The 144179-nt window shown below is 36.0% G+C and overlaps 2 protein-coding genes and 2 pseudogenes across 3 annotated transcripts; 2 read left to right on the top strand and 2 right to left on the bottom strand.

The window, feature by feature from the left end:
* The first annotated feature begins 10270 nt into the window (after positions 1–10270).
* Positions 10271–10368, top strand: LOC114089557 (U6 spliceosomal RNA; annotated as a pseudogene).
* A 32994-nt stretch (positions 10369–43362) lies between these two features.
* Ipmk (inositol polyphosphate multikinase) lies at positions 43363–93768 on the bottom strand. 2 transcript variants are annotated; one of them, XM_027931309.2, is made up of 6 exons: positions 93337–93768; positions 81806–81891; positions 72330–72426; positions 61221–61393; positions 49864–49945; positions 43363–48051 (listed from the first exon to the last, which is right to left on the bottom strand). In XM_027931309.2, the coding sequence occupies exons 1-6, from the start codon at positions 93524–93526 to the stop codon at positions 47429–47431; spliced, it is 1251 nt and encodes a 416-aa protein (XP_027787110.1). In that variant the 5' UTR covers positions 93527–93768; the 3' UTR covers positions 43363–47428. The 2 variants fall into 2 exon arrangements, with proteins under 2 accessions (XP_027787110.1, XP_071467344.1); XM_071611243.1 differs by having other exon boundaries at positions 61275–61393.
* A 1183-nt stretch (positions 93769–94951) lies between these two features.
* Positions 94952–112697, top strand: Cisd1 (CDGSH iron sulfur domain 1). The gene is made up of 3 exons (XM_027931311.2): positions 94952–95193; positions 102479–102684; positions 112005–112697. Exons 1-3 carry the CDS (start codon positions 95163–95165, stop codon positions 112092–112094), a joined length of 327 nt encoding a protein of 108 aa, XP_027787112.1. The 5' UTR covers positions 94952–95162; the 3' UTR covers positions 112095–112697.
* An 8642-nt stretch (positions 112698–121339) lies between these two features.
* LOC114089553 (U6 spliceosomal RNA) lies at positions 121340–121438 on the bottom strand (annotated as a pseudogene).
* Positions 121439–144179: the final 22741 nt, after the last annotated feature.

Raw genomic sequence — 144179 nt, 5'->3', positions numbered from 1 at the left:
AGATGGGCAAACTGTAAAGTACTGTGATATATGGGTCTCCCTCAATATGAGATCCTTTACAGATTGAAAAAAATCATAAGATTGAGGAGGATAGGAAAAGAGAAGAAGTAATCCTGTTTTTACATCTCATCCAAATATGAAGATAACATTGGAAAACCTGCATACGAAATAAAGTATGAAATTACTTTCATGGTATATGAACATCATGGTGACTACTAGTCTGTCATAATATTCTTTAAGGGATGTTTTATTCCAGTACTTTTGATTTCAGCTCCTGGCTGATAACAGTCTACAAAACATCTGCATGAATTAAACATGGAAGGATCACAAAACCTTGAATGATGGAAGGGGATGATAATGAAGTTTGACTTCTAGATGTACAATTAAAATGAAATATCATGAAAAAAAACTTTCTTAGAGATAAAAAAAGAGAGAGAGCAGTTTCATAGAGGAGTAAACAAGATGCCTTGAATGTAGTTATGCTAACTAAAGAAGAGATGGCTAGTTGAACAATTTTACTTGCAACTGATATTCTTGAATTGTATAAGGACCAGGCTAGCCAGTTCTATAGTCAGTGCCACCTTTATCATTCATGAAATGTATGAGTGCCTACCATGCACTAGTACTGTGCTAGGTTCTTGGGATACAAACAGGCACAAGAAAAATACATTCTCATCTTCATGAAGCTGGTATACCAGAAGTAGAGATGGATACTAGGTAAGTAGATACATTTTCAAAATAGTACTCACAGCTCAAGTTTGGCAGAAGCACAATTTAAATTAAATTAAAATTATTACAGCAATGTTGGCAGAAGCAAGAATAACACACTGTAGGAGACATGAGTGGTCACAGTCTGATCCCTAATTTTATATTTATCCTCACTTGATGGAAGATGCTTTTTCACAACAGTCAACCAGACCCTCACAGAGTGACATTTCATTGATGATGCTGGTTATAGATGTAAAAGCAAAATGAAAGAACAAGTGCATGTGTCAAGCATTTAAGGAGCTGATTGTCTTTGGTAACCTCCTTGGCTATGGAAAAGGGTGAGATTCTATTATTACAACAAGTACATATGCATGTATACATGCACATATGCAGAAAAGACCAAAAAATGCAATATTTGCAACATAATCCTAGTGTCTATTTAACAGGACATGGCTGAATAAAAATATGTCCCTAACACAGGAAGCTTCATTTCTTGTTTGGCCAGGGAATACTAATGATCTTCTATGTTCTTCTTCATCTCATTATAGAGCAAAAAGGAGCTAAAAGCAAGCAACATCTTTCCCACCACACTCCTCCCTGACCAATCCTCTGACTGGTATGGGTTGAGGAAGGCTCTCTTCCCCCAACCCCCCGCACATTCCCTTAGCCTATAAATACTTCTCCTAAAGACAGAAAATTCCACCCAAAGTCTTCCTATGGAGTTAGAGTTTGAGAGTCTCAGCTCACATCCATATATTTTACGTGAGACCTCTAAAGCCATTAACATGGTGGTTCTCAGTTCTGGCTATACATTAGCATCACCTGAGAGGCCCTTAAAATTTTTGAGATCCCAGACCCATCCTCACAAATTGTGCTTTGATTGGATGGGGTAGAGCTCAGTGTGGGTAATTCCAAAAGCTGCCCCTATGTTCCTAATTTTGCAGCCAAGGCTAAGAACTGCTGCATTGGTGCACTGATGTGAATTCATTTGTGCTTTAGATAACAGAGGCCTGCCTCGGAGAAGAGGACTCATTTTACTAAGAAGGAAAACAGAGACAGAAAGCAGGCAGGAAAAAAGATCCATTTCATAATAATGATAATTTATTTAATAAAATGAAGAATTGACTTGCTAAAGAAATTCATAATCGCTCAACTTTAAGTTTATTGTGTTATAGCACTATGAAGTAAATGAAGCTGAGTTAATATCCCAGATCTGTCACTTACTAGTATGTTGTTTTGACAAATAATTCCCTGAGACGTAAATATCTTACTTACAAAAATTAAGCACGGAGTGGTACTGCACACCTATAATCCCCAGCAACTCAGAGGATGAGGCAAATTTGAGGTCTAAATATATATATATTTAGACCTCAAATTTGCAAATATGCCTTGAATGGAATTATCCTAACTAAATAAGATATCTCTCTCTCTCTCTCTCTCTCTCTCTATATATATATATATATATATATATATATAGAGAGAGAGAGAGAGAGAGAGAGAGAGAGAGTTGTCAATGGACCTTTATTTTATTGATTTATATGCAGTACTGAGAATTGAACCCAGTGCCTCAGACATACTAGACAAGCACTCTACCACTGAACCACAACCCCAGCCCTTAAGGTAAGTTTTTGTCAGACACTGTCTCAAAAATTTAAAAATAAAATGAGATATATAATGATACTAACCATCTCAGAGTATTATTGCGAGAATAAAATTAAATAATGTACTAAGAATGCATAACACATAATATTGTTTAATAAATAAATGTTACATAATATTATTGCTAGTATTTTTATCTGTTTTTTGGTGCAAATATTAAAACACTTATGAGCTGGGTGGGGAGGTAAGGTAGGAGGAGGAGGAACATCTAGCACTAAGTGACCTCTTACAATGTGCTAGGAAGACTTCTCAGGTAATGTAAAGTGTAGTCACAGGTATCACCTCCAAGTGTCTTCTGGGCAATATAAAAGGCAGTCATAAAAGTCTTGAGAAACTGAACTGTCCTTCTTGTGACCACAGGACTGGGATAGAGGCAGGGACTGAGCCAGTAAACCCATTGAAGTGGGACCAGGCCTTTGATATTTTCCTGACTTTCACAGATCATTGTACTCCTAAGGACAAGTATTTATCTCTAAATTGCTCCCTGTCCTTAGATACACATTTCCGATAAATTAAGATCATATGATAAATATATGCTCTTTCTTTGTAATCCTTTGATCCATCAAAGCTGGAGAAGGAACACAGGAACAAATCTCCATTCCTAATTTTTTGGGGAATCTCCAACAAATTTCCATCTCTAATTCCCTTTGGTCGTGTTCTCTCTCTTTAGACCTGTTTCATCCCAAGTAGTTAGAAGAGGTGATCCTGGAGATGACTCCCCCTTCTAGAGCTTCTTGTCCTATTCATCATTACAGGGAGGCCTCTGGCCCTTGCCACTGGAGCTATAAGATCTGAGACTCAGGGGCACACCTCATAGGAAGAAAACAGAAGAGTCTAGTGATGATTATCCCTCACTATGCACTAAAATCTACTTTATTAGGTTTTTAAAATAATGTTGGCCAAGCCACATGCTATCCCAATTTAATGTCAGTATCTCTAGTGGCAAAGGAAAGAAGAATCCAAGTAAGAGTATTTTTTTAATTACAGATTATCCCAAAAGGCAACAGTAAAATTGAATGTGTTTTAGTTCTAGGCCTCATAACTGCCCTCAGGATGGATAGAAGTAAATTCTCCATATGATTCAATGTAGACTCTTAAAGTAGACTGTTATTGTATAGTAGAATCTAGGACTAAAGCCAGAGTATAACAAAGAATGTTCCTTGATTCCACAATTTTATTCCACTACTATATATTCCCTTTGAAGGCTTTGCATGGTTAAACTAGAAAAATATCCCAGGGTTTTGAGACAAATACTATTAATACCCTCTACCCCATAATGTTTTTCCCAAATTACGGAACCCAAGTATCTCTTATTACAATAGCACGCTTTCCCCTTCCCATTTCTTTCAAGTCTTTGGTAACACTTAAGCAGAAAATTAGATCCTCTCTAATTATTATATGGTTCCTAAATCATCTAAAATTATTTTTAAAACATCTGAAAAACACTTCCAGGCAGAGGGAAAATGTATCTAAGAGAAACACCACAGGTCTCCCAAAACTCCTATTTATGTGTAAATCATGAAACAAAATCTTGTTTCCCTTTGTTCTATAACTATTTTTGAAATAACATATTATTTTCACCAAGGAAGAAAATTTTAAAAACAATGAATTATGCACAGAGGAGATAATAGATTTGATAACAGAAACAGCTATGGCCACAGTGGCTCTCAACTTAGTTCACACATTACAATATCCCAGTAAGCTTTTTAAAGACCAATGAATCCATAATCTTTAGAGGTGAGATCCAAGCATCATTTCCTTCATTTCTTAAATTCCTAAGAGATTCCCATGTTCAGTCAAAATTCAGACCAGTGCACTGAACAGTGAGTGTTTCAGAACCTTGGACAGCTACATACTGCCCAGGCAGCGGACAGGGAAAAATTATAAATCCAAGCTCTTTTTTGAATGATTAGTTTTCGCTAAGCAGACAAATACATGAAAGAATAAAAAAGGGGGGAAAGCACAAACCATCTAGGGAAAGCTCAATTCCTGTTTAAAACAGCATTCTCAAACCAAAATGACTTGTAGTATCCATTTATAAAATGTTACATAATAGTAATATAAGTTGATTCTTTTGATAAAGGCACCCGTTGCATGTAGACTACTATTCAGTTCCACAAAAAAAAAAAAAGACTTTTGACTTTTCATGAAAAACTATGACCTTCTAGGTCTGAATTTTACTCTTCCACTTTAATAGAAAATTATTTAAAAGACATAATTGCATTTTTTCTTTTTATTCTGCTATAAGAAAAACAGGATCATAATAAGTAGAAAATTCATGGGACAACAACAAAAAGGTTAAACAGAACATATCAGTGGGAAATTTTTGGCATATATAATATCAATAGAAACTAGAGGAAATTAACAAAAATAAGGTCAAAGAAATGAAACTTCTTTTTGTTCCAAACAAGCCCAAATTAAGTTTCAGGTCATAATGTGGTATGATTTATGAGGCATTTAAGAGTGAGAGACCTCATCACTATTTATCATCAGCCTTCCTTCTTCCCAAATTATATTAGCCAATTTCTGTTTCTCGAAGTTCCTGTTGGCCTGATCACTAAAGCCCACACAATGCAAATAATTGTTCCAATTACCTGGATAATTCACAATGAGCAGTGCATTCACACAGCATCAAGATACTCCATTGTCATTTTCATTACAATATGGGCAAATTATTTCTTGGAAACCAGATAAAGCAGTTCACATTTATCAGGCAAAACCATGGCAGCTCTGTGCAAATACCTCAACTTTTTCTGTCAAATGTGATATTTCAGTCAGTTAATCATTGAAAGCACCTTTCATTCAGCAAAAAGAGGCTGAAAGCCAAGCAATCAGTTGTGGGAAAAAGGTAAAATGCTTACATTTCTAATTCATTTATAACCGATTAGTTACTGAAAATCAGAAATGAGAGAAATTTGTTTTCTCCTTGAATAAAGTAAACCACAGGAAACACAGCTTCTGAAAGAGGAGGGTCTTTCTGGCCTATGGTTCATCTTACATAAGAATAGCGACTTCCTGCTAACTTTAAACTTTTTGCTTTAGTTTAGTTCAGCCTGCTAAAATCAGAAGCCACTCTTTCAAACCATCTCCCAGCCACTCTTGCAGCAACCAGTGAGCTTTGGATAATGCTCTTTCCAAGAGAATCAGGAGTGCTTGACTGTTCTTCCTGTGACTTTGAAAAGGAACACCAAAAAGACATAATGTCAGAAATATTTATAGTTGCCAACACTTCCATTTCTGTGCTAAAGTTATATATAAATACTTGACTAGATTCCAAAGGAATATTTATGAGACTTATCTTCAGAAAAATTGAGGTCTCTAACAATGTATTTTTTTAATCTAGTTTGGAAGTGTGTATTTATTTCTAGTTTCACAGAAATTAGAATCTGTGATACAACAGGCCTTGAGGCTCATCTCCCCACACCAGATCCTTCGATGTCACATGCAAAATTTAGAAGTTTGGGGTACCCTAAGGCTGGCTTAGATGCTTTGGTTAAAGGCTCTCCTCCTAGACCCTACTAGTTTTATTATGGTTAAACATGCCCATTAATTAGGAACTGGAACAAGATTACTGTAAATATTGGAAGGAAAAGCAAATTGGTTTTCAAAGCATGTATTTCTGAGATTGATTAACCACATGGGCAGCCAGTGAATACCAAATGTCACTAGCACACAGTTCATTATCTATTCTGAATTCTGTATTTGCTTTCCTGGAGTGTAATAAAATGTGTATTACTAAAGAACATAACAGATTTAAAAAAAAAAAAGCTCTAGAGATTTATTTAAGAAAAAAAACACCTATTTAGAATTGATAGATAGTAGGATAGTAAAGAGGAAATTTTCCTCTGAGTAGGAGATTTTGCATTTTGGTTTTTTTTTATCTTTTGTTCTAATTGGAGTAAAATTTATGTAAGAAAAATATAAACCATTTTAAACTGAACACTACAGTGTTATCTTCCCAGGTGTTTTAAATCCTAGACTGAGTAACAATGCCATAACCATGCTGAAAGTGAAAGCTACAATCAATCAAAACTTTTTGTACTTTATTTTTATGTTATATTTATGCCAATAAAAAGTGCAACTTTTTTTTGCTACTGAACCAATTTTGAATGCAACTGACTCAAATTGGCTGATTATTCAGGATATGCTTATATAACACTAAAATAACAGATCAACTAGAGGAAAATAATAATCAAATATATTATGTTCGTGTTCATTTGGCTAACAGACAGTACTTTTTACTTCTTAATCTACCTTTAGGGTGTCTTAGAGACGTAGCTCAGCCTTGAATTCTAAGACCTCCACGAAGAGCAGTCTTGTCTCCACCATTCCTCAGAGACTACAACCACCCCTGACAACACTGGGTTCCTCTTCTCCCATCTTCACCCAGGGAAGACATAAACCATCACACTCACTTCTTCCACACTGTGAGGCTGGGCAGCAAATGACAATTTTGTGAAACATATAAAATCTGTCTTGAAGAACATCCAAATCCACAAATCTCAATCCTTTTGCCACACTCTGGGTGGCCCTTGAATTTCTGTGCCTCCACAGACCTAGTCCTTTTCTTCCCAAAAGGAAGCAAGATCTTAAACTTTTCTTAATACTGATCTACCCAGTGCTTTATGCCCAGTGACTTATTGATCATTTTTCAGAATATAATAACCCAGAACTATAATGCTAAAAGCTGATAGTGAATGATGCCCTTTAGCCTCAAATACATTTAAAAAAATAACAGTGACAAAATTCTTACTAATCTGAAGAGAAAAATGGATTGGGGACATCTGGAACCTTTCTGTACTCCTAAACAACAGTTGTGGGCTGTTTCCCTCTTAAGGCTGATCCTACAAATGTGTTGTGTGTGTGTGTGTGTGTGTGCGCGCGTGCACGCGCTTAAGAAATTACAAATATTACTCAAGGATGTAGCTTTCACTCTAGATCCACCTATGCAGTTTTTCCAATGAAAACCTCCTGTGCATGTGATTCACCTCCAGGGACACTGTATCCAGCATCCAGGCACCTGTACTTTTTGAAAGCACTGGGTGAGTTTCAGCCACAGCCAAGGTTGAATCTCCCTTGAAGAGATCCTAGTCATTAGATGATTGCTCAGGATCAACCTAAATCTTTAGTTCTATAATGTACAAGGAAGCATTTCTCTCTCCACAATCATGAGAGAAAATTATAACTCATGGTCTGCTCTGTTAGCCTGTTCTAGGATCACAAGAGTCTCATGAAAATATTTTTAGTACTGAACATGACATCAGCATTTTAAATCCAGATTTCATTTATCTCCCAATACTCACCTTTGACGAATGGGAGGTTAAGATCCTAGTGACCCCATTCCATTATGAAATGAATTGAAAGGCTTCACAAGTTTCCCCAGCCAAGCCATCAATAATGTGAAAACATGCTCCCCACGGATGGCAAAATAGATTTCTATTTCGATGGGAACATCCTGGGTGGCCTTTGGGGTGGGGGCGGGGGTTCACTTTTTAATTAAGAGAGCTCATCATCCCTGTCAGGGCCAAGTTGCTCTTCAAACACGCTCACCAAATCTTAACAAGAGCATGTCTGCCACCCAGTGTCCAAAGCCAGCAAAAGATTCTGTCAGCATTCAGAGAAGCAGTTCCTTTGTTGGACCCATTTCAGTTTTATTTTCCACAGCTCAGGTCAATTCAAAGTATGGAGAAACACTTGAGGGGAAAAATGTTATTTCTGAGTAAAACCTACAAAAACCCAGACACTTTCACTCATTAGTCACTTACTGAAGAATATAAAAATCAGTCCCGAAGATCATGATCCATCGGCCTGACCCTCATTCTTATCAAACTGGCTGCACAAAATTAGCAACCAGAACTACACATTTACAGTCACAGACTTGTTTTAAGCAACCATATGTGGTTTCTACATGAATATTTACAAGCCTCAGAAAGTTTTTAAATTTCAACAACAGTGAGTACTACTATATTTTGGTGTTGAGATTCACATTTCAAAAAGTACAGAACATCCTGTCCCTATGAAATGCCTGGGCCTCACAGCCTAGTGGACTAAACCTCTCTGTCTCCCCTGATGATAATAATAAAAACCCTTAATCTCTCACCTGAGTTCCCTCTGATGGAAAATCAGTCTCAATTTATCACAAGGAGGTGTTGCAGAATAGCTGTTACCTGCAAAGGGGAAAGGCCTTGTAAAAGCAAAGATGCAGACGTACTTTTATAATATGATGCCCATTCCCTCAGCCAGAGTAGCTGATGTGACCACTCATTAGATGAGAGATTCAAACAGAGGAGCCCATGGGGACAACCAGCACTCATTTATCATGTTTCCACCTCTCCAATGCACTCTATCCTCTTTGCACTCTCCAAGGTTAAACACAAAATAGCTAAGACCCACTGGGAACAAATAAAAGACTAACGGTAAGCCTGGGCATTTATCTTACCACCTCTGTGACAGTAGTATAAACCCGACCCTTCCTCTGGTCACTATATTTGGCACAGAGGGTACTAACTGGCAGAAATCAAGCATTTAGTATATACTGTGTGTTTTGTTTTACCCATACTTACTCCCATTTTACTAATCAGATAGCACTAGCAGTCTAGCATTAAAGCGATCCTCTTCTGCAAAGCCTGAACCATCATATTGGAGGGATCCCTAGGGCTTCAGGACATCTGGAGTCCCAGCATCCTACTTATTCTTGGTACTATAAACCATCTTGGCTGTTATCACTTACTTGAAAAAAAATACTTTGAGAACTCCAAACCAATATGCTTCAAACATTAGAACTCAGATAAACACTGTGTGTTACAGCCTAACGCTATTATTTTCATGATCTAAATCCACATGAGCAAGAAGTCACCCAAGATTCTTTCCCCTGGTTCCAGGATTTTAATAGTACTCTGCAACTGATATCCTTTAGTCTTTACGTCTTCCCAATCCATTATGCTCTAAATTCACTTTCCTACATTCTTACTTTATCATATAACCCATTCTTCTGTGGACTAGGATAAAATTCAAAGGGCGTCTGAGGCCATCCTCAATTTCACCCCAGTCTGCAAACAGCCTTTCATGATTCTGTTTCAGCAGCTTTCCTTTCTAACCAGTCACATGAATCTGCTTATTAGGAAAATGCCCTTGCTTATATTTCTCTGCTCCTTCACCTGCTATAATATTCCTCAGGTCTGGAATGAATGTGCTTGTGCCAATGTTCCCCATATTTTCCTCATATTGCTTTAGTCTCACCTTCTCTACAAGGACTCCATCTTGTAAATTCTCAATAGTGATGACAGCAGAACACCTCCAGCCCTTTCTGTTATCACAACTTGGTTGTGTGTGTGTGTGTGTGTGTGTGTGTGTGTGTTCCCATTGCACCAAAGTTCCTTTGGGGCATAAACCACATTTATGGCTCAATATTAAAATACATTTATTGAGAATCTAGTTCTTTTAACTTCTTTTAACTCCCAATACAACACCTGACATTGAGCTGGGCTTGAAAGGGTGTTCAAAAATACATGTAAAGCCCGGCATAGTGACTCATGCCTGTAATTCCAGTGACTGGAGAGGCTGAGGCAGGAAGATTGCAAGTCCAAAGCCAGACTCAGAAAATTAGTGAGACACTTAGCAACTCAGCGAGACCCTGCCTCTAAATAAAATATAAAAATGTGTTGGGGATGTGGCTCAGTGGTTAAGCAATGCTGAGTTCAATCCCCTGTACCAAATAATAATAATAATATAATAATAATAATAATTGTAGAAGAAACAAAGGAAGCTAATATTATTTGAAAGCATACTCTAAGCCAAGCCCTATAGTGAATGTTTTTATGTTCACTATTTTATTTAAACATAAATCCACTTTAGAAGGTAGGTGGTATTTTCCCATTTTAAGATGAAAATGGGAAATGCCACAGCTTCAGCAGAACTTATACTAAAATTGGAACAATAGGGAGATTAGCATGGCCCCTGTGCAAGAATTATATGCAAATTTGCAAAACATTCCAGATTTAAAAATAAATAAATTGGTAAAAGATACCATAAAAGAAAATCATTCTTCTGAGGAAAACTAAATCTTTCAAATAAATGCCATTTTGTAAACAGAATTTCTCTTTTTGTTACCAAACTGTCCCTTAAATTCATGGTGCATCTGAGCCCAATTATGAACTAGGTCATACAAATTAGTTGTAATACATTAGTTGGGGTTTAGGAGCTAATGCTATGTCTGAATTTTTAAGAATGTGGTAGTATGCGTAGAAGCTAGAGGGGGAAAAGGACAAAAAAGAAAAGAGGGATCTTATGAAAATGGAAGGGAAAGCTGTAGAATAAAGGAAGGAGACTGGTGAAGGGTAGTATTGGGGAATGAAATGCACCTAATTATGGTAGGTGCTTGTAAGAATGCATCACAAAGAATCCCATTACTATGTATGATTATAATGGGCCAATTTAAAAAATTTAAAAGAAGAATGTTGTAGTATGAAGAATTCTTTTCTGAAAATTAAGCCTCTAGATCTAACTACCAATTTATTAAAAATTCAGGGATCTAGGGAGAAGATAAGCAATGCCATAAAGATGAATAAGCCAAATCCAGATTATGGTACATTTTATTGGACCAAATGACCCCATTTGGGCAACAGATGACTGGTGAAGCCATCAGCAGCTACGCTAGGACTGGTCCCAGGTAGGCTGCAGTGGGGGCTACAACCTGGGCTCTGAACCCTGTGCAGCCCTTACAGTACAGAGACTTATTTCTCCCTTAATTGTTATATTATCCTCAGTCCAATGGAAACAAACAAACAAAAATCAATGTGATAACCAATGAAACTTAAATCAGAAACTTCACTCTTCCTCAAAGGAGGAAAAAAAAAACGAATTTTAAATGCCTAATTCTTTCCTCGCAGGATAAATACTCGTGACAGCTGGTTCCTGAAAGCATGGCTCAGTGAAACCACAAAACCATTCCTGGGCCCCCACTGACATCAGCATGACTGGGAAGATTGCCAGGACTCTAGTGATGTGTGTACGCTGTGGGCTCCCAGCCCCAGTCCTCCTAGTTACCAACATGACCACTATATAATAATTGAAGTTCCTTTTCGACTAGCTTGGACAATATTGGCAATGATGTATCTGGATGTTGTTTTCAACATTTGCAAACACAATTTGTCAAGCAATTTAAGACCATCTTATTCAAAAGTCAATCTAAGTTGCTAACTAACCATTTTCTATGGTTTTAATGCTTATACCAGATTTCTTCTTTTCTTTTCTTTCTTTTTTTTTAACTCATGTGGGTCAAACTATTTCCTCCCAGCAGACAAAATATAGTTCTGCCCTGTGAAGCCCTTGAAAAAGGTTGGGGAAGAGAGTTCCCAGGGCGTAAATCAAATGTTCCCAGAACTAACTAATCAGAATTTTGAGGTCAGATTTTCAAAAAACACAGGCTCTTAGGCCCCACCTTAGAACATCTGAGTCTGATTCTGGTGAAGTCGAAGAATTTTTAATTTTTTAAAACTCCCAGTTAGCCAGGCACGGTGGCACATGCCAGGCACGATGGCACTCCAGAGGCTGAGGCAGGAGGATTGACTCAGCAACTTAGCAAGGCACTAAACTGAGGGAGATCCTGTCTCAAAATAAAAAAATAAAAAGGGCTGTGGATGTGACTCAGTGGTAGAATACCCCTGGGTTAAATCCCCAATACCAAAATATTCAAAAGGATGAAGAAAATACATGCAAATTCTAAATAAACTATTAGTTAAAACTCCCAATTTATTTTTGGTGGTCAGCCAGATTGGAGACCTTTTGCTTTTGAAAAGGAGTCCTTTTCTTTCTTTTTCTTTGTTCCTTAATGCTCATGAAATAAGTACTTCTACCATTAACTTTATGCTAAGTATTAGGGAAGATTCTACCAGTCATCTGTTCCCCTTTCTCTCACTTGCTCTTACACAAGAGGATTATTTGACCTAATTAGGGAAGTTGGGAGAAGTCCCGGAGCATGTACAGACTGTCCTTTGGGCTCTGTTTATTGCTCTCTCCCAAGCAAGGCTGCTCACAAGTGGAAGGTCTTCTCTTCCTGCTTCCATACTACAAGTGCCCCTAGAATGACTCTGTCTGGCTTCTCTCTTGTCCTTCTGACTTGCCTGTCTAAACTTAGAGAACTTTGAGCAGACTGTGATCCTTCAATTGTTTGACAAGAAGCATCCACCTTACAATTCTAACTCCCCCTACATGAAGTTTCCAAGGTCTAGACTCCAGTGTACATAAAAAGAGAGTACTGAATAGTCAACAAAATGAACCCTTGACATGATCTCAATGTGTGTGTGTCCCCCAAATTAACATATTGAAACCTAATACCCAATGAGAAGATACAAGGAGATGGGGTCTTCAGGAGGTGATTAGGTCATGAGAGCAGAGCCTTCATGAATGGGATTAGTGTCCATATAAAAGAAGTCCCAGGTGAGTGCTGTGGTTCATACCAGCTATTAGGGAGTCTGTGACAAGAGGATCACAAGGTGGAGGCCAGCCTAGGCAACAGAACAAGACCTTGTCTCAAAATAAAATAAAAGAGGCTGGGGGTATAGCTCAGTGATAGAATGCTTGTTTAGCACATATGAGGCTCTTGAGTTCCATCCCCAGTTCTGCAAGGAAAAACCAAGTCCCAGAGAGTGCCTTTACCCTTTCCATCATTGAGGACACAGTAAGAAAAAAAAAAAGCCATCTATGTACCAAAATAGCAGAATTTCACCAGACCGTAAATCTGCTGGTTCCTCGATCTTGGACTTCCCAGCCCCTAGAACTCTAAAAAATAAATCTCTGTTGTTTCTAACCCACCCAATTAGTGATATTTTGTTATAGCAGCACAGATGGACTAAGAAAATCCTGCATTTAAATTTCTACCTAGTAGGGCTGGGCTGCAGCTCAAGGATAGAGAGCTTGCCTAGCATTTGTGAGATCCTGGGTTTGATCCCCAGTGCCACAAAAATGATAGAGATAGATAGATAGATAGATAGATAGATAGATAGATAGATAGATTTTTAAAAAATCACCTGGTTCCTATAACTACTTCTCAAATGGCTCCTCAGATTAACTGGCATTGAGCCGAAACACATCTCAGTAGTCCCATACTGCATTTACCATTAATCATGAAACAGTATGTAATAAGCCCCAAAGTAGACAAAAAGCTGGAGCCTAGAAGAAAGCAAGAATTTTATGAAAGTTGCCCTCTTGGACTGTCTCATCAGAGGAAAAGGAGAATGCATTGGTTAGAAATGCTGAAATAAATGGATTTCAGGGGACAAAAGGAAAAAGATGTTCCTTCAGTTATCTATCCTTGATAAGAGTCTGATTCACCAGCATCTGGGGAGAAGGGGTAGATCCCCCTAACTTCCTCTTCCTTCTTCTCTTCCTAACGTACATACACATGCACATGAGCACATACATACAACCCTCATTTTTAAGGCGACATCTATGGCTGGGTCACTTTATCCAGCAAAAGCATGGGCATTGGACATGTTAATTTTGCTGAATGTCTTTCAGCAGGAATTTTATATGTAATTATTGTACAAAAGAGAAATAGCTTTTCCAAAAAGATTTCTATAAAAATACTCTAAGCTCCAATTTCCTATCAGCTTTCTTTATGTAAACTCCATTTCACTGCAGGTAGAAATAGAGAGGTAATTTTGATGTCATTTTGCAAAAAGTGCCCAGATTTTTTTTCAGTTTAAAAATACATACTCCTTCTGGAAGCAAGTAAAGTTCTTATGGAGAAGTAAATGTGCTTTTTAAAGCTCTTCAAACCTAAATCTTGTTGGCATTTTTATGAAGAACTTCAGAGTATCTTGGTGGAGTAGCCATGAGAGGAGAAGATAAAACAACAGTTACAACAGGAAGCAATTCTGATGCCAAGATAGAACTAACAGTATCCCAATAGTACAAATTATCTCCCATCAGAGTTTAAAGTACATACAATCAACATTCATCACGCTTGACTTTGCCAACTTGAAACTGATTACAATTCACATCATGGCGCTTTTTTTTTTCTTCTTGTCTATGAAGAGGAAAAAAAAAACTTCTATGAAGAAAATCAATAGTATTGATAGCATACATGTTAGAGTGCATATTAACTTAAAAAATAAAAAATGTTCTTAGGGTTTTTTGCAAAAAGTAATAACTAAAGAAGCAAATACTATTGTGTTATAATATGTATAAACATTTGTAGGTTTGAATGAATGAAAATTAAAATTAAAGAGAGTATTAACATGATATCAATAGTTTCCTTAATTACACTGAGTATTTTCTCCTTGGGTCTCTTACTTTCATGAGCCACCTACTGACCAGAAGTACTCATTTGCAAGAGCAAATGACCCTGACACAGAATAAAATCAAGTTACCAAGAGGGAGATGATCCTGGACAGTGAAAACTGCACCCCGATTGGTTTTGCTACAGGCCGAATCAAATCTAAAACAGTTCTAACAGACTTCACTGTTACTGGCTGGGAGAGTCTCTTTACATTCCAACAACACAACTATAATATACTTAGGCTGGTGGTGTCATGAACTTTTCTGTTCATGGTTTCATAAACCTACCTACTCATTAATATAAGCATTCTAGGAGGCTTTGGTGCAAGCAGGCAATTGAAAAATTCAAAAGAATTCATACACATTTTTTCAACTTATGCAGTTTACATAGGTATTATTACCCACATTACCACTAAATTAGGTCCTACTGGGAACCTATGGAGCTAATGTGTTGAAAAATGAAGAAGTCACTCTATATTACACTTTTCAACAATGAGGTAGGTTAAAATTATATTTTCCTCTAAGAGCAATTATATGTTCTTCACGTTGCAACTAATATTTTAAAATAAGCTACCTCAATGCATTATGTATACATATATAATATTTATCAAGGGTGACCAAGGATTTGGTTCTGTCATGTTAATATGTCTCATATCAGAGATATTGGTATTCTTAAGTTATCTGGCAAGATGACAGCTCAAAAAATATGATTCAATCAGATATTTGGAAATCATTCAGTTTCACATAAGAGCAAGAGAAAGAAAATGTATTAACTGGCAAAGAAAAAACATTTTCACCTATAATATTGATTTGCTTATATGAATGGAAGATCACTGACTTACTTTACGAGAAGAAATACCTTATTTGGTCCCTTAGGGTCTATTTGGCACTGTAATTTCAAACATTTGAATATTAAATTCTTCTACCAAGTTGCAAATTTATTCTTCTCTTGCATCAAAAATTTATCCCTCTGTGTAATTTTTCCCACTTAACACAAATAGTTTATTGCTAGATGCCTTTATAAGACAGCAAGAAATATGCTCACCTCTTTGATATTCTTTTAATCAGAAAATGGGCTGGAATCCATAGGGAACATTTAGTCATACCTGAAGGGGAATAGAATTTAACTAACTTGCTATTTTTTTATAAAAGTGTTGAGAAAGAAAGCCTTCAAAATGACTTTTGCTGTTTGTTCAATCTCTCTCCCTAGAGAGAAAGCCAGTATTTGAGTGACAATGACAAGAAAAATATTTCCTATCCTTATGCTTTGCTGCACAACTCATGCAAAAAAGAGAAGAAGGGTGAATTTCTCATTCCATAACCACAAGTAACAGGACTACAACTTCTCTAGTATTGTGTGTCTGTGGAGGGGAGTCCTTGGAAGCATCCTCATCCATTGCAAGACAATCTTCAATGATATGGTCAATACAATGTCAGATCACATCAACACCAGAAGAACTGTGCTATTTAAATTACAACATATTTTAATATTTTTACATCTTAAAATGGATGTTGGAGGCTATTTTTTAACCCATCTCCTTTATTTTACAGATAAGAAAACTAAGGCTTAGAAAACATGTTCAAGTTTACAAAATCAATGCTAGTAAAGGGAATAGGACTCTATGTCCCCTGGATTTCAACTCAGTGCTCATTCTAAGTCAAATGTCTACTAACTCAACCAGTTAGTTTGGGACAAAAGATTTAGCCAGTGTTTATTGAGCATTTACTATGAGCACCAATCAGGAAACAACCAGTATCTGTTATCAATTTGTTGCTCAGCTCCAAATTCTCCATTCAGTACATGCCTTGAATTAAAAGATGGATTTCTTTATGCACTTCTCTTTGACAGAAGTACAGTGTACTTTTGTTTTCTCCCCCCACCCCCTTTTTTTTTTTCTTTTGGTAGTGAAGTCTAAATCCAGGAGAACTTTTAAACTGAGCTATATCTCCAGCCCTTTTTTTTTTTTTTTTTGGGACAGAGTCTCACTAAGTTGTGGAGAATGGCCTGAAACTTTCAATCCTCCTGCCTTGCCTCAGCCTCCAGAGTGGATGGGATTATCACAGGCATGTGCCACTGACGGTTGTGCTTTCTTCAGAGAAGGCACTATAGCAGTATCCCAGAAGGAAGTAGCTCTCCTGCTGTTTCTTGGACAGCAATGTCAGTCAAGAATGCTGATGTGAGAATATCAGGTTGTCCTGGCCTCAGACATGTACCCAGAAGGCACAGTCTCTTGACATAAAAGCACTAGCCTGGCCTGGAGATCACCCTCCCAGAGTTCTTTTCACACTGTCACTAGCCTGCGCTGGTGCTACCACCCTGTCTGCACATCCGCATGCCCAACCACTGGACGCAGCTCACCTATGCCCCACCTGTCACTAAAAAGTTGCTTCCTTCTTGTCCAGAGACTATAGACCAACTCCCCCCAATGCAAATCAGCAAAATTGTCACCTAATGACTGCAACTATACCTGCTGCAATAAGTTTTGAACCCCATCCTTAAAGGGAAGTCACTCTCAAATAAAAGCTAGACTAAGTTTTTATTATGTCTTACTCTTTTATCAAACTTTAATAATTCTTTATATCATAGTTTTTCATCATTGTATGTTTTCTGTCTCCTGATTAGACCTAGAATGGTATTCTCCAACAGGGTTGGAGTCATGGCCCAATCAAAGTGAGAAACATGGCACCAAGAACAGCGTTTAGAAAAAAAGAAAATCTCCCTTTTTGGACATAGTGAACTGAACCAAAGCACCCAAGGTACATAGCCCCCATTCAGCTGTTAAGATAATAGGTGTTCTGTTGTGCTGCATGGAGTATGCAAAGTTGAGTTAGAAATGAATTGTTCAGGATCGCAGAGAGAATTTGATCATCTGTGAGCTAAAAGAAATAACAGAAGAATGATGCATAAAAAACCATAAAGGTAAAGAACAGATCATCAATTGCAGGATTTTGTTTTTCTGTTGTACCGTGTAAATCCTCATCCACCTTAAAATATTTGACACTCATTAACACAAAGGAATATGGATGTATCCAAAGGCTTCATCAAGTTGAGTCTTGCCTCAAGGTTGGCCCAGAGCAAGAAGAGAGTCTGTCTGCAGGAGCCCTGCTAGCTCAGATTCCCAGCCCCGGTGCAGAGGCCCAGTGATGTGCTGCAAACGGATCACAAGTATGCCAACTGTTGATTCCCTGAGCCTACAGATGGAGCCTGAAGCACCCAGAGCCTCTGGCCAGTTGCCTCTGGTTGCAAGGAGCCAGATTCAGATCTTGAGGGATTCTAAGAGGAACGCGAGAGAGGAGAGACAAAACTAACACTGCTTGCTGGATCTTAAAATCTAAAATAGAGTTTGGGAAATTTACCGAATAGAGGCAACTCAGACAGCAGAATAACTGAAAATTCAGAATAGGAGGAGAAAAAATAGGGTAAATTGAATTGTGGAGACTAAAATGTGTGTGTGTGTGTGTGTGTGTGTGTGTGTGTGTGTTTTAAGGGATGCTATAAATTAGGAGGAAAGAAAGGATCAAATGGGGAAAGTGTAAAAAATAGATCATGGGATAGCTTCATAAAGAATGTGAGTCCTCAATAGCTAAACTGTGGAACCAACCTAGATGCCCTTCAATAAATGAATGGATAAAGAAACTGTAGTATATATACACAATGGAATATTACTCAGCACTAAAAGAATAAAATCGCGGCATCTGCAGGTAAATGCATGAAGTTGGAGAATATCATGCTAAGTGAAGTAAACCAATCCCAAAAAACCTAAGGCCAATTGTTCTCTCTGATAAGTGGATGCTGATCCATAATGAGGTCAGGGATGGTGAAAATGGAGGAACTTTGATTGGGCAAGGGGGAGGGAGGAGAGGGGTGGGGTAATGGGGGCAGGAAAGATGGTGGAATGTGATGAACATTATTACATTAGGTACATGTATGACTGCACATATGGTGTGATGCTACATCGTGTACAATCAGAGAAATGAAAAGTTGTGCTGCAATTGTGTACAATGAATTTAAAAAAAAAAAGAAAGAAAGAAAAATGTGAGTCCTGCTGGGCACGGTGGCATAGGCCTATAATCCCAGCTTGTAAGCTTTCTCTGAAATAAATTCTTCCTGCTTCACTTGAGGTCCACAGGGTGAGCCCTCTGAACATCCCCTGAGTCTAAACTTGTGGGAAAGTGTGGTTAACCTGTATCTTATTGCTACTGACTAGTGTTATCCATCTGGCCTGAATTCAGAAGGCACTGATGACATTTTTTAGGTGATAAAAGGAATCTGATACTTCCTCTTCAGGTAGAATAGAAGAAAAAAGGAATGATAAAAAGGGGGCATAGGAGGAATAGATGAACTCTAAATAGGGCAGAGGGGTGGGAGAGGAAGGGAGGGGACATAGGGTTAGAAATGATGGTGGAATGTGATGGTCATTATTATCCAAAGTACATGTATGAAGACATGAATTGGTGTGAATATACTTTGTATACAACCAGAGATATGAAAAATTCTGCTCTATATGTGTAATAAGAATTGTAATGCATTCTGCTGTCGTATATAAATAAAATAAATAAATAAAAAAGAATAAGAAAAAGAAAACCTTAAAAAAAAAAAGGGAGAGCAACAGGGACGGATAAATAAACTGTAATTTTAAATCTGATAAGCTCCATGTACAGCCTTATCTTTACTCTCCATCCTTGTTTTCCTCCAAGCCTAAATTTTTAAAGACTCCCTGAATCTTTACAGTATTGTGAGTCTAGGTGACTAATGCCTGTATACGTTGCTATCTAACATGGTCTGAGAACCAGGAAAGGCTTCATAGAAGAAGTGACATGTCAGCAGCTGAGGCTTGAGGGCTGAATGGGAATTGGCCAGGTGACTGTCATACCCAGGTGTCCGTTCCTGCCTTTCTTGGGCTTCAGAAGATGCCCCAATTGGTTGCCTCATCCCCATTCTCCTTTCTCACGAGGTGCTCATCCCAGTCACTCCCCGCTCAGCCTTGCAATGAAAAAGTCCATCCGTATCTCACATAGCTTTGGGGCCTTTGAGAATGTTGCTCACAGTCGCATCATCTGAGCACAACACCTGACTCTGCCACCTACAGACTTTATGCAAAAGGAAAGTCTAATTTCTTTTCTGAGCCTCATTTTTCCTCAAGTGTGGAGTTATTCAGAAGAGTAAATAAGATAATATTGTCATTGCTGTTGCCTTATAAAAAGATACTTTAAAAATTATAATTACCTAAGATGATCTGGAACAAAATTAAACCAATGGCTCCCAAAATACTCATTCTCTCCCATGAGACTCTTAATATCATCATCATCATCTCTTTTTTTCTCTGCGGTAGTAGGGATTGAACCCAGGGCCTCATGCATGCTAGGCGATTGTTGTTCTGCTAAGCTGCATGCACAACCTGAAAACCTACATTCTTCATCGCTAACTTTGATGTCTGCACATAGCTTCTTAACAATCTTAGGAGGTAGACTTGATAATTTCTATTATGATAATTATCTCCCTATCATCCCATAGATATGAAGAAGGGAGGGTTTCGGTTGTCAGTTCACCATCACACAGACAGGCAGCGATGCAATGGAGAGCAGCTATGCTCATGCGCAAAACATGGCCCACCTCCCTTCATTTCCCACTTATGTTCATGCACCACAAAATGACAACTCAGTTGATGACAGATCGTGTACACAACAGTGGTCCCATAAGATTATAATGGAGCTGAAAAATTCCTCGGGCCTAATGATGCAATAGCTGTCATAGTGTCTCAGGGACATACATCACTCATGTCTGTGGCAGCGCTGGTGTAAACAAAGAGCTAAGCTGCCAGCTGTATGAAAATATAGCACATACAATTGTGTACAGTGCATCAGACGACTATGACAGTAAATGACCATGTCACCGGCCTGTGTATCTGCTATACATACTTTTATTGTTATTCTAGAATGTACTCCTACTAATTTAAGGAAAGGTTACCATAAAATACTATGCCATGTTATGCAGCAGCTTCCTGTACCCTGTGTTTTACCACATACTTGACTGCATCAAGAGGCCACATCTAGTGATTAACCTATGCTATCTGGGTTTGTGCAAGTACACTCTATGATGTTTTTCAGAACATGTCCCTTTATTAACCAACACGTGGCTGCATCTGCTTGGAGAACCCTCCCTCCTCATTGTGCCATCGATATTTGTTTTCTGTCATCTTTCTTTGAAGCCAGAAGCCTGTCCTTTTCTCAACAGCACCACAACTGAACTGTCTTTTGCAGGCTGCAATCACAAAACTTTTCAAGCCACTTCTTGAACAGGCAGTCACATAGTTACAATGACAGCGCTCCATCTAGCAGTACTGGAAAGACTGCATCTACAGATGGGTACAGAAAAAGCAGGTGAAAGAAAGCCTCCTGCCAGGAATGTTAGGTTTTCTTTTAATAAACAACTCTATCTACAGACAACAGCATGTACATTCATGAAGATGCCTGCCTCCCTGCTTCTCTCCAAATGTATGGATTAGGTTCAAAAGAGCAGGCAAGGAAAATGCAATACTATCAGAGAAACTTGGGCCTTTTTGTTCCCCAGCATGTTCTGGCTGGATTACCACCATTGATGCTTGAGATAGCAATGAAATCCTCCCTCCTCTCCTCTGCTAAAGTTTATGAGAGAATTTCTTTCAAATACATAGGAAAGTGAGAGTCCCAGATAGTATATACCCAGGCCTCTCCAGTAGCTCACTTCCAAAGGAGAATTGAACCTGTTACCATTTGAGGGCATTATCTAGAAATAATGTCATGTAGAGTAAAGTGATCAGAGAGGAAATAAGATGAAAATTATTCCAGTGACTCAGGAGGCTGAGGCAGGAGGACTGCAAGTTTAAGGCCTGACTTAGCAATTGGGCAAAGCCCTAAGCAATTATTTATTTTATTTTGAGTACCTGTCTCAAAATAAAAAATAAAAAAGGATTTGGGATGTAGCTCAATGGTAAAGTACCCCTGGGTTCAATACTTAGTACCAAAAAAGAAAAAGATGAAAATGAATGAAACCAAATACACAGCTCGCGCGCGTACACACACACACTGAAATAAGGTAGTCATATGGGGAAGCTACACATTTGCTGAGAAGATACAAAATATACTCTGTTGGAAGCCCTGTGGCTTCACCTACATGGCACCCCCTGGCCCCAATTCCACCCCATCACCTGCCCCTTGGCTGGTCCAGCAATGAGATAGCCCAGTGGGACTGAGCTGGTTCAGCTGAAGGGCTATAAAGTGATTAGCTCATACTAGCCATGATATGTGAACTCCCTAAATTATGGACCCCCATCTAAGCTCTGGACACACCTATGTTCCAGCAAGGCCACTTCTTGCAGCCAAGGGTTTCCTGTCTCCCTGCCTTGTTCTCCATACATATGTAAAGTAGTACAAAGCAGAACTCTTCTCATGGAGCACTTTCTGATAGGAGACAAACAGAGGAAGTGGTAGGAACACGAGGTTCAGGGAATAATTCTATAAAATGGGCCCACTGTGCTTACCCACACATGCTTTCTTTTCCAAGAAGCAACTTACCCGCAGCACAGTCTGATTTAAGTGGACAGGCTATGTCCTATTCCTCAGCAATCTACCTAAAATGTAGACCCAAAATAATATTGATAAGAGGATCTCATGTTACCCTGAAAGAGAAGACTTTTGTGACCCTTTTCACAGACCAGATCCCAAAACTCAAGATGATAAGGATAATTCCTCCTAACCATAAAATTTGTAAGAATTTATGATTAAGAATCCAGCTAGAACTGGTCAGCATGAGCCAAAGTGGCCTAGAATTATCATCACAGTGGAGACTTGAAAGTCTGATGTCATTCTGCTGTCAGTCAAAAGTCAAGAGGTGGACCTGGGTGGGACTCTCTGGGAATTTCTCTGGGATCCCCAATAAACTGAAGCGTAGAAGAGACACACTGTCCCTGCTCTCTGAGAGAACCTACTCTCTCCCTTGAGACTGTCCCCTTTTTCCTTTTCCTATCCCTTCAATAAACGCATACCTGTTGCCCTGAGCAACACATCTGAAATCTCTCTGCCTTGATAGCAAGAATCTGTGTTTGAGGGGGAAGGGGGAGTTTTCACACTGCCTCAGTTTCCTGGAAGGCCCCAGTCCTGTCACAGTTTCTAAGATGCATTAAGCTCTGCCTAAGCCCCCTGCAGACAGACCACCTCTTACATCAAATCCCAATTCCCTCTCTTCATGCTTGCTCCTTGTGTCAGAGGTATTTATCCTGCCCCATGGCATGACACTTATACAACAAAGAAGTTTGTCTCCATGATTTATAATCACCTCCTGGTTTTTATTTAAATAAACTTAGACCTAATGAGGCAGAAAGGCTGATAGGAAAAAGCATAGTCTTTGGAATAAGGCAAACCTGGTTTTGAGTCCCCTGTCCCTAGTAACATAGACTGTATCCCCTCAGCTTCTCCCAGGAAAGCAGAAGATAACACTGCCTACTTTGGAGGTTTTCATATGAGTTTTAGCAAAACGTAATGAAAAGCGTTTATTTCCTTTTCTCTTGCCCTGTGTCCACTTCTACCCTTCAATCTCTCTCTGAATTTACCAGAATTCATTCTGATCAATTTCTGACTGCAGGGAAAAAAGGAAGATTTCCCACTGCTGAGCTATTTAAAAGATAAAATGCCAAAAATTTTGAACATAATTGATGATATCATCTCTCAAATCATACTGAGCAATGGCAGTAACATTTATTAAAAGATGTTTTAGAGACTCTACGGTGGCTACTGTGAAGGTTATAATAGGCATTCTGTTCTATTAAAATAAAGCAGAGATCCGACCGGTGTCACTCATGCCATTATTAGGCACCTGCTCTCTTAATGAAATAGTGCTCTGCCCTGTGAGACATACAGAAGTGAATATGATCTAATCTCTATTTTCCTCCCTAACTGAAAATGTTGTTTGATAATTAAGATAAGATACTGGTATGTGCAAAACATTTTAATGATGTAAATAAATATAGCAAGTAATAGGAATCATTTAGTCACAAATTACAAAAGCAACTGGCATGGAAGAAGGAAGGAAGGAAGGAAGGAAGGAAGGAGGGAGGAAAAAGAAGTTTCCCACACATATTTAAGAAACCCAGTGGTATTCAGGTCAGAACTGTGTAGGCACTGAAGGGTGCAAGAAATCTATGCTTCACTATCTTGTTGCTGCCTCCTGCAATATGTTTTATTCCAAGGATCACCTAATATTCCAATATGGATGCTTTCAACTCCAGCTATTACATCCTTATTTTACCAACAGATAGGAAGCAGTATATAAGAAATTCAGATCTTTCTGTCATTAAAGATAACTCCCGGTTATATCCAATTGAGCAAAATGTAGTCATTTGGCCACATCCAGCTATCAAAGAGGCTGGAAAATATGTGCTTATTCTGGGCATTCAACCAAAAGTAAAGAGTTAATATCATTATTGAATAATTGGAGTATGAATATTAAGGGACAGGGGAAGAAGGATTACCAGCTTAAATAGTTAACTATAATACAACACAAGTTAGTAAGCGCTAATAACATTTTAAAATGATGCATTTGGCTTTATGTTTCTAAAACACTAAGCAGCTATAATTAAAATTGGTCTCCTGATAACACTGCCAATTAGAGAACAAATAACCCAGGAGACTACTAAATAGTGATAAAAGTAAAATCACAGCAGCCAGATACTTCAAGTATATCACTTGAGTATCTTTAGGATGGTGTTAAATAGTGATAATAGTCAAACTGAGACAGCCAGAGACTTCAAACACATCATTCATACAGCTTGAGACATTTATAAAGACATCGTTTTGAGAATAATAATGAAAGAATTCCTTACACATTGGGAGTTTATCATTTCAGATCTTCAAATCATGTTCACAAATAGTAACAAGTAGTTTACATGACATCTCCAAGAGTAATATTAAGTAAACGTTATCCCTGTTCTATTATTAAGGAATCAGAATCAAAGCCAAAACAACAAAGATTTTGAGAACTGTACATAGAATATGGAATAAAATGAAGAGCCTTGTTTTAAAGATTTTCACAGTTATGGATCCGGCCTGCATTCCCCACCTCTCCTCCCAGAATTCCCAGCACAGCCCATGCCACCACATACTTACACATTCATTCTGCATGGTCGCCACACTTTCCAGTGGGCCTTAAGGTGCTTCCAGACACTCCAGGTAAAATTTTTGTGAACCATTCCTTCTTGTTGAAGTTCCAGCCTCCCTTTTATGATTGCAAAACCACAAATGAGACATGATGAGCACAGAGGGAGGAAGAGAAATAACTAAAACTAAGCCCCCCTCTCAAAGTAAGAATGCCCTCCAAACACTAAAATAATTGGGAAATCTGATCTAAGCCAAAATACAAATGTAATCAATCTTCATTTCATTTCACAAAGACCAGAATATGTATATTTAGGATGCTCATTAAAATATAAACATAAGCTGGGGATGTGGCTCAAGTGGTAGCGCGCTCGCCTGGCATGCGTGCGGCCCGGGTTCGATCCTCAGCACCACATACAAACAAAGATGTTGTGTCCACCGAAAAATAAATAAATAAATATTTTTTTTAAAAAAAAAATATAAACATAAAATTTTAAAAAGAATAACTATGGTGAGAGACGTATCACATAATCTTTTCCGAAACTAATAGAACAAGCACATAACAATAAATGAAGATATCAAAGATCTGAACAGATAATATTGGGTCTATTAAATTATTTAATATAGTGTAATATATCCTTTTTATGTATACATGTGGTATGTATAAAAATAAATTATTTTAGGCCTGTTAAAAAAAAAGTCTGAATAAATTCCAAAGGATCAACTTGTGCTTCAGACTATTTTCTCCAACCATAATGCAATAAAATTACAAAGTTTATTAAGATGTATCACATGTTTGAGAACTAAATAATACGTGGACAAACAACTCACAGACTAAAAGAATTAAAAAATAAAACCCTAAATGGTATTAAGATCTATTTAGAATGGAATACAAGCAAAATTTAGTTCATGTAAAAATTTGTTTGACATAACTAGGGCAGCACTTGTATAGGAAATTTATTGTTTTACATCTCTCATTAGAATTTAAGAAAGGTTAAAAATAAATCTTTCATGTCTCTTTGGATGCACTTTCTTATTCATTTTAAATCATTGAGTTGCATATTGCACTTGAGTGACTCATAAATATATGAAAAAAGATGCTCAATCTCATTAGTATTCAGAGATAAGCAAATAGAAACAGTATGGTACAAGCCTTGTTTGTAGCATGTATCTGCAGAGTCCAAAGTAGCTCACTACCACATTTACATTCCAGCTATCAGGGAAATGGAGGAGAAAATTAAGACTCTTTCCTTTTAAAAGTGCATGACATGAAAAATGCACACATCACCACTGACAGAACTTGGTCACATGACCACACCGAGTCAGGGAAATGTAGAGCTTCCATGTTTCAACATGAAAACTGAGATTTCTATTACTGTAGAAGAAACAGCAAATAGAAGTTGAAATGGAGAGCCAGCATAGTTTGTCATGGAAGATACACTGAAGTGGAAATTTTTTAACAGATCTCTGGAGGATCCAGCCCACTTGCAATGTTCTCATATAGTTCATTCGGGTATGAAAATTTTTCTTTTGCTTAAGATTTGGGACTTGAAAAGCAGGCCAATAGCAGCTTTGAACAGAGGGGGGGAAAGTATGCATGAAATCTTCCTTTAAGAAACTTATATTCACTTTCTTTAATCCAATATTTGATTACATGAAGTTTTTTTCAGCCTTCACCTTTTATGGTGTTTTTGAAGTAATGCTGTGTGGGATATTGTAAAGTGAAACTGATAGATAATTCAAACCCAGAGGTTGATATCAACCAGATATTTGTAGTACAAATCAAGAATATTTTGCATTTCTGTTTATGATATTCCTTGATTTACTTACAGTTTTATCTTTTCATTTCTTTTCACATGAAAATAATAATAAAATTCCTTCAATGCAGTCACAAGTATTTTTTAGTAAATTTTTAGTATCAAGACAGCTCTAGGCAAGGAACACCAACTTGAAGTAAGGAAGAGGCAAGAAAGGGGGCATAGCCCTGTCAACAGCTTGGATTTAGGTAGGACCACTATCCCCCAAAGCTGTGAGAAAATGTATTTCTTTAGTTTGAAGCCATCCATTTTGCAGTAATCTGTTACAGCAATCTAAGAAACTAGTACAGATGGAAGTGATATTTCTGGGTCAAAATTTTACATTACATCATCAGGAGTTAGTTGCACATAGTAGAACCTCAAGGGTATGAGAAAATCTGGCACTGGTTTTTGGCTTAAAGGAAGTGAAAATCATGTTAATACTCAGAAATGAGATGTCAGCAGCCCATAGTGTGCTGTGGTGTATTATCTAATTAAACCAAGTCCTTGGATCACCTGGAATAAACTAAACTTTAAAAGAGATTTAGAGAAACTGAGCTGCTCTCTAACCTTAGAATAATATAAAGAATGTGGGCCACCTCCCAGTTATGAGATGGCCACTTCTAACAAAACCCAGAAGTTCAGACAGAGAGAAGGGCAGTTCAGATCCTTAAATCCTCTGGACTTGGAGGAAGTAAAGGCTGTCTATTATGATTTAGCACCAGATATCATATCTGGGTACCGTGATCTTTCTGGTTATAGTTTCCAGCTTCATGATTTCCCATGACAGTTACAGCACTGGTCTCAAAGAATTGGGATACCAAGAATTTTGCTGAGAATTTATGGCAGGATTTAGACAATTGGGACTATCCCAGGATTAACCCAACCACCATCCCATCCTCCTCAGACAAAGGCATAAGCCGCTCTGCCCCTGCCTGATGAGGCTCTACCCACCTTCCTAAAAAAGCTGTCACTCCCTTAAGTGTGTCATTTTGCAAAAGGAAGACACTTCTCAATCCCCATTCTCAATCTCTCCTTCCCACCACTCCTCACAGTCTTCAGATATTAACGAGAGGGATATGCAGTATATGCTAGGAGTTATTTAAAAACCACTGTACAGTGTTGTCTGAACTTCAGGAAAGACTGCATATCATGGCAGTGAAGAGCACAGACTGCCTGAGTGCAGCCTTCACCTGTGACACTGCATGACACTAGTCCAGGTTCTTCACATATTTTAGCCCAGTTTCCTCATCTATAAAATTTGAATAATAATTGTTTTTCTTCTTAGGATTTCTGCCATGATTTAAACGAGCCAATATAATATATATAATTGGAACACTTGAGACATGATAAGCACTGTATTTATATTAGCTGTTCATTATCTTTTGCATTGCACTAGCTTTAAATTACAGTGTCCTTGGGCTCCATCCAGCAACCGCCCCTTAGTGTAGTTAGACTCAGGCCCTTGCTGCTAGGCAGGCTCCACGCTGAGCTTTCACATCTGTGGATCACTGCCACTCTCAGCACAGTCCATCTGCACCTCTTCTGCACTGGAAGGGTACATGTGGCCAAGCAAAGAAAGACATGGTCAATGTTATTTCAGAGTTATCTTCCTTAGTCGCCACATGAAAAAGAAATAGAATTATGCAGTGAAATAGGAACAATGAGGCTCAGGTTACAGCCTCCTCTTTATATAAAACTACCATATATTTAGGGACTTCTGTGTGACTGATTTTCTCCTTTACAAACGGTTGTGGACTGAATGCTTATGTGCCCTGCAAAATTCATATGTTGAGCTCAGCCCCTCATTGTGCTGCTTTCTGAAGATGAAGCCTGTGGGAGGTAATTAGGGGACCTCATGATGGGACTTGTGTCCTCATAAGAAGATACCAGAGAGCTTGTTCTATGGAACTCTCCCCATAGTCCAGCACTGATCCCCCATGTGAGGACACAGGGAAAAGAAGGGAGCAGCTATTTCCAAACCAGAAAGAGGGTGCCCACCAGAACCCGATCATGCTAACACCCTAGCCTCAAGTTATCCAGCCCCAGAACTGTGAGAAAATTACTTTCTGTTAAGCCACCTTATTTATACGACTATGTTAGGGCATCAAGAGCTAATTTGCATTGTCCTCTTGCATTAGAGGGTGCTCAAGACCCAATTCCTGCCCTCAGGGAACTTACAGTTTAGCAATTAGGTACTAATACCTAATTAGGAACACTAATTAGGGAAGTATACCAAAGATAGCTTCAGGGAAGGAACATATAAACTATCTTCCTCAACACACATCCACAGTTCTTGGCCAAACGCAAAGGATGTGTCTGTTTCTTTCTTGATGATGAAAAGCTATGCACTTAGAAACAATATAAATCATGTGTTTCTTCCAACTCTTTATTCCATAACTTTTCAGAGCATTCTCTCTCTCTCCTTCATCCATTCTTCCCTCCCTCTCCCATGTGTGTGTGTGCATGCTTGCATGTGCACATGTCCCCTCACCTGCTTCAAAATTCTTGGAAGAGGATACGCCAGAAGTCATCAGAATTCTGAGGCTTCAAAACAATCATGCTCTGTTGAAGGGGTGGTTTCAGAACCAAGGACAGCACTTTATACACCTCCTCAACACATTTGTTTCTACACCTGTGCAAATGGTCTGATTAGATTTTCCCCAGGGTCAAAGTTAAGACAAATCTTACTTATTAAGAAAATAATATTAATAGCAAAATAATAGTAGAAATCCCTAGCATTTATTGAGCATTTGATATATGTTACATACATATTATTTCACTTAATTCCCATAACAATGCTTCAAGGTAAGTATTTTTGTTATCCCTATTTTACTGGGGAGGATAAGTGGTCAGTTCAGGAGTAGTTCCAGTGGCCACATGGATAGTAAGAATCACAGGCATAATTGGAATATAAATTGTGCATTTATTATTGTTGTTATTATTATTATTATTATTATTATATGAAAATTCCTACTTATATAACTATTGGCCAAAATAATAATAATAATAATTATTATTATTATTATTATTATTATTATTATTATTATTATATGAAGATACTTACTTACATAACTCTGTTGGCCAAAATTTTTTGTTTCTCTGAATGATTTTTCTGTAATACAGCACTATTCTCCTGGATTGCTTTTGGAATTATGAGCATTTTACCATATGAATCTTACACTGACATGAGTTAATTAATCTTGCAATATTGAGCTTCCATTAAGCCAGACAATATGTGGAGTCTACTGGAAGAAGTCATGTTGTGAGGCTGAGAAGACATTCCCAATTAACAACCACTTTCAATCTTAACCTAAGTGATCAAGCTATTATCTGCATTAGAGAGAAAATGAGAAGAAGTAAACTTGGTGGATATTGTTTTTACAGATACTTTGCTCTGCATTTTTACAATATTTTGAAATGTTTAAGTTACATCTGTTTTTATTTCATATTTTGAAATTTAATGTTCACTTTTAAATATAAATTTTTTAACAGTTTTTCCAAATATATGTGTACACACACACACACACACACACACACACACATATACACATACACACATATATATATACTCAAGAGAAAAATAAAACCAAAAGGAAAATGATAGTCATTTTCCAATACCCCAAAATAAACATTCTTTCTATTTGTATTTTCTCACACCATCTTTGCTTTATAAAGTTAATTTCACATGTCAGGGAGCAACCCATTCTTGTGTCAAACAACAGTCGCTACGCATTTATGTGCTAAGCATCCTAGGGCTCCAAGTAAACTCTAATTTTAAAAATATTGTTCATTTTTTAAATTAAAGCTTTAAAATATTATCTAGTAAGGATTTTACATAAGCTTGTAAATATTTAGGTTGGTTTTCAATTATAACCCATACAAATTTGTTGCAAATTTAATGATCTCAAAGAAGAAATCTCAAATCTGAGAATTTCAGCAACTCCAATATCAATTTGCTATCCACTTATATACCACTAGGTGGTACTAGGTGATTTTTTTTCCCTCTTTAGAAGTGAGCAAGTGAGTGAGTGTGTGTGTGTGTGTGTGTGTGTGTGTGTGTGTCTCATGTCCTTTAAAAGATTAAAATGGGTTTGAGGAGAATCTGGAGGGTGATGTAAAAGCTCTAAAACTGGATTTGTAGTTAGTAAATAAAAAAATTTCTAAAAAGGTCTTGAATTACATCTCCATAAAACTACAAAGAGAAAAAAATGTTAAGATAAAAATTTCCATACATGGTTAATCTTGAAGATTCATATACTTTGTCTGTGTATTCATAAGAAAGCTCTCTGTTTAGGTACAACTTGAAATTTTAAGTTCACTTATATAATCTGTGCATGCACCTACCACTACTTTTTATTCCTTTAATCTACATCCTTTCAAAATTGCTTTGCAACATTAGAAAATCATCAAAATGCTACAAGTAACTAATTACCCAGTATAATGCAGGATTTATTTAATACCTCTTTTCCTGAGTTATGCAGTACTCTCAAATAGAGATAATCCAATTTTTGGTTTGGTTTGGTTTCTGGCTTTTCAACATCTGTACCAAGAAGAGAAATATCCCCAAATTCACATTTTCAATTTGGATGACATTTTGTGCATTTACTTCAATTACAGATTTTGGAGGAAAGGGGTTGAAAGTACCCAGGATAGCATATTCTCACTAATGTAGGCATCCTTTGTTAGATAAATTAGATAACTGAGAAGTAAGCAAATTTAGCACAAAAGTAAGCAAATTCACCCTTGCCTCTAAGATCTAGATTGAACTCCTTTACAGCATTAATTTTGGCAAACAAAGTTTTGTAAGTAGAGATGTCAATAGAATTATTATTATTATTATTATTATTATTATTATTGCCTAATTTAGATTCTCATTCTGGCTCTGATTATTACTTGACCTTAGACAAGCCACATGACCACCTCCCAAACATGTTTCCTAACTATAAAATGGGGATTAGAAACACAAGCTTATCACAGAGGGTTATTGTGGGAATTAAATGAAATAAGACATGTATAGCATATATTAAAGCTCTGTGAACTTGGACTTCAGAAGCTGGGAGCTGCTCAACCTTGCTCAGACTTTTCCTCATCTTTTAATTTGAAATAAAACTTTCTCATAAAGATTTTGTGAGGTTTCAAGGGTTTGACATCAGGAACACAGAGGGAGGGAAATGTTACTAAAACTCCCACAGCCAACTGTGCTCGTGAAGAAGTGGTTACCATAACTCATTTCAGTAGAACTAAATCTCTGTTCTTCTATTTATAGACATCATCGAGGCTGAGGGGAAAAACAAAGAGAGAAAGCCTTGGCTAGAGCTGTTGAGCTTAAGATGCAAAGTAGGCAGAAAGTCTGCTGTTTTAAATAAAGACATTAAATACTCAGAAATAGTAACCATTAAAAATTCCAGGAAGGAGGATGTAGGGACTGAAGGATAGTTTAAGGCAGGGATATTTGACATTCTATTTTAATTTGTTTGTGTTACGGCAATGTAACAAGGCTTATCATTCTGAACCTCCCCTGAAGCCTGCTACACAAAGGCACTGTGTTAGTTATTCGGGAGGAAATCAAGGAAGAGGAGCTGAGTCCCACACAGAATAGGTGTGGAGCACAAAGCAGGATGGTGACCAACAAGATCAGGGTGTAGGAAGAATACAGACAGGCTGGTCTTAAGTCCCTAGGATGCCACAGGATTCTTAGAAAGTATATCAGACTTCTTTTAGGATGTGGGATAAAAGGTTCTAACTGTGTGTGTGTGTATGTGTGTGTGTGTGTGTGAGAGAGAGAGAGAAAGAGAGAGAGAGAGAGAGAGAGAGAGCGCCTCATTCATGAATTCCATATTTGGAAATTTACCTACTTGCTAAAATTTATTTGTAGCCTCGGAGCCAATACTAGTGGCATTTACTCAGTCATCTGTGGACAAAGAAGAGCAAAAATATTGAGTTTCCAGGTAACAGCTGAGAAAGAACAAGGCAATGTACCGCCTTGTTTTTTCAGCTCTCATACTATAAACAAGAGCTTTTTTTTATTCTCCCCGCCCCACTGCCACCTCCTACCAGCAATACTCTTCCACTGAATTATACTGAGTTACATCCCCAGCACCCCACCCCACCCTTTTTTTTTTAAATTTTCTTCTTCTTTTTTTTTTCCTTAGTTTTTTTAATATTTATTTATTTATTTATTTATTTACTTTGACACAGGACTTGCTGAGTTGCCCAGACTGCCCTGGAATTTTATAATCATCCTATCAGCCTCCTAAGTAGCTAGGATACCAGGCCTGTGCCACCATGTGTGGCAATCAAGTGCCTTTTAAAAAGTCTATTTAGTTCCATGCGTTTTCCTGATTAAAATGCTCTTCCCAAGAGTAGTACTGAAGTGTGGTCTCAGGTTCCTAAATATAGAAAACTACAATATGCCTAGGGAAGAAAATAAGTGTGCAGATAAGTTGTGCTCAGGGATGAGGTCTAGTGCTTCTGGCTGGGAGCTTAATGTTAATGAATCTAATATATATATATATTTTAACTATGGTGTCTTTTAACAGAAGCACATATTGAGCCACTGGAGTACCATTCTGACACTAAGTTCCCAGAGTTAGCATTCAGACTCCACAGGTTAAAGAGCAGCCATGCCCCCAAGTAACTGCTTTTATATCATGCACTAGTTTGGAATGTGCAGGCCACCAGCACTTCTGACAAACTGGCTACATATCAGTGACTCCCTTATGTTCAAAATGCAACTAGGATGACCCACAGAAGTCAAAAAAGTGAAACATTTATGTTAACAGTTTATTCATAAAGGATACAAATCAGGACCAAATGAATGAAACAATGTGGAATACAGTTAGTTCCGGAACCAGAACTTTTGTTCCTCTTTAAAAGCTTCTGTTAAAAGGGAAAGAAGAGAATAGAGATTGGGGATTGTAGCTCAGTGATGGAGCACTTGCCTTGCAGGCATGAGGCCCTGGGTTCAATCTCAGTACTGTAGGGGAAGAGGAAAGAGGCAGAGAGAAGTTGCTAAAAGATAGGTAATACAAAAAAGTCAAAAGCACAGCAGAATACAGCCCTTTATGGTAAAATAGGCTTGTGATTGTCACCCAAAGACATTACTCATTCGTTCATTGTCTTGCATTCAGCAAACATAGAATGAGCACCTGTTCTGTGCCAAATAGTGTTCTAGGTGCTACAGGGAAGGAAAGGTATGGTACCTATACTCACCCATCATAAGGTACCATTCTTGTAGCAAAAGGCAGGAGAACAGGAGAAAGGTATAACAAATAATGAATGAACGCTTTACATGACATGGGAGCCTTTGAAAATGAAGACCCCTAGACCCAAGGGAAACTGTCCATATTTTTGCTTAGATTTGATAAAGAATGGACAGCTGTGTAGAAATGTGATTAGACAAAGGGTAGGCCCTTATGGTAATAGACTGAGATAAGAAACAGCAGGCCCTGTCTGTTCCAATTCTTCTTAGCCTCTCTGTGCCTTTCCTTCCTCCCAGATATAAGGTAGGGTCCTTTTAGAATGAAGATCTCATGATCTAGGCCAGAGAATTTCTTTATAGCCAGGAGGAAGTTAGAATAATATTTCTATGTTTTCTGGATATCTTTGGAGGAAAAAGATTCTAGTTTTCATGATCTGCCTTGAGGAAAAAAAAAAAAGGATTCTAATTTGTATGGCCCTTTTTGAGGGAGACAGGGAAGCTAAAGAAAGAAGGGCTGGAGAAAGTCAGAAGGAGATTGCTTCTGCAGCCCTCCCAATATCCTCCCATTCAAGGTGGTCAGCATGCCAAAGTGCCCTACTTCTGGGAATCATTTTCTGAGTCTCAAGAGTGCTGCAGAAGCAACTGTGAACAAAACTGGCCACGTCTTAGTTCTCATGGAGCTTGCAGGCAGCATTAGGGGGCAAAAGAGGCAGAGGACAGACTGTAAATGAATAAGAAAAAAAAATATGTCAGATAGTAATAAGTGCTAAAGAGAAACTAGTGTAAAATCCCTGGGTAATGAGGTGCCGACTGTTTTCACACAGGGGAAAACTTTCTGTGGCAGTGATACATTCACAGAGGACTGAAAAGTGTCGGGGAGAACTGTACAAACATGTGAGAGTAGTCAATTCCACATAAAGCCAAGTGTCAACTTAGGTATTGGATAAAGGAACTGCATGATCTGCCTTGAGAACAAAGGGTAAAGTATGATAGGAACAGTAGAAAATGAGATAAGGCTGGGGATCTATCTCAGTTGGTAGCGTGCTTGCCTTGCATGCACAAGGCCCCATGGCTTGTGTTCAATCTCCAGTAGCACGGAGAGAAAAAAAAAATGAGATCAGGCAACTTGTAACAAATTTGAGAACAAAAGGTTCTGGAAAGCCACTGTGAATATGTTGGATTTTATTCAAGGGTGATGAGAAACTATAGGAGGATTTTGAGCAGAAGAATGAAACACTTTGACTTATATTTTAAGCATTTTGCTGCTAAGAAGAAATGAGATAAGGCAACAAGAGCAAAGACATTTGAACTGTGGGAATCTTACTGAGCATTCTTGGGGTGAGTACCAGGGTGACCTGGACTAGGGTGGTGCGAGGGAGTCAGAATCTGGATGTATTTTGAAGGTGGACCAACAAGATTTACTACTGGAACGGATTTGGACTGTATGGAAAAAGAGAAGTCAAGGATGACTCTAAATCTTTTGCAAGGACAACTGGATAGATGTTGTTGACATTAACTCAGCTAGGGAATACCAGGAAGGAATCTGCCTATCTTTTAAGTGTTTCTGGAATACGTGGTGCTATAGTGCAGCTGGATTGCCTTGTGACTACACTATTCCTAATTACTCTGGCTGCTAAATGGTTAATGGTTAACCCATGTAAAGTACTGTGTTTGGGATTAAGTAAAGACTCAATAAATATTGCCTGGTATTTAACTACACTTTAAAACATGGTTTAACATCTAAGTAAATTATTTTGTAAAATATCCAGAACCACCAGAGCAAAAATACAGATAGTCATGAGAAAATAATACAATTTTTTTTCTTGACTTAGTGACTTGCCATTTTTCTAGGTAAAGAAAGTATGTTCCAAAAAAGAAAAAGAATGTTCAAGTATATAAATACACAAGAGAAACTCAATTTAAATGCATGGCTCTCTGATCTTTTCTTTCAGAATAACTGAAATGACAATTAGACATTTAAGAGACAGAGATTAAAATAGAGAATCTCTGGGAAATGTTGCTGGCGGGAGGATACATAACCTTAATAAATCAGAAAATCTTTCAATCTTACTGTTTTTCGCCCCGTGCTGTATAATTTAGTACCATGAAAATAAAGAGAATGTGTGTCTTATAAGAGGGTAACTAGCACAGGATGTGCAGGTCCCACAGTTGCCCATTGATTATTTTAATGAACTTTTAAAATTAAAATTTACATACAACAAAGTACAACTTCAAAAAGTTCCATGAGATTTGATGGATACTTTGTGTAATCACTGTCACAATTAAGATAAACAATATTGCCCAGGCTTGGTGGCAAGTTTGTAATTCCAACAGCTCAGGAGGCTGAGGCAGGAAGATCTCAAGTTCAAAGCCAGACTCAGCAACTTACTAAGGCCCTAAGCAACTTAGTGAGACCCTTCCTCAAAATAAAAAATAAAAGAGGCTGGGGACGTGGCCCCCCTGGGTTCAATTCCTGGTTCCAAGAACTAATAATAATAAACAATATTGCCATCATAGTAAATCTCCCTCCACCTCTTTTATATTGACTTTATATTGACTATTGTAAATGATAACTCAAAAGTCACTCATCTCTATCTAGCCAGGGAAAATCACACCTGTGCACCTGTGGTGATTCTCCTACTGGAGAGGAGGGACTTCTACCCCATAGTGACATTATTTGGTATATTTGGGGAAGGGGGAAGGTATTAGGGAAGTTTTTAAGAGTTTTATCTAATATTATTCTTTCCCCAAGTGCTCTCAAATAAAAATTGTTTCTATTTGTCTTTGGGTGGGACTTTTCTAACTGCATATTAAAGAAAGATAAATAAAATACTCTAAAATGTAGAAGATGGAGAAATGATAAGGACAAGAGAAAAAGGATGAGCATCTACCAGCCTGGGACCCAAATCTTGCCTCTAACATTTGCTAACTGCATGACCTTGGACAGGATTAGTTAACAAGACTGAGCCTCAGTTTCTCCATCTGTAAAGTGAACAGTGGCCTCAGGTACTGACTTCATGTATTAGTGCCTCTGCCTTCCTGATGACCTGTGTGCCTTGAGGGCAGCACCTGTCCCCACCCCACAGACCTGGCCCACTGAAGGGAGCTGATCTAGGTTGTGGAACCCCCCCCCCCCGCCCCCCGGTGTGGTTCTGAGGGTCTCCTAATTCTCTTGGCCTCACACCAAATTTGATTCCCTCAGAAAGATTCTTTCTAAAGATTCCATTTGTCTTCTGCCATTCTCTTTTCTCTTCAATACTCCTTTCTTCATTAATAGATAGAATTTTTACAGATATGGAAATGTAACCTAATTTTTTTTCTATTTTTATTCAATTTCTATTTAAGGTCTTTTTTCTGGTTTTGTTTTTTTTTTTTTTTTTGTGTGTGTGTGTGTGTGTGCTACCATTTGATGAGAACACAGAGGCATTCACCCTATCAAGGTCAAAATAATTTTACTAAAAGAGGAGCCACTGAACTACAAAAACTCCCCTTAAATTTTTCTCACAATTAATACTTCTAGTTTAGAAAAAAAAAAAATAACTAGCATGCCTTAATACCTTAGCTTATCTCTACTAATGTAATAGATCTAACTGGTGGCTAAATCTTGCCTCTCTTGGAATTATAGTGTGTTTCATTTTGTGCCTAAGTTCCTGATACCTTAGGCAAAGCTTTTAAACTATTTGGACATAAGCTCTCTCATTTACTCATCGGGAGATAAATTTCGGCATGAAACTACTTTACACAGAAGAAAAAGCATTGCAAATAAATAAAGCCTTGTGTGATTGGAAAAATCTAAGGGTTATAATTTTATTTGATATGTATATATATAACACTAAGAGTCTATCAATCATAATACACAGGTTGTGCATCCCTGGATTTATAGGATAGATTTATCCATGCATAAACTTCTTTGTGATCTTGGATTAGGTAAAGATTTCTTAGATCCAATATCAAAAGCACCATTCATAAAAGAAAAAAAAATGATGAAAATGCAAATTTAAGAATTTCTGGTCTTTAAACAGAAGACAAAATATCTTCTCTGTCATGAGAATAAAATATGAGCCATAGACTGGGAGAAAACATTTGCAAATCTCATATTTGATAAAGAGCATGAATCTAGAATGTATGATGAACTCCTAATACTAATTTTTTTTTTTTAAAAAAAGCAACCTCTAATAAAGAAATGGGCAAAAAAATTAAACATACACTTCCATAAAAAATCATACAGGTAGCAAACAAGCACAAAAAAATGATACTTTACATGATTCGTGAAATTCAAAGTAAAACCAGAATGAGCTATATGAATTAGAATATCTAAAAGCTTTAAAAACTGACCATACCAGTGTTGTAAAGTACATGTAGCAAGTGAATGGTAAAAATGTAGAACAGAAAATCACTGTAGAAAATAGTTAAGCACTTTCTTGAAATGTTAAACCACTACCTGACCTGGTCATTCTATTTCTAGACATTTACTCAAGAAAAAGAAAAGCATATGTCGATACAAAGAATTTGACACAAAAGTTCAAAGAAACCTTGTTATGGTGGTACCCAAACAATGGGAACAATTCAAATTTCTTTCAACAGGTCAATGGACAAATTATGGTACATACATAAAATAGACTTCTATTCAGCAATAAACAGGAATATCTACTGATACATGCAACTATGAAAATGAATCTCAAAACAGTTATGATGAAAGCAACCAGACCAAATAAAGTACATGAATATTGAAAATTCAAACTAATGCATGTGATTTGAAAACAGAACACTGTTTGCCGGGGAATGGAGGTGAGAAGGGAAACTGACAAGGAAGATTGTATATTTCTATGGGGGAATATTTCATTCAGCACTTTAATTAGAATTATCTTAAATCCATAGATCACTTGGATGATAACTGGTATCTTTAAAACATCGAGGGCTGGGGGTGTAGCTTAGTGGCAAACTGCTTGCCTAGCACGTGTAAGGTACTGGATTCGAGCCTCAACACCACATAAAAATAAATAAATAAACTGGGCACAGTGGTGTACACCTGTAATCCCAGCAGCTCTGGAAGCTGAGGCAGGAGGATCGGCAGTTCAAAGCCAGCCTCAGCAAAAGCGAGGCACTAAGCAACTCAGTGAGACTTGTCTCTAAATAAAAAACAAAATAGGGCTGGGGATGTGGCTCAGTGGTTGAGTGCCCCTGAGTTCAATTCCTGGTAGAATGAATGAATGAATGAATGAATGAATGAATAAAGGTATTGTATCCATCTACAACTAAAAATATTTTTTAAAAGACATTGAGTCTTTACCTCCATAAACACAATGTGTCCTCAATTTATTTAGATCTGCTTTGACTTTTCATTTTACTGTGTCATGTAAAATGAGAGGTGAGAATTGAACTTCAATTTAACGATATAGAGGTCACTGGTGTCCTCAACAATAACCATTTCTGTTGCTGGGGTGGAGGGGATGAGACTGTCAAAGCCTCAGTGGAATAACTTAACAGAAAATAGGAGAAGTGGAAATAAATGGAAGAATTTTGCTGAAAAGGGAAGAAATAAGATGATAATTACAGGGACAAGGAAAAGTCAATAAAAGATGTTTAAGCAGTGGTCTACTGGAGGGTTGCTGTGGTTTGGATATAGCTTGTGTCTCCCAAAAGTTCATGTGCTGGAAGCTCACAATTCACAGCCCAGCAATATTGAGTAGTGGTAGAAGCTTTAACAGGTGAGGAGCAGAGGAAGGTAATTAGGTCATGGGGTCCCACCCTTGGAAAACATTAATGGTCTGTCAGAGATTAGTTCCCACGAGAGTAGGTTGTTATAAAAAGAATAAAGCCTGGCTCCCTAATCTCTCTTGCTTCCTGTCTTGCCTGTGACCTGTCATGCTTCTCACCATGCTTGAGGCATTCAGAAGGTCTTGATCTGGGGTTGAACAAACGGAGTCACCAAATCTTCTAGCTTCCAAAACCATGAACCTAATGAATCTGTTTTCTTTATAAAGTTTCCAGCTTCTGATATTTTTTTTCTAGGAACACAAAACAGGCTAATATGTGGGTAAAAATAATAATATCCACTCTGGGAAAAATGAATTTTCACTCTTGCTGGGATATTATATACTAATAATAAAATAAAAGAAAGTGGTAGGGAGAAAACAACAATGAATTAATGTGAAATTCTGATTTAGAGGAACATGAATCAACTAAACTGACAATAGAATAGGATATCAAAGTTCAAATATTATTTTAGAATTCAGTAGCTCTTGCATCTAATATTGAACCCAAATTACTAGTTCAGTGAAAAAATAGTTTTAACATCAATTAAAGGACTGGTATTAATACTACATATAAAACGTGCATTTGTGTGTGTGTGTGTGTGTGTGTGTGTGTGTGTGTAACTTTTGTCATAGAAGCTTACAGTTTGTACACACTTGGAAGAAAATCAACTGACACATTTCATCAAGGAGGCTCATGAATAAGATGAGAGTGCTTAGGATAACAAACCACAATAACACAGTAATTTAAAATTGAAGAGGAGCTGCCCCCTGGGCTCTACCTAGAGGAAGTTATCAATGGAAACTTGGATAAAAGTAAAAAAGAAAAAGGCTTTTAAAGATTTGCATATGATTCTTATCATGCTGCCTCTGTTATGATCCTTAGAATTAAATATCTAGTCTTACTTATCTCTGAAGGGGCTGACTGATGAAACCATGAACCATGACAGGTTTCACCTTTCTGGTGCCCTGTGTGAGCTACTCTGAGGTTGGAGCATGTGTTGATTGGGCTATGACCCCTTCTCTGTCAATGCTTTTCTTTAGTGCCTTCCCACATTGACTCTGGATTTGGCAACAGTAGCAACTTTAACATAAACTTTAATCCTGTTCTCATATTTTCAGCTTCTCTTGGACCCTTAAAAGGAGAGAGATGCCTGGACTATTCTGCTGAGAAGATGTAGGAGACTTATATCAATCCACATGCCACACACCAGCTGACCTTCCTACAAGTATGAGTAATTCTAGCCAAGACCAGCAGAACCACCCAACCAACTTATAGAGCCATACAACCAATAAAGTTGTTTAAGCCACTTACATTTTGGGTCATTGTGCAGCAACAATTGCTGACGGAGTGGTCAAGCTGGTCAGACCATTGCTTGATTTGTTCTGCCTCTGAAATAACCTGGATGGGTTAGGGCCAATGACTGTAAGGAGTGTGGAAAATGGAAATTAAGACTGTGGTAGTAGTTTCTTTACAAATTAGCAAACATGATGATGTTTTTTGAACTGGATCCAAATCCCATAAGCTAAATCTGTTTACCTTAAGTTTATAATCTTCAAAATGCATGAGATAATATAGTTCATCTCTCCATAGAATAATATGTCCCTACCCCATCATATTCATTTTGTGTTCCTCCGGTGATGGCTAATGGAATGCACTCACACCTACTGCTTAAGGTCAAACCACAGAATGTTCTAATAGACTTGGATAAACAACTGAAGTCAGTATTTGCTGGCCTTCTGCTAGATGCCCTAATTAACAAATCTGAACGAGGGTTTCTTCCCAGCCAATGAATTGTCTTCAAAAACAGCTTTCTCTTTGTATGGAAATTCTCCATTAAAGACAAACAAAAACACTTTTTTTAAGTCCCCAGTGCTTCCTTTGCAATATTCAGAGCTGCCCTGATTAAATGTACTCAAATGGCAACTGTTTCCAAAATGATGACTTCTACCTTGATCCTTAAAAAAAAAAAAAAAGGGGGGCAATCCCAAGGCACTTTGTCAAATTATGTTAACATGTAGTAAAAACTTTAAGGGCTAGGGGGTGTAGCTCAGTGGTACAGTGCTTGCTGATTATGCACAAGGTCCCATGTTTGATCCTCAGCATTACAAAAAAAATTCTAAAGACATTCCTACCTTTCCTTAAAAATTCATAATTTTCAACGTCAAACCAAGCATATGAATTATACCACATTCATATATTCTGAGAACTTCTTGCAAATCTTGCTACTTAAAGTGTGGTCCATGGACCAGTAGCATCACTAGTGAAGAGTATGCATTGAAGCAAAATCCACAAGAGGTTATTTTTCACTCTTATTATTACATTATAATTATTTTCACTTGTATTTCACTTCATCTAAAAGATGAACTCTTTATATTTATCTGTAACGAGGAGACCATAGTGGCAGGGTTCCCTGTTATTTTCAGCAGCTGGCAGCCAGTCATAACAGGGGCAGGGAGGCGGGGAGGGGGTGCTTTGAGAAGTATTGATCTTCCCATGTACATACACACAGAAGCTGAATGAGACATTTCTAGACATTGACTTACATTTGCTGTTATGAACCATGACCCTTTATTTCTTTGTGCTGTTCCAACTGCCCTCTTTCATAATCCTGCTAGGTATCAGTCATAGCTCTAATAACATTTTACCCAACATTTACATGCCCCCCCGCCAAGACCAGACAGCATATATTTTGTGAACAGGAACTGAATCTTCAACTTTTTAAAGACTATGCTTGGTAAAGTGTAGGTGTACCCTCCTCTTAATACATGAAAAGAATAACTTGGGTCACTGATTAAGTAACCAATTCACTAAACTTCAAATACATGCAAAAATCTTATCTACTTTGTTTTCACAGCCAAGTCAATTTGTTTCTCCAATAGTCCACTTCTGTAAATTAGACTTTATTTAGTTCATATGATAGAAAATATTCATACAAAATGATTCCTGAAGTGGACCTTTCTTTCTACTAACAGTTCTATCTTTGAATTCCTAGTGATGCCTATAGTTTCTGGTACATAAAACACAGTAAAATATTTGACTGAATGAGTGACTTTTAAATTACCATGAGGCTATAAGCATGTTACAAGTAATGGGGGGAAAAAAAAACTCCAATGCAAAACATTTTAATAGGTTGTCAAATATACACAGTTATTAGGATTATCTAAATATCACTTATAAAAATTGGTATATCACATTAGATGATTCTATAAAACAAAAACACAAATCACACATTGACAATAACCCCTGCAGTCCAAGAATAACCCCCATCAATAGTACAAATTACAAACACACTAAAAAAAAAGAAAAAAAAAAAAAAAACTAAAGACATTACTTAGACATTTAAACCAAAGTTACTGTGACTAAGTACATTCATTCATCAAGTACAAGAAATTTAGCATTGCTGCTTATAGTCACTAATAACACAATTTTAGGTGCAATTTCACATGCTTTCATAAATCTTCCAGTACAGTTCCCATAGTAAAGTGTAAAGTGTCTGTGTGCACTCCATTTTCATTTATATGCAGGTGTATCATACATCATACTTAAGATTATTTCACTTTATAATTACACTGTTTATATTTTAGGTGAACACCAGGCCAAAATTTAACCCCAATGATGACATTAAAAACAAAACAATTCTTGAAAGTACATGCCAATTTGTTTAATTGCATGAGTACCTTTTCCTCTTACTAGAATCCATCAAATTAAGCAATAAGAATTTAAAACATTAACAAAAAATGATGATGACTCTACTTTTCCTGAAATACTAACAATTTTCCTGAACTATTTAAAATTTCAATAAAATCACTGAGTCAAAACGTTAATTTCATATTTTAATTTTTTTTTTTGGTAGTACTGGGGATTGAACTCAGGAGTGCTCTACCACTGAGCTACATATCCCCAGACTTTTTATTTTCTTTTAATTTTTTGAGATAGGGTCTCCCTATATTGCCTGGGGGTGGCCTTAAATTCATAATCCACAGCCTCCAAAGTCTCTGGGACTATAGCATGAGCCACTACAACCCCCTACTGCCAAATTTTAAATACCAGTGATTTAAGATTGAGGCCTAAAATTACTTGTACTAAACTGTAAAATACAATTTTAAAATGTGCAGTTAATGTGCTTATGAATATGTAATGGAATGTTTTTCTCACAGTAATGTTATGTTAAACACTACTCTAAATGGACAGTCTAAGTAAACGTACCTTTACCACCAAGAATATTGAAAAATTAAGGCTTTTTTACACTATCAATAGCTACTACCAAAACTCAAGAGTCAAATGAAGTTTACAAAGCTGCAAAATACCTAAACTTTGTAATGGTTAGTTGCCTCACCTTAATTCAGTACTTATTAATCGTTACACAAACTCAAATGCTAGTTATCTTTAAATGCATTTTTCTCTATATCTCTATTTAAACTGAGTTCCTAACCCACTTGGCCTAGACAGGATGCTTAAAATAGTTAGGGCCTTGTCTGATTAGTTCACACTGTATACTAGGAGTAGGGATTACAAATGCTTGGCACACATTATTCATCCGATACATCCAATGTTTTTGAATAATCTAAGAAGCCTGGCCTCCAAAGGAAACTGTATTTGTTTCCCAAAATATTAATGAGTAATTACTACATCTTCAGATAATCAAACTGACAATTTTTTAAGAAGAAATTGATGCCTCCTGGGCTATTAAAGACATTATAAGATACAATAGAAAGGAAAACTGAAGCTACAAATATATCAAATCAAGGTTAAAGGCACTGGATACGGAATAAAATTACAAAGCACTGTAAACAATTTTTAAAGCAAATCAAGTTTAAATGTCAGCTCTAAGATAAAATGGTACTAAAAAGATGACAATGCTTTAAAATAGTGGACATGATTTCTGTAATTTCATGTTAAATTATTTCATTGTTCTAGTTTGTTTATCCTATAATATTCCAATATCCTTAAAAAATAAAATTAAAAATGTGTTTCCAGGTTCCTGAAGCAAGAAAACTACAACTCAAAGAACTATGGAAATTAATTCCTTTTCAAATATTATAATTTGGTAGAGACTTTACAGACATGATAAGAATATCTTGGAAATCATAAATACTAAATTATACTTAATCCAAAATTCTTTAAAAGTTCTAATTCAGTAGAACAGTCTTGAGGCCCACAGTAGCAAATTGTAGTGTAAAGAGGCATAATAAGTACAATCTTTCCAGACACATAAAACAAAGAATCATGAATACCAATTTGAAATACCACAAGCTCCATGTTAGAGCCATTTAATATACACATTTTCATAATTATTTCTTGAAAAACTATTTAGATAAAATATGTATCATTTATCGTGGATTTTAATTTATTTCAATCTATGCAACTTCCATCCATATTAAAATATCAATTAATGTAAATACTTTATTATAAAACTATTTTACAATTTAAATTTCATTTGAGAAATGTATTCACATCCACAATTTCTTAAAAGTCTTTTATATGAGTGCATTTCATAAGAAATACACTAACATTATTATTTATGTTTCCTAGGGGAGAAAAAATTAATAATCCTATTAATCCAAACCATATCATTAATTTGCTTATTTCTTAAACATTTACATGTTCAAACATGTTTGCTGAATAGTGATCATTCATCCCCACAGTGGCATACTTCCGCATAATCTTAAAACAGGACTAGATAATAGTCACATGTAGATTACAGAAACAGATACTTATTCTGTTACATACAAGCTTACTTATAAAGTAATAACATAAAATGATCATTGGGTAACAGTGATAAAAAAATGTAAACAAAAAGAATTAAATGTTAATCCCTTCCCTGAAAAACAAAGATAAAAGCACTTCTTGTTTTATTAAAACAAAACATGATCTATTTTATCAGAAAGGCAAGACATTGACTTTACAAAACTCTATTTCCAAATACAGATAAAGAAAATCTAGAACAGCTGATTCAGACTTTATTGAACTAAAATGTGCAAATAATCTGATAATACTTAAATTTATTAAATTTAATGTACATAGGCTGACACAATCCCATACAAAAATCCTCTGAAGATTCAACATAGTGTTCATTTATATGAGCTTAACACTATCTAACTAACAACAACAACAACAAAAGTCCATATTGAAGAAAAAAACGAGTAAAACTAAAAAAGTTTCTTATTAATTAAGACTTGAATTTCATTCCCACAAAAACGTATGGCCAATACCCACTTGGAAATACAGAAAAACATTACATCCCAAGGAAAAATATTTTACACTAATTCTAAATAAAAATAACAAAATGCATATAAAGTTATGCCAGTTTAAAAGATTTGCTAAGTATAGTATTCATAGAAATTTATCTGGTGACTTTGTTAGAACTCAGATATTTGCAAAGTACCCTCAGTGAGAGTTGGGAAGCTAAGAAACAAAATTTCCTCCATACCACATAAAAATGGCACTTGGATTTAAAAGTTTAAATTGTGATTCTGAGGTAAAAAGAGGAGGAAAAGATCTTAAATCATAACTTCAAAATGTGTTCCAGGAATATGGTAAAACTGCTCAACTACTTAGATATATTACTAGTGAATCAAAGTGCTTTGAAAGCATTAACATCAAATTATTTTCAAATTTAATTTTAAAGTCTTACAAGTTTTCAATGAAAATTACCTAGTTATTTTTTAAAAGGTGGTGTGTGTGTAAAACAAAGGTAATATTTACAAATCTGTTTTTGCCTCTGCCCCCAATTAGTTTCTCTTTTGATATGATCTAAAGCTGTTACGAATAATAGTGAAACAGAAGCACAGATTTAGATATGTGCCAAACCCTATACAATGTACTAATTTACACACAGTATTTTTAAAAACACTTACATGATCAGATGCTGTTTTTCACTGCTTAACCAAATTCTGAGAAACACTATATTTAGCAACAAACGTTTATACCACTGCTTAACTAAGTGGGACCACAAATACATGAATTTTAAAAGCAAAACACTCTAAAATATTGTTTAGAGGAAAAATAAAATTTCAATCATTCACCTTTTTGAAGCCTCTGTTTGAGAAAAAGTATTATATGTATACCTACATATATCATGTAATGTCTTCTCACATTGTAGTAAATATAGATTCCATTTTTGCCACAAAAGAACTTGCAATAAAAGAATTTTAAAGAAAAAATTTTGTTTCTTGCAAATAATTTCTCTCTTCTGACCCTGGTAAAAATCATCAGTGCCTTTAATTTCAAGATATTTGTTGTTGTTGTTGTTGTCGTCCATTTCTGTTGTGTATTTCACAAAGTATAATATTTTGTATTACATAGATAAATGGAAATTAAATGGAAAACCTGCTTTTGGAATGCAATAATTCTAAATCATTTCACTAAGAAGCACCTTTTGATATGCTGGTCTGAACTTTTAATATAAAACCTAAATGGTACTTATTTCTGAAGTAGAATTTTCTCCAGTTTTAATAACTTCATACATAGCAATACTAAGGATATCAACCTGTGCTTTCTAGATTTTGAAGGTGTTCTAATTATGTCATAGGTTAGATATGGCTCATTTTCAAGGTTGGGTGGACAGATTTCATGATACATTGGCTACAGAAAGCTAAATAAACTCTTACTGAATAATGGTTTGCATTTTGCTTGAGCCAAATAGATGTTCAGGCCATGTACCACCACATTCCCTGCTTAACATTCCTGTTTCTTTATTCTTCATAGTTTTCTAATGAACAAATTAGTATTCCTGAGTAAGATTATAAAAAAGTTAACCTTTCTACCAAAAGTATAAAGACAAATAAAATGTTGACTCACAATACAAAGTTTTTACACAGCATTACAGGTGCAGAGATAATGACTGCTGCTCTTTATGATGATTTGTCCACCACTTAAAAAGACTGCAGCAAAAGATTCAATTGTCTAAAATACTTCGAAGTACAGTAATTAAATGCTTTAGACCATAAACATATCCCTCATCTATTGTGTTGCTAGGAAACACATGAGCAAAATCTATCATTCGCACTTCTACTTCCGCAATCTCTTGGCAACCAGTGGGAAGATGGTAAAAAACTTTTTCCAGTTGGGAAAGTACATTTCCATTTAAATGTTCCTGTGACATGCTTTTCCACCCATTGTCTTGCTCCATATTTTCAACTTTCAATGAAGTCTGACTGTGATGTTTTTTTGAATACATTTTTCTGTGACGAGCATACATCTTGGATAAGCTTTTGCCTACTGAAGCCTCTATTTTTCCATTTGCTGTGGAACTTAACACATGAAAGTTATTGTTGTACTCCAGTAACTCTGTGTCTGACAATTGCCCTTTGGACAAAAACTTTCCTGCCAAAGTTCTGTCACTTGATTTTGTAGTGGTTGGCTGAGATGAACCTTCATAAACAAATAGTAATGAACTTGCATAAAAGCTAAGCTGTTTCTGGCTTTCAAACCACTGCAGAATTTTCTCAATCTTCTGAATACTGGCAGCAATAGCATCTTTTCTTAGACAGAACCCATTATGAAAAAACTTGGAGACTCCTATAAAACAATACATTAGGATTAGAATCAATGTATAAAATAGTTATCATTTGGAAAGTGGATTCATAGTAGATAAAATTCTTCAGTATTTTCCCCACCATCCTTACAGTTACTTCGCTAAACTTGGAATTCTAGGAATTCCAGTTAGACATTGAAACCTTAGATCTCAATTTTTGGTGATGAACTCATATAAGAAAACATTTAAATGACACAAATGTAAAGTGAAATACTCCACTCAAACAAAAGAAAAAAGAAAAATAAATTTATGACAGGTAGACTGGAAGTTTAGTTCTCTGTTTTCTCTGAAGAAATGCCATTCCAAAATTTGCTACTGTGAGGAATTTTATGGAAAAAAATACCTGTTTGTCAGAATCACATTTAAGAGTTAATCTAAATCCTAGAGTCAAATTATAACCATTTTTAATGATGTCAATGGCTTGTTACCAAATACCAAATCATAATTCTACTAATTTTTATTTTTCCTCAATACTGATTAGTCTTTTCACAAGAGTTAAAACTTGCTTTTGGGACTAGCACTTCTCCAGGATGACTGTTAAGTAAAACAGAAACTTTTAAATGTTTTAAATAACCCGTGTCATTAGGCATCTCTTAAAACTATGTCTTAAAATTTTGTCATACTTAGGAATTTATGGGTATGTACAATTTTATTTCTGCTTTTAAATAACTTGTTCTTTTACCTTGGAACAATAACTGTTAAGAAATATATTCAGATAGGACCAAACTGTATCCCAGAAAAATATTCTTTAAAAAGTCAATCTGAATATTATCTGGCTATTGGTTAAGTATACCAAAGGAAGCATTAACTGTCAGGCTCACACTGTGGATGTTTATTTTCTATACATAACATAAAAATTTTCCACAAACTCGTGCTACACATAAACTGGTCCTTATCTTAGTAGAGCTAAGAATGAACGTTTCAGAGATATAGGATATCCTTGTTTTTGTGATATTTTGACCACAAATATTTTAGAAGTATATATTGACACTATTTAAAAGTTTTATAGCTCAACTACACACTGGAAGTTTCAAAAAAGCATTATACACAGCATGTATCTTAAAAGTCTCTTACGTAACAAGCAATTTTGATATACTATGTCTCATAGTCTTTACTTAAAAAATGATTTTAAAGATAACCTTTAGTTTCAGTGTGAGCTAGATAGCTGATTCACAAATGTTCAATATTTTTTTAAAAAAGCATAGGGCTAGTTTAAATCTATAGTGTCCCCTGCCTATGTGTGAAGGTTTGGTCTTACTGGGAGGTGGAAAAACCTTGAGGCGGGTCTAGTGGGAGGAAATTAGGTCACTGAGACTGTGCCCTTGAAGGGCATATTGAGATCCTGGCCCCTTGTCCCCCTCTTCATGCTTCCTGGATGCCAGAAGGAGAACAGTTTTCTTCCACAGCATGCTCCTGCCAAGATGTACTGTGCCACCCTAAGTCCAAAGCAATAAGGTCAAATGATCATACACTGAAACTGTGAGCCAAAATACCCATTTTCTCCTTTTAAAAAGTTGACTGTCTCAGGGATTTTTGTCACAGTAATGAAAAATTAACACATTTATTAGTAAGATATGAATGAAAATGTTAAAAAAGTGCCATCTGTGGTCCCATGATTTGGATGCATTATGAACCAGGAGTTCTGATTAATCCAATTCTGTGAATCTGTTTCATTTAAAAAAATTATTATGAATTTGATTATTATTTTGAAGGAAAACTAAAACTGAAATGACTTCAGAATTAGTGTTAATGATACTATAAAAAAAAAAAACATTATTTCTTTTTTAAATACTTACCATCCTTTATAGTTTCTTTTGTTAAGCTTCTTCCATAGTGCTGATTTTGTGTCTCATAGCTATCAGAATGAACATGATAAACCTATCAAAAAGAGGAAAGAAAAACGGTGAACACTAAAAAAAGAATACTCTTTGACCACATGAGGTTAACCCAGCAATATGAGTTAAAGGCGAGTTAAAAATGAAATCAACCTATATCATTCATTCTAATAGTTTGAAAAGAAAAAAATCATGTACTCATATCAACAGATGCTGAAAAGGTATTTAACAAATTTAATATCCACTGTAGATAACCTTATCTATCTCAATCTACCAAAAGTTAGCATCAGGTTTAAAGGAAAAATAGGAAGTATTTCTTTTAAAATATAAAAAGCTTCCACAAAAAGTATTCTATCACAATGTCTTTTGTCATTATTATTATCTAATATTGTTCTGGAGTTAGTAGCAGATGCAAATAGATAAGACCAAAAAGTAGAGGTATAATCATATAAAAAGGACAATATAGAATTATTACTCTTCATAGGTAATTGCTGTAAACTAGAAATCGACTGAAAATGAATATAAACAATAAAAATCTGAAATGGTGATTAAGTACAAATTAGTAAACAGAAAACAATCTTTTATAATCATAAAACCAGTCAGAAAATGGAAAAAAGATCCCATTTACAAATAAAACCAAAAGATTAAGACATATAAACTGAGTAAGTATAAAATCTATATGAAGACATCTTTAGAACATTCCTAAAACAAACACCCATGAATGTTCTCCAAGAAGACAATTCCACTTCATAAAAGATATAAATTCTATTCAGATAATTTACAACTAACCACGTTAAGTTAATTCTAAAGTTCACATAGAATAGGTGTGGCATACCCCCATAGTCCCAACCAAGAGACTGAAGCAGGAGAATAGCTTGAGCTTAGGAATTTCAGGTGCTAGTTTGGACAATATAATGAGGCCCCAACTCAAAAAAAGGATTGCCCTTTCTTCCAAAAAACATTTCACTTAGAAAAAAACAGAAGAGCCAGGAAAAAACAAAACAGGACTAACCTTCCCTCCTACCAGATATTTAAAATATTTTAGAATCAAACGCATAAGAGAATTTAGTTATGTGATAATAGGATTTTAAACCAGTGAGAAAGGATGGATTATTTATCAAACAATGATACCTTATGCTGTACACCAAAGTAAATTCCAAATATATCAAAGACCAAAATGCACAAAATGAAATGATAAAAGTCCTCTTAACATGGAAGAAAGAATCCTTGAATAACATAATTAGAGAAGGCTTTTGCAACCAAAACTAAGAATTTTTATCCCATACAGTATGATTGTTTAGTGTTTTCCCATGCAGAAATCAAAATACAAATGAAAAACTAGCTGAGATTTATTATATGATGAATATAAGAAATGTTTACACTTAAGGAAAAACAAAGGATTTGAAGAGTTCACAGAAATCAAACAGCTCTCAAACTTACCAGGAATACAGCCCTTCCCTCTAAATGTGGCAACTGAAAAAGTCTCTTCTGGACATTGCCAAATGTCTCCCAGGGCAGCAAAATTGTCCCGGTTGAAAGACATGCTCCATGTCAGACAAATTGCCAATATCAGTCAAAATTATAAATGTACATGAGCCCAGCAATTTCCCTCTAAGGATTTATCCCAAGGATATGCTAGCACATTGATAAAATGAGGTAGGTCTATGGTCATTCACTGTAACATTACTTACAACAGCAAAAGACTAGAACTAGAAATCCATCAAAGGGAACTGATTAAATTATGGTATAACAATACTGTGCCACAATAGAAAGATCTCTGGTATATGTTAAGTGGGGGGAAAAGAGCAAAACACAAAATAGTATTCAAAGTAGGTTTTGTGATAATAGAACACACAGATGCCATATTTGTATAAGTTTAAAGTATCTCCACAAGGATACACTGCAGATAAAAAAAAAAACTATAATAAGATATCCTGTGTGGAGGTGAACTACTCACTATATGTTTCTATAGTTTTTGGAATCTAAACCATAAAAGTATGCATCTTCTCAAAAATTATTTTTAAGAAGCATTAAGAATATATTTAGGGGCTGGATTGTGGCTCAGTTGTAGAACGCTCACCTAGCGTGTGCGAGGCCCTGGGTTCGATCCTCGGCACCACATAAAAACTAAATGAAAACAAAGTTATTGTGTACAACTAAAAGAAATAAATATTTTAAACAAACAAACAAAAAATAATATATTTAGAAATTGATACATTTTAACTTCCAGTCTGATATGGCTAATTACCATTTAAAATGTTTCACCACATAGAAAAAGTTCAGACCACATTCTTTCTCACATATAGGCCTATTTAAGGCAGTAAGTGCTAGAGCTGGAACCCAGGTCCTCAAGTGTGCCAGGCAAGAGCTAGAACACTGAGCTACACCCCCAGCCAAAGAAAGACAATTTCTTTTGAACAAAATGGTACTATAAATGGAAAAAAAAAACCACCAAAGATTACATTCAATTACAGGACAAATTATTTTTTAAAAGAACTGTTTAACACAACTAAAACTTTTTTTAAAAAAATCATTATATATATATATATATATTTTTTTTTTTTTTACATGTTTCAAAAGGGTTTAGGGCTAGGGACATAGCTCAGTGGTAGAGCACATGTTTATTAACATGAGTGAGACCCTGAGTTCAATCACTAGGACCAATGAATAAACAAATAACCGTAAAATTCTGAGGCTGGGTGTGGTGACGCTTGCCTGTGATGCCAGCTACTCTGAAGGCAACACAAAAAGATGGCAAGTTCGTGGCAAGCCTGGGCAACTGACTGAGACCCTATCTCAAAAATAAAATTTAGAACAGGGTTGGGGACATAGCTCAGTCTTACCTAGCATGTGTGAGGCCCTGGGTTCAATCCCTAGTAACGTGTACACACACACACACACGTTCAAGATTCTAAAAGCACAGTTGTCACTATTCTATTATTCAGGAGCATATTTTCTGAGCCAAATTAAACCTCACATATGAGAACCTAAATTTCACATATAGACTAAAAGCTAAATAGTTTCAATGGAACTCCTTTATTGACTTTCTCTGTTCCTATGTTTATTTCTACTTCACTAAAACTGGAATGGAAAGAGATTTGAGAGTTTCTCCAATCTCTACTTACTGCCAACTTTTGGCCAGTAGCAAAGATATTTGTAAATCAAAAGATACTCCCACTGGATGCTATGCAGCTGCCTGCAATTCCAAGGGCTCCAGATGCTGAGGCAGGAGGATCACAAATTCAAAGCCAGCCTCAACCTCAGCAACTTAAAAGTTATACTCCCACCCTGAAAACACATGTGTAGCAACAAACAAAGGAATTTTTTAAAATGTCTAAGGAGATAGGATAAGGAGAATAGAATGCTGAGCAAAAGCAAGCTACTGCTCTTCTTGGTTGGTATTTCACCATATAATCTGCCCTTTCTACATGAATTGATGTCAGGAGCAAAAAATTCAAACATCTAAATACATTTCACATTAAATCTATTGATGGGAAAGAGAAATTTAAATCCCATGTTATAGAAAAACAGAAATATATAAAAATCTGATTTTTAGACAGTGTGGTCAATAAAGATCAAGCTTGCTTTTGCTCAGCATTCTATTCACCTTAGCATATCGCCTTAGACATTTTTAAAAAATTCCTTTGTTTGTTGCTACACATGTGTGTGTTTTTAGGGTGCGAGTATAACTTTCAAGTTGCTGAGGTTGAGGCTGGCTTTTTTCTCCAAGTAATCAGGAATCAGTAATTAGGAAAGGTAACCTCTCCAAAGGGCAAGTATTTCTTTATCAAAAATTTAAGTTTAAGCCAGGCACGATGGTTTATGCCTATAATTCAAGTGGCTTGGGAGGCTGAGGAAGATCTCAAATTCAAGGCCAGTTTCACCAAGCTGCTGAGGCCCTAAGTAACTCAGTGAGACCCTGTCTTGATATAAAATATTTTTAAAAAGGGCTGAGGATGTTGCTCAGTGGTTAAGCGCCCCAAGGTTCAATCCCTAGTACCAAAGGAAAAAAAAAAACCAATTAAGTTGCTGCCAAAAATATACTGGAACACTGGACTGGGGTTACGGCTCACTGGTACAACATTTGCCTCATATATATGAGGTAATGGGTTCAATCTTCAGCACCACATAAAAATAAATAAAATAAAAGGTATTGTGTCTCTTTTAGATTTATGTTTAAAAAATATAGATTTTTTAAAAATACTGGAACCACTAAAAACAAAATCATCTACAATCTTAAAATATATGTATTTAAAATGTTTCAGGTAAATTTTGCAAAATATATGTATTTAAAAATTTTTCAGGTGAATTATTTTGAGACAGGATCTCACGAAGTTGCTGAGGCTGCTCTCCAACTTGCAATTCTTCTGCCTCAGCCTCCTGAATTGCTGCTGGAATTACAGGTGTATGCCACCATGCCCAGCTCTACTCTTTCATAACACATATGTCAATAAACTTTGTTAAGTCAATGATTAGTCTTATTAGTCTATATGATCCTGAAATCAAGGAAACAGTATAACTGCTTAAAGACATTTAAAAATAAAAAATTCCTAAATTTTCACAGAAAATAAGCAAATTATTCTACCTACCAAACCTCTTCATTATAACAGGAAACATAACAAAAAAATTTTTTTAAAACCAATATACTGGGTAAACTTAATGGTCTATTTGATAATACCAAGAATTTATTTTAAAGGCATGACAATCCTGGCAATTTTTAAAGTTTGGAACATTAATTTCAAAATTATCCCACTCTGTCGTCATTACCAGTCTAAACAACCATTGTAATTTTTTAAAGTTCAATGAACTTACCACCCACTAAAGAAATTATTTTTTAAAAGTTAAAGTGTTTAAATCTGTCAATTAGATTTTGATGACTTTGGGATAGGCAATAGTTTCTTACACATGATACCAAAAGCACAAGGTTTTTTTAAAAAAGGAAAATAGATAAATAAATAGAATGGACTTCACAACTAAATACTTTTGTGCTTCAATGGACACCATCAAGAAAGTGAAAAGATGACCCACAGAACAGGAAAAAATAGTTATGAAATCAAGTGTTGATTAGATCATAAGGGATCTGTATACAACTCAGTAATAAAAATCAAGCCAATTGGAAGTGGACAAAAAATATGAACAGACATTTCTCTGTAGATAGACAGATAAAGGTCAATAAGTTCAAGAAAAGATGCTCAACTACATTAACCATTAGGGAAAAGCAAATCAAAACCACAAGACACTACGAGACATTTACCAGGTGGATCCCCTCCTCCCCCCCAAAAAGAATAAAAAAAGTAACATGGGTCAAGGATATGAGAAAATAATACTTTTGGTAGGAATGTAAAATGGTACAATTACTTTAGCAGCTTCTTAAAAAGCTAAACATAAACTTAACCATAGTAGCTACAAATTTCACATTTTAAGAAATCTACCCAAAAGAAATAAAACTCGTAAATAGAAACATTTACAGAAATATTCATTAAAAAGGAAATAACCCAAAGTCCCCCAATAAACAAGTGGAAAAATAAAATGTGTATTATCCATATAGTAGAATGTTATTCAGCAATTAAAGTACTAATATACGCTGCAACATGGATGAACCTTGAAAATACTAAAAAAAAATTAATATATTAAAATATTAAAAGAAGACAGTCATAAGACCACATTATTTTAATTATATGAAATGTCCAGAAGAGGCAAATCTACAGAGACAGAAAATAGATAAGTTGTCATATACCAATAGAGGGGTTGGAAAGATATGGGGAGTGACTGCTAATGAGTATAAAGTGTTTTTGAAGAGTGATTAAAAAAAGTAAATGTGGTGATGATTGTCCAACTACATAAATAGATGAAAATCAGTTAAATGTATACACTTCTCCTTCAATATCCACAGAGGATTGGTTCCAGGACCCCTTGCAGATAACAAAATCCAAGGACACTTAAAGTTCCATCTGTATCCTTTAAACCATCACTAGATAACTTATATTACCTAAAACAACGTAAATGTTTTATATAGTAATGCTTACAGAATAAGAAAAAAGTCTGTACAGTAGTACAAATGTGATTTTTTTAAAAAATATTTTTGATCTACAGTTGACTGAACTCATGAGTGCGGAACTCCCAGATACCAGAGGACAGCTTTGTTTATTTATTTTTACTTTTGTGGTGCTGAGAATCCAATCAGGAACTTGTCCATTCTAGACAAATGTTCTACCAATGAGCTATACCCCCAACTGGACTTTAGCTGAATGAATTCAAAGATATATAAGTTAAGTCTTAATAAAGCTACTTTTAAAGAAATACAAACAGGGGGCTGAGAATAAAGCTCAGCAAACTCAAGGACCTGGGTTCAATCCCCAGCACCACAAACAAAATTTTTAAAAAATATAAGGAAATGCAAACAAACCTTTATTTATCTAGGGAAGCAATACATCCTAGCAAAGCTAAATTACACAATGCCTTACTTATTTATCCTATAAGTGTACACTAAAGGTAATGGAAACCCAATAAAAAGTTTTTAAACAAGAGAATGTTGTGATTAGACATATATTTTACAATGTTTAGAGAGCAAATTAGAAAAGAGCAAAACTGAATTTGAGACCAAAGTTCAGAGAGGGACAACAGTGAAAATGAGACTCAAGAGATGTTTGGGAATCAAGAGATGGCTCTGAGGGATGACAGTGACTACCAGGTTTCTACTTTGTAAGACTGAATGTATGGCAGGTCATTCACTAAACAGGGAATAAGAGAGATTTGGTGTTACTGTTATGATCATTTGGGAGAGGGATAAATGTGTCAGTCGGTATTGGGTTTGAGATGTTTAAGTAAACATCTGGTAGGCTGTTACACACACAAATTAGAAGATATAAGACAAAGTGGAGGTTGAAGATATGCACATTTGGGAGTTATCTGTGAAACCAAAAAGAACAGAAAGCACTGTACAAAAAAAGAGACGGAGTATTAAAATGGAAACAAGAAATTACCACAACTTTTAAAGAATACACAGAAAGAAATGAGCTTTGGTAAAGGAGATTTCAAAGTGGTCTTAGACTGGAGGTGGGGTGTCACCAACACAAAGAAAAATGTCTCAAGGAGAACTTGGCCAATATTGAAGGCTGCTTTTCAAAGTAAAGTAAAATGAATAATGAAAAATGCTACTTAAATTTAGTGACATGGGGGTGTTATTAGGGACCTTAGTGAAGATCAATCTGGTAGCATGATGGGCAGAAGCCAGATTATAATGAGCTAGATTCTGAGTGGGAAGTAAAGAAATTGAAGTAACTAGTTTGGTTCTGAAAAGGAGACAAGTTAAATCTACAACAGGAGTGATTTTGATGTTCTGTTTTTTAAAGAATTGAGTGATTTGAACATATTTAAACCAAAAACAGACAGTGGATAGGCAGAAGTTGAAGATATAAGAAGACAAGAGAAGATCAATAGTTTAATATCCTTTTTACTGTTTTTATTAGCATGTTATGGTTATGCATAACAGTGGGGGTTAACTGTGACATATTCTCACGTGTATATAAGATAATTTGTTCTTTTTCATTCCCTAGTATTTCCCTTTTTCTTCCCCTCCTCTCTCCCCCAATCCCCTTCCCTTTACTTAGTTGGTCTTCCCTCTACTTATTAACTTTTTAAAAACTTGGTATATCATAATTACACATAAAAGCAGAATTCAATGTAATATATGCACACATTTACACAGGATAATTCAGTCAATTTCATTGTGCTGTTCCTACACTCTCCCACTCCCTGCAACCCCTTCTTCTACTCTACGGTTCTCACTTCTGTTTTCATGAGATCCCCTTTTTAAATTCCTTATTTCTCTCTAGCTTCCACACAAGATTTGACCCACAACTTTCTGTGTCTGGCTTATGTCATTTGGCATAATGTCCAGTTTCATACATTTGCCAGCAAATGACATAATTTTATTCTTCTTCATGGTGGAGTAGAACTCCAATTTACACACACACACACACACACACACACATTATGTATCTGGCAATTGTGAACTGAATTGTGCCGCTATAAACACTGGAATATAAACAGTAATACAGTATGCTGATTTCAGCTCTGGGATAGATTCCAAAAAGTGGAATAACTGGGTATATGATGGTTCCATTCCAATCTTTTGAAGAACACCCATACCGATTTCCATAGTGGTGATACTAATCTGCAGTCACACAATGTTTAAGTGTTCCTTTTTCCCCATATCCTCACCAGCATTTATTTATATCCTTGATGTTTACCATTCTAAATGGTGAGATGAAATCTCAGTGTAGTTTTGATTTGTTGAGGATTTGGAACATTTTTTTCAAGTATTTCTTATTCATTTTTATTTCTTCTTTAGAGAAATGTCTGTTTAGTTCATTTGCCTATTTATTGACTGGGATGTTTTACTGGTGCTGAGACTTTTAAGTTCTTTAAATATTGAAAAAGTAGCTGGCAAAGATTTTTTCCCATATGAAAAGGAAGGATCTCTTTTCACTTTTTTTTTTTTTTTTTTTTTTTTGGTATTGGGGATTGAACCCAGGGGCACTTTACCCCACTGAGCTATATACAACCTGAGTCCTTTTTATTTTTTAAGACAGGGTCCCACCAAGTTGTTGAGGTTGGCCTCCAACTTATAATCCTCTTGCCTCAGCCTCTCAAGTCATTGGGATCACAGGCATTTTTTGCTACACCCAGCTCTCTTTATACTTATCTCCTTTGCTATTCAGAAGCTTTTTAATTTGATCCACTCCACTTATGATTCTTGGTTTTATTACTCGAGCTTTAGAACTTTTACTAAGGAAGTCACTGCCTAAGCCTATATGTTGGAGTGTTGACCCAATGTTTTCTTCTATTAGTTGCAAAGCTTCTGTTGTAGTTCTAAGGCGTTTGATCCATTCTGAGTTGACTTTTGTGCAAGGAGATAGATAGGGGTCACCTTTCATTCTTCTGTATATGGATATCCAGTTTTCTCAGCACCATTTGTTTAAAAAGGCTGTCTCTTTCCTCCAACATTGTTTTTTAGCTCCTTTGTCAAGGATGAGATGACTATACCTGTGTGGGTTTGCTTGTGTCTTCTATTCTATTCCACTGATCTTCATATCTCTTTTTATGAAAACACCATGCTGTTTTTGTTATAATTCTATAGTATAATTTGAGGTCAGATATTGTGATACCTGCAACCTTATTCATAGTGCTCAGAATTGTTATGGCTATACTGGGTCTTTTATTAGTCCATATACATTTTAGGACTGTTTTCATTCTTGTCCATCTACAACTAAATAAATAAATAAAATTTATAAAAAATAGATATAAATATTATTAAAATATTAGCAATTAGTATTTTAAAACACATAAAGAAGATTGCATTTCATGATCAAGTTGGTCATTCCCAGGATATAAGATTGATTCAACATACACAAATCAATAAATGTAACTCATCACATAAGTAGAATTAAAGACAAAAATCACATGATCATCTTAATAGATTCTGAAGTCAAATTATCTCTACTTGCAAACTCTAGCACTCATTCATGTTAAAAACGCTGAAGAAACTACGGACAGAAATATAAAGGCTCTTGCAATAGTGGGAGAGAGTGAGACCTAGAGGATATAAAGAAGGGATGCCTTTAGACAAAAGGATTAAAAATTTTCCAATTCAACAGGAAGGAACACAAGGAAAACAGCAATTGTAGGTAAGGTATAAATATTTGTTAGCAGGAAATTAAGGTAAATCCTATCTGATGGTTTTTATTTTTTCTAAAGTGAAAGACAAAAGTCATCCACTAAGTGAGAAAATGGGAGGGTAAGAAATTTGAAAAGAGTGGAGGTTTAAATAGCTGTCCAGTCAGATTGCTATGGGATATCTACTTCTTGTTTTAATATTATTCCATTACTTTTCTGTATACCCACAATTTATCGTTATCTAAAATGAAATAATGTTTGGGTGATTTTTCTTGTTTTGTTTACAATCATATCAAATTCAATTGTGCAGTTATTACTAACTATCACACTAACAATTACCTATAATGTTTCCTATTAGCTCTCCTGTTTAAAATGCAAAAGACTCACATATTATCTTACATGATGATTTCATTATGTTTATATAAGTAAGCAATCATTTGGCATTATCCACAAATTTTATCTCCACACACCTAGAAGACATACCATTTGTTTAGAAAATTTTATTCCATATTATTTCCCAACTGCGTGGTACTGTCTGCACAACAGCCTGAAAAATTCTCTCTCATCCTCGTGTAGTCTGTAATTCAACTCGTGACTTGGTTTTTCCCACCATCAGAAGTGAAATCTATTTCCCAACCCTATCAGCTGAACAACACTTGCAGTTCCTGCTGGTGTGTGCCTCTTGGAATGTGGTACTGTGACATGAAAAAGCTTAAGCTAGCCTTCTGACAGATGACATCACATATAAAAGCCAGTCAACAATCAGTGCCAACTTGTAGACCAAGAGCAAGGTCATTTTAAACCAGCAAGTCCCAGTTGAGTTATCTGACACCAGCAACCACATAAGGAGCTGTGGGTGAAACCGATGAAAGAACAATCTCCCTAACCACAACTCGAACTATGAATCCAAAGGTCGAAAGAGAAAAGAAGTTTTGGCATTCTAATATATAGAAAGGAACCCATAGATAACAATGATGTACCGTATATTTTTTTAAAACTAGAAAAAAGAATTGGGAATATTTTCACCACAAAGGTAAATATTTGAGGTGATAGATATGTTTACCCTGATATGAATATTAAACACATATCAAAACATTACATGGTATGCCATATATGTAAAACTATTTTGTATCAGTTAAAATCAAAAACTAAAAATGCCAGTCAACAGAATTATTAGGAAATAAAACAACTATTTTAAACCACAAAGGTTGAAGCAACCTATATTTTAATTTATTTTCCATTTTAAAAATATAGTAAAATTACTGAATATATAAATAGCACAATTCTCTGGGAAATCATACAAAACATCACATTTACTTTTAATGTTTATTTTGCAACTAAACTTAAAGCTTCTTTAAAACAAAATTACCAAAGTTATAATGCTGAGGTTCAGTTGTTTATTTATTTAATCACCTACTATGTACCAGGACCAGAGACACTAACCATATATCAGTGAACAAGAGATAAAAATCCCTACCTTAATTACCTAAGGTATATAATTCATACATTGGGGAGTTATAGATAATCTAATTTCAAAACATTATCTTCTGATATATTAGTATTATAATGATATTCATAATTTTTCAAGGGAAAAACACAGAAAGAAAAATGTATATAGTTATGCCAATAATAACTCTTACCCTCATGCCAAGCACCAAGAACCCAATCTCTTCCATTAATGGGTACTTGCTGACCTGTTGCTGAATCTTCTCGGATGAGGCAAAAGGATCATAGCTTTTTCGCCCGATCTTTACATCCATTATACAGGGCTTATTAAATTTATGGGTCACATCTTCCAGTTTTAGGTATAAATCTGTTATTAAAGAAAAACCTTAATTAGAAATAGACAAATTACTACTCAAGTAACTGTCAAGAAAAAAACAAAATGAGAAGTTCAGGGGCTGGGGTTGTGGCTCAGCAGTGGAGTGCTCGCCTTGCACATGCGAGGTCCTGGGTTCGACCCTCAGCACCACATAAAAATAAAGTTATTAAATATATATATATACACACACACAAAGAAATAAGTTGAAATAAATTTAGAGTCTGTACTTATTACTCTTCTACCTAAAAAAAAAAAAGAGTGACCAACAAATTTATAACAAGTATAAAATATCACTGACAAACTCTAGCAGGAGATGAATTTAATAAGTATTCAACTATAAGCAAAAGGTATAAAGTAGATAATAAGGTTTCCACTGGCATCAAAAAGGCAATAACGGGGACAGGGGTTGTGGTTCAGTAGTGGAGCGCACATCTAGCATGTGTAATGCATTGGGTTCAATCCTCAGCACCACATAAAAATAATGTTAAAAAAAAATGTTAAAAAAAGGGCAATAATATTATTTCAAGAGCTGTCCCAGAATACATTCATACCCCTTTTGAATACTATTTATGGTATCTATGTATTGTTCAGCAAAAGATCTTAGTACTTTAACAATATTTATTTTCCATTTAAAATTAGTAATTGGAGGCAGGCATGGTGGCGCATGCCTGTAATACAAATGATTCCAGAAGCCTAGATGGGAGGATGGCAAATTCAAAGCCACCTCCTAGCAAGGCTCTAAGCAACTCAGCAAGGCCCTGTCTCAAAAAATAAAAAAACAGTGGGGATGTGGCTTAGTGGTTAAGTGTCCCTGGGTTCAATCCCTGGTACCCCCCACAAAAAAAAATCCAAACGATGGTCATTGCAAATATACATTTCAGTCTTACTAGTTTCAAAGAGAAAACAAATATCTTGCTTTTTAGAATGCAGCATTCCCCAAAAGTTGGTCTGTAAATCACTTTGGCATTCTGCTTGCATGTTCCCACAGAAAACTTAAATGGAGATTCAAGAATAAAATTATAAAAGCCCCAGTTATTATACACAGATGAGCTGCTTATAGTTGGAGTTTGAAAGGAAGGTCCAATGAGGAAAAAAGTATGCAAAGAAAATTTTTTCCCTTTTCCTAGGTAAAATAATATCATGATTCATTTTCATTTATGAATGTACTAACAAGCATTTCTCCTGAAAACTTTTCAAGATAAGGGAAGATTATATCCTGCTATCTATCAACATAAATAAGGTCATACAAAGAGCAGATTTTCTCAGAATTAAATAAACAGGTACTAGAGGTAAGAGAAGACTTACCCTCTGATGTCCTTTTCTTTGTTCCTGTCTCACCAGACTAGCAAAGTTATTAAATTACAAATATACACACACACACTATATATATATACAACCTATATACATATACATATATACATATACATATATACATATACATATATACACGCACATATATATATCTTCCCCTCCAGCAGAACCAAAACTGAGATAACTTAGTTAGGGTTTAAAAAATTTTAAGCCCCTTAGATTTAAAAGGCATACATCTGCCACGTGTGGTGGCACACACCTTAATTCCAGAGACTCAGGAAACTGAGGTAGGAAGAACAGGAGTTCAATGTCAGTCTCAGCATCACAGTGAGACCCTGTCTCAAAAAAAAAAAAAAAAAAAAAAAAAACAATAAAAAGTTGGGGATGTTTAAATGGTAAAGTACCCCTGGGATCAATCCTCAGTAATACAAGAGGGGAAAAAAAGAGGGAGAAAGATCTTCTTCCTCAAGAGAAAAATGTTCTCCCTTAGACAAAGGAATACGGGAGGAAGGTTATGACTATACCCAAGTTAGGACCAATATGACAAAAGAGCAAATGTAACCCATGAGAGCAGCACCAACTGTATAAGAAGCAAATGTAACCCATGAGAGCAGCACCAACACTTCTAAGACATCTTCAACAGGATAAGAAAAAACAAAAGGTCTGGACACAAATATAACAAGTGTAGGCAGTAAACATGGGACAAGTGGGAATGTCCTGATAAAGGAGCTGGAACACAGTCAAGTTTCTATACTTTAAAAGACAACCAAGTGATGTAGGAGAAGATATGCAGTGTCCTTCAGTCTTTCCTACCATCTCGAATCAAGCAAAAGAGAGGAAACAGATCCATCTTCTCTCTTATATATATAGCTGTATAAGAACTTCAGTACCATGGCTTCAATTCCAAATATCAGAAAAGACTAAAGATTCTGTTATGGTAGATCCTTAACATTCAAATTATCATCATTGATTTGGAGACAAAAGAACCCAAAAATCTTACTAAGACAAGCTGTCCATGGGAGTAGAAATGCAGCAGGAAAACCCCATATCTATATCTCAGTATAAGGTTATTTTCCCCTTGTTGATTTGGTGATTAAAAACAAACTTTCTTTTTTTATTGATCCTTTTTAGTTATAATATATAACAGTAGAATTCATCTTGATATAATTATATAAGCATGGAATATCTTATTCTAATTAGGACCCCATTCTTGTAGATGGTGAGACTCACTGTGGTATATTCCTATATGAGAATAGGAAAGTTATATCAGTTTCATTCCACTGTCTTTCCTTTTCCTATCCTCCCTCCCTTCCCCTCATTCCCCTTTGTCTTATCTACTGAACTTTTTTCTATTCCCACACCCCCCACACATTGTAGGTCAGCTTCTATATACCAGCTAAAACACTCAACCTTTGTTTTTTGGTTTTTTTTTTTGGATTGGCTTAGCACAATAGTCTCCATATCCATCCACTTACTGGTAAATGTCACAAAGCCATTCTTCTTAATGGCTGAGTAATACTCCATTGTTATATGTACCACATTTTCTTTATTCATTCATCTGTCATTTGTTTATGATAAAATAGAACTGATAGAAGCTGGGATAGAGACTTTGCAAGTCTGAATATAAAAATCCCTATTTTTTCTCTCTTTTTGGAAAGGAGGAAAGTATAAATGTAAACTACTTATAGTATAAATATAATACTTTGCTGAATTATGAGTGTTTGCCCTTTCCAATCCTACTTCCCAGTGGGAGTTTGGGCTTGGCCCTCCTTTCTCACTCTATGAGAGAGTCATTTCTTCTGTAAATAGAGATGAGTGTAACGGATTTTATTTGATTTTTATTTTCACTGGCTCAATTCACTTTACTTTCAGATTCTTGATGTAACTTTATGATTGAAATGATCAAATAATTGCTACATTAATTATTACTAGCTTTCAGAAATAAAACCTAAAGTTAAGGCCTACTGAGGGTTGGTTCGGTGTTTTGTTTTAGTTCTCTGAACTCAATTTTCTCTAAATAAAAATAAGAACTTGAGAGTCTCATATCATTTTTTCCAAATTATTAAAAGTAAACACCAAAAGCTGTTTTAAAGATACAGAGTTCTTAGGAAAGAAATGTTGTTATGAATTCCAAGTAAGCTTCTGAAGAAGGTAAGCAGGAAAAAAAACTGGGACATGATCTGAACACTGAGATTGTTACTGTTCTTTTATAATCTGTCATCTGTATATAAATCTGAGTATTAATTCACTCTGAAAAATGCTACTAGTAAATTCTTTCCACAGAACACAGCTTAATTCAAAGTAGGTCAATCTGGAGATTCAGTTACTTATATGATCAAAGGCATTTTCTACAGACAGCTTCATAAGGTAATGCTACAGACTGGATAACAAAGGGCACTTTTTCAGCTAGGCCCCTCTGGGGGTAGAATGGAGCAGTACTTTTCCATTTGTAGGTCACTACCCATTATTTCAACTTAATAGATGAAAGAATGAGAAAATATGAGACTGTCTTATATAACCTAAGACTAAATAAATATTGTTATGGGGTTGGTTTCAATCTTAGAAACACTGAGCTGTGATGTAAAAATATATTTATTACTCGTCACAGGCAAAGAATTTTTACAACACTCAATTTGACTAAATAGAATGTCACTGGGTATTACAGTGCCAGCTCAAGAGCTATCCACAGACCCTCAGAAGTGATTTGTTTGCAGTCATTGTCACACTTTGGAATTCACTGAGGAAGGAGTGAATCTGACACAACCTTGGCCAGTCTTACCAATTTAGAACAGGGATTCAGAAAAAAACCTGTTGGTGACATCTCTGAGTCTACTTGAGGAGCTAGCACAAGATCGCCAAGGACAGAAGAGGAAGGATTAAGAAAACTACAGAGAGAGATAGCCCTGGGTTTTTATACAATTTGGTTTCTAATTCTGGTCCCATCTTGGGCTCAGATATGTAACTCTTGGCTTTCATAAGATACCCCTGTATCCTTATAAATAAAGTCTCCCTTTTTGTTTAATCAAGTTCATTTCTAGAACTTACATCTAAAGAATTTTAACCAAAATGATCAAGTTTAAAACAATTACTTTGGAAGCACAGAAATAAGTTCAGATCTCAACTCTACCATGTATTAGTCTGTGACCTCAGTAGCACTTCTCTATACCTCAAATATATATAAAATGGAAATGATTTTAGAATCTACCACAGGGATATCACAAAGATTAAATGAGATACTGTATGGCACAGTGTCAATACTAGTTCCACAAATGAAGGTTACAACATTCCTTTACTTCAAAAGTAAAATTGCATATACTCTACATATAATTATCACACAAGGTACTGTTCTGGGATATATAGGTAAACAAAACAGGTAAAATCCTTGTCTTTACAGAGCTACTTTTTAAGAGTATAAATAGCATTTTATTTAACATAATGCCCGGTGCATATCTGACACTAACTGAACACTTATTAATTTTACCTATAAGTATATATAAATATTAAACATGTATAGCATTGATAAATATTAAAATCTGCCAACTAGATTAGACCAACAATGAGATTCAGGTCAAACTTCAATATTCAGTATAAACAAAAATATAAAATGATTCTATTAAGTGTATGCATACCCTTCCTATAAGTTAACAACTAAAAAATAAAAAGACAGTCACAACCCAATTAAGCATTTAATAATGGATATTTATCAACCCTGAGACTAATATCAAGTCTTAGCCTACAGTTAAATAGTAACAAAAACATCTATTACATATTGATTTTATCTCAAGTTAAAATATTTGCCATGATTACAAAACACAATCCTGCCAAACAGGGCCTTATAATTGCTCAACTGTTATAATAAATTGGCTAAATCTACTCACTTTTCCATCTTACTAGTTCAATACTTTCTTGCTCAAACATTGCCAGCTTGCTTTTTTTTTTTTTTTTTTTGAAGTCTGAAGAGTTACAGATTAATTGAGATCATAGATGTTAAAGATTACTGCACTAAATATGGAACCATTTTTAATGCTATATTAATGATTAAAACAATGATGGCAAAAAGAAGATATGTTCTAAACTGCATCAAAAAATCTGATGGACTAAAGATAGGATAAATATGCTGTATCTGGAATAGTTTAGGTTTACTATGACCAAGATCAAGAATGTAAATTAGACTATATGATGTTTGTAAATTCTTACAATATAATGGTATGATTAGCTTGTAAGAGTTTGAATATTAAAAAATACAGCTGATTTTTACATATATATGTATGTATGTTGGTACAAATTATAAAGATAATGTAAGTAATTAGATTTAATTTTCAAACTGTGGAAACTCTCTACTCAGGACAATTTATTCTTAAAAAGCCAGTCCTCCAGAGGTCTTAGGCCTGGCGTTTGTTAACCCTAGATCTAAGAGAGACATTCTGTAGATTAGTGATGGTATCTATATAATAAATAAAAGGATATATATTCTTCATAAATATGTAAAGGTCATTTCATGAGGTCATAGTAACCAGAAATGTAGTTAAGAGGCTATAGTCAATCCAATATTTATACATTAATTCATTTAAAAAATATATATAGAACTAGTATAGTTAAAAAAACATTGTGGGGGCTGGGGTTGTGGCTCAGGGGTAGAGTGCCTGCCTCATACACATGAGGCACTGGGTTCAAGTCTTAGCACCACATAAAAATAAATAAATAAAATAAATATATTGTGTCTATCTGCAACTAAAAAAATATTTTTTTAAAAAAAATTGTGGTAGAAATAATTCCAAAATATACTTCATGCTATTATAAACAGACTATTAAGATTTCTCATTGGCTTTACCAAGAACATTTTTAGTATGCTTAAAATATTTATATATTTTCATGTTGTTGATCATAATATAAGATTATATAGGTTACTGTGAATGAAAAAAACTTTTCTATCTTGTTAAATATATATAATTCGCATGCTGGGTATGGTGGCACATGCCTGTAATCTCAGCTTCTTGCAAGGCTAAGGCAGGAGGATTCAAGTTCAAGGCCAGCCTGGGCAACTTAGCAAGAGCCTGTCTCAAATTGTCTATATAATATTTATATATTATATAGACATATATATTTATATGTATATTTATATATTTATATATATATATGTATGTATATTTGTGTATAAATATACATATATATTATTAGGGGCAGGAATATAGCTCAGTGGTAGAACACTTGCCTGGCATACAGGAGCCCCTGGGTACAATCCCCAGTACTGTCAAAACACACTCACACACACACACATACACGCATGCAAGCGCACACACGTATATAAAATTATTGTTGGGCTGGGGATGTGGCTCAAGCAGTAGCGCGCTCGCCTGGCATGCGTGTGGCCCAGGTTCAATCCTCAGCACCACATACAAACAAAGATGTTGTGTACGCTGAAAACTAAAGAATAAATATTAAAAAATTCTCTCTCTCTCTCTCTCTAAAAAAAATTATTGTAAATGTAAATTACATACGATACTTATATTGTTTTATAATATGTTAAGTATAAAAAATTCCTATAGGGTTGGGGTTGTGGCTCAGTGGTAGAGCATTTGCCTAGCATGTGTGGGGCACTGGGTTCGATTCTCAGCACTACATATAAACAAATAAATAAAGGTTCATCAACTAATAAAATATTTTTTTAAAAAAACCTATAGTAAATTTTCTACTGCTTGAACATAGCCTTGATACTGTAAGAAAGAGAGCCAGAAAACTTCCCAGCATCAAGGGAAGAAAATCAGAAACATCTGAATTATGAAAAAAAAATTTAAAATCATGGATAACTAAACAATAAAGATGAAGGCAACTAGCCATCTGTTTAAAAGGAGTCAGGGTGGGGGACACTCAGGGAATTGAAAGATGACTTATTCAAGTTCCCCTTAATGAACATTAATGATTATATAAATTATTAAAATATGAATTCCAAGTTTCAGTACGTTTTTCACCAATTTTATCTGTACAATCTACTATACTTTTTAAAAAAATTTTTTTAGTTGTAGATGAACACAATGCCTTTATTTTATTTATGTATTTTTATGTGGTGCTGAGGATCAACCTAGTGCCTTAAAAGTACCAGGCAAGCATTCCACCACTTAGCTATAACCCCAGCCCTACTATCTTCTTTTCTGAATCTGCCAAAAAAGGAGTTAAGGCCAGGTGAAGAATCACCACAAAAAATTAAGCCAAATGCAAAAAAGGAGAGATAATTGCTTTTCCACATCAATATCCAGCCATTTTTTTTTTCCAGAAAAAAAAGTTTATAGTAGAAAGAATTCTAAGTAGAGACTGTGAGCCCCCAAATTTGGAGTAAAGGGAGGTGAGGAACGGATGTGTGCTGGCTTGTTTCAGTACATGCTTCCTGAAACCTGATTAGAGCGTGAATCCAGAAACCTACCAATTCTATTTGAAAACTCTCCATCTGCTCAAACCTACTTCATGTTCTTGATGTTAAACTTTTCTATCACTCCAAATAACTATCGAATATCTAAAGGTCTCTTTATGGTACATGTAATATACTTCTAAGTGCTTATACACAAGTACAAATGAGATTTATTACATATAACTAGCCCCAAATCTTCAAAGATAATTGCCAATAAATATGAATATTAATATTAAAAACATTCTACCAGGGACTGGGGTTGTAGCTCAGTGGCAGAGCACATGCTTAGCATGTATGAGGCACTGGGTTCAATCCTCAGCACCACATAAAAAAATAAACAAAATCATTGTGTCCATTTACAACTAAAATAAAAGAAAAAAAATCCCACCGGCCATGTTCTAAAATTAGATAATGGTGATGACCGTAAAACTCTGAATACACTAAAAACCACTGAATTGTATGTTTCAAATAAGTGAGTTTTATAATATGTAAATTACATCTCAATAAAGCTGTCAGGGGCTAGGGTTGTGGCTCAGAGGTGGAGCGCTCACCTACCTACCATGTGTGAGACACTGGGTTTGATCCTCTGCACCACATAAAAATAAAATGAGGATATTGTGTCCACTTATAACTAAAAAGTAAATATTTTATAAATAAATAAATAAAGCTGTCGAAAATTCAAAAGAAAATAATGTATGTGGTCAGCGATTATGCTTCAAGTTGCTATATAATAATCTCGTTGAGCAAATTGGCTTTATGACTTTTACTATTTTCAGCATTTTACTACTTTGGATTATGAAGGAAAAAACTATTAGTTTTATAAAACACTTCCCTGAGGGGCTGGGGTTGTGGCTCAGTGATAGAGCACTCACCTAACATGTGTGAGGCACTGGGTTCTATCCTCAGCACCACATAAAAAAAAATAAATAAACAAAACAAAGTATTGTATCCATCTTCAACAAAAAAAAATTTTTAAATAATAAAATAAAACAAAACACTTTCCTGAGAACATAAGGTGCCCACACCAAGTTTTAAAAATAATGTCATTAATTTAAATTATGTAAAGCACAGATACAAACCATATTAAATAATTAATACTTTATTAAATTTTAAATCTACTAAAATATTTGTTTTCATGATTTTGTACCCTAAACGTACGTGTAAGCTGGCCATCTTACATTTATTTTACTTATAATCAAAAGGTTAAAAGTAGAAATATGATTCCATGAAGTCTAGCAAAGTTTAAACTGAGAAATCTGCATGGTGCAGTTTTGTCCAACACCTTCCAAAGCAAATAAAGTAGGAAAGGAATAGGAAATTGTCTGAGGCAGTGTTAATATCACTGGACCATTCCATATCATGTATACTTTATGACCTGTCATTTTTTGCCTACTATTTAAATTTTCTACCCTCTTTTTTATTTTCCTCAACTCATCTTTTCATCTTCCTAGCACTAAAATCTCCAGTTATATTCAACTAATAGAATTAGTGTTTTATAAGACAATTTAACATAACATACAGAAAATGAGCTCAAAGAGTTTACTGTTATCAAGTGCTCAACTTGCAGATAACTAAGCTAGAAGCAACTTAGTGAGACCCTGTCTCACTAAAAATAAAAAGGGCCAGGAATGTTGCACAGTAGGGACCCTGGGTTCAATCCCTGGTACCAAAAAAATAAAGAATAAAGAAAAGAAATTACCTTCAGACTACAAGGTGCATATAATCATGAATTTCATGATTAGGCCTAGCTCCCATCAAGATATCTCATATACATATGCAAATATTCCAAAATCTGAAAAACTCACAAACCTGAAACACTTCTGGTCCCAAACATTTCAGATAAAGCATATTCTGTCTTATGTTAACAGAGCCTGAGCTCACTTTCAGTTTTTCCATACAATTGAAGAACAGGACAGTCCTAAACATACAAAGGAGCCATCAATTTACAACTAACCTAACTGATGATAATCACAGGGAGATACCATGATTTCTTACTAATGAAACTTGGCATACCAAGTCAATGAGTTGAAGGAAACAAATGAGGAGAAGAATAAGCTCAAAGTGGAGTCTCCTTGTCTTTCTACTCTCAAAATGTAGTTCAAGATCTACATCAGAAAACTTGTACCTTTTATTTACAAATCATATCACTAAACTCAAACCTGAATAATCAAAATGTCTGAATGCCTATAAATTTGCATTTTAACAAGACTACAAAAAATGAAAAGGGATGGGGATGTAGCTCAATGATAGAGTGCCTTTGGGTTCAATCCTCAGTACTACCAAAAATGAAAAATAAAAATACTATAGAGGTTATTCTTTTTTTTTAAACACAGCTATGCTTATTTTTGTTAGTGTTTACATATCTTTTCCTGTCCTTTTACTTATTCACATCCTTGTTTCCTTATAATTAAAATGTGTCTTTGTTGCCTCCTATAAACAAAACAAAGCTAATATTAACTTTTTCAATTCAGTCTAATAATATTTTTAAAATTTTAAATGAATTTGTTGATTTATAATTAACATAATTACCAGTTTTAAGTCTAACATTTTGCTATTGATTTCTGTATCAATCAGCTTTTTCAATGCTATGACTTAAGACCCAACCAAAACAACTGTAGAGGAGAAACTATAGGTTATTCTTAAACTTATTCAAACAATGGCTACTCGCTTAAATTCTACCTGCTCCAGCAAAATTATTCAAGGGGTAGATACTGCTGCAAGTATTAACTAATACTAAGAAAATTAAATTCTTAATATATGATTATTTTATCCTCTAAGGAACTTTGCAGTGCTTTTCAAAAGACCGCAACTTAAAGCCTGAAGGCAGGGGTGAAGAAGGAAGATAGAATAGAGAGAAGTCATGCAGAGAAATTCGTTTTCTTGAATTTTTTTATTACTCAAAATAGAAAGAGAAATTATATAATAAGTGAGGAAAGAAGAACATATATAAATTAAAACAGTATTAAATACTAGTATATACACTTTCATTCAACTATAACAACAGTCTGATCATTAACTTATATATGCCATTTAAGAAAATGGTTATGGTAAAGCAAAAGTTTTAATAAGCTTTGTTTAGTGAGGTGATGAAAGATTAGTAAGAAGACATATATTCTGTATTTTTATAATACACACTAATTTTCCCTTTATATAAACTCAGAAAACCAATCTTATGAACTGAAACTAGAAGCTGTACTTTTAAGAAAGTATTACCATTTGGTGCAGTGGGAGGTGACCAGATGCCATAATATTTTGGCAAATATTTTCGAAGCTCTAGAAGAACACCATCACTACAATCAGCAGCATAAACCTGAAACAAAGAGAAATATAAAACTGGTTAGTTTCTTATTGTTGCCCTGCACATTTCTCAAACACAATATCACTGACTCAATTATCTGGTGTGAGTTTTAATTGGAAATAAATCTGGAGTAAGCAAAAAATATCACTATGTCTCCAATGAAAAGCTATGTGTTATTTAAAACACATTTTCCTTGGTTCTCTAATACTACCCTTTCACTGTCCTTTGGATTATTTCACAACAGTGTAAGTTGCAGGTAACTGACATCAAATGCAAAATAATTCTTAACCCTAAATATGTAAATAAGTTTTGGTCAGAGGAGATTCAATGAACAATTAACTGCTCTCCATGCCCCAGGGAAGGAGGGAATTGAGTGCCTACTTAAAAAATCATCTCAACTCTGGAACCCAGAGTGTTTTATCCCTAAGCTATGTCCTTAGCCCTTTTTATTTATTTTTTTTATTTTTGAGACATAGTCTTGCTAAGTTTTAGAGGTTGGTTCCAAACTTGCAATCTTTGATCCTCCTGCCTCAGTCTTCCAGGTAGCAGTAGCTGCGATTACAGGCATGTACCACCATGCCCAGCTAATTTTTTTCTTATTAAAAAAAAAAAAAATTGGGGCTGGGGATGTGGCTCAAGCGGTAGCGCGCTCGCCTGGCATGCACAGGGCACTAGGTTTGATCCTCAGCACCACATAAAAATAAAAAATAATGATGCTGTGTCCACTGAAAACTAAAATAAATAAATAAATATTTTAAAAATTCTCTCTCTCTCTTTAAAAAAATTTTATCCTTTAATACAATATAAGTCTTAATTCCATGATTTATAACCCTTAATAATTCTAGAAGATACTACAGATTTATGGATATCCTGGACCCAGGCTCTAGTTTTGTTCAGCTGAGAGCAGAGTACTATACTGAAACATGGGGAGTAAATAAAATTCTAAGTACTGAACAGTGAAATATCATGGCTTCTTTTTTTTCCCACACAATAATACACTCCAAGTATGCTAGCAACCAAATGATCAAGAAAGAAAGACACAGCAAACACAACATTAGGACTGAAAAGGGAGTCAGTCATACCAGATACAGCAGAGATATCTTTTTTAATATCATCAAGAACTTTACCAAGTGGGCAATTTTCTATAAAAAAATAGAATCAAACTACATTTTACTATCACAAATTAAAAAATCTGAAAACTGTTAAGCAACTGAATCACTAGTTAAAAAAAATGTATCCCATCCCAGGAAAGACGGAAGGGAAGACAGAAAAATGTGGACAGTAAAGGCTAGGGTGATAAAATGTGGACTCCACTGGATATTGAACTAGAGACCATTCTTGTTACTTTGTGGGAGGAAAAAAAAAATAGGTTGCACTATGTCCATGTTTGGGGATGTTGTGGGAGACTGACCCTAAACAGGACAGACTAGTTTATCTGGTGAGAAAATTTCAAGGCAACAAAGCACTCAGGCTGCAACATGGGTATCACTGGTTCTGCTAGATTTGCATTGAGAACTGGGAACAAAAAGCAAAGGAGATAGATTGAAAAATTCACAGCTTGACAAGAAAAGAATGTTGAATCCATTAAGTCCCAAGTTTTTAATTCTACAAATATTTCAATGAAATTTACACAGGTACATCAAAATAGGACAGAAATCATAATCCAGAGCTTACATATGTGTATATGTACACAATGTTAACCAATAATGTAGTTATGCTACAATTATTATTATATAATAATTCTGAATTATTATATAACATACTATATTTAAGCTTTTATAGGTGTTGCACATCTAGGACGATGGGACAAAATAGGCTAAAAGTGCCTATTTTGTGGTCAAGGATGGTGAAGAAATTAGGGTCATTAAAAAAGAAGCCAAGGGCTGGGGATATGACTCAAGTGGTAGCACACTCGCTTGGCATGAGTGAGGCACGAGGTTCGATCCTCAGCACCACATAAAAATAAAGATATTGCGCCCACCTAAAACTAAAAAATAAATAAATATATATATATATTTTTTAAAGGAGTCAAGCATTTCTTGCAGGTACAAGAAAATGTGTCCTGAGGACATCTCAGGAATCTGTGGGAACCCACCCATTACAGCTTCAAAGGTGTCTAAGTGAAAATTGTTTCAGACTTTCTAGGGCAGAATCTTTTTTAAAAGACAGTTCAAGGACATTCTGCCCACCCAAGACCACCTCATTTATCTTTCCACTGGAATTCATTTCAGCTGACAAGGAACTCAGAAGCCAGCTGTCATGGTTTGAATGTGAGGTGTGCCCCAAAAGCTGTGTGAGACAATGCAAAAAGACTCACAAGAGAAATGACTGGGTTGTGAGTCTTGACCCAATCAGTGATTTAATCCCCCTGAGAGGGATTAACTGCGTGGTAAGAGAAGTGGTAGGGTGTGGCTGGCGGACATGGGAACTGGTACCTGGCTTTAGGTATATATATATATGTTTGTGTATCTGGCAAGTGGAATCTCCCCCTCTCTACTGATCAACCCTGTTTGCCTCTGCCACATTCTTCTGCCATGATGTTCTGCCTTACCTGGAGCCCAAAGGAATGGAGCCAGCCTTCTAAAGACTAAGACCTCTGAAACTGTGAGCCCTCAAATAAATGTTTCCTCCTTTAAAATTGTTCTAGTCAGATCTTTTAGTCACATCAGTGAAAAAGCTGACTGAAACACCAGTGCAGCCATGGTTCAGTCAGGCACAGGAACTGCTTGTGCTAACAGCAGACTTTGGTGTTATCCATGCAATACTAGTTTTGTAGGCAAGGAAACACAAGTGTCATAACATCACAAAAGCTTTCACCAAGATTTTGAACGAAAGTCTAGGAGGCCAGGCAGTAAATAATAAAGTCAGAGTCCCTGCAAGCTGCCCTACAGGGTGACACATGGAACTGTGAGAGAGAGAAGCCAAAGCTGTAAAAGACCCTAGGAAGTTAGAGATGCCAAGAACATGGACTTCCTGCTGAAAAAAAGCTGCAGGCAGTAAAGAAAGCCAGTCCTTCTCTTGGAAATACAGACATGTATCTTGCAGCCAGCAAGGCCATAAGGGCGAGGCTGTTCAAGCCCTTGGAGGCCCACTTCCTGCCACAGTGTGCCCAGGATGCCATACATGGACCTTAAAATTTAATGTTTGCCCTGCTGGGTTACTGTCTTGCTTTGGTCTGATCCCTTCTTTCTACTTTCCTTTTCCTCTCTTTTGGAATGGGTGTATTTACCCTGTGCCAATGCGTCTTTCAAGTATGTAACTTCTTTTTTATTTGTATAGGGACTCACAGATAAGAATTTCCCTTGAATCTCAGAGGAGACTTAAAATTAGACTTCTTTCTTTTCTTTTTCTTTTTGGTACAAGGGATTGAGCCCAAGGGCACTTGTATATTGAGCCATATCTCAAGCCCTTTTTTATATTTTTGACACAGGGTCTTGCTAAGTTGCTTAAAGCCTTGCTAAACTGCTGAGGCTGGCTTTGAACTCAGGATCCTCCTGCTTCAGCCTCCTGAGCCCCTGGGATTACAGATGTGTGCCACTGCACCTGGCTAATAATTTTTATTCTAAATACTAATGTATAATTTTGTTTTTGGGGTTTTTTTTTAAATGATGAGGCAATAAAGTAAAAAACATTTGAAAATCATTGGTTGTGGTGATTTTTTAATGTAATGTGTAGAACAGACCTTGGCTTATTCAGTACACGTTATTAGCTATTACTGTAGGGAAACTAAGAACTAAGTAATTAATTCACTAAAATTCACACAAATTTTAATTAGTGAAACTAACTGAAAGAAAAAGAGACTTATTGCTTTAACTCTGAGCCATCATACTATATACACTGCCTTGAAAATAAGTGAGGAAATTGGAGATACCTGATGCTATAGTTTGAATGCTAAATATCCTCCAAAGGCCCATGTTTTAAAGGCTTGGTCTCCAGCTTGGTATAGTCAGCAGCTGGTAGAACATTCAAGAGGTAGATTCTAGTATATAGGAGGCCCTTAGATAATTGGGGGCATACCCTTAAAGGTGATTGTGGGACCCCAATCTCTTTACATACTCTTTTTTTTTTTTTTTTCCTTTTGCTTCCTAGGCAAGGGTAAGAAGTTTTGTTCCACCCACAGGCTCCTCCCAATTATGTGTTGCCTCACCACAACCTAAGGAACAGAGCCAATCAATCATGTACTGATACCTCTAAAACTGTGAGCCATAATAAACCTTTTCTCTTTAAAATCTGATTATCTCAGGTATTTTGTTACAGTAATAGAATATGAATACACCTGATAACATATTAGGTTCTCTAAATGCCTGAATATAGAATACACATATAGAATGGTGACCACATTTTGCAAGTCAAAACCTATAATTTGGTACAACATAAAAAAAGTGTACTTAGGAAAACATAGCACAGAATATTATAAATCAGGTTTGTTCAAAAAATATACAACGTATGGCTGCCCAAATATATACACACCCACCTATTCTCACCACACAAAGGACTAATATTGCCCCCCAAAAAACCCAATACTCAAAATTTATGACCTAATATCCCAGACAGAATACAATTTCTAATTCAAGGGAATGTATCTCATGCATCCTCAAAATTACAATTCCATACAAATTTAATGATTATTAAGTCTGCTTGAATATTCCAGATTGACAAATAAATATAACTGTTTGATGGGGGGAAAGGAAATTCTTTGCTTTAAGGCAAGTCTAAACTGCAAACAAATTTACAAGTAAGCCTACATATTTATACAGGTAATATCTCATTAGGGCCAACTGCTAGAATGTCTATGGTATGATAGAATCCATTTTACCAGAAACTGAAAGGAAAGGAAAAGAAAATACATTATTGTCTCTCCACAAAAACAGCCCTGAAAAATATTGTGTACTAAGAAAGAAATGTGTGTATTAAGCAAGAATGTGGCAACATTATTCAAGCATGATATCTAGATTACTGTATGCAATCTAAATCTCACTGGGACTTAATAATTCAGTATTAATATATCCACGGGATTTTAAAACCTGGAGAAAAATCAGTCATGGTTCATAGTCATACAACTAAATGTTAGAACTAAAATTAGAACACAAATTTGTACAATCCCAAAGCCTATGCTCCAGTAATATGTCACTTTTCACAAAAAAGAAAGAAAACAAAACTTTCACTTCATAGGAATCCAACACATTATCATAGGCTGAACTGTGCTTCACCGAAAGTAATATACCCAATTGCAACCCCCAGTACCTAAGATATATGAACAGTCTTTAATAATGGGGGCTGGGAATGTGGCTCACTGGTAGGCTGCTTGCCTGGCAATGGTGAGGCCCTGGGTTTGATCCCCAATACTGGGAAAGAAAAACAAAGTAATTAAGATTCAATGAGGTTATTAAGGTAGTCCCTAAGTTGTTATAATTGTGTTCTAATAAGAACAGGAGTATAGGACATGAACACACACAGGGAAGACCAGGAGAAGACAGAGAAAACAGCCATCTACAAGATAAAAAGAGAGAGAACCTCAAAAGAAACCACACCCCGATTTGAGACTTCTAGCCTACGAAACAGTAAAATAGTAAATTTCTGCATAACTAATCTGTGTTACTTTTTCTGGCAGCCATAACAAATGAATATACCCACCTATTCCTTTCACTGTTATCTATTAAACTTCTGATATCTTCTTCTGCTAGATGGTCCCTAAACTTAAGAGAACTTTAATAGGGGGAGAAATACTAGAAACATATTTAATATAGGAACAACGGAAGCACTCCCAGTGAAAAATTACCATGCACTTATATAAAGCATTCAGTACAAGTGAAAAACAATAGAGCCAAGCAAAAAACAAAAAAAAAAAAAACCGTAGACCCTCAGTAACTCAGCAAGACCCTGTCTCAAAAAATAAAATAAGGCTGAGGATGTAGCCTAGTGGTAAAGTGATCCTGGGTTCAACTCTCAATACCCTCACCTGCCCTCCCCCACCAAAAAAAAAGAAAGAAAGAAATCACACATATATGCACTTGGGTTCTCTATTCAAATATATTTACATACCATGGTGAGTTAAAATATAAAGTGTTCTGGAATGCACAAGAAGCATTCCACATTGTATTGCACAACTGACAGATAACTTTCCCCATAAAGAACATGCATCATTTCTGGGGGCAATAATGAAAAAGAAGCCCTCAGTGATTTAAGCAATGCACATTTAGTATAAAGAATTACTAAGCAGCAATGATAGAGCAATCAGAAGATGTAATGAGAATTCTCTAGGATACTCTCTGGCTTAAGAAGGATAAACTTGGAAAGTAGGCATATTTCCTAAGCAGACCTCATTTGGTTCCATGCAAACCAAAATGCAAGGAACCCAAAATAGACAAAACAATTTTCAAAAAGAACAAAGTTGAAAGACTCATATTTCTCAATTTCAAAACTTACTAAACAACTACAATAATAGAGTGTGAACAAATACCTAGACCTCATTGCAGAAGGCAAAACTGAAGCCCAATGGATAGCAGAGAAGTCCACTTGGTTAACCCACCCAGAGCTGGCCCACAACTGGACATGCATGAAGCAACCACACAGAGAGTAACCAAGAACACAGGCCCAAAGGAGAGTTGGTCTGCCATAATAGGTAGGAAACCTAGAATGCCTGATGTCCATCCCAGGATGGTGGCAGAAGACAAATATGAAGAGGAGATGACTATGAAGAAGTCAGGGCACAAATTCATACACAGAAGCCCTCTGTGCTGGAAGTGCCACAAAGTGATAACCAGGTTGGGTCAGGGCTCTGTGGTCACAGAGGATACATATTTCCAGATATTCAACTGTAGCAAGAAACCCTCACCTATACTGTTGACCAATAGAACACAGATAGAATCATCAACAGATATTGCAGCCTCTTTCTCCTGCAATCTCTCTCTGATGCCTTCTACTGGGGATATTTAACAATGATCTCACTGTAAAGGAGAAATGCTACAAGGATTAAGTTCATTATCACAGAGGCAGTAATGATGGGTGAATTTGGAACGGAGAGGCAATAAATTGGTAACTGGAAGAGGGGTTTTACAGTGTCCCATCATTTAAAGAATTTTCATGTAAGTCTAACATTATTTGTTATTTTGAGCTAAGTTCTTTAAAAGTAGATGAATTCTTTAAAAAATCATATACAGCACTATAAAAAAAATACAGACCAACATCCCTTATGAATGCAAAATATTCAATGAAATACTAGCAAACCAAAGCCACTGACATATAAAAAAATTACAATTTATTGCTAAAATGAAAAGTTGACAACATGTAAAATTCAATCAACACAATATGTAGTATTAAAAGAATAAAGGATAAAACCACAATAGTTCCCAAACTAATGTAAAAAGTTCATAAAAAAAAAAAGTTCAGCTGGCTTTTTTGGCAGAAACTGACAAGCTGATCCTAAGATACAAAAGGAAATGCAAGAAAACCAGAACACCCAAAACAATTTTCAAAAAGGATAAAGTTGAAAGACTCATATTTCCCAACTTCAAAACTTATTACACAGCTATAATAAGAGTGTAAATAGATATCTAGACTAATGGAACAGAACTGAGAACTTACAAACCAGTCTGTACCAATATCAATTTGCAGCCTCTTGCTTCCAAATTCACCCTTCATTACCGGCAGAATTCCTTTAAGCATTTCTCCTTTACATTTAGTCAACTGATTTTGACAAAGCTACTAAAATAATTCAGTGGGGAGAGTACAGCGATTTTAAGAAATAATAATGGATGACTAGATATTCATATGCGAAAGGATGTTGGATGCCTTCTTCCATTCATAAAAATGGATCCAAAGCCTAATTTTAAGAGTTAAAGCTATGAAGCTCTTAAAAGAAAACAAAAAACATAAATCTGCATGACCTTAGATTAGACAATGGCTTCTTAGATATGATATTAAAGGCATGAGCAACAAAAGGAAAAAAAATAGGTAAACTGGGCTTTACCTATTCAAAAGGTTGTTGGCTGTGGTGGTGCATGTCTGTAATCCCAGCCTACTCAGGAATCTAAGGCAGGAGGATCACAAGTTCAAGACCAGCCTAGGCAACATAGTGAGACCGTGTCTCAGAATAGAAAAGGGTTGGGGCTGGACGGTAGAGCACATGCTAAACTGCAAGGTCCTGGATTCAATTTCCAATATCACACACACACATACACATGAACACACACACACACACACACACACACACACACACACACAAAAATCAAGTTTGTGCTTCAAAGGACACTAGAAAGCAAATGAAAAGACAACCTGCAGAAAGGCATCTTTTCCATACACTGGAAAAGATATATTAATAGCAAATAAGATGAAAAGATGCTAAACACCATTAGCCATTAAAGAAGTGCAAATCAAAACAAACTACATTGAGATTAACATTTTATAATAACTAGAATTCCACTCAAGACAAAATAAGAAATGTTGGTGAGGATGTAGAAAAATTAGAACATTCATATAGTGCTGAAGAAATATAAAATAGTCCAGCCACTTTAGGAAACAGTTTTACCAATTAACCTAATATTTCCATTTCTAAGTATATACCAAAAAGTAGAAATAAGTCTGAAATACTTGTACATGAATGTTCATAGCACTATTAGCAAAAGCCAAAAGGTGCAACAACCCAAACATCCATAACAGGTGAGTGGGTAAGCAAAATATAGTATATATGCATGATGGAATGTTACTCAGCTATAAAAATAAATGAAGCACTAATGTATGTTGTAATGTACATAAACCTTAAAAACATTACAGAAAATGAAAGCTAAGGGAAAAAAGACCACATTTTGTCTGACTCCATTTATATGAAATGGGAACAGGGAAGCCCATTAGAAAGCAGATTAATGGTTTAAGGTGCTGGGAGAAAGAATAATGCAGCATCGTGGTTTAATATGTAGAGTGTTTTCTTCTGGATGATGAGAATGTTTTGGAATTCGATACAGGTGATGATCACAGAATATTATGAATGTACTAAAAAAAATTCCTAGTCATAATGGTTAACCAGATGTTTTCCTTTCCCTTTTAGAGATTCACAATGCAGATTAGCATTTTAGAAATTCTATAGTAAAAACACTTATGTAAGTTAACATTTCTGACACTATGGAGACACTCAGTTAGTGTTTATCATATTGTGGGTCACTACCCAAGTTGAAATCAATTCAATGACTCAGAACCTTTGAGAAATGAAATAGAACAGAAAATACTACACTGCATCCAATACCATAAAAAATAAGCATTGTTTTTCATGAAGTTTTTGTTTCTATTATACATAGTGAACTAAAACAGGCTGTCAAACATATTTCTTACCGTGAGTCACCACTAAAAAACTCTGAAAAACACTTTTAATGCAACAAACAAATCTTACCTTACTTACCATATTATAAAATTCCAGCTCTCTCGGGCCCCTTGGAGGTGGCTGTAACTGTTTCAAAACTGTGCCATCTGGGTGTTGCAGTATACCTATGGAACAAAAATTAGAAAGTTTTTAGTGTTTTAATTATAGGGTACGTTAATTCACAGGATATATTTGTTCCAGAATAGGTAAACCACTGTCATAAGTTTAGCGATTCAATTTTACTTATACTAGAAAATTTAACACTCAACAAACATGTTTTAGTACTTTATATGCAAAGCACTAGAACACAAATTCTAAATCACTTAGTTTTATTGTCTCCAACTGCTACACCCTTACAGTTCCCTCATATTCTAATAAATGTAAGTGTAAATTTTTATGAAAATACCTCCGTAATAGACATTCCATTAAAAACAAGAGACAAGTTAAAAGCAGCAGCACAAATTGATCCTGTTTTTATAAACACAAAAATAAAAATGCCAACAGTGGCCACATATGGATTTCCTACTTGGTAATGTTTTAGAAGTCTCTCCTCTATTTTAAGAAAGCAACCTAAGAAATTTTCCTGACTCTCATGAACTGTACACAGCTGTATAGATAGTACAAGGATATGTAGCCAATGGGAAAAGTGAGGGCTGAGGAGCAGGCACCAAGTCTGGAGTAGGAAGGGGCACCTTTTTATAATCTGTTCATTCAAAGTGGGGAGTCTTTAACTCAACAAAAGCAGAGAGTTTCAGCTTAAGAAATACAGCAATCAATTCTGTTTAAGACCTACTATAGATTAGAAGGAAGGTAAATATTAATCCATTTGGATAAGATGAGTTTGTAAGCAGTTAAAAAGATCTGGGGACTTTAAGAGTACTAAAATATAACTAAAAATTATGAAAAAGGAATTCCATTCCTCAAGGTAAGAACAAGTAAATCCTTTGCTCCTCTGGTTATGACATTTTCTGTGGGACTAATGAAGAGTGATATACACATAAAAAGTCTTGATGAAAAGATTTCCAATTGTCAATCTCTTAGAAATAGAAGATGGAACTGTGCTTACCAGGGGCTGGGAGAAAAGGGAACAGGGGAATTATTCAATGGTTATAAAGTTTTTCTCGCCTAAAAGTAGTAGGTTAGGAGTTGCCACTGAGAAATCTGACCTCTATATAGTGTCCCCAAGGCTCCTACAGCCTTGAATGGCCCTTTCCCACCTGGCTTCCTCTGCTGATTGATTTTCTAGTGGGTTTTCTCCTGTCCTTGGCATCTTATGGCAAGAAACGAGGGCCTCAAGCCCCTATCCCCTATCTAGTTTGGCAGCAGAGTTAGATGTTGTACTGTGTTTTTTGTTGTTGTTTTATTTTCCTCCAAAATTAAAGAATGCAAAATTTAAAAAAAAAAAAAAGCAGTTTAATACAAAAAAAAAAAAAAATCAAGAAGTTCCAGAGATGTGTTGCACAATAATGTGAACTCAGTTAACACTTAGTTTATACTTACAAATAGTTAAGATGGTCAATTTTACATTGGGTCTTTTACCACCACCACCACCACAACAAAAGTTGTGTATTCAGGAGGATTATAACTATGTAAAAATAAACACAAGTTAAAATTTCCATCTGCACCAGGTGCAATGGCAAACACCTATAATCCCAGGGGCTCAGGAGGCTGAAAGCATTAGGATTGAGAGATCAAAGCTAGCCTAAGCAACTTAAGGAGGACCTAAGCAACTCAGCAAAACATTGTCTCTAAATAAAACATAAAAAGGGATGAGGATGTGGCTCAGTGGTTAAGCACCCCTGAGTTCAATCCCCAGTTTAAGGGGAAAAAAAAAAATTATCCATGAAAGGAACATTCTAGGTAAGTTTTCTTTCTTTCTTTTCTTTTTTTTAAATTTTTCTTCCAGAAATATGTCTTGCTTTTATTATTAGAAGTAAAACTATGACATGATAAATAAACATATGCTAACTGTATCTTCTGTTTAAAATCAACTATATAAATAAGGTATAGAAAAATACTTAAGGGAAATTTTTTTAAATGAGAGAAAGGGACTGAGAAAATATTTGACAAGACAAAGGCTGAAATATTCTAAAAACAAATGAAAAACAAAAACATGGAGCTAAGACAATCAGAATATTAAATAGATGGAAAAAACAAAATCCTAAACAGTTTAAATATAAAGACATGTGGGTTATAAGTAAAAATGAAGGAAAAGGGTAATATGCAAGTACAGGTCATAAGAAAGATGATACATCAATATTATTATACACCAAACTACACAATATCAGACACCATAAGCTTCAAGAAAAGGATTCTTTTATATAGGAAAACATTCTATAATAATAAGGTCAGCTCATTAAGAAGACACAAATATATACATACCTAATAACAGATTCGAAAGACATGTAGCAAAATCTGACAGAAGTGAAAGGATTAACAAAACCATAAATAAAACCCCAATGACTTTCTTAGTAATCAATAAAACATTAGTACATGATATATAAAACTTGAACACTATCAAACAACTTGACCAATTTGACACATTGAATGTTATATCCTGAGGGCTTAGTGGCATGCACCCCAGAGTCCCGCTACTCAAAAGACTGAGGAAGCAGGATCACTTGAGGCTAGGATTTGAGGCCAGCCTGACCAACTGTTTTAGTGACCAAGTTGTTCACTGTTGCAACCAAAAGACCTGACAAGAACAACGTTAGGGGAGGAAAAGTTTATCTGGCACTGAGGGTTTCAGAAGTCTCAGTCCACAGACACTCAGCTCCACTGCTCTGGGCCCAGGGATTGGCAGAACGTCATACTAGAAGAGTGTGGAGGAAAGCAGCTCAGGGCATGGCACCAGGAGGCAGAGAGGAGGGAGGGAAAGAGGGAGAGAGAGAGAGCATGCCCCTGCCTACTCCCCGCAGTCTCCAAGGACAAAATATATACCCCAAAGACCCACCTCTTCCAGCCACACTATACCTGCCTACAGATAGTTACCACCCAGTTAATCCCTATCAGGGGATTAATGCACTAATTAGATTAAGACTCATAACCCAATCATTTCACTTCTGAACTTGCTTACATTGTCTCACTCATGAGCTTTTGGGTTCATATCTAAACCACAACACCAACATGGCCAAATTCCATTTCAAAAAAAAGCTACATCCAACAGAATACACATTCTCAAGCACAAATGGAGCATTTACTAACTCAAGCTAGGCCATAAAAAAGTCTTAAAATCTAAAAGTTAGACTCATACAGAGAATATTCTCTAACCACAATGGACATAACAATACAATGTTTGGGGAAATACCAAATAATTGGAAAGTAAACAACATATGCCTATCTATGAATCAAAAAAGCAAATAGGAAATTAGAAAGTATTTTAAATTTAATAATGAAAACAACACATCAAAATTTGTGGAATCCAATTCAAATTCTTAAAAGAGAAATGTGCAGTTCTAAGTGCTTATATAAGAAAAAAAAAGTTCCAATTTAAGATGCTAGCAAAAGAATAATATATTAATTCCAAATACATAGAAAGATGTGAGCAAAAAAGTCATTGAAATAAGAAATGGACAATGGAGGGGGAAAAAGTGAAATCAAAAGGTGATTCTTTGAGATCAATAACATGAAAATATATATTCTCTTGGGGAATAAGTGAAAAAACACAATATCACTACAAATCCTACAAACATTAAAAGGACAGTAAGAGAATCAGAAATTTCATACTAGTAAAACCAACAATTCAGATAAAATGAACAAATTCCTTTAGACATAAATTATTGAAACTGACACAATAAGAAATCTGAATTGTCACGTCTACTAAAAATACTGAATTCATAATTTAAAACCTAAGACAACTTGCTGGGACCAATGGCTTTATGAGTAAATTTTATCAAACAACAATATCAATTTAAAAATTACCAAATTCATCAGAAAACAGAAAAAATATCAATTAGTTCCCAATTTTATGAAGCCAATATATATCATGATTTTTAAAAACCACAACAGATTTAATAAAATATATAGAACATGATCTCAAGTGAACATAAGCCAAAAAAATTTTAGCAAAACACTAGCATATTAAATCCACCAATATATACAGGATAATTTATCATGGACATGTGGACTCTGTTCCAGGAATGCAAGTTGGTTTATTTTCAAAAATTAAATATACAAATGTTTTGAGCAAAGTTCTCAATGAAGAAAGGAGATATAAACAGAAAATGGGAGAAAACAAAAACCCTGTAGTATTGAATTTAAGTTATAGTGTGGGGGTGGCTAGGCAGATAGGTCAGTGGTAAAGCACATGGGTGAGGGCCCAGGTTGGTTCACCAGCACCACAAAAACATAAACAAATAAACATTATAGGTATGGGGCTATACTTAATAGAATTTGCAAGGACCTGGATTCAATCTCTAGCACAAAAACACCCAAAACAAAAAACTCTGCTAAATTATAAGAATGAACTCAAAATTTCAAGAATATGAAATTAAATATTTCTTAATCCAATCTGGTGAAAGAATAAACAGAACTACATGCAAGGAGCAATGACCACACCTGGAATCCAGATCTTGATTTCTAAACACCATTCATTCCCATAGGAACCAGTTTCCTTGAAGAAAAATGGCTCATTTCAGGGTGTGAACATGAAAAGCACAAAATGAACATAGAAAACCTTTTATGCCAGAAAGTGACAAAAAATACAAGAAAAAAAGCAATATTAACATACAGTAGCAAGCCTGAAGAAGCTACCAGTGCCCAAATCTGGGAGAACATCAGCATTAAAATCAACAGTAACAATAATAGATAATATCTATTCATTTAAATTTGAAATGAATATTCCATCCTAATCGATAATGAAGAAAGATGGACATGGTGGCACACATCTATGATCCCAACTATTCAGGAGTCTGAGGCAGGAAGATGGAAAGTTATGCCAGCTTGGGCAACACAAAATGACCCTGCTCAAAATAAAATTAAAAAGGATGGGGCTGGGGATGTGGCTCAAGCGGTAGCGCACTCCCCTGGCATGCCTGCGGCCCAGGTTCGACCCTCAGCACCACATACAAACAAAGATGTTGTGTCTGCCGAAAACTAAAAAAAATAAATAAATATTTAAAAAAAAAAAAAAAGGTTAGGGCATAGCTCTGAGTAGAGTGCTAGCCTAGTACACATAAGAACCTGGGTTTGATGACCAATATCATTTAAAATAAATAAATAAGGAGGGGAATGCTGATTAACCAAAGTAACAGAAAAGGTTTGACTATTTGTTTTGCAACCATCATATTAATATAATAAGTGAGTGTGTCAAATATCATCAATGGATGTTTAATCACTGGATATAAAGTTTGATGAGGAACAGGGTATACAACCATCTCAAAATGTTCCTCTCAAATTACTTAATTACTATAGTAAAACTGATAATTTTACATTGGAAAAAATTAGGCAGACATCACTTAATCATATGATCAAAGTTACATCAACATTATCATTAACATCTTGTGCCTCTTAACATGATTTTTTAGAGCACAACGTAACAATGTTTTCACCAAAAATGCATAACCTGAATCTAATCACACCTGAAAAAAAAAAAAATCAGTCAAACATAATTAAGGATATTATAAAATGCCATATGCCTATAACTCTTGAAAATTCTCATGGTTAAAAAAGATTAAAAAAAAAAAAGACCTGATCTAAATGCCAGGCAACTAAAAAAGTTATGACAACTAAATGCAATGTCTGATGCTGTACGGTCAAAAGCATTGCTATAAAGGATATTAGTATATCGCTTTTCAGCCTTTAACTAAGGTCAAATATAAGAAATATTATGTAAATAATGGCAAAAGCCAAATGTTATATTCTGAAATTGATCATTTGATCAAGATTAGGTAAGAAATAGTCTTATTTTTAGTTATACAATTATTTAGAGGAAAGAGGTCATGATGTCTATAATTTATTATTATATAGTTTTACAAAATCATCATCTACAAAGAGTAATAAGGCAAATGTACTAAAATATTGGTAGCTGGTAAATCTAGATGAATTGTATAGTTCATCACACTATTCTGGAAACATTTTTCTAAGTTTGGATTTTTTTCAAAATAAAAGTTATTTTAAAAGGCAACATAATTCATAGTAGTATTAAATACTTATGGAAAATCTAGCAAACTCTACTCTGAAAACTTATAGAGGAAATTATAGAAGAACTGAATAAATGGAGAAATATAACAAGTTCACATACTAAAAGGCTCAAGATTGTGAAGAAATTAATTCTCACCAAAACAATCTATAGATTTAAAGCAAACTCAAACAAAATCTCATCAGGTTTCTTGGGGAAAGTGACAAGGTGATCTGACTCTATATGGAAATGTAAAGGGCCAGAAAAAGTCAAAACAATCTTGAAATGAAAAATAAGATGCTTAAGCTACTATTTATCACTACTTAACTATATAGTACTTGAATCAAGACAGTGAGGTATTACTAGGATAAATAAATAAAGCAATGAAAACAAATAAAAGACCAAAGCAAATTCAGGAAACCAAATGAATAAACTGTGGTACAGATGCACAGTGGCACACAACTGAGCAATGAAAAAAGAATGAGGAAAAGCTCTATGCTGATTGGTAGGATAAATTATCTGTTAAAAGCAAAGTGCAAAACAGTATATACAGCATACTACCTGCTGCCTCAGAAAGAAGGGGAAATAAAGTTCTCATAAATGGGCTTATTTATACAAGAAATTCAGTAAAAGCGAATCAAAAAACAATAAAACTGGCTATCTACAAGGCATTCTGAACAAAGGGGAGAAGTTTCAACTTTCAAAAGCATGTTAGTTTATAAGCATTCCTGTATATAATGGAATGGAAATGAATTTAAACAGAAACACATGAAACCAAATATTTCAAATAAATGCTATTACTGTAAAGAGGGGAGAAATAACAACAACAAAAATCTAACCTAAAAAATTTTTCAACAGTTGCCAACCACATACCCTTAGTATAAGAAAATCTCATGCTGAATTCTTCATTTTATGATTGTTTTCTACAGAAGTATGGGAGTAGAAATTCTGAAAATTATAGGACTGAGCAAAAATCATAAACCTATGATAACACCAGGAGTCAGGGTTCTCAATGTGGAAGAAGAGAAATATAAATTCAGAAACAAAAAAGAAAAGAAAGCACTCAGATTGGAATGAAATTAGAAGTACAAAATTATGATTCCTGGAATATTTATACATTCATTTAAATTTCATCCACTGAAAAGATCTGGAAGCAAAGGTACTCAGTAGTTACACCACATATAGCACCCAAATCGGAGTTTCTAAATATTATTCCAATTAACCAGGGCTCCTTGGACAAATGGCTGATTCTAGGGTGAGGAAGGAAGGTAAATCTCTAAAGTAATTTGGTGACAGAAAGCCAATCTCAATGACGAGATTCAGTACAATTTGAGAGGCAAGAAAAGTTCTTAAACATAAAACAGAAATCCATGACTCCAAACCAATCATAAATGTAGACATGCATGGACAGAAGTAAAAGGAGGGCTCTCTCTCATAATGAAAATTTTTACAGGGAATACTAGAATTGGAAAATTTTTATGATTTTGTAACCGTCAAAGACTTATGCAAGAATAATCAATAGATGCCAAATCTAGGGGCGCAATTTAATGAGGCTTCCAGATATCTGCATGACCTTCTAGTGTCTCCCCATAGATAGCTTGTTAATTGCAAGAGGAAAAATAACAACTATATACTGAAGAAGCCAGATGACACTTGGACCAGTTGACCAAAATTAACCACTAATAAAGGTCAGACAGATACAGGTCTCTAGACATGCTATCTTATAAAGGGTACACATAAATAATATTCTAGCCAAAAATGCATCACTTGAATCAGAAACTCAAATTGAAGAACATTTCATAAACAACTAGCCTATTTTTCAAAATGACAATATTATGAAAGAGAAAAGCTGAGGTTATGTTACAAATTAAAGGAGACTAAGAGACATAACTAAATGCAACTTGATATCCTTAAGCAGCTCTACCTCTGAGAAAAACAAATGGGATAAAAGACATCAGTGTTACTGGAACAGTTGACAAAATAAGAAAAAGGGCTATAAAATATAATCACTATTAAATTTCCCACATTTAATAAATATACTGTGGCTACAGAAGAGAATATCTTTGTTCTTAAAACAGAAAAGGATTTTATGCTAACTCTAGAGAGCTTTGGGAAATTAAATTGACAGAACCTTAGTAGAAAAAAATTCATTTCAAATGGAATGCAATAATATACAATATTAAGGAAAAACATCCTCCAAAATCCAAACTATTACTTTAATTAGGCTTGGATGACAAATTAACTCTCTCTGGGTCACTGTTTTTAATGTAATTTTACACTTTTGTGAAACTTATAGAAATAGGAAAGTTATACAAGGTATGCTACAATGTAAAAGAATGTTTAGTACATTATTTACAACAAATAATAGCCAAACTCTAAAATATATTTTTATAAGAATATATTGTTAAGCAAATTTTGATATATCTACTCTGCAGAATATAACACAGGAAGAATAAAGCACAGACAGTCCCCAACCTACAATGTTCAATTTAACAATCATTCAACTTTGGTGCCAAAAAAATAGGTCTTCAGGAGAAATCATACTTCAGATTTTAATCTTTTCCAGGTCTAAGATTATGTTGCATATTGTTTTACGCTGTTAGTGGCATAAAGCTACAGCTTCCAAAGCTACAGGTACATAATCACAAGGGTAAAAGTAAATTATGATGCCAAGCTATGACATTTTTTTGGATTTTTTTCAAAATAAGTTATTTTATTTTGGCAGGTAGTAGTATTAAATACATTTTCAATTTTCTTCAATTTATAATAGGTGTATCAAGATGTAACCCCATTGTAAATCAAGGAGTACAAAAATATGTTTATACTATACGATATAATTAGGATTAAAAAAAAAAAGCTGGGACTGGGGGTGTGACCCAGTGGTAAAGCCCTTGCTATATTCCACAATATTTATTAGGTTGCCTGGGTTCAACCCCAGCACTACAAAAGGAAAAAAAAAAATGCTGATATATCTATCTGTATGAAAAATTAGAATTGTGTTAATGTGTTTATGTATGTGCCCAGAAACAAAGGCTTAAGGATGCATGGAAAATGTTACCAGTGATTGTCCCAGGGAGAAAAAGAATGTGGGGAAGGGCATTACTTAAAGAATTTTTTTTCCCTAAAAGATTATGAACCATTTTTACAATTAAAAAAAAAAGTTTTACTCCTGGAACTCAAAATTAAAATGTATTTGATAAAACAGATTTGAGTAGAGAATGTAAACTATAACTCTGATAATCAGAAATATGAATATAGTCTTGATACTTAGCTACAACATCATATAATTTTCTGTTTAAGCACATTTGTTCTATCAAGTTTACATTTTTCATTTTTAAACTACCAAAAATAACAACTCCTTTTTGGAGATAGTTAAGATATCAAACCTAAAATGGAAAAATCTGGCCATGTAATGATAGGAACAAAAATTAAAAAACAATACAAAAACAAATATTCACACAATATCCTTAACAAAGTTTACAGAGAATTACTTCAGTTGACAGACCAAAGTCCGATTAGCAATGTACTTTAAACTGTAAGTGATTCATGATAGTGCAGAGACATAATGAACTTTGAATTACTATGTTATTCATTTTATGAACAGGGAAGACTATCATCATATAGGTGTCCTTTCAAAATACTAATAGATGCATGACTCTGTAAGTACCAGAGAATTAAATTCCACAATATTTATTAGGTTGCCAGCACCCTTATCTTTGAAGAACTGTATTATGGTGATACAAAGACAGTTCCTTGTCAAAAAAACCTTAATAGAAAAAAGGTTTATTTTAAATTGAATACAATAATAAACAATATTGAGGAAAAACATCCTCCAAAATGTAAACTGCTACTTTAATTAGGAAATTTGAGTGACAAATCAACTCTTTCAGTCACTGTTTATAATGTAATTTCAAGTCACCATAATTAATTTTTTACTAATCTCACGTAACTCTAATAAGAACACTATTACATACTTTGATAAGCAGTGATTATGTTCTTAAGTAACAATCTTCATAGAGATCGTTTTTATTTATGTTGGGATTTTGACTTTTTCCCCCTTTGCATGTAAGTTGGGCTCTAGGACCCTTAGGTAAACAATCTTTTAGCCCTCTATCTAAAATATTATTAGGAATAGTATCATCACAATTTATTAATATAAATGAGTAAGTAAGTCTCTATTAACAGAGACTCCATGGGTACACTCAAACTCTCATACACAGATATGACCCATAGGAGGAAATGTCTACGCTAAGCACCTTAAGTACTGTTTCCTAACTTGATGTACTAACAGAGCAGTCAATTGTCATTCTTTCAACATTTCATGAGTGTAATTGAGTCCCAGTCTGTGTACTTTCTGCAAGTACAGAACAATTTAAAAAACAATAGTCCAAGGAAAATCCCAGGGTATCACATGGTAACACATAGTAGCTGTATGACTTTAGGTGTATCACTTAACCAGGCTTAACCTTAGTCATTGGTCTAAAAATGTCCTTATTACTTACCAACCTAAACCTGAATCATTATACCAGCAAAAAACAAACAGTCTCTAGTGGTTGTTCCGGGTCAAAGATCTGCAATACTCACGTACTCATCTATCAGATTCTTCACGTAATCATGGCTCTAGAAACCACTGTTGAGTAAACTAGGTGAATTACAGTTCCTAAATTGAGATAAGCTTCATATTATCCTTTAAAAGTTGTGAACTTACAAAATGTATTACAGAGGCCATGCTAGTTTTATGAATGTTTCATCTGTGCATCATTCTAGCAGGGTGTATTTCCTACCCTGAATCCGAGTTTCTGCACTACTGGAACCACGCCTCCCAGAGAAATCCAGGAGACAGACAGACAGACACCTACACACACACACACACACACACACACACGCACGCACGCACCCCATCAAGGGACAAGGAGGCAGAGATCCTGGTTAAGCCAAGCAAGCTTCCCGGGGGTTCGAGGGAAGGCCTTGTTTTTTGTTTTTTTCCCCCTCCAGCTATGCAGCTGCACCCAACTGAGAAGCACTAGATTAGCATCATCTGCATTTCATTCCTTTTCTTTTGCAATAGCTACTCGCCTATAATAAACAGATCTTGCGCTCGAGGGAGAATTCACTTCCCCGTCCAGTAAAATTGAAGTTCCTTATTTTTACTAACAACACCGTCTCCAACGAACACCCACCCTCCCTGGGGAGACCGGACACGCCTTTCTCCGTCGCCCCTCCAGTAAGCTTGAGCCTCACACCCTAGAAATAGCCCCACTTTCCGAGCCCCTTTCTGCACCGGTAGCGAGGCTCCCACGGAGGGCGGAAGAGGCCAGGGGTGCGGCGTGCAGCCCTGGGTGCGGAGTGGGGGGTTGTCCCAGCACCGTTGTGAGCGCCAGGCTGCCTCGGTTGGCCACGGAGCTCGTGGAGACAGAAGGGTAGCTGGAAGCCCCGCGCCACCCTCACTTACCCACTTTGTCCTTTCCGTACATGTGCCCGGCCACCTGATGCGACAGGGGCACGCAGCCGTTGAGGAAACGCAGCCTGCCGCCCGCTGGTTGCGGGGCGCCTTCGGGGGCGGCATCGCTCACCGGTGGGGTCCGCATCTCTGGGACGCCGGGCGCCTCGAGCCGGAGGGGGGATGGCGGCTCTGTTGCCATAACCGTGTGCACAAGCGGTAACGGTGGCGAAAGGAGGAAAAATAGGGAGTAGGGAGCGAGTGCCTGAGAACCCGGGGGTCGCTCAGGCTCGGCCGCGAGGAGGCCTGGGGGTTCCCGCGGCTGGTGCCCGCTGAGGCCCGGGAAGGGGGCCCATGACGCCGCGGAGGCGCGGGTGCTCCCCTGCCCAACTCTGCGGACCGCGGCTCCCAGCTCCCGTCCCTCCGCCGCCGCGGCCGCCGGTCCCGCCGCTGCCCAGGAGACGGAACCGAGCGGAGCAGCGGCGGCAGCAGCGCCCCGCGCTCCCTGGGGCCCTGACGGCGACGGCGGCCCCACCTCCCGCGCCCCGCCCCCTCCCGCCGTCCTCCAGTCCCCTCCGCAGCCGCGCGCGCGTCAGCGCCCCCCGCACTGCTGCGGCCTCTGCGAGCTTCCGACTGCGCGACCCGCGGCAGGCGCCTCACTGAGCATGCCCAGAGGCTGCCCGACCAGACCCCAGCAGCGGGACTGACGCTCGGCGCGGGTGGGCAGAACCGCGATCTGGAGGATTTTAGGGGTCCTTCTCGTCTCTACCCCAGGATTGGCGTTACGACACCACAGAAGGAGTTTTGCCTTTGTTCATTTAACGCGCGCCCCAGAGCTTCCCGGGGGCGGGCTTATAGACCCCTGGGGCTTCCAGGTGAGAGGAGCTGTCAGGTGCTGGGAGAGTTCGGAGGCAGAAATGGGAGGCCACCCATTCTGTGCAAATCAACTCCCTGCAACCCCTACCCTACGTAAGAACAAGTAAAAGCAGGTAGCTCGATAGAAGACGCATCTTCAAAGTACTCTTTCAAGTTTAGCCCCAATCCCCAGTTGCTCCCTCTAAAATGCTCTTTCAAAAGAATTTTGGAACAAATTTCAGGCTGTTGGGAAAGAATAATATTTTTTTTTTAAGTGAACACGGTTATTTTTTGTTTTGTTTTGTTTTTTGTAGAAATAAGCAAGTATCTCTTTCCCCTTTCCCTCCTTCCTTCATACTTGACCTCTGGGTAGCGCCCGCCCCAAGTCCTGAGTGGATAATTAACTAGGTCAAAGGCAGAAGGAAGAGGTGGATGCACACTGGGACCTAAGGGAGGTTCTGTAAAGGGATTGTATCATCGATGCCTGTGTTTGCCGCTGGCATCTTATATGAAAACTGGACCCGACCTTACATGTAAAAATTAAGCAAGAACTAAGCAAGAAAATTTTAGGTAATATCTTAGTTATCTGGTTAAGGGAAGTGTCTTGCAAGAACCTGTACCCGCCACCAGAAACCCACACACCTGGAAGAAATGTAAAATCTGACCTGGATTTCCTATTCCCAGGGCCCCGCCCTTCAGAATTGCGCAGACTCAGTGGCTGCCTCTCTAAATCTTCCTACTCCCGCCTCCTGCAGCTGTCAAAATCCGGATTCCAGACTTCCTTAGGGCCCGGGACACAGGTCTACGCATGCTCAGCATCAACCCCGGGCGAACACAAACACGTGCTTCCAGCCTGTCGGCGCCTGCGCCGTAGCAACCCCAGTCGGTGCCCTTAGGACGCTTCGTGTGCTCTGACTCCAGCGGTCTGTGTGAGCCCATTTGTGATCCGCGTCCTGCGCATACACCTTGCGAGTGACAGAGCCATGGGTCTGACCTCCCATTCCAGCATACGAGGTGAAGTGGGGCCTGGGAGCGGGTGAGGCTGGCGGCCTGCGCACCGGTTGCAGCGCCCGCAGCTCTTGTGGTTTGTTATCGCTGTCCTACACGCCTGCAGGTCCTTTAACCTTGAGATGCAGAAGGACATGCGCTCCGCCCGGCTGCGGGCTCTGGACTGGACCAGCGAAAGGAGCGAGGTCAGGGTGTGGATGGATGGTCACTAGGCATAAGTAGCGCGGGGCCATGCAGTGTCTACGCAGCTCTGATACTTGTTTCCCTCAACTAGTCAAACCCTAACACATAGTGATCTCGCTGCTGGCTTTTCTTGTTTTCCCCCAAATTGCTTTTGTGTCCTTAAATCGCTGGGCCTAGAAAAAGGAAAGGTGAGCGGTAAAACAAACATGTTCTCCTCCTCACGTTGAAATCGACATGGAGCCAGAAAGTTAATTTCCTGCAATCCTGAAGCCGTGCATGACTAATCACATCTTAATTTTGCAGATTTTTTTTAAGGTGAAGAAACCCAATCCGAGGTCTTCTGTTTTCCCAGTTTTTTATTATGCCCCTTGCATCTGGCGTTCGGTGGCTGTAGTCCAAGAGAGAGGATTAAAAACCAAGTTCCTTGATCCTTCCTTCAGCTTCCACAGTCGTCCTTCTCTGTACTAGTACCTAACGTTTGGAAATAATAATAAAGTCCAATTAAAGTTAAGAGAATTATTTATAAAATTTGCCTAGTGTGGAGTTCACTTTATAACAATATTAATGATACTATATTTGTTAATATAACACCCTCCTCATGCTACATGATATATGTGATCTCTCTTGTCCTGGTATAAAATGCAAAGTTTGGCTACCTGTAAATATATCCAGTAAAGGTAAAGAGCTTGTCCAGAAGTAATTAAAATTGGTACAATTGATTCATTCAGTAAATTCTGAGCATTTGTAGTACCAGGTTCTGTAATAAGCCCCTACTAACTTGAACTCTAATTTTGTATTAGAGATAGTCCATAAGTTGGAGAGTTCTACTTCTTTTGACAAAATTTACTTGGAAGATAGGGGAAAAAAATCAGTGACATTTCTAAGTTAATAATAATAAAAAGGTGATTATTTGCAAAAATTATTTGAAAGGATCATCATCTGGAGGCATCTTGTACATTTAAAATATCGAGTTATATCTATGGTTTTGGTTTTTATAAAAACTTTTGTCAAGAATAAGACTTTGGATAAAATAAAATGCTCATGTGACTTATGCTGCCAATATTTTTAATTTTATAGAAAGACTGCACATGGGCCAAAAGATTCCAAAATGTGTTTTTGTTTAAAATATGGGACCATTTTGTGTAAATAGGCATTGAAATCTATTTAACTCTATTTCAGGGGCTTGTTTGTTGTGGTATTAGGGATTGAATCCAGGGCCTCATGCATGGTAGGCAAGTGATCTACATCCCAAACCCTTTATCTGTTTTTATTTTGAGATAGGTCTCTCTAAATTGTCCAGGCTAGTCAAACTTTTCATCTTCCTGCCCAGGCCTCTTGAATAACCATGACCACAATTGAACTTCATTTAGGTAGCATATTGTGGAATCCCTAGGACTTCTTAACACTATGTACAGGTTAATTTTTCCTGTAAGCAAGACAAGTGTTTTGTTTTTGTTTTTTAAGTCTTAACATAAGGGAGTTCAGGGATGAGTTTTCCATTAGTTTATCATTGAGTAAAGGATACAAATCACTTGGTGAAGCTGATTGTTAACTAAAACTTTAAGTACACAACTTCATTATGTGGAGTAACTACTTTTTATTTCACTGATAAGCATAAAGGTTGTTGTGGGGGCCCATAGGGAGAGGCCCAGAGGCTTTGTAAATCTCTCTGCCAGTACTTCCTTCTCAAATATAGTGGCTGGCAAAGTAGAAACAGAAAAGAATTTGGTTTGGAAGAATAAACATCCCTACACCCCATTAAAGTTTGTTTCTTCTCTCTCTCTCTCTCTCTTCTCTCTCTCCCCTCTCCTCTTTCTCCTCTCTCTTCTCTTTTTTTTTTTTTTGAGGTACTAGGAATCAGAGCCTCAAGTATACCAGCCCTCTACTCAATTTTCAAAACAAACCTATTAGCTTCTATAGATTTGAAGATCAATTTGATCTTTTAATTTAGGGGAAGATGATCATACCTGTTCTCAATTAAGTGAATTCATAATTATAAAAGGCTTAGAACATGGTATGTGACAATGATAACTTATATATTGAATAAAAAGTAAAAGTATATGTATATACATTCTGAATTCTTTATATTCAGGGAAAAAGAAAAAGTAATGAGTGGGTTATAAATAAGAGTAAATGGGGATCAGGCCAGGACTGGAAGTAGGCAATGAGAATGAGTGATTGCAATTGAAATCCTGTCAAAGATCTTTGCCCATGTGATGGGTCTTCTTGTCGATTTGGTTGATGAGACCATTAATTCATTATAGTTTTTAGCACTAAGTGACATTTCCTGCCTGCTTCCCTAATCTCTTAGGATTCTTCCCTGTGCCTTCTAAATGGACCTTCCAGAACTGACCGGGCTATTTAATATCTCCAGGAGACATTGAATCCATTCTCATCCTTAACCCCTTTGCTTCTGTTGACAAGAAAAATATAATTCTTGAGGCCATTCTCTTCCCATGTCCTCCAGATACCTTAATTCTTGCCTCACTGATACTTATCACTTTTAAATCTTTAGCCCCTCATAATGGTTTTCTTCTCTTCAGCCTAATTTGCCTTCATCTTTAGAAAGAAAAAACAAAAGCAAAAAACAATTGAACTAAGTATTTTAAAGGGGCTTCTTTAACCAGACTTTCCTTTAAACCATTTATACTCACAAGTGGCTTTACCCCCAAGTTACAAAATAGAGATTTATCTGTTCACCTTCCCCTTCATTATCCATCCCAAACCCTAATCATTAGAATGCATATAACCCAAACCTTATGTAAATCTTGCCTGACTTTTGTATCCTTATATATTTTATTGAAACTAATTCATAATTTCCCACCTCATTTAACTTCACCAAATTGATTGAGTAAATTCATTAATTCATTAAAAGTAATGCTTTAAGGAATTCTTTTTTTCTGAGAAAGGATATGTAAATCATACTGAGGATAAAGCTGTAGCTCCGATAGGTTATAAACAACAAATAAATAATTAGAGGGTGGGATTTGGAGCTATGGGCAAAACAGGATTGGTCATCTGTTGATAATTGTTGGAACTTGATGAGGGTAAATGAATTTTTCTTTATCCTGCATGGTCTCTATGTATGTCCAAAATATTCCATACTAAAGGGTTTTTTGTTTGTTGGGGTTTTTTTTATTTTATTTTTTTGTTTTTTATCTGAAGAAGTAAATTCCACACTTTACTACAGTAGGTTAAAAGAAAGGCAAAGATAAGTCATTTGGTATAAGGGTAAGACATTTGGCATAGGAGTGATAAGACAGTTAAGGCCGGACAGATGAAATTGCAAATTCAAATTAGTCCATTACTTCTACTCAACTCACATTGAACTCCACCAGTACACCAAGCCTTGAGAAGAAAACATTACCAGATGCCACCTCCAATCTGTGCAAAATCTCAGAGAAGACTGGGTTTCAACACAGCTCCCTTCCCCCTCTCCTGATAGACAAGAATGTTCTGATTCTGTGGCAGTTGACAGTGGATAGGAGAAGGCAGTTTGAGGCAGAAAAGGGGCTGAAGGAAAAGAAGAAGGGTGAGATTTCCAAGTTAAAGAAAAAAATAATCCTCATGATAAAGAAAATCTGAGGAATGGATTGTAAATAAGGGTGGGGGATTCGGGGTCAAGTCTGTGTTTTCTCCATCTATGAATAATTTTGAGAGAAATCTAGAGATTATATAATAGTCCAAGGGAAGAAAGAGGGAGTTTAGAAATGTTTATGTTCTTTAATGGAAGATAATTTATTAAAAAGAATTGGGTAGAGTGGGTTCAACCTAACTATAAGAATTACTACACCATGAGAAATGTCTACAGAAAAAGCAAAATGAAGATAAGCCAGAAAAGGGGGGAAAGAATGAAATGCTGAAGATTTGGGGCTACCCAGTTCTAACCCAGAGTCTGAAAGATGCCAACTGACAAAATATTTTTAAGTATTGAGTCTTGGTAAAGACCCTTTTTGCCTCTGAGGTTATTCTTTCCCCACCTCTGCTTATACTAGGACTTGAACCCAGGAACATTCTACCACAGAGCTACATTCCCAGTCCTTTGTGTATTTTATTTTGAGGCAGGGTTTCTCTAAATGGCTCAGGCTGACCTTGAACTTGTGATCTTCTTGCTTCCACCTCTGGAGTTGCTGGTATTATAGGCAGCATGACTATTCTTAATAGGCGTATATCAAGTACTAAATGTCACTTGGGTTTTGTTATTTGTTTACTCAAGTTTTCAGTTTTTTCTCTCCCCTAATTGTTGATTTTTAAATCTACCATCATTTTTGTTTATCTCTGTCTAGCTTTTTTTTCCTTCTTTTCCCTAGAGTAGTCAGTGAAATTCAGCTTTTTGCCAGAAGAGACTGATTCAGGCCACAGTAATGAAATGATAAAATAGCAACTCTTTTGTTACTTCTGGGAACTCTTACATTTGTCCCCAGTGAGATTAGAGAATTAGAATTTGGGAAGAAAAAAAAGGGAAATAGAATTGGGGAAGAGAAAAAAGGGAAAATCTTAAGATATTATCTAGCTCTGTGATTCTAAAATACTTATTTGGAGCAAATACAAAGCTATTTTTCTAACACACATGGTACTGTGATAATTGCTTACAGCATGAGTGACCCATGATGGGGGTAGAGTATATATTTTGATTTCCCCATGGGGCAGCCACTCAGCACTCATTTATTTAAATGATACTTGCAGTATTGCCTCTTTTCTATGCCAGTTATTCTGTCATTTATTTTACCATCACAAAATCCAGGGGAGGTTAAAAAAAAATTTTTTTAAGTCACTAAATGAATTCAGTTGGTAATATGAGAAAAGAATGTTCTAACAGCTAGGAGAGATTCTTTTGACCTGTTGTGAGTTTGATGTTGAAGTTCCTATAGGATTTTTTTTTTAAATATCATTAAACTAATAACTAGCCAACTCAGGATTTTTTGCAATAGATAAGCACCATTAAAACAGGTATATCAGAAAGCACTTCCCAATTCACGTAAAAAAGTAAAATATAAGATTCACTTTTAGTGAGTTGTGTTATTTAGTCTTCTGGAATATTGACCTCTTTTAAGTTTGTACTGAAGACAACATTCAGCAAACATTACTGAGCATATCCTGTGCATAGCAATGTTTTAGTCCATTTTTAAATAGATACTTTAGCTATTCAGAGTGTCTTTCCATTAGCTAAGTAGATTACTGTAGCTCCTAACAGAGAATATTTTTTCAAGAAAGTTCCATAGTAAATAATGCATCAAAAAGGAAGATCACAGATCAAGGTAGCAATCACAGCAAAGTTGCAGCCCTGCTTGGAAATACCACAGGATAATACCATGAAATAGCACTAAAATTTCAAGAGAAATCTACAGGAAGAGTGTACTTTAAAACAACTTCTGATGAGGCCAAAGGTTTAACACTGTCAAATGACTTGTTTTCTCAGTCATGCAGCACCTGGGAAGGACAAAATGTTAGTTAATGTTTATCTTAGGGGGTTATAGCAATGAAAGAATGGAAGTGTTGTGGAAAAGAAAACAATCTAAATTACTTTGGAAAGAATACTGGGCTAGGGATGTAGCTCAGTAGTAGAGCACTTGCCTAGCATACAAGAGGCTCAAGGTTCGATCCCCAGTATTACAAAAAACAAAAAAATACTGAAGTTGAAAATAAAATCCATAGAACATGGTAATTAGAAACATTGGTTAAAAACAAAATTAGAAAAATTTGTTACAGACAAAATTATTAAGTAACTGGAAGTCCAAGATAAAAGGAATTAAGTATGGGAATGATATATTTCCTTTCCAGTTTAGAGTTAATATTGAGCTACAATTACACGTAAGACAATGTTAGGTATGGTGACTGATCACATTAGTGAAATAGGAAATATGACCACAGTAATGCAAATAAGTCATATGGTTACTAACTCCTTATGTGTTTTTATTTGGCCTTGGAATGTGTTTTTTGTACTTAATCTCCCTAGGGCTTTATTTGATAGTCTGGGAACTTATTTCAAACACTGTGAAGATGCGACTCAGGAAGTGCTGAGAAGCAGTGCACTGTGTTTTTCCTGACCCCTGTTCAACATCATCCTGCAGCCCACTCCATGCTGAGAATAGACAACTCTCATCTGAGGCTGAGACTAACCAGATTATGCAGAACTTTCTTCTCTCCATCACTGCCTGGAGCTGGGGTAGTCATTAAGCATTTGGGTTTCTAAGAATTCCTTGAAGAGCTACGCAAAGAGAATAAGTAAATGGCCTGTTAGTCAAACACATTTATTACTATTATAATTAGAAAGGAGAATAATATCATTAAATTAAAAATGGAGTTTGTGGGGAATTCAGATAATCATCCACTTGTGGTTAATAGAAATTTGAATTTATTAAATGAGACTAATTATATTAATCACATTTTATGTGAAATTTGTATGTTCTGATTTTTATTTTAATGAGAAAGCACTTTGAAACTTTGAAAAACAGACTTCTGAATGACTTTGAAACTTTAGAATTCTGCAAGATATATTCCTTTGAATGTTTAGCTTTAGGAGTGGTTTTGTTTTGTGTTCTTTTTGTGTTTTTTCTTTGAATACTGATTCTATGTGTAATTAGAATTAAGTTTTGATAAATAAAATCATTTTAAAATCACTAAGGAACTAGCTATTTAAATGAACACTAATGAGTCATTTTGCTAACATAATCACCTCCTGTTTTTTTGTTTGTTTGTTTGTTTGTAATCTAAAATTTTACTTTGCAGGTTTTGTGTTTTCTTTTAAGCAGTGTATACCTGCAGGCTCAAATTATTTAAAAATCTGTTTATGAACACTTTGAGAAAGATTAAGCCTTGTTTTTGCTTCTCTGTCTTAAAGAAGGGAAAATAACCATTGTTTCCCTCTTCTATCTTAATTTCACTTTCATCACTCAACAGAAAATATATAACTGCCTTAGACCTTTGTTGGGACTTTCCCCAGCCCCCACTATTACACCAGCATGTTCTGGTCATTTTGGTAACATTGAAAATCTTTGATTGTTGCACTCCTTAATATTCAAAAACTGAATTTCCTAAACATTTGTGAATGATTTTTAGTGTGTATTTTGGTTTGGGTAATTATTCCTCTTTTTCTTCCCTGCCCCAGTTGAATGGATTGCAGCAGTTACCATTGCTGCCGGGACGGCTGCAATTGGTTACTTAGCTTACAAGAGATTCTATGTCAAAGATCATAGCAATAAAGCAATGGTAAACCTTCACATCCAGAAAGACAATCCCAAGATAGTACATGCTTTTGACATGGAGGATCTGGGAGATAAAGCTGTGTTCTGCCGTTGCTGGAGGTCCAAAAAGGTAAGGATGATAGGTCATACAAAACTGTTATCAATGTAACATTTCTTTTTAATCTACTCTGTCAAACTTGTATTACCAGATTGTGAAGACACCCTTTTTTCTTTTTTTTTTTTAATTGCATCCTGTTCTATTTTCCATATATTTACTACTAACATATGTATAACTACCATTCAGTCAAATTATACCATACCCTCAATTGAGTTCAGGTGAATGCAACCATATTCTTGACCAAATAAAAGAGAAAAATCTCTTTAATTTACTCTTAGGATTTCCTCCCCAAGTGGATCTTAGTTTCTTCTATCCCAGGAAATGGGAGTGTGCAGCTTGAGTACAACAAGAAACAAAAGAAATACTTTTTTTTTTTTTTTTTTTTTTTTTTAAATTAACAGCTCTGGATACTAGGACAAGTTTTTAGAAATTTCAAAAGAAACTTTTGAAAATTACCCTATCTTATTGGCATCCTAAACCTTCTATCAGCTGTTAACTCCTTTAATTAAAAATCTAACAATACAAGATTCTTTAAAATCTTATTTATTTTATGAGAATTGTATTTCAGATTTCTTGGGGAAATATCACCTACGGTACCTTTTCAGGTTTAGATATGATGGCAGCTAGTGAGCCAGACAATAGAATCCTCTCCTGGGTTCATCTTTTTCTTGAATGACTTCAGAATTTCTGGTATATTGTTAGAAATACAGTGAAAACATCGTATGTGCTACCATTATTAGCATTCAAGTAAAATTTGTTTCACCAAAAATAATAGTAAAAGATTCAAAAAAAACTGATGTTTCTAGGGTGAGGATGTAGCTCAATATTAGAGTTCTTGCCTAGCATGCACAAAGCCATGGGTTTAACCAAGTTCTGCCAAAAAAAAAATAATTAAAAGTGTTCATTTTTGAAAGTATATTATGTTGGTGACCCTTCCCACAGTGAAGAACCATTTAATGAATCATATTATCAAAAATGTGGAAGAGGGCTGGAATTGTGGCCAGTGCTAGAGTGCTTGCCTAGGATGTGTGAGGCACTGGGTTCAATTCTCAGCACTGCATATAAATAAATAAAGTCCATTGACAGCTAAAAAAATTTTTTTTTTAAATGTGGAAGAAACTGTGAGCTTGGTTCTAAAAAGTATATTTCTCGAATCTATTTCTCCCAAATGATCTATGTACAATCCAGTGATTCAGAGCTAGATTTTGTTACTGTGTTCAGAAATTGATGAATATATGGAATATGAACCAAAAATTAACAGACCCATTACAACAAATTGTACCTTAAGAATAACACTGTATATTTAGACTAGGCTTCCTAGTAAGTACTTGTGGGGTTGCTAGAAAATAATCTCTTAATAGTATTCCATAGGCTAAACTTGGTTTATTTTTTTAAACAAACCTTGTCTATAGTAGGTGCCTCTCTTTTTGCTCATTAAAATATGAAAAATAATGCATTTCAAAATTACAGAATTTCTGTTGGTGTTGCAATAGATCTTCAGTTAATGATCTTAAATATAAGTTCATTTACTGCTTACTATATATATGTACATATATAGTAAAACAGTAGTTTTCTTGGAAGAGTATAATAAATGCAATACAAATGTTCTAAATGAGAGAAAAGAAAGAGCTTACACCATGGACTAAAATTTTCTGGGAAAGCATAATAATTTATGTTTGGGAGTTAAATTTCCCCTGAAAAGATAGGTGGTATATGAATATGCTGCAAGTATTCGGAACCCATTTTCAAAATCTTCAATAAAAGGCTCATATGAGGAAAGGGGTATTGGGTGAAAACCCTAGTCTGGTCCTTGCACGAGCCCCTCTTTCCCCCAGGGAATAAATCTAAATTGAGGAGAATCTGAGTGACAGTATGAGGAATTTGTCCTTCCAGGCATGCAGAAGTGGTAGGATACATAGTTTTCAGCAGGGATTTCAGATATAAAGTTATAATACTTACATCAGAGTGTTAGCTGTATAAGTGTGTGTCGGGGGGTGGGGGGACAAACAGTTAAACATTTTGAGGGAAATATCAGCCAAATTTAGTGACTTGTGTTTGGATGATTGGGGGAGCAAAACTAAAGGAACCAAGTGTGGGAATTAGAAAGATTATGTCATTAACAAAAATAAGGAATTCAGGTAAAAACCCGATTTTCCAGAACAGCAATAACAAGTTTAATTTCAAAGAGTGTATTTGAGGTGACAGTTGAATGGAAATGTACAGCAGATGATCTAAAATGTGGGAGTACAGCTGAGACATCAGGGTTGGAGATAGAAATCAGAAAAACTGATGAGTCAAGTGTAAGAATGTAACTGATCCTTGATACTGATAAAAATCAAAAGCTAAGTATGAAATCTTAGAGAATTTTTTGCATTTTGGAAAGAGGAACAAGAGTCAATTGAGGAGGTGAAATAGGCCAGAGGGATTACAATAAAACTAAAAATATTGTGGCTTTAAAGTGGAAATGGAAAATTCTCAAAGATTATTAGTGAACATCTGCCTATACAAAAACAAAAATAATCAGGTGAATAAACTATTGTAGTAGAACAGTTGGATTAAGCAAGTAGGCATCTGACCTTTGGTGTCATTTCAACAGAATGATTAAACACTGTGTCTAAGTAGGTTAAAATGTGAGTTACTAATAAAGAAATGCTATAAGTCTGAGTATATGTCAAAATTACAGTAAATATAAATAGTGAAGGAAAGAAAAATAAGGTAACTGCTTGAGGGAACTTTAATAAAGCATCACTTTGAGGTAAGGAGAGTTTTCCTTTGATTGGGTTGATTGGGTTTTCCCAGAGGTAAAAGTGTCCAATAAAGTAAATATGGATTTTCTTCAACTAAGATCTCAATTTTTATGACAAGAAGGATCAAGAATGGACACAAGCTAGTGGTTTAAATGTTTATTAGACTTTATAATTCAACAAAACATTCCACTATTATTCTTTCATTTTATAGAGTTCCCAGAGGGTTAGAAGAGGGACCGCCATTTCCCATGGGGAAACTTCAAGAAATGCCAGATGACTTTTTGTGTAGGGAGGTGGGGAGTCTATGGGCATTCAGTAATCCTCTTTGCATGTAGGATTTGCCAGTTACGAATTTTCACTTGAGTCTTGGGTACTTGTTATTCCTGCATGACTCAATTAAGGATTCACTTTGAATATATTCAAGTTAATGAATGTTCTTACTCTTCAGACACCTTTGGAAACTCCCCACATTTCTCAGGTTCCAAAGGTTATCACACAGCTGCCAAGTGACACATTTACTGGCTGACTAACATAAGACTTAAAATTAACACCTTTGTTGAAATGGTTGTATTGAATTATATTCATTTTTCCCTCATTCAAACCAGTTGTATTTATAAATAACAAAATCTAAGCTCCTTTTTACCAATCAAAAAATATCGTGTGATACATATATTCTTAAGATGCAATCACCCATACCTAATTGAATCAGATCTCTTACTGATGCACAGTAATTACACTGTTTAACATACTCCATTCCTTCTCTTTCCAGACTTGATATGCTGTCTGCTGTTTCAGAAACTGGCCTATTTTGTAGTATTATACAAATGGGCTATCCATATTTTAAGTAAAAATGAAATGAGCCAGTACAGAAGAGATTAAAGTAACTTTAGGGAAAGGTACTATTTGGGATAGTGGTGTCTTGAAAAGGGGTGAAAGGAAAAGAGAATAAGAGGATAAATGTGAAACTCTGCCTTATAAAAGAAGAGATGGTCTCACTTTCAAAAAGAAAATGAAAGAAGTTTGTCGTAAGAGGGAAGAGTATGCACCATAGTTTTGCTAAATTTCTGTCATCCCCCACCCCCCACATCAAGTAGTGTGTAGAATTATTTTCTTTCATTTATAACCTGGGGAGTTTGAGTTCTTAATTTTGTAGGTAGTGGTGACAGCAGGCTTCTGTTTTGGTGAAAGTGTATGTGTATGAATGAAAGAGAGAAAGCTTGCATCCTATTAATGGTTTAGTAGTGGGTTGTATTGTACTGAGTCCATTTTTTCATAGAAGCAATATTCCCAATGTTAGATCTCTTGAAAACCCAATTTTGGATTTATGGTCTTGTAAAATCTTAATTTCTCTATATTTTTTTTCATATTATATCCACTATCTTGTGTTTTATTAAATTAAGGACATAAAATGAGTAAAAAATGTCATATTGTTCTCTAAGGTAGTGTCAAAGATCTCATTACTTTTAACTTTTTTTCTCAACCAAAGTAATCATATTTCTCGGTTCAGATAATGGTAATGAGCCAAAATGACCTCAAGTAACTTCCTGGGAACATAGCATCAAAACTTCCATTAAAAATACAAAGTTTAGGGCTGGGGTATAGCTTAGTGGTAGAGTTTTTGTGTAGTAGGTACAAGGTCCTAGATTTAATCCCCAGCACCACACACACAAAAAAATAATAATAATAAATAAAATTTGGAAGATAATGTGATAGTTTCTTTTTTTAAGTGTTTCAGATAGAAGACACAGAGAAGAGCATTTATTTCTATTTTGAAACTTCTTGAAAAAGACACAAGATGTAAGGGTCATTAAAAAAATAAATCTTGTGCCTTGTGTTTTTTATGAAGACCCTGAGAGTGTTACTGTCTTTCCAAGGAAAGAGCAAGGATCTTTGATATTTTTGTACTTATTCTTTCATTCTAACCTTTTCTCACACTCTTCTTCCCAGTTTTAAAGATTTATAGTTTTCATATTGGGTTAATAGTAGAGTATTTATTTTATGTACATCCAGGAAATTGAGGCAATTTGATTAACAAACTTTCTCTGGGTTTTGATAATAAAGAAATACTGGCATCTTACAAGAAATTTGGCAGTATGTCAACTGAATTAAAATACCCTTTGAGTTTTTTGTTTAAGTTCTTTACTTGACAGTTAAACATAATTCAGAATTTTTAATTTCAGAAGTTTAAATTTTGAACAAATTTCAAAATTTGTTTTTATTACATTGCTATTTAATACAAAAACTCTTTATGAAGATATGTTTGAAAGCATATATATATATATATATATATATATATATATTCACTACACATTTTCTTTCTCTTGCATAGAAATATCAAGCAAGGCACTCCCTGAAAAACATAAATATTTTTATATAATTTGCCTTTTGAATTTGAATGCCAAGTAACATTCATTCACTTATACTATATTGAGAATTCTGGATTAATTTAAATATATTTTATTACCATGTATATTTTATTAAGAAATTAACGATCCTATCTTGAAATTACCCATTTTAATTCTCTATTGAAAAAAAGTTTTTAGTCTTTTCATCAACTTAAAATTAGAAATCTGCACTGAATGGGGCATGTTCTGATTTAGTGCAGTAAATTTTGGAGTCAAATGATAAAAGAAAGTACCATTAAAAGGCACCTGTAGGGCTGGGGTTGTGGCTCAGTGGCAGAACCCTTGCCTAGCATGTGTGAGGCACTGGGTTCAATTCTCAACACCACATAAAAATAAATAAAGGTCCACCAACAACTAATAAAATATTTTTTAAAAGGCATCTGTATAGGATAACATAAAGAACCAATCAAATATAAATTAATAGAAGAACAAAAGTGAATCTAGTAGAGTAGATGAAGGAGAATGGGAGAGGAAAGGGAGGACAGGAGAGAAAATGGGAGATTATGAACTGAAATCGATTTTCATGCATTTTTGTAGCCAAGCGCAGTGGTGTACTATGGATGTAGCTCAGTGGTAGAGCACTTGCCTGGCGTGCGTGAGGCCCTGGGTTCCACCCCCAATACTGGAAAAAAAAAAAGTGTTGCTAAAAAAAATTAATTTTAATACCTAGTTTACATTTCTTTTGGTACTAAGGATTGAACCCAAAGGCACTTTACAACTGTGCTCCATCCACCCTTTTTTGCTTTTCATTTTGAGTCAGGGTTTTGCTAAGTTGCTCAGCCCGGCCTCAAACTTGCGGTCCTCATGTCTCACACTCATAAGTAGCTGGGATTACAGGCATGAGCCACCACTGCCAGGCCCGAGTTTACATTTTAAAGATGTAAAAGCGTCATGTACTATAAACCTATTAAAGTATATTAACAAGTAGCGAGGATTTATTACTCCTTTTTCCCCCCACCCTTTGGCTAGGATGTTCGAACCCAGGGTAACTTTACCATTGAGCGATACCCCAGAGGTACAGCTATTTTGAGACAAGGTGTCTCCCTGAATTGACAAGGCTGGCCTTGAACTTTCAATTCTCCTGTCTCAGCCTTCTGAGCTGCTGGGATCACAGGTGTGTGCTATTGCACCCAGCCCTTCTTGCTACCTTTTAAAGAAATGTTTATTTTTTGTTTGAACATGAGGGCAGAAATAGATTATTAGAAAAAAAAAAGCATATTCAAACTTTAAATGTTGACTTTCTTAATATTTTATAACCTTTTTTTTTTCTTTTCTTTTCTTTTTTTTTTTTGGAGCTGGTGATGCATCTCTGTGCCTAGCAAACATAAGGCCCTGTTTTTGATCTCGGTGCCTCAAGGAAAAACAAGATTTTCTTTGTATATTTCTTTATAAATTACTCTTCCTATTCTTGATTCTTGTTTCTGGAAGAAGTAATATGAGAAAATAAGTTAGTTTTTGAAGAGATTAAAACAAAAATTAAGTGTGCCATTTCAATAAGTTAGTTGAGGCTTTTTATTTAGAAATGTTTCATTTTCAGAAATGTATTTTATAATCCGTGTAAATAAAACTGTACTAAAATGCTTTGTGTGCGCTGTTTATAAAAATGAAGTCTTTTACAACGTAAACTTTTATTCTTACTATAAGATGATCTGTTTATCAAACATGTCACTTTGAAATGCTGACCTCTGATATGGAATACATTTTAGTTTGCTCTTTTTTTTTTTTTTAAGAGAGAGAGAATTTTTTAATATTTATTTTTAGTTTTTTGACGGACACAACATCTTTGTATGTGGTGCTGAGGATCAAACCCTGGCCGCACACGTGCCAGACAAGCGCTGCTACCGCTTGAGCCACATCCCCAGCCCTTAGTTTGCTCTTTATAGCCTCTTTCCTCATCTATGCCAAGAAAAAAACTGAAATCTTGTGGGTTCATGTTTTTGTTACAAGGACTTATTTTTATTATGGACATATGCCATATCCTAGTGATCTAAAAAAAGAAATATGTAGTCTTTTCATACATTACATTTGCACTGCCATCTACGCCAAGATAGACTTATGTCTAGAAATTTTAAGATATGCTCATATCTTGAATTTTCCTATAATTTTTAATTAATTTATTGCCTGTTTTAATTATGTACCAATAGTTAAATTAAGATGGGATTTCTATAACATCAGTCAAATATTATTTTAATCTTAGAATTCAGGCTTTGGAGTATCATAGTTTGAGATTATGTGCCATCATAGGTTTCAAGTGTCAGAAATTATACTTTGTTCATTTGAGTAATGAGGTGATTGTTATTTGAAGGGCAAGGTACTGTTACTTTACTCTTCTGAATAAACTTCTTCAATGACACAGTATACCTTCTATTAAACTATGAAGCTCACAGATTCTAGAGTGTAGTTCAAAATATCAAGAAAAATAAATGCTAGCTCTCACGGTTTGATGTTAAATAGAAATAAAATGTACAAATATAAAAGGAAAGAAAGAATTTACTGATAAGTGGACCTCCTAAGTATAAAATCCTGAGGAGTCACCAGAAATGTTATTGAATTCTTATTTTTATCTTTTAACAATAGAAAGGATATGCTCACACCAAAAAAAAATTATATACAGCAAGAATATTCAGATATGAATATTTGGAAATTATATAAAGAAATATAAAATAACAACAGAAATAATCTTAGAAGAATGTGCATGGGAACTGAAAATGAAAACTACAAGAGAAATAAGGCAAAAAAAATTCTCAAGCTTATCTAGAAGAATAAATAAAACATAATAAAGTTAGCAAAGAAGAATAATGAAAGAAAACTCACCCTATCAAATACTGGAACTTATTTTAAAAGCAGTTACCTCTAAACAATGTGGTAACAAGGAACCTATAAGTAGGCATTTTTATATGATTTTATTTTGATAAAATTATGAATAAAGGTATAACAATTTGAAAAGTGACAGCCTCTAGTAATATTGAAGCAACAGGCTCTTAAACAGCATTTTGCAAAATATGCCCTACATAATTCTGTGATGATGGATATCAAAGTTAAAAATGCCCATAATCCAGGCAATTTTAGAAATTCTAGGTTAATGATAATGTTTTTTACAAAATAATTTCTTCAAAATAAAAAAAATATGCTGTGACTCAAGAGTTATATATGTGTTTTAAACAGAAGGAAACTAAATCAGAATAACTTGCAGGATTCAGCTTCTTTGGAATACTCTGGGAAGTACTATTAAAAATTTAATTTGGGGGGCTGGGGATGTGGCTCAAGCGGTAGCGTGCTCGCCTGACATGCGTGCGGCCCGGGTTCGCTCCTCAGCACCACATACAAACAAAGATGTTGTGTCCACTAAAAAATAAATATTAATTTAAAAAAAAATTTAATTTTGGGACTAGGGTTGGCTCAGCAGCAGAGCACTCACCTAGCACGTGCAAGGTGCTGGGTTCGATCCTCAGCATCACATAAAAATAAATAAATAAAGGTATTGTGTTCAACTACAACTAAGATTTAGTTTTGTTCCTTTCCCTCCCACTAGATACCAAAAAGATCAGTTACAACTAAAATGTAAAATCATGAAAACAAAATAGAAACTGGGAATTTATATATATTCATCACAACTGTAGATGCCTCTATGAACAATGGTAAAAGGGAAATAGTAGCATAGTTGTATGAAAGTAAAGAGATTAAAGGTATGAAAAACTAAACAAAAACTTGGGGGAAAGATTGCTGCAAAGATGGTCAGTAGAGATAGCATACAAATTAATTTTAAATAAATAAAATCTTATTAATAGTGCTAGGGGTATAGCTCACTGGTTGCCTAGCATGCACAAGGCTCTAGGTTTGAACCCAGCACCAAGGATGAAGAAAGAGATTAATCCTTACAAATAGGCAATGGACATAGTTCACTGGAAACTTAACTAGTATATAGACTGAAATAGGTTTGCAGCATCCATAATCAAATATCAGTGAAATTCAACTCCTGATGTGTCTTATCCCCAAGGGATTTCTTCCTCCTACTCAGTATGTGTATTTTGCATGTGCTCCTTAAAAATCCTATTTAATGTTTCAAGAAAAATCTTTTAAGTTCTGATGTGTGTGAATTAAACATCACTCCAGTTCTGCCAAGCACTATATACTGTTTGGGGATTAGCTGTTTCACATTCATTCTCTCTTTCTCTTCTAGTTCCCATTCTGTGATGGTGCTCACACAAAACATAACGAAGAGACTGGAGACAACGTGGGACCTCTGATTGTCAAGAAAAAAGAAAGTTAAACGGACAGTTTTGATGCTGCAGACCAACTTGTCATGATGTTACCTGATAATTTAATTAGAATGACTACCACTTCTGTCTAATTTACCTCCCCTGGGTTCTAGATGTGTGGTATATTGCAAACCTCACCTTTCACATTCATGGCATTTGCCTTACTTGTTGAAACATCGTGGTGCACATTTGTTTAAACAAAAAAGGAAAACCAACCTTATGGCCTGTGGGTTATTTTGGTCTTGTAAGGATCCGTTTCTTTAAATTTAAAATAATGGTATTAGACTATAGTTGTATCTTGAGGTTGGTCTATTAAATTATTCTCAAAATCATGTACATGCAGATTGTACTTGGAAGTTTCAAAGAAAATTTTATCGCCTTTTCATATTGCTTATTTGACCTAGAAAGTGAACAGGGTGTGATTAAGCTACATTAATTTCGTAGTATAGTCTTAAGAAAAACCTGTTATAACCTTGATTTTCTTCTTGACAGTGGTAATAACACTAAGAAAATACAGCTTCTGTGTTTTCAACGTTTTCAATTTAAATGAACTATGAATGTCACTCTACTTAATTATAAGTTGACCAGGTCAGTAATAAAGGGGCAGCAACTTCCTTTGTGTTTATCTTTATGGATATTTAATTGATCCATTAAAAGAACAAATAGTAGGAATTTAGATCACAGTGAGAATAGGTTAAAAGTAGTCATGAAGAATGTCTTAAAATATAATGCTCCAGAATTCTAGGCCAAGGAGTGGCAAGCACTGGAACTAAGGACGTGGAAGAAACTGAAGCACACATTTCAAGTCTCTTAATCACAAAGCCAAACATCTGTGACAGAAATAGTAGTCACAAGACTAGATCAAAGATGGGGGAAAATTTTTTATTCCTCACTCTGGATAATCAAACACATGGCTTATATTAGTAAAGATACTATTTGGGAAAGAAAAAAGAAATTTATCCTCTTAAATTGTATGATCTTTATTCTTCAAAGATTTGAAGACAAAGTGTTTATGTAATATTCTTCAAGACTCAGATCAGGGCTGGGATTGTAGGTCAGTGGTACAGTGCTTGCACAAGTGAGGCACTAGATTCAATCTTCAGCACCCCATAAAAATAAATAAATAAAAGGTATTGTGTCCATCTGCAACTTAAAAAAAAGACTCAGACCAAAAGTATTTCATTCACTGCCAATTAAAATATATATATATATATATATATATATATATATATATATATATATATACACATACACACACACATATACTAGAAGCAATGGAATAATTAAGAAATAGCTTTTTATGTGTGTATTTTTTTTCCCCTTGGCACTGGGGATTACACCCAGGGGCACCTTACTGGTAATCACATCCCCAGCCCCTTTTTGTTTGAGATGGTCTCACTAAATTGCCTAGGCTGCCTTCAAATGTGAAATCCTCTTACCTTAGCCTCCCGAGTCGCTGGGATTATAGACAGCACCACTACGCTTGGACATATATAAAATCTAGGCTGTGTATGTGTGGCTTTGATTTGGGGATCTTATAGGTTAGAAGGGAAAGTCATGATACAATTTGGGGCACACAATTTGAAATGGTAAAACAGTCATTTGTCCATTTGAATTCTCAGTTAACTATCAGTCACAAGTTTCTATGTGCTAAAATTCAGGTACCTTAGAAGTCACAGGAATCAATGAAACCAGACAGCACTCCTAAAGGTTAGGTTTGGGGTAGAAGGTTGTTTTTTATGGTGCTGGGGGTAGAACCCAAGGCTTTGTGCCTGCAAGGCATGCAAGCATTCTACCACTGAACTACGTCCCCAGCCTCTGATTCTAACATTTTTTAAATGTATAATTTAACGTACTACAGTACATAAAGGTTGATGTCATAATTATGTGCATTTGCCTCTGTGACTGACCTGGACATGTCTTCAGGACACATCTCCAAGCAAAATCTAAAATCTACCCTGATTCTATCAGATTCTTAGGGTAAAATTTTTTCCATGCCCATACTCCTTTTTTAAAATAAGTATGAATGGGTCAGCAAAAGAGATCATCATGCTTTTAAAACGTAATTGTTTTAAAGAAAAATCCATAACACTCAGTTTCTGATAAAGGGACATCCTTTTAATGGGAATAAACTATATTCTTCATTTTGAATTTGAAACTGTTATGCTTTTTTATAGTTGGGGCTAGTAACAATTTCAGAACTATAAGTGTATATATGTATGTGATGAAATTGGAGATGACCTACCGTACTATGAAATACAAATATTGACCATTTTGATAATTCAAGATAATTAGGTAAATGTAGTTTCCAAGTCCTGTTAAAATTTTATCACAGGCTTTTGAACTAATTCATTTATAACAATAAAACATTCTCCTGTTAATTATAAAAATAAAGTGTTTATGGTTAGGTTAATGCAAGATTCTTTACATACACACAAAATTGTGTGCAGTTACTGATCTAGTTAAAGCACCTTAGAGCTTCAAAGTGCCTTTTCATTTATCAGGTAATTGGAGTGCCTATCTTTTTTCTCAATATAATTTATGTCTTAGGGATTTCTGTTAGATCTGTTAGGTTGAGAGGGTTTTAATGTAAAGAATCTTGTTTTGCAGTGATCTTGATGGACATCTATTCTTGCAACAGACATGTATTAGACTAAGGACCATATAATGGAGAATGAAGCATTTTAGAGAATTAGTAGCTCATAGTTTGGATTATATAATTTATGACATAGATTATATAATTATAGCAATTCTAATTCAGGATTATTTTTCTTGATAAATTATGACAAGTACCACCAAATATACTAAACAGTTCTAAGTAGGTGGGATTACCTGATTTGATATTTTTTGGGCTGGGGATATAGCTCAGTTGGTAGAGTGCTTGCCTCACATGCACAAGGCCCTAGGTTCAATCCCCAGCACCAAAATAAATATATATATATATATATATATATATATATATATATATATATATATATATATATAAAATGAAGGTGTTTGGTGTGGTAAATATCGACTAACTTTATTAATTGACAATATATGTAGTGATTGAATTTCAGGGATGGTGTATGCTACTAGTTGTTAGAAGCTATGATTTCTCTCTCCAATTTAAAAAAAAAAAAAATGACCTCAAGCTATGCCACTCATCCCTCAACCTTTTAAGCAAAATTGGTTAAAGTAAATGGTATTGATTTAGGCCCTTATCCCCAAATTCTAGGCCAAGATTAAAATTTCAGCTATCCATAGAGGGGGAAAACTGCTAAAAGAAGGTTGTCAACTCAAACATTTAATATGAGATTATCCCAACTTTTATAGTACCTGTGTTTCCTTTCTTTAATGAAATGATAGTAATGTTACTTGCTTTAAATATATTTTTGGTGGGGCTGGAGATATAGCTCAGTTGGTAGAGTGCCTGCCTTGCACATAGGGCCTTGGGTTCAATCCCCAGCACCACCAAAACAAACAAACAAAAAGTCTCCTTGGCAAAATGTTAGAAGCTCTGTCTGTATTGGTCCCTACTATTTTTTTTTTTTTTTTTGAATTTTGATATTTATTTTCTATTTAGTTTTCGGTGGACACAACATCTTTGTATGTGGTGCTGAGGATCGAACCCGGGCCGCACGCATGCCAGGCGAGCGCGCTACCACTTGAGCCACATCCCCAGCCCCCTACTAGTTTTTTTAACAGCTCCACAAAATGTAAAAGTCTAAGCCAAGTTCTATCAAAGTTCTGAGACATGTTATTTCATTAGTAACAGTTTTGATATGTAGTTTGTGTGAAATTTTTCATATCTGATGATTAGCACAATGTCTTGAGGCTTCATGAAAGTTACTGTAAAGAAAAGCAAAATTTATTTTCACTCACTTTACTAGCATGAATCCAAACTAAAGGCAATGCCAATTTATCCTGTCCCTTTCACTGCCTGTCACTTTAAATGATTAAACCACACAACATGGAATTCACAAAGGATGAGTGTTAACTGTGGGAAGGCGTACACCCAACAATAAATCCACATTTTTTTTTGCAAATGTTCACAGCACCTTTATTCATAATTATCTCAAGAATGGAAGCAAGCAAGATGTTTTTTAATAAGAGGATAGATGAACAAACCATGGTGAATATATCCAGTGGGATATTTATCAATATTAAGACAAACATAAAAAGTTAGCAATCAAGCCATGAACAAATGTGAATACACATTTTTGTGGGTTTAAGAAATCTGAGCTGGAGCCAGACATGGTGGCTCAGGCCTGTAATCCTAGAGACTTGGGAGGCTGAAGCAGAAGGATAGCAAGTTTGAAGCCAGCCTCAGCAATTTAGCAAGGCCCTAAGCAACTTAGCAAGGCCCTAAGCAACTTAGCAAGACCTTGTCTCAAAACAAAAAGAGTTGGAGATGTGGCTCAGTGGTGAAGTGCCCCTTTTGTACCTAAACAAGAAATCTGGGCTGGGGCAACTTGAAGAACTGAAGCAGGAGGATCACAAATTCAAAGCCAGCCTCAGCAACTTAGACCCTGTCTCAAAAAAGGGGGGGTGGGGATGCAGCTCCCTAGTAAAGGGCCTAATCCCTAGTACTATAAAAAGTAAAAAAAGAAATCTGGGCTGGGGATATAGCTTAATGGTAGAGTGCCTAGCATGTGCAAGGCCCTGGGTTTAATTCCCAGCACCACAAAAAAAAAAAAAAAAAAAGTTTCATAAATAAAGGAAATGCATATATTAGCTGAAGTTACCAGGAAAGCGGAAAGACTAAGCCTCAAACATGGACCAGAAGAATGCCAAGCTTAAAATGTCAGCCAAGCATTTTGTGAGACACTCCTCACTTTTAGTAATACCTGCATCTGAGAATAAAATACTCCTTTCTAGTTCTTCCAAACTATCTCAGGATATCCATAAGTCAATTTCTATCAAGATCTGAAGCTTAACATGTGAGATTATGTAAATATACAGGGTTGTACAGATTCCCAGCTTTGTTAGGTAATACTGCCTACAACATGTTCACTACTGGGTTAGTCAGAGGCTCCTCTGTGTATGTCAGACAGGAGAGATGATGTCTCTTCTGGCTCTATCATCCATTAAGCTTAGTTGAATCTGTTAAATTCATTTCAAAACCTCCCAACCATGAAAGGTGAAGTTCACTTATATAATCTGTCCCTGTATAGTAATCCTTCTTCTTTATCCTAACATTTCTTAACACAGTGTTCCTCTCATTCTAGAGAAGGCTGTGCTTTCACCTTAATACTGTGGTTTTAGTTTTTAAATTTCTCAGCCATCATTTTTCCAATGTAGTAGATTTCACTTTCCACTTCTCATCCCTTAAACAAAGAGCGGTGTGATCATCACTTAATGCAACCTCATTCCTTTCTCCCTGCCCCCACCCTCACCTCCATCCTCTCCCATTTCTGGGTACTGAAGGTGGAACCCAGGGGCACTCTACCACTGAGCTACATCCCCAGCCCTTTTTATTTTTATTTTGAGATGGGGTCTCACTAAGTGCCCAGACTGGCCCTGAACTTGCAATCATCTTGCCTCAGCCTCCTGAGTCAATGGGACTCCAGGCTTGTGCCACTGTGTCCAGATCCCTTTCTCTCAATATTATTTCTCTTAGAATCCAGAGGGAAACTGCTTCTAGCATGGAAGCCCATATAATGTTTAAATTGCTTTTTACTGCTTCAGTCGTGACCCGGGACGCCACCTAGTGTGGAATCTCTGATAATGAAAATATTAAACCATAAGCTACATTTTATATTTTAAATTGTCAGCAGGATATACACCTGACTTGAGTCCCTGGTCCTGAAGTAACATTGTACCCCTCAAAATTTGATCCCTTAATAACAGTTTACATATCTATAATTTCCTGATAGTTTTGGCAGCTGGTTTGGGAAATCATTGGTAGTAATGTTCCAGGACTTACTGATGTTTAACTCGTGAGAAAGAACTAATAAGTCAAATTTTGAGCATTAAGGTATTCTCAGTACCTAGAACAGTTATAAGCACATAGAAGATGTTCAATAAAACTTGTTTCAATTAATAGATTTGAATGCAATTTTTAAAAGTCACAAAGATAATTGCCAAAAAGTATTTCTGTTTATTCTTCCCCAAACCCTGATACTTCTTTTCCATACTGAAAATGTACTGAATAGTTATCTTATCCTAACAAGATTGGCTATTATTCAGGTTACCTAATCAACATTCCTGTGGCTAACTAAACTGGTGGTATAAAGACCAACCAACAAAAACTACTATCCAGGGCTGGGGCTGTAACTCAGTGGTAACACACTTGTCTGGCATGTATGAGGCCCTGGGTTGACAACCACCACCAAAAAAAAAAAAAACAGGAAAACTGCTCTCCAGGGTAGCTCATTTTAAGCCAGTATCACATGGTGCATTATATTTAGGGGGACATACAGTACATGGTTCTTTCAAACCCATGGACAGCACTGTAAGAAACAACGGCAAGGGGTCTTCCCTACACTGGGCAGCAACTTCCTTGCTACAATCCCTCACCGGAGAAGGAACACCTGCTCCCAGGTCGTCTCCACCCCCTACTTGGTCCTGAGCACCCTTCAGCTCTATGCAGCAAGGCTGAAATGAACAGACACTGACAGATGACAGCTTCAGAACCTTGGCAATCTCCCATTCCCCTGACCTCACTTGTCCCTAGCCGCAGCTTTTAAAGCAGCACCTTTTCAAGGGACATGGACACAGCAATCAGCAGCTGCCTCGCCATCAGCGGTGCCAGGAACACTCCTCTGCGGCAGTGGCCTTTCTCCTATGTCATTCTGGGTTTTCCCTCTCAGAGGTTGCAGGGCCCTCTGCCTGCTGGTGGCCTTTCTCATCTTCTTCAGCATGTGAAGATGTTCTCTCCATTTCCCGTTGTTCTTTCTCATGTCTACCCTATATGTTCCTTTTCCCATACCTTCACTGGGTAGTCTGGGGGAAATGGTTGACTAGGTTTTTAATAAAGGGGGGAAAAATACTGTGGTACAAAAAGAAGAAGAAGTGGGGGTTGGGGAGTCTGCTTGCCGCTTGGTAAAAGGCTAAACTTTTTGGTGTTCGTCAGCCTAGAAGGCCTGCTGGGTACTTTTTTTCCCTCCTTGGGGCAGGGTTGATGGGTGCAACAATCACAGGTTTTTAAATCGGATTTGATTCAAATCCCTGCTCTACTCTTCATTAGGTAAAATCTTGAAGAAGTTATCTTCTATGATGGTTAATTTTATGTGTCACCACAGGGTGCCCAGATATTGGGTCAAATATTCTTCTGAGAGTTTATGAGTGTTTGGGGAAGAGCTTAACATTTTAATTGTTAGATTGGATGAAGCAGATGGCTTTCCCTAGAGTAGGTGGGCCTTGTGCAGTCCTCTGGAGACCTGAATAGAACAAAAATCTGACTGTCCTCCAGGAAGAGAGAATTCTTCTTGCCTGACTGCCTGTCTTTGAACTGAATGGTCTCTCCCTGGGTCTCAAGCCTGCTGGCCTTCAGACAAACTATACCATCTGCTCTCCTGGGGCTCCCAGGCTTGCTGACTCACCCTGCAGATCTTGTCAGCCTCTGTAATCTGGTGAGCAGATTCCTCATGAAACATCTATTTTTGCCTCTCTCCCTCTCCCTCTCTCTCTCCCTCTCTCCCTCCTATAGGTTCTGTTTCTCTTGAGGATCCTAACCAACATGACCTCTTTCTTTTCTCTCTTTCTTTCAGCATGTGAAAGGGGAATTATACCTACCCTAGGAGGGTTACAGATACTGAATTTACCCATCCATCATGGTATCTCATAATACATACCAGTTTGGCTTCCTTACCCTAAAACATGTCACCTGCTAAAAGCAGCACAGAGACTCAGAGTGGTTTCTTACATAATACAGAGAAATGATTGACCATTGCTAATTTTATTTTTTTTTTTAAATGTTTACATCAATTTTCTTTTTTATTATTTATTTATTTGTTTTTTAGTTTTCGGCGGACACATCTTTGTATGTGGTGCTGAGGATCGAACCCGGGCTGCACGCATGCCAGGCGAGCGCGCTACCACTTGAGCCACATCCCCAGCCCAGCTAATTTTATTTTGTTAACATTCCCAAGATAATTTTCTACAAATTTCCCCTATTTTCTGTATGAGAAAGAGATTTAAAAATAAAATCAGTTTTTTCAAGTTAGAAGATCTTTCCACAGTGATTTCTACAAATAATTATTGAACACCAACTGTTTGCCAGGTAACAAGACCAAAATTAATCCCTACCCTCACTGAGTGTATCAATTAGTCAACACACAATCCCCCACTCAACTCTTAGTGTGGGGGGAAAGTTAGTGTAAAAGACAAGTAATCAGGCCATTAGTAAGATGATTAGAGACATGAAGTGGAAGAGATAAGAACAAAAGCAACAGACTCATCAAGTGAAAGCAGGAAAAAGGACTAAACTGAGGTAGAAGAGGTTGGTCTTCCTTGTCTTGGCCAAAACTTGAAAGGACTTGCATTTAACCATGACCCCTTTCCTGGAGAGGAAAAAAAAAAAAAAGTGAAATCAATGGTGGCTATGTATTGTTGTCTTTGCCTAATTAAGAAATACCTGATGCAGGTGGAAATGTCTGGTGATCTCAGTACAAATAGTGTTAAGGTGTTTAAATTTGTTAATTGATACATAGCAACATTAACTTTGTACACATTAATGGAGTAACTTGTGATGTTTCAATACATGTATATATTGTGTGATGTTTAAATCAGGTTAAATAAATCTCTCTCCAAAACATTTATGATCTCTTATGGTGAGAACATTAAATTGAATAGCTTTTTGAGATATACAGTACATAATTGTTATCTATTGTCATCCTACTGTGCAATAGCACACCAGACCTTCCTAATCTTACCTAACTATAACTTAGAATCCACTGATAAACCTTTCCTCATCCTTCCTCCCTATTCTCCTCAGCCTCGGCTAACCACCATTCCACTCTCAACTTCTATAACTTTTTTAGATTACACATATGAGTGAGATCAAGCAGTACTCACCTTTCTGTGTTTGGCTTATTTTACTTAACATAGTGATCTCTAGTTTTATCCACGTTGTCGTAAATGACAGGATTTCATTCTTTTTTATGGATGAATAGTATTCCATGCATACATGTACCACATTTTCTTTATCCATTCTTCAGTTGATGGACATTTAGATGGTTTTCACTTCTTAGCTAATATGAATAATGCTGCAATAAACATAGAAGTGCAGATGCCTATTATAGATGAAGCTATACCACAAAGTAATTTTTTAGAAAATATGGAATACTTCATAAATGTCATGCAGGTACAGGGGTCATGCTAATCTTTCTGTATCATTCCAATTTTAATATATGTGCTGCTGAAGAAGCACATACCATGATGTAATTCTGAAGAAAATTAGTTTATCAGTTTATGTCATAAACATTCTCAGTATTCACTGCCCATTAATGAGTTCCCTGGGGGGAATCCCAACAAAAAAACTGGGGGCTGTTGGTCAGGTAATTTAACTTCTGTAAGCTCTTATAACATAGGGATATGAGGACTATCTCACAGAGCTGTCATGAAAATTAAATGCAGATGAAGCACTTGTCAAAAGGCAAAATCACAACAAATTAGTTATAGATCTAATTGGCTTTTATCAATGATTCATGAAATGAAGTCAGCCTCCATTCTACAAAGTAAAATGAGAACTCCCACTGGGCAATAGCAGAAGAGTGGGGGCCTGGGAGTTACAAGGTGATAGTAAGGACACCGAACAGTAAAAATAAAAATTAGATAAAACTGATTGGTTAACATCAGGTTATATGCCCCTTCCCCTGCTGATGATCAAACCCAGGACCTCATGCATGCCAGGAAAGCACTCTACCACTGAACTACACTGCTAACTCTGGGTTACTCCTTTATAAGAAGTAAAGCAGGGGGCACTTTCTAATTATGCTGACTCAGCTAGACTGGAATCTCCTGTTATCAGAAAAACTGGTCCGTTTGGGGGATCTATGTGCTTCCTTTAACTTCCCTTTTGATTAAGTGGCAGTTATCAATGAGTGCTCCATTTTGGCCTCTTCAGTCTTTTGGGCCCAGTGCAGTGGCTCAGTCAAAAACAATGGCCTCCTACAATTTTTTGTTTTGCACTCTTTACACAATGCCCACGGACATCCGGTCATGTGCTTAATTATTCATTAGCCATTGAGATTCAGGTGTTTAGCAGCTTTCAGAACGCTATAGGAACCATTACTCCTGCAGAGTCATGACTTTCAATTCACAGAAGCCATTTTCTTAATAGGAAACTCATTCTAACTCAATGGTTTGGTAGGGAAGGTTGCCTTATTTGCAATGCTCTTTGGTCAACACTGTCTAAAGACCCCAAAGAAGAAAGGGAGAAGTATAAAAGCAATCAACATACCACGCAAGGGACAAGGCTGGAAATTTGAACTGAGAGAAGTATCCCAAACATTCCTTCATATTCTAGTGCCCTCCACTGTCCTCCAGCCTGCTGGGTTAATATCTGCTCCTTAGGAGGAAAGGGGGGCCCCCCCCCCCCCCCGCAAAGTTCTGGAAATCCCCAGGCCCACCAGGGGGAGTGCTGGCGGCAGCTTTCTGTGCAAGATAAGAGTACAAGTAGGTTCAAGACTTTATTTTGTAAGTTTCTCATAAATATATCATCAAGAGTAGAAGGACTGCAGTACCAGAGATTAACATAACTGTGCCATTTCATTGAAATAAACTGTTTCAACAAGCTAAGTTTTTAATCAATATCCTAAGAAAGGGAGAATGCAGTAAACTCTATGGGCAGAATCAAATATTACAGTAAACTGATCAAACAAGTAGATCTTAAAAAAAAAAAAAAGTTTTTTAATAAAAATGCAAGCAGATCTCAGACTGTTCTTTTATCAGTGAGTACAGAAAAATGCACAGCTTGGATAAGAGCTTTAAGCAACTCCACATGTAACATCCAATAAAATTTCTAATCTTGCACTGCCTTCAAATACATCTTAAACTGTAGGAAATATATAAAATAACACACTTCCTGTGTGGAACGTACTTCTCTAACTTTAATCTTCTAATTTCCAAAGGGAAACGACTTTGGCTTTTCCTGCTTGATAAGAAAGATTCGTACATTCATAATTTTTGACTAGGGTAAAGCAAAGAGTCAACTTTCTAGATGTTTATCTCTTTCTCTGCATGTATTTACATACGGTATTTATGATGTCTTACAAGATAAATGTCACTTTAGAGGTACAAATCAATGCCTGAAGTATGCAATCAGAAAAGAAGTGAACAGGGCTAGGGACGTAGCTCAAAGGTCCTGGTTTTGATCCCCAACACCAAGAAAGGGAAGGAAAGGAAGAAAGGGAGGAAGGGAGAAAGAGAAGAAGGAAGGAAGGAAGATGTGCATGCAAAAAGTCCAGAGAGATCCAGAGGAAAGAGCTCTTTGAATTACAATAGTTGGACAAGGGTACTTGGAGCAAGGTATAGTAGCACACACCTGTAATCCCAGCTCTTAAAGAGGCTGAGGCAGGAGGATCACAAGATTGAGACTAGCCTGGGCAAGTTAGTAAGACCCTGTTTTGAAATTAAAAGGGCTATGACTGTAGCTCAGAGGTAAATCACTACCTAGCATGTGCAAGACCCTGGAATCAGTCCCCAGTACCACACATACACGCACACACCCATGCATGCACAACCACATGGAAAAAATCAAACATGAGCTAGCTCTTGAAATACCAAGCCCACAGTAAGGAATGAAGAATCTGTTACAGTTGCATGTTCATTGAAGCTAGCCCAAATATCCTTACCCTCAATCATGTGTGAACACAGGCCACAGCAATGAAAGAAAAGTTCCATATGAAATAGAAATTTCATGACAGCTTCCTCTTATGCAAAGGCCATTAAATTTTCTTTATTCTCAGTTATTTGGGCTTTCTGTTTAAATCAGATGATTCATAAGAATCTGACTATAAACACTATCATATTGGTACAGAGTTTTATGGATATCACAAAATAGTTTTCTATATTATCTCAGTTGATTGTCACAGCAACCCTGTGAGGTAGCAGGTAGTGTTTCTTGGTCTTCGAGTTATAGAGAGCCTGAAAACTTAGGTGTCTTGCCAAGTTCACACAACGGGAGAGTGGGAGTCAAAATCGCTATATGCTGACTTGAAGTCCTGCATGCTCTCTGCAGCAATAGGTCACCTCTTTTATCATACACAAACATGTAAATATAGTCCACCCTTCCATATCTGCAAGTTCTGAATCCACAGATGAGACCAACCACAGATTGAAATTTTTCTGGGAATGCACAATGCCCTGAGTTTAATCACTGACATCCAAAAAAGCAGGGGTGGGAACATACATTGGCACTGAACGTGTACATGTACACTGTTTCCTTCTCATATTTCCTTTTTAAAATTTATTTTATTTTTATTTATTTATTTATTTATTTATTTTGCAGTACTGGAGATGGAACAGGAAGTGATCTATCACTGAGCCACATCCCCAGTCCCTTTAATTTTTTTTTTTTTTTTCATTTTGAAACAGAGTTTCTTTAAATTGATGAAACTGGTCTCAAATTTGCAATCTTCTTGCCTCAGCCTCCCTAGTCACTGGGATTATGACCCTTGAAGTCATTATCCCCTAAACAATTCAGTATAATAACTGCTGAGAGCCATAGCCATGTAGGATGAATGGCATTTTTGGTTGAAAGGTGACCCTGCTCAGGGATTAGGGTGGATCCTGCTGGATTAGGGTGGCTCCAGGTTTAGGGTGGATCCTGCTGGATTAGGGTGGCTCCAGGTTTAGGGTGGATCCTGCTGGGAATAGGGCGTATCCTGCTGCCTCAGGCACCCCACTCCTTGAGTTCCCGTTGAGTTCTCGCGGGGTTCTGAGAGAATTGGTAAGCAGAGCCCGGTGGAGGGAGTGTATTTTTCCCAGAACATGCGTGTAGAGTGCTGGTGAGAGTTCGGGAATAAAGAGTTGCTGTTGGAATCTGCAAGTTTTTGTGGTGGCTCTGTTATTTTGTGCCCAGACAGACTGCGGCAAATAACTACTTACCTAGCATTTATATTGAATTAACATTATAAGTAACCTAGATTTAAAGTATATGTTAGGATGTTCCTAAGTTATATGTAACTAATATGCTACTGTATATAAGGATTTGAAATTTGGGCATCTAATTTTCTTTCTCTTTCCTTCAATTATTTTTCTATTTTTCTGTCTTCCCCTACCCCCCTCCACCCTCCTGTCAAGGAAAGGAACTTTGAAATGACCTCTCCATTTTTTTGTTCTTTGTTTCTGCTTTTTTCAGCATTTTTGCCTATAAAACTAGCTTCCTCTGCTCAACTCATCAGAACACTTATTATACTTTATAGAATGAAATGTGGTTCTTCTATTCTAGAATTGAAAATAAAGCCAATTAAGATCTTTCAATTGTTGCAATTTTGTCCTTTGACAGATCCAAACTGACACGCTCTCTGAACTTGCATTTATGACACAGATCTCAGTGTCCACAACATCTGAAATAGTCTCTAATTGGATACAAGATTTCAGAGGGTTTATTTTAGGACTTACTTGTCCCAGTGCCACAAAACCTTCATATTCCCCTGTTGCATATGAAAACTGCCCTGGAATATATTACATTGATTTACCACAGAATGTCTTCCACCTAATCATATTTTCTCTAACAGCAATTTCACTTCTGAAAAATAACATATGTGAGCAGTCTCTGGTTTGCTGCTTAATGCTATTTCCTGCAAAAACTGTTTTTAGATCTCATTACTCCTTCAGATATTTCTTCACACATAAACCACAAGCCTCACAACATACTCCTTCATCACTTTTAAGACATAAAAGTTCGCAAAATGGGATTTTTACATCAACCTTTCACCTGCATAATCCCTGAAAACCAACTGACTTGGAAACTAATCCTAGCAACAGATAATCCTTGCAGAGATTTCTGATCAAGTATTTTTTTCTTCTGAGACTTCCGATCTTCCTTTTTTATATTCCAGTAACATAGCAGGTATCCCAACAATATTTGAGTTCCCTTTGGCCTTTTGTCCTCTTCAGATAACTGCAAAATTTCTCTCCCTGTTTTTTTTTTTTTTTTTTTTTTCCTGTTTCATCCTTTATTTGTTGCAGAAAGAAGATACAGTGCATTTCTTTTGCTTCTTTTTTTCGACTTCCTATTTGAGTAATCACTGACAGATAAAGCTGTCGGTCAATGTCCGCCCCACCTTTCTTATAGCACCTGTGTGACCCTTTTCAAATTAGTTAACCCTCTGAATCTCCAACCCTGTATGTGTAAAACAGGAAAGGTAATAGCTACTTCAAAGGGTTTATGCAAGGAACAAATCAGATAATACACCAAACACAAAGGTCTGATACATAATCAGTGCCAAGAAGTTTTGTTATTATTTGTTATTATAATTCTGGCTCCTCTCAATTTCAGTTCTTCCCAATGCTCACTTTGCTACACAATCTTTTTACTCTCCATCAGTTATTTTTTTCAAGGACTCCATCTGTTCTCCCTCAGGATAGACCTCTATCTAGCCTTCTAACAAAGCATCAATCAATAATCAGAGTGCCGATAATGGTGATTAAATATTCACTATAATGTTTACCTCTGTTAGACATGATGACCTCAGAGAAGCAAATTGGGTGCAGAGAGAAAGGCTCTAAGCAGTTGGAAGTCTATTGACACTCCACAATAAAATATCCAAAGTAAAATACATTTCCATTGTCCTTTTTTGTTGTTGTTATTTTGTTTGTTTGTTTTAGTACAGTAAATTGAACCCAGGGCCTTGCACACTACCACTAACTACATCCCCAGTCCTTTTTATTTTGAGACAGGGTCTTGCTAAATTCCCCAGGTTGGCCTTGAATTTGAATCTTACTGCCTCAGCCTCCTTAATAGCTATGATTACAAATATGTACCACCATGTCTGGCTTCCCTATCTATTTTTTTTTCCTTGTACTGGGGATTGAACCCCGGGGCACTTTACCACTGAGCCACATCCCCAGCTCTTTATTATTATTATTATTATTATTATTATTATTATTATTATTATTATTTTGAGACAGGCTCTCACTAAATTGCTTAGGGCCTTTCTAAATTGCTGAGGCTGGCTTTGAACTTGCCATCCTCCTTCCTCAGCCTCTAGAGTTGCTGGGATTACAGGCATGTGCCATCATACCTAGTCTTTCCTGTCTTTTGATTAGCCTATTTTTAAAAAATCTGAAATTCTAGTACATTTATCAACTATGTCCATTAATTAATGGACTTAATCTGAACTCCTCACCTGGATACCCAAGGTCCTTCATGCTATACCCCTAACTTAACATTTTTGTCTTACCATATACTACCTCCTAATTCCTGCCTTATATTTAATCCCTGTTCATATGTTTTCCCCAGCATATGCATCCACATTTTTGCCTCTGTGTCTTTGCTTGTGTTATTTCATTTGCATGATATGCTCTCTCACTCTTTGTTTTGTTTATTTCTTAAAACATTGGGAATTGAACCCAGGGCTTTGCACATGCTAGTAAACAGAACTATATTCCTAGCACAGGCTATTTTCTTTTGACTTGTATTTTCTTAGAATGTCTTTGTTAATCCTTTTGTTTTCAAGTTTTCTTAGTACTTTTAGTTTAGTGCTCTAAAGCTGGGCAACATGGTGCATACCTGTAATCCCAATGACTCAGGAGATCTGAGGCAGGAGGATCAAGTTTGAGGCCAGCCTGGGCAATTTAGCAAGACCTGGGCTCAAAATAAAAAATAAAATGGTCCGGGGATACATACCTCAGTGGTAGATCATCCTTGGATTTGATCCCCAATACTGGAAAAAAAATAGTGCTCTGTATGAAATGTATACAATGGGACACTCTACCGCTGCTGCATTCCTAGCCCTTTTTACTTTATTTTCAGACAGGGTCTTGCTATATTGCTGAAACTGTACTCTAACTTGGGCTCCTCCTGCTTCAGCCTCCCATATTGCTGGGGTTACAAGCATGTGCCACCACATGATTCTTTCTATAATAAGTAGACTTTAGCATATTTAGATTCTTGAATATATCAGATGAGTCATAGTTCAATAGCTTTTTTAATTTCCTGTTCTTGACTTCTTTTTGTTGCTGTTATATGGGGAATTGAACCTGAACCCAGAGCCTGTGCATGCTAGGCAAGTATTCTACCACTAAGCTACATCCCCAGTTGTTGTTTTGTTTGTTTGTTTGGTTGGTTGGTTGGTTTTGTTTATTTGTTTTGTTTTGTTTGTTTGTTTGTTTTAATTTTGAGACAGGGTTTTGCCAAGATGCCCTTGCCTCAAGCTTCTGATCCTCCTATCTCAGCCTCCCAAGTACATGGAATTACAGGTATGATCCACTGTGTTTGGCTTTTAGCTTCATTTTTAAAATAATATTTCACTATACGTTCTATGCTCATTTTGTCTTGATATGTGTGTTTCTTCTATTTGAACAGTTCATATTTTTGTTTTAGTTGTTATTTTTATTATGAGGTAGATTTAATTTTCTGTGTGTCTGGATAAGACACATAATAAGACACATAATAAGAAATTATGACATGAGGGGTTGGCTGTGGGTAAAGCTCAGTGGCAGCAAGTGCTGAGTGTGTATAAGACTCTGGGTTCAATTCCAGCACACCCACCAAAAAAAGAAAGAAAGAAAAGAAAAGAAAAAAGAAATTATGACATGAACCATTTACACTTTCTCCGTCTTCCATCTCTGCCACCAACCTGAATGGTATCTGAGGGAAGCAAGTTCCAAGTAGCAGGAATGGCCAGATTGTGCTTAGTGTGCTTATGTGTTTGAGGAAAATCAAGGAGGCTCCTGGCTCTGGAGCTGAGTGATGGAGGGAGTAGGAGAGGATGAGGTCAAAGAGGTCGTTAGGACTGTGTTGGCCAAGGAGAGAACTTCGTTTTTACTCTTGAATAAGATGAAACGTTACACTGAAGACTGTTGAACAGGACATTGACCTCTGATTTACAAACAACCTAGGCTTCTCTACAGAGACTGAACTGGTAGCGGTGGCACTAAACACAGAAGCAAGGAAACCAATAGGGAGGCTATTATAATAATGCAGATGAGAGAAATGGTGGTGGCTTTGCTCAGGATAGAGTGGGAGAGAATTGGTCAGATTCAGGAAATATTTTGAAGGTAGAATGGAGCAGATTTGCTGATAGATTGGATGTAGTTTATGTTGAAAGAAAAAGGATTACTGTGAGGCATTTGACCTGAGCATTTACTGGAATATTCTCCAGATCACTGTAGGAAGATAGCAAACCTATTATTAAACCCCAAATTAGCAAGCCAGATAGTTAAGCCTATTATTAAACTACAATAATCATTGAAATAGTGTGATAAATGGAGCATGTATTCTTAAAAACGATGAAAAAGAAACTTAGAAAGGATCTTAATTCAAATGAGAATTTAATGTAAAAATGGCATTTTATTTTGTTATTTTTTTTGTCTTTTTTTATTAGAGCTTTATGGTTATACACAGTAGTGGGGATCATCCCAACAAATTCGTACACACATAGAAGTTGATTTCTTTTCTTTTCTTTTTAATATTATTTAGGTGTACTTGGACACAATACCTTTATTTTATTTATTTTTATGTGAGCTGAGGATCGAACCCAGGGCCTCACACATGCTAGATGAGCGCTCTGCTGCTGAACCACAACCCCAGCCCCGAAGTTGATTTCTTCATGATCGCCACTTTTCCCTCCCGTCTTCCCCTCCCCTTCTTAAAAATGGCATTTTAAATCATCAAAAAATGATAAACAATTCAAGTATTATACAGAAACTCTAGATAGACAAATGGGGGAAAATAATGTTAGGTATCTACCATTATCTGATAGCATACAGAAAAATAAATTCCAGATTCGACCCCTTCCCCACAAAATAGAAAGACTATAAAGTTTGGAAGACAGGACAAAATTTTTTTATACTTTGGAAAATACTTGATAAATATAACAAAAAAAAGCAGAAGCCATAACTTTTGAAAACTTCATTTTAAAAAACAAGCAAATCTTCTGCATAACAAACATCAAATAGACAAGGTCAAAGATAACAAGATAATGGGAGAGGGGAATATATTTACAAGTATTATAATGCTATTTTTCAGTGTTCTGTATTAATAACAATTTTTTTAATTAATTAATTTATTTTTGGTACCGTGGATTGAACTCAGGGGCACTCGACCACTGAGCCACATCCCCAGCCCTTTTTGTATTTTACTTAGAGACAGGGTCTCACTGAGTTGCTTAGTACCTGGCTTTTGCTGAGGCTGGCTTTGAACTGTGCTTCTCCTGACTCAGTCTCCCAAGCCACTGGGATTACAGGCATGCACCACTGCGCCTGGCTAACAATTTTTATTTTAAAAAAATTTCAAAATAAGATTTAAAAAATAGAACCCTACGTATATTCAAGAATTGGTTATAACTTTAAACAGGAGGAAGAGGTAGGGCACTGAAATGAAAAGATGATTTAACATATGATCCTTTGCCAAATCTCTCACATAGGCAGGTGACCCCACCCCACTTTACTCCTGAAATACCACTTAAGGTTTACTGTGGGGAAGCCACAGTAAAGAGAGCTGTGAAGGAGAGCTGGATCCCAGGATCTTGACATGGCAACAGGCTGGATTAAAAATACCTAAAGAAGCCAGGCACAGTGGCACATACCTATAATTCCAGTGACTTGGGAGGCTGAGGCAGGAGGATCACAAGTTAGAAACTAATCTGGGCAAATTAGTGAGACCCTGTCTCAAAATAAAAAACAAAAAAAAGCTGTGGATATAACTCCGTGGTAGAACACCCCTGGGTTCAATTCCCAGTACCCACACCCACAAATATACAAAAGGGCTAAATTAAAATCTGTATATTAAAAGATGAGATCTCCAGCCCCATTTCCTGAACTCCTTCCCATTATCCCATCCCCATGCCAACACAATGGAACAGCCAAGGAAAAAAATACTAACATTTGTAGCACAAATAAATAACCCTAAAGTGATATCCATCAGTCACTCTTTAAATGTGAACTGAATAGCCAATAATCATCACATCTATAAGGTAAACTTCCAACATAAAAATCAGAAGCAGTTGGGTGCAGTGGTGCATGCCTGTAATCCCAGCAGCTCAGGAGGCTGAGGCAGGAAGATCAAGAGTTCAAAGGTAGCCTTAGCAACTTAGCAAGGCCCTAAGCAACTTAGTGAGACCCAGTCTCTAAATAAAATATATAAAAGGGGTGGGATATAGCTCCCTGGATTCAATTCCTAGTATGCCACCTCTAAAAATGAAAATCAGAATCAAAGAAGCAATAGAGAATCTTATTTTGGAGTTATTAGATGCATTATAAATGCCAAGACGAGGGCTGGAAAGGAAGCCAGTAATAGAGCATCTGCTTAGCATGTCAAAGGCCTGGGTTCAATCCATAGCATTATAAGAACAGAAAAAAAAGGCATGTTTGGCTCTTCTGTGAAACTATTTATCTGGTTATAATTATTAAACAAGCTATTTTTTCTTCAGAATCTTGTAGTATTACTTGACTATTAAAACTATGTACAGACAGATCCCTAGAAGCTCTATTCAACATGTGGGTGTGTGGTTGTAGAGGAATGAAATGAAGAAACCACAAAAATGTAAAAAGAGACAAAAGAATTGCAAAGGATGAATACAATTCCAGATGATCTATTTATCTGTAACTTCAGAATTTCCAGAGTTTTAACCATGACTTTAAAATTATTTTTAACTTTGGAATACACATGGTACCCCAAAGAATATTGGTCTAAGAATGTTAGAACCCATTAGAACATGTAAGATAATGCAGGGTAACCAGGCATGGTGGTGCACATCTGTAATCCTGGCTGCTTGGGAGGCTGAGGCAGGAAGATCGAAAGTTCAAGGCCATCCTGGCAATTTCAAGAGAACTTGTTTAAAAAAAAAAAAAGTGAGGGCATGAGCAGCTAGGGATGGCAGCTAGGGATGTAGCTTCGCACTAGAGCACTTGCTAAGCATGTACAAGGGCCTGGGTTCTATCCCCAGTATGGAAAAAAGTAATAATTAAAAAGAAAAATATCATGCAGGGCTGCCAAATACAAGTTTACAATACTATCCTAGTCAGTTTCCAACCACTGTGACAAAATACCTAAGATGATGTACTTTGAAAAAAGGAAAGGTTTATTTTGGCTCATGATTTCAAAGGTTTTAGTCCATGGTTGCTTGGCCCTGTTGCTTTGGGCCTGTATCAACACAGTATATCATGGTGGGAGTGCATGGTAGAGGAAAACTGTTTGCTTCATGGCTGCTGGGAAGCAAAGAGAAGAGGAAGGGGCCAGGATCTCAATAATATACTCCCAAAAGACTTAACTTCCTCCAACTAGGCCCTAAACTTTGAAGTTTCCCAAACCTCCTAGTAGTGCCACAGGCTGAGGACCAAGCCTTCAAGATGTGAACCTTAGAGAGACATTTAATATTTAAACTGTAACAGATTGGGTGCAGTGGTGCATGCCTGTAATCCCAGCAGCTCAGGAGGCTGAGGCAGGAAGATCAAGAGTTCAAAGGTAGCCTTAGCAACTTAGCAAGGCCCTAAGCAACTTAGTGAGAATCAATTAAATTCTTAAAATATAGCAACAAATAATTGCTAAAATAAATTAATTTTTTTAAAGAGAGAGAGAGAATTTTTAATATTTATTTTTTTTTAGTTTTCGGCAGACACAACATCTTTGTATGTGGTGCTGAGGATCGAACCCGGGCCGCACGCATGCCAGGCGAGTGCGATAGCGCTTGAGCCACATCCCCAGCCCCTAAAAATAAATTAATTTAACAAAAAATACAAAGACTACATTCTACTGTCATGTATAACTAATTAAAATTAATTTAAAAATTAATTTAAAAAATTACCTAAGAACAACAAAAAAAGGATATAAAGATCCTAATGGAGAAAAGTATACAATTTCAGCAAAGAACACATAAGAAAACCTAAATAAATGGAAAATAGAGCATATACAAAAATCATAAGAATTGTCATTTTATCAATGACCATTTCTCCCAGATTGAGACAATCACAGTTGAAATCCCTAGAGGGTTGTTTTTTGGTGGTGCTAGGGATTGAACCTAGGGCCTTATGCATGTGAGGCAAGTATTCTACCAACTGAGCTATATCCCCAGCTCCTTACAAGATTTTTCATGGATTTTGACAGGCTGATCTTAAAATTCATACGAAAGAATAAAGAAAAGGCAAGGTAATTTTCAAATAAGAAAGGGCACTTGTTTCACAGGAAAGAAAAACTTGTTATAAAGCCAGAGTAATTGAATAGCATGGCTCATTGTGTCACCAAAACACTAGTAAAATCAATAGAAGTCCCATAAAAGATTCACAGAGATATAAATACTGGCAGGACAGTTATCTAATCATATGGAAAAAGATAAATGAGATTCCTGCATCATTTTACACAAAAACAAATCCAGGCAAATTAAAGATCTAAATACGAAATATAAACTTGAAAATATTTAGAAAAATATCACAATATTTTAATGACATTGAGAAAAGGAGAGATTTCTTAAATAAGACCCAAAGCACAAACTCTGAAGGAAAAGATCTGGTTATGTAGATCAGTAGACATTCAATTACATAAATAATTAAAACTTGCTTGACAAAATATAATCCATCTAGTATCCAGAATATGTAAATACAACAACCTTATAATGATGCAGAAGATTTTTAAAATAGCAAAAGAAGTGAAAGAGCAATTCATATACAAGGATCCCAAATGATCAATAATCAGGTATGTACTCAACCTCTTGAGTAATAAGGAAAATGTAGATTTAAAATGAGCAATAAAAGCCAGGTGAGTGGCTCATGCCTATAATCCTAACCACTTGAAATGTTGAAGGTAGGACAATCACAAATTCAAAACTAGCTTGGACAATTTCACAAGACCCTTTCTCAAAATAAATAAATAATAAACAAAAAAATTTTTTTGTAAAGGGCCAAGAATGTAGCTCAGTAGTAGAGTGCCACTGGAGTCAATCCCCAGTACTGCAAACATAAAATAAAATACTAGTTGACATACATCTGATTATCAAAAAAAAGTCTGATAATACTAAATGTTAAGAGAGAGAATGAGGAAATAGAAAACAGCACAAGCAAATTGAAGAGCAATTTGTCATTACTGAGGTTGACAATGCAAGTACTCTAAGACCTAGAACTTTCATATCTAGGATTCAGCCCAGAAAAACTTTTGCCAATTCTAAGATCTAAAAAGCAAAAGCAATTAGTGACACATTATTGATAGTAGTGAAATTCGAAACAACCTAAATGTCCACTCACAAGAACTAATGGATAAACTTTGGCATATTCATATAAAGTATACAACAATTAAAATTACTTGACAGCTCTATATGCATCAAAATGAACAAAATGCAAAACAGTTTTTGTTGAGTTAAGAAAGGAGGTAGTCCATTGATAAAGTGTGATATTATTAATGTACAATTTTAAGACAGAAACCAATATTTTCTTTGGACACCCAGTAGTGGATTGCTGTATTATATGGCAGCTCTATTTTTAATGGTTTGAGGACCCTACAAGTAGTAGTTGTGGTGGTGGTGGTAGCACAGTAGTCTTCCATAAAGGCCTTACTAATTTTCATTCCCACCAACAGTGGGCAAGGCTTCCCTTTTCTTCACATCTTTGACAACACTTGTTATCTTTTGTCATTGTGATGGTATCTATTCTTACTGGAGTGAGGTGACATCTCATTTGGTTTTGATTTCCATTACCCTGATGATTAGTGATGGTGGGCAATTTTTTTTTTCACATACCTATTGGCCATTTAATGTCTTCTTTTGAGATATGTCTGTGTAGGTCTATTGCCCATTTTTCAACTGGGTTACTTACTTATTTATTTTTTGCTATTTCGTTTTTGGAATTCCTTATATATTATTGGTATCAACCCCTTGTCAGAAGTATAGTTTACAGATATTTTCTCCCCATTTTGTAATTTGTCTTTTCAATCTGATGATTTTTGCCTTTGCTATACAGATACTTAATTTGAATACTTTCATTTCTCTATTTTTGCTTTTGTTTCCTGCACTTTGGGAGCCTTGTACAAAAATTCCTTGTCCATTCCAATGTCCTGAAGGGCTTCCCTGTTTTCTTTTAGTAATTTTATAGTTTCAGATAAATTCAAATAATTTAAATCTTAATCCATTTTGTTTTGTTTGATTGTTTTCATACAAGTTTTAGGTTTGCTTTTTTTTTTTTTCTAGTTTTGTGAAGAATGTCATTGCCTTGAATCTACAGTTCCCTTTGGATAGTATGGATATTTTAATAACACTGATTTTTTTCACACTATGAATATGAGATGTTTTTCCAATTTTTGTGTATGTCCTTTTCAATTACTTTCACTGGTGTTTTATTTTTTTTAAATATTTATTTTTTAGTTGTAAGTGGACATAATATTTTATTTCATTTTTATGTGGTGCTGAGGTTTGAACCCTGGGCCTCACATGTGCTAGGCTAGGTGAGTACTATACCACTGAGCCACAACCCCAGCCCCAATGTATTTTTAATTATGGAAATATTCACTTTTTTGGTTAAAATTATCTCTCAGCAACTATTTTGTAGCTATTATAAATGGGATTGATTTCCTGATTTCTATTTCAGATATAATTTTCTATGGGTGGATAACAAAGCTACTGATTTTTGTGTGTTGACTATGAGTCCTGCAACTTTGCTGTATTTGTTTGTGAGTTCTAATAGTATGTTGGTGTAGTCTTTGGGTTTTCTATATATAAGACCATGACACACAATGCTTCTACTCATCTTCTTTGAACCAACTTCACCTACACTGGGTCAATACCTAAAGTGTGCTGCAGAGAACTGGAGGCCAGGAGAGGAAAGGGGAGGGAAATGCAGAAACTATAAATTGTCAGTGTAGTTTCTTTAAAATTCTAGAAGATACAGTAGTTCAAGGTGTAGAGGGGCAATTTTTTTTCCCTGTTCTTTTTTGATTCCTGGTTGATTTGACTAAGGCTGTATAAACAGGAGCCTTAGTAATGCAATTCAAGGTCACGAAGTTAACAGGCGTCTTTTCAGGATATTAGAGCTATGCTGGTGGGAGGCTAATTTTAACAGTGTGAATGGTTAGCTTTCTTTTTGGCACTCCATCAGGAGTTAACACTAGCTGGCATTGCTAGAGAGAGCCATTAGCCACTGACCCTGCCACTGCTCAATTGAGAGCAGTTCTGTTTTACCCATTATTCTGCTAGTGAAGTTCAAAGAGGTTAAATAACTTGCCCAAATTCACATAGCTGTTAATTAGAGGGGTTAGAATTCAATCCCAATTCTCTGTGACTCCAAAAATCCAAGCTCTTGCACATAATTCCTTTTTTTCCCCTTAATCCTACACAAAGATGAATGCCAGACTTATTACTTGCTGTATCTCAAGAGGAAAGAAAATGTTCCAATGAAGGATGGCAGAAAAGTCCATTTCATCCCCTCTCTAAAATAGAAGGCAGAGAAAGGAAAAAAAAAAAAGGAGATACTGAAAAGGAAAGGAGAATGTTTTAAAAAGAGGAAAAAAGGGAATAGATAGAGAAGTTTGAAGGTGAATTTATCAATTGTTTATTGCTGCAAAACAGTAGAACCAGAAACTTATCAGCTTTAAGTAATATGCATTTAATAATCTCACAATTTTTATGGGTCAGGAATACAGGCATGACTTTGATTCAGGATGTTACAGGTATTGGTCAGGCTGCAGTTTTATTAAATAAAATAATATTCACTAGGGAAGGATCCATTTCAAACTCCGATATTTAGTAGCAGAATTCATATCCTTGTGGTATGTTGGACTAGAGCCTCATTTTCTTGCTGTAATTTTCATTTTCCAGCTAGTCATTGACCAAATGCCATCCTCAGTTTCTTGCAACATGGGATTGATTTGACCTTGCCAACATGACCCTTTACTTCATTAATGCCAACAATATGGGCATTATGCCTTATTTAATATAACTGCAGAAGTGACATGCTTATCACCTTTGCAAATAAATGCCTGCCACATTATAGATTGTTCATAGGTATTCACTGGTGGATTACTGTACTAAATTTTTTTTCAAGATAAGATATAATAAATCCTAGAGAAATAACATAGTAAGTACTATAAGCTTTCAGAAGAGTGAGAAGTTACGTTTATTTCACATGATTCCAAATACAACAAGTGGACTAATGGGCAAATTTACAAGGAAAGCAAATTTAGGCTAACTATAAGAAGGTATGTTAATAATCTAACTAACTCAGGATCTGATCTGTTCCTCACACTCACTAGAGATTCTTGCCATTACAGATGACTGATCTGGGGATTTCTGTATATTTCTTGAAGTATGAGATCAAGTAAACCCTAACAGCTTTTCCTGAACTTCAGTCTATGATTTTATGAAGTTACTGGGCTTTGCTTTCATTAGGCATCTCATCTGTATTTTCTTCTCAAGTTTAAGAGGATTTTTCTCCCCTCAGAGGATATGATAAAGGAATTAAAATAAAAAGAGCTCCAAGCTCTTTTCAGCAAAGCAATCCTTAGCCTGCATTCAGATGACTGATTTACCCTTCTTTGTGTATCCTGTTGGGATGGAGAAGGGCTGCGGGGATAAGAATTCTGGTTCAGAACCATTTCAGCCACCAGGTAGGCTAAGGCAGAAGGGTTGAAAATTCAAGGCCAGTGTCAGCAACTCAGTGAGAACCTATCTCGAAATAGGCTAGAGATGTAACTCAGTGGTAGAGAACCCCTGGGTTCAATCCCCAGTATTACAACCAAACCAAACAAAAACGACCAAGGATTTTCTGGTTCATAAATGAGGTAACTCTTGGGCTGGAGATGTGGCTCAAGCGGTAGCGCGCTCGCCTGGCATGCGTGCAGCGGGTTCGATCCTCAGCACCACATACAAACAAAGATGTTGTGCCTGCCGAAAACTAAAACATAAATAAATAAATAAATAAATATTAAAAATTCTCTCTCTTAAAAAAAAAATTATTATAAATGAGGTAACTCTCTGCCTGGGTTGGCACTAACCATTTGGTGCAGAGAAAAGAAGAAGAGGGAAAGACATAAGGTAACTTGGCCTGTGTCACATGGGAGAAGGACGAAAAGAACTTTTTCAGTGGGAGGAATGTAGAGAAAACTTGAATCCAGTTGGTATAAACCTATTAAAGAGCTTCCAGTGACCAAAGGAGAGAGAAATAAGGAGGAGAGAGATAATGACAGCAAAGAGACAGCAGCGATCATTTTTCAACAAAACCTACCCCGGTTTCTTCTGTGTCCCCACCTCTAAGTTGCCTGTCTTCCCACAAACTTTTCTCTTTGCTCACTGAGAGATCCAAACCCCTCTTCATTTCTGGTTCCTTCAAAGCTTTCTCTCTTGCTACCCCAGCACCCCAATTTTTTCTTGGCTGATCACCTAGATCATGTTCATTTTCTTGGGACATTTGTCCTAAGTTTGACGTATGTTGCCAGATTCTCCTGCTTGTGTTAAAACTGGGACAGCCAAGACCCTGCTCCTGTCTGTTCCTGGATTCTCAGGACTTTAAGAGGGGCCTAGGAAAGAAGAAAAAGCATCTTTGTTCACAATTCCTCTGCACTCTGTCCTTAGCCCTTTCCACTTTCCTAGTGAAAGTGTAGCAGTTTTTTCTTTTCTAATGTTTGCCGTGTGTCTCTAGCTCTCTCCCCACAGTTCATTTATTGGCTATCTCTGTAAGTCATGCTTTGCTTGGAGCATAGACTCAAGCAACGCAGGATGAAAAGAATTGAAAGCCACATACTTTCATTGTAAATGCTTTAGTGGACCCAATAGATAGTACAAAGCATTAATGGATTGGTCTTTTGTTTCTACAAGAAAGTAATTTAGTTCCAGATGAGTTTTTTAAAAATAGGTGTCAATCTTTATTAAGGAGATTTCAGCACTATTAATAAAATTAAGGATTAACTCACCATTTGACCCAAAAACTCTATTTCTAGGAACTTGTCCTATGGGTTAATTCACACATAAGTAAATGATATAAGCATGTGACATCGCATAATGGCATGCTCTTTGTGATAACCGCAACAACAGAAAACCTGAAGGGTCAAAGAATAGAGTTCAGATTAAATAAATCATAGCACATAGTTATAAGGCAATAAAATGCAGTCATTAAAAGACGTGAGGCAGGGGTGAGGCTGTGGTTCAGTGGTAGAGCACTGCCTGATACGCGTAAGACACTGGGTTAGTTCCTCAGCACCACATAAAAATAAAATAAAGGTATTGTGTCTATCTACAACTAAATATATATATATTAAAAAATGAAACAGATATTTCTATACTGATACGAAACTCTCTACAAATACATGTTAAAAACACACACACACACACACACACACATATATATATATATATATATATATATATATATATATATATATATCCTTCCGCACCGTGCTTATATGCTTTATTAATAGCCACCATTTATGTGAAAATACATATTCGTGTATATATATGCACATATATTAAATTAAATATCATAAAGTTCCAAAAAATTAGTGGAAACTTTTATTCATAGATACCATGCAATAAATATTTGTTACACTGACTGCAGTGGCCTCAGCATCTGAAATCCAAGACTAAATTTGATAGCTAGAAATAATTGGGTCTCCATTAGCCAAGTATATAATGAACACAGCTGGCCAGCATCTGTGGGGACAAGAAAAGTAGGATTTGGCTTTCTTTATACAGATAGACCAAAGGACACAAACTTTCTGCTCTAACAGGTCTAAGTCAATCAGTACTTCCAATCCCAACGGGCCATGAGCAGACCCAACTTTTCTTTAAGTTATTCCTCTTTCTTTTAAAATTCTGAATCTACATATTCCTTTTCAGGCCCAAAAGACCCTTTTCCATAAAGCCTTTCAACTGTGAGGGCCCCTAGTGATGGCTTCCTTTCATGACCCAAGAGAGGATTTGGTTCAGGTGGTTACTGGACATTTGGCATACGTCATTGTATCTTTTTATCTCTATGCATGTATATTGAATTTCCTTTAGACTCTGAACACCTTCAGGGGAGCTGTCGCTCACTGGTAGACAGATCTACATTCAAGTCTACTACTAGTTAGAAACTATATGTTTCCATGTAACCCTGCTTACTTTGTTAAACTTCTATAAGCCTCCTCTATAAAATGAAGACAATAAAACCTAATTCATGGGGTTGTTGTGTTTACTGAATCAACAACATGCCAGAAACTGCCTGTCCCAGAATCTGATACCTGTGAACATCAGATGTGAATAGTGTTGACCCCCAGGTTCTAACAGAGTGATTTGCAAAAAGGAAGTCATCAGTATGTATTTATTTATGATAGCATAGTTTTAAAATTTTTTCTAATACTTATACATGACAATAGAATGCATTTTGACTCATTGTTCACAAATGGAGCACAACTTTTCATTTCTCTGGTTGTACATGATGCAGAGTCACAACATTCGTGCAATCATACACATACACAGGGTAATAATGTCTGTCTCATTCCACCATCTTTCCCACTCCCTTACCCCCTCCCCTCCCCTCATTCCCCTCTGCACAATCCAAATTTCCTCCATTCTTTCCTTGCCCCCCATTATGAATCAGCATCCACATATCAGAGAAAACATTTGGCCTTTGGTTTGGGGGATTGGTTTATTTTGCTTAGAATGATATCCTCCAACTCCATCCATTTACCTGTGAATGCCATCATTTCATTCTTCTTTAAGGCTGAGTAATATTCATATATATATATATATATATATATATATATATATATATATATATATATATATATATCCCCCACAGTTTCTTTATCCATTCATCTATTAAAGGGCATCTAGGTTGGTTCTACGTTTACCTATTGTGAATTGAGCTGCTATAAATATTGATGTGGTTGTGATGCTCTAGTATGCTGATTTTCAGTTCTTTGGAAGTAGACTGAGGAGTGGAATAGCTGAATCAAATGGCGGTTCCATTCCAAGTTTTCTAAGGAATTGCCATACTGCTTTCCAAAGTGGTTGCACCAATTTGGAGTACCACCAGCAATGGTGTAAGTGCCCCTTTCCCCCCACATCCTTGCCAACACTTATTGTTGCTTGTATTCTTGATAATTGCCATTCTGACTGGATGAGATGAAATCTTAGAGTAGTTTTGATTCGTATTTCTCTAATTGCTAGACTTGTTGAACATTTTTTTGTATATTTGTTCATCAATTGTATATCTTTCTCTGTGAAGTGTCTTCTCAGTTTCTTAGCCCATTTATTGATTGGGTTATATTTTTAAAATGAAACCAAATATAAAAGTAATTTTCAAGTGGAGCAAAGCGGTGCATACCTGTAAACCCAGCTACTTGGGAGGCTGAGACAGGAGGATCACAAGTTTAAGGTCAGTCTCAGCTACTTTGTGAAATTCAGTCTCTAAATAAATAAATAAGCCTGTGAATGTGGCTCAATGGTAGGGCATTTATCTAGCCTGTTTAAGGCCCTGGGTTTAAAACCCCCCCCCCATACACACACACACACACAATATAGTAATTTTCTAATTGAATAATGCAAGTCAGGCATGATGACCCATGCCTGTAATTCTACTGATGATGGAGTCTGAGGCAGGAGGATCATGAGTTTGAGGTCAGCTTCAGCAACTCAGCAAGGCTCTCAGCAAGTTAGTGAGACCCTGACTCAAAATAAAAAATAAAAATGGCAGAGGATGTAGCTCAGTGGTAGAGAAACTCTGGGTTCAATCCCCAGTATCTCACACACACACAAACACACACACACACACACCAATGCAATAGTAAAATGTCTTGAGAGCAAAATTTAAAGAAAATGTATTGGTACATTATAATACATATAATAATGGAATTCATTATTACATATTCATACATTCAAATAACATAATTTTGTTGATTTCATTCTCTGTTCATTCCCCCCATTTCCCTACCCTCCTCCCTCCCCCTGGTCCCTTTCCTCAATTTTACTGGACTCCCTTCTATTTTCGTGAGATCTTTTCCAACTTCTTTTCCTTTTTTCTCTCTTGCTTCCACATGAGAGAAAACAAGTGACCCTTGACCTTCTGAGTTTGGCTGATTTCCACTTAATATAATGTTCTCAAGTTCTCCATTTTCCTGAAAATGACATAATTGCATTCTTTTTTTATGGTTGAATAAAATTCCATTGAGTGTATATATACCATATTTTCTTTATCCATTCATCCATCAATAGACACCTAAGCTGATTCCATAGTTTGGCTATTGTGAATTGTGCTGCTATAAACATGGGTATGCATGTATAACTGTATTATGAAGACTTCAGTTCTTCAGGGTAAATACTGTGGAGTGGTATATCTGGGTCATATGGTGGTTCCATGTATAATCTTTTGAGGAACCTCTATACTGATTTCCATAGTGGTTGTAATAATTTACAATCTCATCAACAGCAATGTAAATGTTTTCCTTTCTCCCCACATCCTCTCCAGAATTTATTATTGTTTGACCTTTTGATGCCTGCATTTTAACTGGAGTAAATTGAAATCTCAGTGAAAGGTTGATTATATTTCCCTGATTGCTAAAGAAAGATGTTGGACATTTGTTCATATATTTGTTGGCCATTAGTTTCCTTCCTTCCTTCCTTCCTTCCTTCCTTCCTTCCTTCCTTCCTTCCTTCCTTCCAGGGATTGAACCTAGGAGCACTTAATCACTGAAACAAATCCCCAAAATTTTATTTTTTTAATTTTGAGACAAGGTCTTCCTAAGTTGCTTAGGGCCTTGCTAAGTTGTTGAGGCTAGTTTTGAACTTGAAATCTTCCTGCCTCCCTCTAGAACTGCTAGAATAACAGGTGTGTGCCACACTGTTTTGTTGTTGTTGTTGTTGTGCCTGACACTTCTTTTTTGTTGTTGTTGTTCTCTCTGAACTTTTATTTTATTTATGTGGTGCTGAAGAGGAACCCAGTGCCTCACACATGTAGGCAAACACTCTACCACTGAGCCACAAACCCAGCCCTCTTGACACTTCTTTAGAGAAGTGTCTGTTTAGTTCATTTGCCCACTTATTGATTGGATTATTTGTATTTTTGGTGGTATTTTGAGATATTTATGTTCTGGATATTAATCCCTTGCTGGAGGAATACCTATGAAAGATTTTCTCCCATTCTGTATGTTTCCTCTTCATAAAGTGGAATTTTTTTTAAGAGTCCCCATTCTATATAACAAAATTATTTTCAGAAATAAAAAGAAATTCATAATAATAATCAGAAAAGAAATGCATATACTTTTTTATTTACAAGACGTAAAATATATGTGTAATATATATGCATACACATACTTACATGTTGATAAGAATTAGAATAAAAATAAGAATAAAAAGTAAATATTTTAAGAAAAAAGTAAAGCATTGATACTTTTGAATTGTGTTGATATTTTTTTTTATTTTTACATTTTTACTTTTTTTTTTTTAGTTGTAAGTGAACACAATACCTTAATTTTAATTTTATATGGTGCTGGGGATCAAACCCATTGCCTCACACATGGTAGAGGAACACTCTACCATTGAGCCACAACCCCAGGCCCTTGATGTATTTTCTGACAGAAGGGAAATGTCTATATATTGGTCTGTGGTAGTAATGAATAACATTAAATATTCTGTTTTTAAATATTAGTTTAGAAAAAATTGCCAATGATTTTATTAATTTTGACCTTCCTCACATCTTCATATTGGATAGTATTGCTAGATTTACCAATCCATCTTCAGAATAAATAGCATGTTTTAATAATTTTTACTTGGAAAAGTTATTCATGAAGCAACAGATAAGCTAAGAGTTAGGAAAGCCCTAAACGTGAGGATAAATTTGGCAGAATCATAAAAATCTGATTTAACAAGAAATAGCAGAAATTGTAATACTTTTATGCTTGCCTTTAAGATTAATTCTAGCCAGGTTAATTCTACAAGTTTAATTCTACAGGTGGTGCACACCTGAAATCTAGTTACTTGGTAGGCTGAGGGAGGAGGATCATAAGTTCAAGGCCAGCCTTAGCAACCTAGAGAGAACTTCAGGAGCTGGTA

Source organism: Marmota flaviventris, chromosome 4 (genome assembly GCF_047511675.1).
Source record: "Marmota flaviventris isolate mMarFla1 chromosome 4, mMarFla1.hap1, whole genome shotgun sequence".
NCBI classification, from domain to species: Eukaryota; Metazoa; Chordata; class Mammalia; order Rodentia; family Sciuridae; genus Marmota; species Marmota flaviventris.
The sequence above is the reverse complement of the archived record's forward strand: the minus strand, read 5'-3'. Positions and strand labels throughout refer to the sequence as shown.

Coding starts and splice junctions, on each gene's coding strand:
- Ipmk (XM_027931309.2), bottom strand. CDS start 93,526: ATGGCAACAGAGCCGCCATCCCCCCTCCGGCTCGAGGCGCCCGGCGTC. Junction 72,427..81,805: donor AGCTGGAATTTTATAATATG/GTAAGTAAGGTA, acceptor TCTTTGTTTCAG/GTTTATGCTGCTGATTGTAG. Junction 61,394..72,329: donor ACCTCCCACTGCACCAAATG/GTAATACTTTCT, acceptor CTTTAATAACAG/ATTTATACCTAAAACTGGAA.
- Cisd1 (XM_027931311.2), top strand. CDS start 95,163: ATGGGTCTGACCTCCCATTCCAGCATACGAG. Junction 95,194..102,478: donor CTCCCATTCCAGCATACGAG/GTGAAGTGGGGC, acceptor TCCCTGCCCCAG/TTGAATGGATTGCAGCAGTT. Junction 102,685..112,004: donor GTTGCTGGAGGTCCAAAAAG/GTAAGGATGATA, acceptor TTTCTCTTCTAG/TTCCCATTCTGTGATGGTGC.